This window comes from Mustelus asterias, chromosome 23 (assembly GCF_964213995.1).
Source record: "Mustelus asterias chromosome 23, sMusAst1.hap1.1, whole genome shotgun sequence".
Lineage (NCBI taxonomy): Eukaryota > Metazoa > Chordata > Chondrichthyes > Carcharhiniformes > Triakidae > Mustelus > Mustelus asterias.
The window spans coordinates 34,684,912-34,788,545 of NC_135823.1; the positions used below are offsets into that span (position 1 = coordinate 34,684,912).

A 103,634-nucleotide genomic window follows, 5' to 3' on the forward strand; every position below is an offset into this window, starting at 1 on the left:
AGCGCGCTCGTGCCATTCAAATCGTTCAACGGACCGCCCCCCCCCTCAGAAACCGGTATGGAAGGATGATGGGCAGCTCAGTGACCAATCAGAGAAGCGTCCGGACCCCCAGCGCCGTGATTCACCAATCAGAATAGGGTTGGTGGGCGGTACATCCGGCAGTGCGGCGAGTTTGATGCCCTCCCCCCGCGAGCCGTGCAATACCGGTACAGACGGCTAATTGACAGCCGGCCCGGCGAATCGGAGGGCCCACTTGGACCAAGTGAGCCAGCGTCTGGCCAATCAGGGCATTGTGAGTGGGCGGGACTTCCGGCAGTGCGGCGAGTTTGCTTTCCTCCCCCCGCAGCGCTATCGCCTGACGACCATCATCCTTTGCCGACACTATGGGCTTTTTCTTCATATAAATAATCGCAGCCGCGACGGCGGCGGGCGGCGGGCGGCGGGCGGCGCTTTGGGGGCGGAAAGCGGAGGAGGAGGCGGCGCGGGGACAGCTTGCGGCCCGAGATTGCGCGGTGGCGGCAGTGCTTGTGGTGCGGCTCCTGTCATGAGTCCGGCCGGGTGCTCCCATGTGAACAGTTTTAAGGCGGACAATTGGAAGCAGAGCCTGCGAGTGATTTACCAGTGCTTTGTGTGGAGCGGGACTGCGGAGAGCAGGAAAAGGAAGGTGAGGGCCGGGTTGGGCTGGGCAGGAGCTGGGCTCGGCACGGGCAGGGACTCTCCAGGGCAGCCCCAGAGGAGGGGGCGCCTCTCGGTTGCGACGGTGAAGAGCCTCTGACACTGGCACATTTATTAGACAGAGGTATAGGGGGAGGCTCTCATTGGGACTGTGAGGGGCAGAGTTATAAGGGGAGGAACAGAGGTGGAGTCCGTCACTTGAACGGTGATGGGCAGAGATGCAGGTGGGGTCTCACTGACACTGGAAGGGGGCTGAATCGTATAAAAGGGCTCTTATGAGGGATGGTTAAAAATATGAAAGGTGATGAATGAGAGGTGATAGCAGTAAATTATATTAAAATGTAGAGGGTTAATCCGCAGCACTATTTGAAATTGATTCATGACAAGGTTAGAAACTGATAAAAGGTCAGGTTGGGACACTTGCCAGGAAGTTTTTTTGTGCAGTAATTGATCCCTGGAATGGTTAGGAATGTTGTGATTCAAGAAATCATTCAAGATTGGGCATCTTCAAGAGAGTGATCTAGGTGGGGTACATGGCCTCCCTTATCTGAATTTTGTGAGTGGCACTGATCTCTACATCTAGCCAGACAAGGGACTTAATTGTGGCTAAAAGCACTATTGTGGTCAGACAACTACTATTGTGCTGGCTTATGCCCAACACAGCAAGGTAAATGTGTAGTCTGGCCTTGTGGGTTGATGTGCATCAGCCCAACACAGCCAGGGAAACTGGCATTAAGCTTAATAGGAATGTCTTTTCCGAATAACATGGGTTGGTGCCGTTGGTAGGTTGGAATGTGTGTATATTTGACAAGACAAAGGACAGAGTTCCTATGTTACTAGGAAGCTCTTTCTGTGACCTTTTTGTGTACTTGCGCCTTGTGCAATAGAGATAATGCCCTTCAATGGGGCAAACTTGCAGCAGTAATGCAGTAAAGGGTGCACTTATCCATTATATGATGCTACAGCATAACATGTACTTTAGCGATCTGCTCATAGCAGCACAGTTAAGATGAAGAGAGCTTATGATCTAACTGGATTGTGCTGGAATGTGGGATGCTTCAGGAGGGGTTGCAAGTAAAATCAGAATTTGTACACCACGTTGTAAGGTAAGGAATGTCTGCACTATTGGATTTTATGATCTTGTAAAAAGACGCTGCCTTATTCTGGCAATGAATGTGCAGGAGAGGTCATTATTAATGTGGATGCAGGATGACATAATTCCAAGAAAGTATCTTGCAGTCTCATCTTAGGGGTCCATTAGGAAGAAATTCTTGCCCACATAGCTTGGGGATGGGTACACATATAGTAGGACTTATTGATATTCAGTAGTGAACATTATCAGGAAGTTTAAAGATAACCTATACTGATCATTCAGGAATGCATAAAAAGGGAAAAAGGTTTGAGAGTTTTTAGAACTTTGACGTAACTGTAAACTTCAGTAATATTAGATTTTGTTTATGTATAAATTAATTGCAGTGATTGCTTTTATCTTTACTCCACCTTTTGGAGTACCTAGCTCAAAACCGGAAACCTTACTGATTTTTGTATCAATATCCATCACATCCTGGTGTAATGGAGTACTCCACCTTTTTTGTTTTGCTCTTTCTCACTTACCTCACATCTCTCCACCCACCACGTATAACAAGCTCTTTTTTTTCTGTGCCTACCCAATGCCTCTTTCCCGCTTCACTCATGGATGTGAATGTGGATCTGCTTAAGGGAACGCTTTATAAATTTCCCTGCCCACTCTATGAATAAAGAGTCTTTGTAACCTGTATACTATACTTGTGTAGTTTCTTCCTACATCTCTTTACAAGTCAGTCTTAATGATGCATCCTGGACTGCATTGTTTATCATGTCATGTTTTTGTATCTATTAAGAAAGAGGTGCTTTTCCTTTTATATTGTAATGTATGAGAGCGTCAGACTAGCATTTATATAACCCCTCCCAGTAGGCTCTTCTATAGCAGCCAGTTGACTGGTGCTTTGTGACAGTGAAAGGTGGGTGGCCTATCTATGTGCTATGGGAACATTTCTTTCTCTAGTGTTTTTGAACCTGATTGTATTGAAGCTGGCATTTTCTATTGGGTATTAGCAATTCCATCTTGACATTTATTGACCACTTTAAAATGAGACTTCTCTATGGAAAACAATTGCTGCTATTTCATCACTGATAAAATTTTACACTCTGCTTTCCCTTCTGGGAAAGCCATCTTTGGGTCAGTACCTCTGTCACATTTAAGACAATGTTTGCTAAATCAGGAACTTGGGACCTGTGAAATGTATGGCATTTCAAGAATTTCTCGGAAGTCATGTCCAAAGCTCTGTTTGCATGCCATTAGTTTAATCATGTAGTCTTTGTGCCCTCTTAAATGATCAAGTGTACCCAAATAAAATGATGCAAGTGTAATTTGTTAGCATGCCATTTCACCACAGGAGCTTGGTGTTGAACCAAAAGCCACCTCATTCTTCTAGATGCCAAAGGCTTACTTAAATTGAACTTGGGTGGTCTCAACTGAGTTTCCAGTGGATGTTGGTCTTCAGTATGGAAGTGTTGATTTGACACATTCATTCGTGTTGGTAGATTGGTTGCTGTGATAAATGGAAAAATTCTCATTCATGCAGTGGTGGTTGTTTTCTCTTGGGTATCCCATTCTTAGTGTCACTGGCCATTTCACACATTGTTAAGCTGGAACAAAATAAACAAACTGAGTGTGAGGGGAAACAAATTAAGTGAATTGCCAATGCACGTTCAACTTGGAGCATGTGGCATGGTAGATATTACTGAGACATGGCTAATAAGCCTGTTAGGACTGAGATATAAATATACTAAGTTATACAGGTAAGTTAGGGGGAATAGTAGTAGTGAGGAGAGAAGTGAAATTAAGTGGGCAGTGGATACTTTTAGGTAGATTTAAGAAGTTGGAAAGGATTTAAGACTTTAGTGGGAGTTGTGCATTGGCTGCCTTGTAGCTGGTGTGAACTGTTAGATCCTATTAATGCAGCGATTTGGCAAGCATGCATGGAACAAAGTAGAGTGGTTTTAATGGGGGAATTTTAACTTTAATGTAGACTGGGACGAGCAGACCAGCGCATGCTGTGCAATTTTTTGTGTACCTGGGGTAGTTATATAATGTCTCCTAGAACCACCATGGGGACGAGCCGGATTTATTTATCATCCGAGAGATGCGTGAACATTTATCTAATAGTGATCATAATATTGTGGGGTTCAATGAATTGTTTGATAGGGAGAAACACAAAATGGCAGAAGATTCTAAGTTTAGATAGGGCTGACTTCTATGCAGACAGGAACTGTCCACGGTAAACTGGCCAAGTCTATAGAGTAAAATGACAAATTGGCGGGAGGTGTTTTAGAATGAATTGTGATTCTAGAACCAGTTTATTCCTTGAGCTGTGTTGGCAAGGACAACCAAAAAGAGACCAAAGCTGATCAGAGAGCTGGCACGGATTTGTAAGGGGCCGGTCATGCTTGATGAAGCTGAATGAATTTTTTTGAAGACTAAAGTAGTGGACAGAGATGATATTTATATGGACCTCCAGAAGGCATTTGATAAAATCCCTCATAATAGACATAACTGAAGGCAAATTATTGATCTGGCTCGGAAACTGGTTTGAGTGGTAGGACACAGTAAGAAGTCTCACAACACCAGGTTAAAGTCCAACAGGTTTATTTGGTAGCAAAAGCCACTAGCTTTCAGAGCGCTACGAAAGCTAGTTGCTTTTGCTACCAAATAAACCTATTGGACTTTAACCTGGTGTTGTGAGACTTCTTACTGTGTTTACCCCAGTCCAACACCGGCATCTCCACATCTTGAGTAGTAGGAGACAGCAGGGATATGGTGCAGGTATTTGAATTGACAGTATGTGAATAGTGGTCTCCCACAAGGATCTGTTTTGGGTCCTCAATTATTCATTAACAGTTCCAAATTTGCTGATGACATAAAGATAGATGGCATTGTAAACAGTTTAGATGGAAGCATAAGGTTACAGAAATATTGATAAACTAAATGAATGGATAAAGTTATGACAAATGAATTTCAATATGGGCAAATGTGAGATCAGCCACTTTGGATCTTAAAAAGGTTCGAACAGGATACTTCCTACATGCTGGAAAACTAGAAACATTGAAGGTTCAAAGAGACTTGGGCTCCAAGTACATGGTTAGGTGCATTGGCCATGCTAAATTCTCCCTCAGTGTGCCCGAACAGGTGATGGAGTGTGGCGACTAGGGGATTTTCGCAGTAACTTCATTGCAGTGTTAATGTAAGCCTACTTGTGACAATAATACAAAAAATAAATAATTAAAATAAACCTTTATTTTCCATATCTGTTCATAACATTTAATCAAAAACGATTAATGGAATAATGTCCTTTTATAGCTAGATTAATAAAATACAAAAGGGTAGAAGTCATGCTACAGCTGTACAAAGCCCTGGTTAGATTCAAAATACTGCAAGCAGTTCCGGGCAGTGCACTGTAAGAAGGATGCATTGACCTAAGACTGAGCTTGGCCTATGTTTACCAGAATGATGCATAAACTCTTAGGGTTAAACTACAAGGGAAAAATTACATACATTATGGTTGTGTTCACTGGAATTTAGATAGTGATTTAATCACAATTTAAGACAATTAGGAGAACAGATATCGTGGAGAGACTATTGTTGCTGGTTGGAGAGTCTTAAAACTTAGAGCCAGACCTTTTAGGAGTGAAGTTGGGAAACAGTTCTACAGGTAGAAGTTTGGAACCTTCAACGAGCAACAGTTGATGCTTGATCAGTTGCTAAGATTGATGCACTTTTTTAGTCCAGGGATATGGGCAAAGTATTGGCTCACAGATCAGCCATTTTATCTTTGTGTTGCATGAAATGTTGGCCTTGACTGTTGTGCTCAAGATCTGGAGTGGGACTTAAACCCGGAATCATACGTCTTGAGAGTGCTGCTAATTGAAGCATGGCCAATGCCACAATATAGTGCTTCAATATGTACTGTCCAAAGGATAGATCGAACTACACCAAGGCATCTTTGGCAGCAACTCTCAAACTTGTGACCACCACACTTGGAAGGGCAGTTGATGCATGGGAGTACCACCACCTCCAAATCACCCACCATCCCAACTTGGACATTAATCATCATTCATTTATTGTTACTTGGCAGATCCTGAAGCTCTCTGACAGCATTGAGTGATTGTCTGTATCACATGGGCTGCAGCAGTTCGAGGGTGGCCAGTTGCCACCTTCACAGAGCAACTAGATTGGGCAGTAAATGCTGACTTTTCCAGTGATGCCCGTAATGAAAAATGGAAGGCAACGGCTGTTGCTAGATCCATTTTGTGAATCATGGGTCCACTTTTTTCAAATGGGTATCTTGTATATAGATATTCTTGTTGCTAAATCTCCAAAGCAAATACTTATTGGTGACCGCTGCTGCACATCTGAAGTGTTCTTGTGCTGCTGTGCATTCCTTTTTGTGCTTTTCAAAAGTAAGTGTACAGTTTAGATGCTATTCTAGTGAAATAGCAAAATATATCTAATAACTGGGGAGTAACTCTAATATATAGTTCATGTGGATAATGATTTGGAATATTGTGCTTGAAAAATAGAGAATATGTTTGCACCATGTACATACTTGCCTGCTAACTTTGTGATCTTTATGTTTGCAGAGTGTTCTTTTAATTGCAGGTGATCTAATAATGTATCCGGCTTTTGGATTTGAAATCAAAACCTGAAGATTTTTACTGCAGTTGTGTAACTTTTCAACTTTTTTCCATTTTTTAGCTTCTTAAGATCTTCCTGTGGACACAGTTGTAGGCAGGTTAAATGTTGTTCATGAGCCAGGTACATGAAGGTGTGCAAATGCGACCCAAAATGACTCGTGTTTTCTTAACATCTAAGCGCCATGCCTCTGTTCTGTACTTCCTTGATTGAGGCCCAACGCTACAGTTCCATGTAGAATAGGTAATTCACATTGGTGCTCAGTAGCTTCCACTTTGTGTTTTTTCTCTCTCCATATAGTGACAACTATGAAATCACACTGATTTAAATAATAACATTTTCTAAGGTTGTATTCTTGTCAGAGATTGTGTTTTATTGGAAACGTGTTGATTTGCAACAAAGCTTTTAATACTTGTTTGTTTAAAAAAAAAACTGATTTGATGCTTTACAGCTGAAAAGTAAAACCTCAGAACAAGGAGGATGTTGCTGTGGGAATGTATTCATGGTGACAAGAATCTCCTCATGTCTCTGCCTCCTATTCCTCCAATGGTCTGCAGGGGTACTGCTGGATTTCAACCAGTTAGAGCTATGTTGTTTGCTGATTTAGAGCACTAGTAAGCTTCCTGTTGCTTTCAGAGTTACCTGGATCAGAGCAGGGAGAATCCTTCGATAACCAGGTTGCAGTTAGTGAGACCAGTTGTCAATGGTACTTGGAGAAATATAGACCAACCTATCACAGGCTGTGTTTATGTCTCTGGTTGTAATACTTTGTAGCTGTTGTGACCTAACAGGACCTTGCTAACATCTCTTCTCTTGTCACCCCAAAGATTCTGTACAGGATGATAGCATTGTTGGGCATTTGAGTCATGAAGTAGACTGTTCATCTGCTTTTTGTCTTCTGCTGTTTATTGCTGACGTATCGATTACCACAAGATCAAATAGTGTGGCACCCACCAACCCCAGAACAAGATTTGTAAGCAGCTGTATCTATTGCAATTGGAGGGTGAATAGAAATAATTCTGTTCCTGGTTCAAGTTTATTGCTGTTCTGTGTACTGGAAAATCTGGATATTTCATTTAGACCCATTTTGTACTCGTCATGTTCCTGGTAACCAGAAAGAGAATTGCAATAATTTACAATTCGGTTTGGAAAAAGTTTAGATTTCTAGTTTCTGTGTAGAGGTCTGATGGGTGTCTTTAAGGCGGTCTCCATGTTCAGAAATTATTTTATTTCGTTTAGTACTGAACCTGAACAGCATATCCACATTCACTACTTGGCTTCAAGTGTAAGTGTCTGCTTTATTTCTCTGGCCTTGCATATTAGATTTTGAAGCGGCAATTGTTTCCCCTCAATATGAACATACAAATTAAGAGCAGGAGTAGGCCTCTTGCTTCCTTGAGCCTGATTTGCCATTTAATAAGATCATGGCTGATCTTAATATAACTTCAACTCCAAATTCCCACCTATATTCTTACATATGTTTGCTTCCTAGTATGCTGTACCTGCATACTAACCTTTTGCGATTCATGAGCTAAGACAACTAGATCTATCTGCAGTCTCTCACCATTTAGGTAATATGCTTTTTCCTGTCAAAATGGACACATGCACCTTTTCCTACATTATACTTCATTTGCGAGATCTTTTTCCATTCATTTAACCTATGTACCTTTGTAGCCTACTTGTGTCCTCTTTACATCTTCCTTTATTACCTATCTTTGTGTCTTGTTTAAATTTAACAACCAAACCTTTGGTCACCTTCATCTGTGTCATTTATATAAATTATAAAAAGTTTGGATTTCAACACTGATCCTTCTGGCAAACCACTTGTTACACATTGCCAACCAATAAAAGACCCATTTATGTCTGTTTCCTGTTAGCTAGCCAATCTTCTATCCATGCCAATATGTTACTCCCTATACCATGAGCTTTTATTTTTCACAACCTTTATGGTGCCTTAACAAATGCCTTCTGGAAACCTAAGTACAGTACATCTATTAGTGCCCCTTTATCCACAGCACATCTTACTTCAAAGGACTCCAATAAATTGGTTAAGCATAGTTTCCCTTTCACTAAACTATGACTCTGCCTGCTTACCTTGAATTTTGCTTAATGCCCGGCTATAACGTCTTTAATCGTCACATCTAATATTTCCCCTTTGACAGATATTAAGCTAACTGGCCTGTAGTAACCTGCTTTATGTCTCCCTCCCTTTTTGAATAAAGGAGTTACATTTGCTATTTTCCAATTTAATTGAATCTTCCCTGAATCTAGGGAAATTTGAAAAATTAAAATCATTGCATCAACTATCTCCCTAACCACTTCTTTAAGACCCTAGGATGACTTTCATCAGGACCTGGGGATTTGTCAGCCTGCAGCTCCAACAATTTGCTCAGTACCACTTTGTTGGTGGTTATAATTTTCGATTTCCTCCTTTCCTTCCAATTCCTGGGATGTTGCTTGTATCCTCTATGTGAAGACCAATGCAAAATACCTGTTCAATTCATCTGCCATCTCCTTATTTTCCATTATCAATTCCCCGGATTCAATTTATATAGGACCAACACTCGCTGTGTAACCCTGTTAATTCATTTTTAAATATATAACTCGCACTATCTGCCTTTATATTTCTAGCTATCTTTCTCTGGCACTCTTGTGTTTCCTTCCTCATCGATCTTTCAGTTGTTCTTTGCTTTTTTTTTTGATCCTGTCAGTCTTCTGACCTGCCACCCATCTTTGCACAGTTATGTGCCTTTTCTTTAAGTTTGATACTACCTTTAACTTTTTTTTAGTTAACCAGGGATGCTGGGTTCTTCCCCACCCCTAGGAATTTTTATTTCTTGAAGGAATGTGTATTCTGAAATATCTCTTTAAATGTCCGCCACTGCATCTCTTTGGATCTATTCCTTAACCTAATTTGCCAATTTTCTTTAGCTAGCTTAGCTTTCATGCTTTCATTTGCCCTCATTTAAGTTTCTTGGACCCACTCTTCTCCCTCTAAATTAATGTAAAATTCAGTCATGCTATGATTGCTGCTAGCTAGGGGTGCTTTCACTATGAGGTCATACCTCCTATCCCATTGCACAATACCAGGTCTAGTCTAGCCTGCTCCCTTGTTGGTGCTGGAATGTGCTGTTCTAAGAAAATATCCTGAAAACATTCTATGAGCTCCTCATTTAGGCTACCTTTGCCCATCTGATTTTTCAAGTCTATATATAGATTAAAATCTCCCACGGTAATCGTCGTACCTTTCTGATGAACTATTATTTCCTCCTTTTCATGCCTGTCCTACCATATAGTTACTATTAATGGGCCTATACAACACTCCCACAAGTGGCTTGTTGCCTTTATTATTATTCTCCTCTACCCTAACTGCTTCTACATCCTGATTTCCTGAACTTTGGCGTTCCCCCTCTATTGTGTGAATATGATTCTTAATTATAGGAGCCACCCCTCCACCTTTACCTAGTTTCCTGTCCTCCCTAAATGTATGTACAATATCCAGGTAACAATCTGTCATCCTATAGCTCTGTCTCCACAATAGCTATCAAATCGTACTTATTATTTCTATTGGCACTATCAGTCCATATATTTTATTTCAAATGCTACATGAATTCAGACACAGTCTTCAGTTTCGTCCTTTTTGGGTTTTTTTGTAACCTCACTCTTAGATGTGTACTCTCTGTCTCTTCCTACAATGGAAGTTAATTGAAGTAAAATTTGTGGAAAAGGGAAGGAGTTGAGAAAGATTGTCGTGAGAGAGTGGTAGACTGGATTTGAGGAAAGAATTGTCCAATAGATGAGCTTTCTGTTCTGTGTTCAGAAGTGAGATGCCACAGCAATGTTCTTGTCTTGGGAGAAGAAGCAAGTTGCTTGTTGAGAAAATTTGCATGAAAGAGGAAGCAAAGATTTTGAGGGAGGATCCATTTCATCTGTAGATCAAAGGCAAAAGTTGAGAATCCTGAAAGGGACAAGGAGGGAGCTGTTAGTTAAACTAATGAGAAATTAATGACCTGTGTTTCTAAAGAATTTGAAAGATGAGACCACAACTAGATCAGTCGTCATCTTTTTGAACGGTGGAGCAGGCTCAAAGGGCTGAATGGCCTACTTCAGCTCCTATGTTCTTGTGTCATATTTTGATTGTTCAGACATGCCATATCCGTAGAAGACTTGAGGTTGGCTAAACATGACATTTCACCAAGCTCCATCAGATCTCATTGTTAAAGTGGCATACTCATGAGTGAGAGGCATATGAAAGCTGAAAGTTCTAGGCACTTGAGAGGAAATTAAATTGCCATTGGTATGTATCTGATAAGCCCTATGATAGTAACTTGTTTAGAAGTATACACTTAATAGCATCCCATCAATTGTTCTCATTACAGATGTTGGGAAACATTTCTATCTTAGTGCATTTAAAAGCTAGATCTTGAAATCAATTGGAATGCTTTTAAATCTGATGAAACAAAAAGCAACCGACTGCTACACTTTTAAAAAAAATCTGTCGTGGGACATGGGCGTCGCTGTCTGGCCAGCATTTACTGCCCATCCCTCGTTGCACTTGGAGGGCAGTTGAGAGTCAACCACATTGCTGTGGCTCTGGAGTCACATGTAGGCCAGACTGGGTAAGGACGGCAATTTCCTTCCCTAAAGGACATTAGTGAACCAGATGGGTTTTTCCGACAGTCGACAATGGTTTCATGGTCATCAGTAGATTCTTAATTCCAGATTATTTTAGTGAATTCAAATTCTACAATCTGCCATGGTGGGATTTGAACCCCAGAAATCAGAACATTAGCTGTGTTTCTGGATTGATAGTCTAGTGATAATACCAGTAGACCGTAGCCTCCCCACAGGTTTGAAGACCTTTTCTTAATGGTCAAACTTGGTGACTTACAAAGATCAATTGTCAAGTTACATTTTTGTTGTCAGATTGTGGATTTTTATAATAGCCTATCATTTTGGGATTGCAATTAACTCATGCTCTTAAGTGTGATTTTATTCAAAAATTGCTGCAAAATACATTGCTACCAGATTTTGTTGCAAAACTTGTGCCAGTTAAGTTGCTTGATGACTTGCCCTAAAGATGAATCACAGCTGTGAATGTTCCAAAATAATATACAGTGATGTGTAAACAAGTGTTTTCTGGATTTCAGTGATCGAATAATAGAACTGGATTTTGCATCAGATCTGAGGCCATTGAAGCCCCTGGGTGGTCGGGGGGCAGGCCGAGCTGTGCCCAGTTGGCACCCTGGCAGTGCTGGTTGGGCACCATAAGTATGGCGGGGCAGTGCCAAGAAAGTGGGGCCATGACAGGGTGGGCAGGGGAGGTATGTAGAATGATGAGCTTATACGGGGCGGGGGGGGGGGTCTGCAAGGTGGGTGGTCGGCTGGGGGAGTTCTGCAAGGGGAAAGGTGTTAGTGTGGGAGTAGCAGTGCCATTTGATGATGGATGTGCGGGGTGCAGGAGGAGGTTCTTGATTTACTGGCAGGCTGGGACGCCCAAGCACTCCTGAAGCCGGCATCCTCAGCGTAGAGAGACAGGGACCTGTGTTCAATTCCGGCCTTGGGCAAATGTCTGTGTGGAGTTTGCATATTCTCCCTGTGTCTTTTTGTGGGTTTCCTTCCACATGCCAAAGATGTGCGGGTTAGGTTGATTGGCAATGCTAAGTTGCCCTTTAGTGTCAGGGGGACTAGCAGGGTAAATACATAGGGTTATAGGGATAGGGCTTGGGTGGGATTGTTGGTGGTGCAGGCTCGATGGGCCAAATGCCCTCCTGCTGCATTGTAGGGATTCTATGAACTATGATCCTGTGTTACATAGAAACATAGACGATAGGAGCAGGAGGACGCCATTTGGCCCTTCAAGCCTGCTCCACCATTTATTACGATCATGGTTGATCATGCAACTCAATAGTCTAATCCTGCTTTCTCCCCATAACTTTTGATCCCATTCACCCCATGATATGGGAAATCATGATTTCCTGTGTCATAGAGTCATAGGGGTTTCTACCACAGAGAGAGGCTCTTTGGACCATCGTTTCTGTGCCAGCCATTGGAGTTCCAGATTCCCACCACCCTCAGTGAAAATATTTTCCTCCGATCCCCTCAATCTCCAGCCCCTTACTGTAAATCTTTGACCCCTTAACCAGCTCAGTGATGCCCAGTTGGGTTTCGCCAAGCTCACTCAGCTCCTGACATTATAGCCTTGGTTCAAACATGGACAAAAGAGCTGAAGTGAGAGAGTAACAGCCCTTTACATCAAGGCTGCATTCAATTTAGTGTGGCATCAAGGAAACCTCGCAAAACTGGAATCAATGGGTACTGGGAGCAAACCCTCTGCTAGTTGGAGTCATACTTGGTACATAGGAAGGTGGTTATGGAGGGTCAGTCATCTCAGTTCCAGGACATCTCTGCAGGAGTCCCTTAGGGTAGTGTCTCAGGCCCAACCATCTTCAGCTGCTTCATCAATACCTTCCCTCAGTCATAAGGTAGAATTGGGGATGTTCACCGAATGTTCAGCACCATTCGTGACTCCTCAGATACTGAAGCAGTCCATGTTCAAATGCCCATCTGATTTTAGCAAATGGAAGCTACCTATGCAACAAGCTCTGGACAGTATCCAGGCTTGGGCTGACAAGTGGCAAGTAACATTTGCACCACACAAATGCAAGGCAATGACCATCGCCAATAAGAAACACACTAACCACCACTCTTTAATATTCAATGGTGTTACCATCACTGAATTCCCTACTGTCAACATCCTTAGAGTTACCATTGACCAGAAACTCAACTGGACTCGCCACATAAACACAGTGGCATTAAGAACAGGTCAGAGGCTAGGAATACTACGGCGAGTAACTCACCTCCTGACTCCTATCCACCTGGTCCTTCTGGTTCTTTATGCTTCCTAGCATTCTACCGTTCATTGTGTATTCCCTTGCCTTGTTAGCCTTCCCAAAATGCATCACCTCTCACTTTTCAGTGTTAAATTCCATTTGTCACTGTTCTGCCCATCTATATCATCCTGTAATCTGAGATTTTCCATCTTGCTATTTACCACGCCACTAATTTTCATGTAATCTGTGAACTTGCATTCACATTAATATAGATCATTAATATATACTACAAACGGCAAGGGACCCAGCATCAATCCCTGTGTTATACCACTGGAAGAAGTCTAACAACACCAGGTTAAAGTCCAACAGGTTTATTTGGTAGCAAAAGCCACTAGCTTTCGGAACAGGCTGTCCCTTCGTCAGGTGGGTGGGAGTTCCACCACTGGACACAGGCTTCTGGTCACAAAAACAACCTTTGACCATCACCCTCTGCCTCCTACCACTGAGCCAATTTAGGATCCAAATTGCCCTGAATGCCATGTTCTTTTACACCTTGGCCAGTCTCCCATGTGGGACTTTGCAAAAAGCCTTACTGAAGTCCATATGTCCTACATCAACTGCACTTCCCTCATCTACACACCTAGTCACTGCCTCAATCTTGATTAATCCTTGCCTCTTCAGGCAGAGATTAATTCTGTCCCTCGGAATCTTTTCCAATAATTTCCCTACCACTGATAAACTCGGGTGTTTTTTTTTCCCCAGTTTTAAATATTTGCATAGGTAGCTTCCATTTTAAATGTAGGTATAAATGTTGACATAAAAAGCATTATGGGAATTAATGCTTGTGGCTAGGAAGTGTGCACCACTTGCAAATCATTTAATAATTTATAAATCAATCTATAGAATGTAGACTTGCTAAAGCATATGATAGATGATGAGTGTTGTATGGTCCTTGTGTGTTTGTTAAAATATATAAATCCAGAAAAGTGGATTTGGAGAAGGACCAGGAAGATGGGGATAAATTACGGTGAAAGTATACTGAAATATATCAATTAAAGAATACTCCTTGAGCACTACTTCCCTTCAGTTATGTGTTTGCAAGTGGGAAAATGGAATTGTTAGTGCTTTCACTTCTCTAAAAATTAGTTTACTGATATTTTAAGTTCCTTTTGAATTGAACCAGAGGTTGAGTTGGGGATTTCCAATGTTGCAGAATTTAGTAGGAAATTTGTTTGGGATATAAATAACTTGGATATTGAAATAAGATTATTTACATGCAACATGGAGCAATTTCCTGCTGCACTTAAATTCCAGTAATCTTGCAGCGATTGTTAAATTTCATTATTTAGTGAGGGCATTGCACATTAACAGAACAGCAAGACCTGATTGTTTATCCGTCAAGATACCTGCAGTGGCCTAAAATAGCTCCAGAATTTTCAGTATCTTGTACAATTAAATATACCAGCAAATAATTGCTAACCAAAATTTCTGAAGTTCACTACAGCTAAAGCTCAATTTTTATTGCTTACCCTTCCAGTTGCTCCAAGAAGCTGGTGGCAGGCCTTCTTGAACTGCTTCAATCTTTGAAATGGTGGTAGGTAGGTAATATTAGAACTTTGTCCCAGTGACAATGGAGGAATACAATTCATACAGTTTGGGGCAGCGTATGACTTGGAATTTGACGGTGTTACTTTACTCTTGCTCCTCTCTGGCAGAGGTTGTAGGGTTGGGAGGTGCTGTTGAAGCAAGTTTGAACGATACAAATATATATCCTGTAGATCATGGATAATTCAGCTCACTGCAACCATTGTTGCAATGGAAAAATATGTTTAAGGTTCCTTCACAGCTGTTTCGTAAACTTGAGATTCTGGTTACTTTAACATCAAGTGCTTAATTATAGAGACACATGGTAAAGCAAAACATCAAATGTAGAAACCACCCATGTTGATGCACAACAGACGAGCCAGCACCTGATGGGCTTCATAAGTCAGATTGTTCCTTTTGAAAACTTGACTTCAGCTTGTCTCAGTGGCAGCACTCTGGCCTGAGTCAGAAAATTGTATGTTCAAGATTCATGCCAGGACATGAGCACATTATCTAGGCTTGTGAGTCTGACAAAGTTAAAGGTGTGCTGCATTGTTAAGAGGCACTGTTCTTTCAGTGAGATGCTAAATCAAGGCCATATCGGCATGTTGAAGGGGATGTAAACAATGCCACAACTGAAGGTGTTGTGTATTTCTGATGCCTCTATATAAAAAATCATTATTATACCATCTCCTTTAGTTCTTTGGACGATTCTGTCCACTTAATAAAAGCATAACTTTTAAGATATTCAATACTTTTTTATCTTGAAGACCCCTCCAGCGTTCAGCCCCAGTGAAAGAGCCCCAACTTGACCATTCTTGTTTAATCACCATCAGTAATTAATTGCACTTGTCATATTGGTTGAGATTTACTCGATATTTCAAATTTGTACGTATCCTTCTGGAGGAAGAATAAACTAGCTTTGCTGCATTGTAAAAAAGACTTGATATGGGATCTAAGTAGTAATAGCTTTACTGACCTGGTCATTTAATATTAAAGGAAGAAGTATATTATTGGAAATGTTGTAATTCACATGGGATGTTAAACTACAACCCTGTCTGTCTGGTGGTCACAGTAAGAAGTTTCTCAACACCAGGTTAAAGTCCAACAGGTTTATTTGGTAGCACAAGCCACTAGCTTTCGGAGCGCTGCCCCTTCGCATCTGGTGTTAGCACTGCTGTCTCACAGCGGCAGGGCCTGGGTTTGATTCCTGCCTTTATCTGCATGTATTTCCTCTGAGTTCTCCAGTTTCCTCCTACATCCAAAGATATATAGGCTAGGTGGATTAGCCATGGTAAATGAACAGGGCAGAGGAGAAGGCCTGGGTGGGATGCTGTTGAGATTTGGTGTAGACTTAATGGGCTAGATGGCCTCTTTCTGCAGTGTAGGGATTTTATGGTTAGTTAAATGTAAAATGTTCTATGGAACTACTTGAGAGCTGAATGTTCTTCTGGTGATCTGCCCAATATTTGTTACTCAACCAACATCTCCAAAGACAGATCAACTGGCTGTTTATCTTGTGATGTGAGAGATATGATGAGTCATACATAACATGCTACACAGGAGCATAATGAGACAAAGATTGACTGAACCAAGGAAAGACATTCAGGCCATGGCAAACCAGTATTCCCTCTAATTTTCCTCAGTGTGGCCAGTTTGTGACCATATTGCAATCCCTTAAGATTGCCTTGCGGCTGTATGTTTACGCATCTTAAAGGGAACGCTGTTTATCCTGTGTGGCAAAGTCTTGGCCGGGTTAGCTTTAAGGATCATAAATGAAGAAGAGAACTTTAGAGAGAAAATTCCAGAATTTGGATTCTCAACTGTTGGAAGCGTGGTGAGGTGAAGAAAGTGAGGGTTGCACAAAAGACTTGGAAAGAAACTTTTAAATGTTCCTGTGAAGTGTTTTGTAGTTTTACTTTTGTTAAAAGACGCACTGCAAATGGAAATTATTCAGAACATAGGGGCAGGAGTAGGCTGTGCAGCCTGCTCTGCCTTTCAGTTAGATTATGGCTGATCGTCTACATCAATGCCATTTTCCTGTGCTATGAGTACCCAGAAATCTATTGATTTCTGTCTTGAACATGCTCAATGACTGAGTGCACAGCCCTCTGGGGTACTGCTAAGGTGCAAACTCAGGATCTCCAGTTTACTAAATGTGTTGTATGCTAGCTTCATTCATTGAAGCACAGGAGCATATGAATTAGGAGCACGAGTAGGCAATTCAGCCATTTGAGCCTGCTCCGCCATTCTATATGATCATGGCTGATCTCCATCTCACCCTAACTCCACTTCCCTGCCTTTTCCCCATAGCACTTTATCCCGCTTTTAATCAAATATTTATTTATCTCTTTCTTTAATCCATTGAAAGAGATAGCATCTTGACTGGTGCTGTCAACCATCGCAATTGCCAGGGAGGTGTGGACGTGGAAGCTTTTCACACAACTTCTAATCGCACTTCAGTTATTTTAAGTGAGTCAGAGTGATCTTCAATGAATATATAATCTGTGGTGTTAAACAAAAAAGTCATCTAAACTTTTGTGTTTGCAGCTTGTCATGTGGAGTCCTCCTTAAAAAGACTTCCCATCATTCCCACACAAATCTTCAACCATATTCTGGAGTGATACTGCAATTTCCATTTTTTAAATGTTGTCACTTTTCAGTTGTTACCTTTTGTGGTCATGGATGTTGCTTGTTTTTTTCTTTGTGAGATGAGCAGGCTTTAGTCTGTATCATATCACTACAGCAATCTATTTCTGCATTTGAGGTTGCCCTTCTGAAATTGGCGCATGTTGACTTTAATCTAGACTTCTTTGTAGACTTTATTACTATCCTAGAGAGGGGCAAGAGTTTCTAGAATGTGTTCAAGATAATTTTCCACATCAGTATGTTTCCAGCCCAACGAGGAAGGAGGCATTCTTGGTCTAGTTCTGGGAAATGAGCTGGATCCAGTGACAACAGGGGAATATTTGGGCACAGTGACAAATAGCATCATACGTAAGGTTTAGGTTGGCTACGGAAAAGGATAAAAAGTAAAAATAATGGTGGAGTGGCAACTTCAACAGTGAGAATGGATCTGATCCAGGTAAACTGGAATCAAAGGTTTGTAACTGAACGATGGGCTGCTTTTAAATAGGAATAAGTTTAAGGTACAGTCAAGATGCACTCCCAGGAAGGGAAAAGGCAGGGCAATCAAATCTAGAGCTGCTTGGAGAGTCAGAGAGACAGAATTGACAGTTGTCAGGCAGATAATACAGATGTGCACAGGCTGAATATAGGAGTTCCCATTGGCGAAAAGGTTGAGAACCGGTGTAAGGCGAATGGTAGAAGGAAGGAAAACCTTTGTAGGCAGTGACTGGTTAAGATTTAGGATGCACCACCTGAATGTGTGGTGGAGACAGATTCAGTCAAGGCTTTCAAAATGGAACCAAAAGAGAGAATGCTGGAAAATCTCAGCAGGTCTGGCAGCATCTGTAAAGAGAGAAAAGAGCTGACGTTTCGAGTCCCGATGACCCTTTGTCAAAGCTTTCAAAATGGAACTGGATTGCTGGGCTACTAGGAAAATGGGGAATGGGGCGGGGGGGTAGGTGAGTTCTTGCAGAGATTGGGCATGGACATAGGGCTGAATGTCCTCCTTCCGCGTAACCATCATAGAAGAATCATAGAAACCCTCCAGCACTGAAAGAGGCCATTCGGCCCATCGAGTCTGCACCGACCACAATCCCACCCAGGCCCTACCCCCATATATTTTACCCACTAATCCCTTTAACCTACGCATCTCAGGACACTAAGGGCAATTTTAGCATGGCCAATCAACCTAACCCGCACATCTTTAGACTGTGGGAGGAAACCGGAGCACCCGGAGGAAACCCATGCAGACACGAGGAGAATGTGCAAACTCCTTTCTATGATTTTGTTTTTTGCTCCAATGAATAATTTACGAAGCAATAATATAACTGAGCTGGGTTTTGTATTTTATTCTTGCTTCCAGTATTTTGTAAGTATTAAATCTGGAAATTAATTCTGCAAATGCATCTGCATGTATTTATATTTGCCACAGGTTCATGACTTCCATCACAGTTTGGGGTGGGGTGTTGAAAGATGAAATTAAGTAGAAATATTTTTGTTTTCCAGCATCTTTTGATACAAGCTTAATGATTAACCATCTTGTGTTCCCCTGATTTACATCTTTTGGTGTGTTCTTAGCTTCTCCGAACTACACAAAGTAAAAGGCTGGTCCTTCTGTGACGTGATGTTTTGGCATTACTACTTCTGAAGGTGGGCGGTGGTAATGTTTTCCTCTCTGTTTGTAAACAATATATCAGTGATGGGTTTCAACCAAAGTTGGCGCACGAGCTGATTAGTTTTTGGGGAAGATGTGGATGTCGATCCTGGAATTTGTTAATGGATGCTAACATTGGGAGATATGAAAACTTATTCATATTTTAGAATGCTGTAAGTATTGTGTAGAATTGCCTCAGCTGTCAAAATGTGAGCAGAGTTTTTTGGATGTGGATTGGCTTAAAGCCTCCTCAGTGAGATGAAAGCTCTTAATAAAAAGATTTATTTTCAGCTTTGTAGTTACAGAGCATCAACCAGGCAGGGAAACTGTTGAATTAACAGTATGGTGGAGGTATCTGCTCTGCTGAGTGCCCTCTTCACTTTGGTTGCAACTAGCAGGAAGATATCTATGCATCTATATTTTGCTTTGAGCACACATTTCCTGGTGGTCTTATTGTTGCAATTCATGATTTTGGCCACATTTTCATCAATATTTCCAATTTGATTTTGCTTCATTGCTGTCAGTGTGGTTGCATCTACTGACCTCTAGGAAGTCTCACCCCCAGTTCAGTCACCATCTTGCATATTTAAAAAAAAAGCAGTTTACCAGTTTTATTTGCCTCTTTCCAATCATCAAAGCTAACGTTTTTTTTCAAGTAAACCAAGGGATCGAAAGCATGTCTTCAGAGAGCGGAAATTATGAACTGTAAGATGGGCATATTGGTCCAAGTTTGAATGTTAAGACCCAGGCCAGCAACTCCAAGGTGTTTTGTGAAGTTAGCCTAGAACCTAAGTTTTACATTTGATTTTGGCATTGATGAGCATAAGGTGTTTCACTCCAGGTAAGTTTACCTGACCCACTAGGAAGCTTTTATCAAACACAGTTCGAATATAACAAAATTAGCATAACTTTTACCAATTACAAGGTATAAGCATGACAGTATAACTCTTAACAGCTACTTATCTCTTGTTCCAATGTAAAGTAATATTCCACAGACATGCACCCTTCTCCAGCATTAGTTAGCATAAAAACAAGTAAACTTGTGATGCTGGATTTCCAGCTTTTTAATACTTCTGGACAGTGAATCTGACAGCTGTTTTCAGAGAAGGATACATCCTCCAAACAGCAAAATCTCAGAGGTAAACCCAGTCTCTGGCAGCTTCCCAAAAACAGCCACCCAGACAACACAACTTTCAACTCCAGAGAGGGGGAGCTGTGGGGTCTCTCTGCTTCAATCAGCTCCTGAAAGCAAAACTAAAACTAGTATGCTCTGTGGAAAAATAGCTCAGTCACATCACATGATCTATCAATCACTCCCAATCAAGCTCCACTCAGCAAACCCAGGGGAACATTTAAAGCACAGAATACTGCATTAGTTCAGATTAAAACTAACATGATGTAAACTATACTGCTTCAATAACAGTAAAGGACATTGGCTACAGACAACACGGTGCTGGCAAAACATCCTACAGAGAAAAATGATTGAAATACTTTTCTCAAAGGCACAGTATCATCACATGAAGTAATCATTTTTTGTTAGGTTTTTAAGAATCCAGGTTTAGCATGTCTGCCTTATTAGAACTGGAGCGCTAACCAGCAGTGAGGACCTCAGTACTGATTGTAGCTTGCAGTGGTGGATAAAGAATTGTTGGAGCTTATTGGCCACCTGTTAGACACCTTGCCTGATTTTTCTCTTCCCATTTGACAATTGGCATCACGTATTTTCTTCCATGACTGAAAATGCCATGTGCCATGTATCAATGAATTGCAAATCCAGTTGAAACAATTATTTTATGGCATAAACAATGGGGTGAAGAGAAAAACAGATGCCAAGGAACAAGTTTGTTAGAAATCGGATCCCTGTTTGCATTTTTCACATTTGTGTGCATCTGAATTGGTACCAATGTTCAGTGTTTGTCATTGGAGTTAATTTATTCATTACTAATGGCTGAAAACTGAAAAGTATACATGTGGGTAGAATTCTGCTTGGGTGGTATTGGATTGATTGCTTGTTATATGCTGCCTGATTTTCAGTGCCATTGCAGTTAGTGGAATTAAATATTAAATGCTGCATATAATGGACAGTCAATCTGATATTGCCAGTTTTGTATCTCCCTATACGTGTTTCTATCCGTGGTATCAAGTGCAAATCCAACTATACCTGATTCTTCCACTAGAGGCTCTCAATGAACTACATCATTTTCAATTGTCTCTCATGAAGACATAAATCTATGGTATATCTATGGTACCAATGGTACCAATGGTATCAATGGTACCGCTCGACAATCACCAGGCAAGACTGTTCTCTTCCTGTTGGGGAGCACTTCAGCGGTCACGGGCATTCGGCCTCTGATATTCGGGTAAGCGTTCTCCAAGGCGGCCTTCGCGACACACGACAGCGCAGAGTCGCGGAGCAGAAACTGATAGCCAGGTTCCGCACACACAAGGACGGCCTCAACCGGGATATTGGGTTTATGTCACACTATTTCACATAAATATTTCTGCTTTTTTCCTCCTGAGTCTTTATCATGCGATCCTAGAATCAGAATTTATGTCACACTATTTGTAACTCCCACAGTTGCGTGGACCTGCAGAGTTTCACTGGCTGTCTTGTCTGGAGACAATACACATCTTTTTAGCCTGTCTTGATGCTCTCTCCACTCCCATTGTTTTGTTTCTTAAAGACTGGATTAGTTGTAAGTATTCGCATTCCAACCATTATTCATGTAAATTGAGTCTGTGTCTTATAAGTTCTGTTTGTGAACAGAATTCCCACTCACCTGAAGAAGGGGCTCAGAGCCTCGAAAGCTTGTGTGGCTTTTGCTACCAAATAAACCTGTTGGACTTTAACCTGGTGTTGTTAAACTTCTTACTGTGTTTACCCCAGTCCAACGCCGGCATCTCCACATCATATCTATGGATGCCCAGCTGTTTTATTCAATTCAAAATAACAAAGAAGAAAATGGTGGAGGCAACAGCAGCAGAAACTTAATGATACCTTGATTCTTTTTATCATTGTGAAAATAGTGATTCTTCCAGATTCGATAGTGGTCATTTGAATGAGACCATACTTTATAGGAGTCTTGCTAGTGCAATCTGTTGGTATACTAGGACAATGGTGCCATATTTCCCTAATGTCTGGAATTCTGACTTGAAGGCTGCGACTGCTTTCTCCCGTCTTTCTAATCTTGGAAAAATTGGCAAGTCTGGCAGCATCTGTGGAAAAAGAAACCAAATTAATATTTTAGGTCAATGATCTTTCATCAGGACCAATGAAAGATCATTGACCTAAAACATCTCCGTTTTCTCACTCTAGCATTTTCTGTTTTTGTTAAATTTCAAACATCTGCAGAATACTTGCTGTTGTTTCTCTTTAGAGTCTTTCTCTTTGATCAATGTCTTTCGTTTAAAAAAACATATATTATATAAACTCAAGTTGTGTTCTGGATGTTGCAGATCCAAGATTCAACACAAACTTGTTTGCGAATTTGGAAAAACTCCACGCCCTGAGCCATTGAATCAAATTACTTTTCCCAGTAAGTTTTGCTGCTTTTATTAGCAGTGAAGACTGCATCTGTACAGATGCCATTTAGGTTAGTCAAACAGCTTGATTTGATTTACTATTGTTACATGTATTAGTATACAGTGAAAAGTATTGTTTCTTGCATGCTATACAGACAAAGCACATCGTTCATAGGAAAGGAGAGAGTGCAGAATGTAGTGTTACAGTCATAGCTTGGGTGTAGAGAAAGATCAACTTAGTGCGAGGTAGGTCCATTCAAGAGTCTGATGGCAGCATGGAAGAAGCTGCTCTTGAGTCGGTTGGTACGTGATCTCAGACTTCAGTATCTTCCCGATGGAAGAGAGTATGTTCAGGGTGCTTGGGGTCCTTAATTATGCTGGCTGCATTACTGAGTCAGCAGGAAGTGTAGACCGGGTCAATGGATGGGAGGCTGGTTTGCATGATGGACTGGGCTTCATTCACGATCTTTTGTAGTTTTTTTGCAGCCTTGGGCAGGGCAGGAACCGTACCAAGCTACAACCATTTGATTTAATTTGATTCAATGGCTCAGATACAACCAGAAAGAATGCTTTCTATGGTGCATCTGTAAAAGTTGGTGAGAGTTGTAGCTGACAGGCCAAACTTCCTTTAGTCTTCTGAGAAAGTAGAGGCGTTGATGAGCTTTCCTTACTATAGTTTCTTCATGGGGGGGGGGCTCTCGACCATTTCTACTTTGTCCCCAGTGATGTGGACAGGGGCATGTTCTCCTTTTACGCTTCCTAAGTCGATGACAATCTCCTTCATTTTGTTGACATTGAGGGAGAGATTATTGTTATTGCACTCGTTCACTAGATTCTCTCTCATTCCTGTACTCTGTCTCGTCATTGTTTGAGATCTGACCCACTATGCTGGCATTATCAGCAAACCTGAAAATTGAGTTGGAGGGAAATTTGGCCACACAGTCATAGGTGTATAAGGAGCATAGTAGGGAGCTGAGGGCACAGCCTTGTGGGGCACCAGTGTTGAGGATGACCATGGAGGAGGTGTTGTTGCCTATTCTAACTGATTGCAGCCTGTGGGTTAGGAAGTTCAGGATCCAGTCGCAGTGGGAGGAGCTGAGGCCCATTCCACGGAGTTTGGAGATGAGTTTCGTAGGAATACTGGTGTTGAAGGCTGAGCTGCAGTCAATAAATAGGAGTCTAAGCAAAGAAGTGCTGAAAAGCATTGGCAGTTATGGCACTTTTTTTTTTAGAAGATGGATTACTTAGAGCATACTTCTTTACCTTAGTTTGCAATTCTGCAAGAACCTCTTCCATTGGATTTGAAAATACATGTCTGCACTAAGCTTATTGGAAAGGAGGAAGGAGGTAATTGCAACTCATAAACAACAATTCTCTGCATTATACAAGAGAGCACTGCTTCCAAAGGAAAGGAAACCATATTGGTTAGGCCACACTTGGAGGACTGTGTATGGTTCAGGTCACCCTACTTTAAGATATCAATCATAGATCCGTTACAATAAAATTTGTCAGATTTAATATTCATCTTGTAATTTGCTTGCTGTAAGACACTGTAGTCCCTCTGGTCATACCTTCACACTGTATATTTTCTTTCAGAAAATGGCTGGCAGGGATGCCTTATTAGGGTTGTGCACTCTATTCCAGTCTCTATCTTCCACCCTCCGTAAACATGATCATCCAAAACTGCTGCCTTTATACTAACTAGCACAGATTCTCCCATCTTTTTAAAAATACTCATCTTTGCTTTTAAATCCATTCATGGCCTTGTCCCCACCCAACCCTTGTGACTTCCTCCAACCATATAAACGATCCTGTGCTCTTCCAATTCTGGTCTCTTGTGCATCCCCGATTTTAATTGCACCACTATTGTTTCAGCCTTCAATTCTGGAATTACTTCCCTAAATTGCTCTACCTTTTGATCTCTCTCCCTTGAGGTGCCCTAAAACCTACTACTTAGCTAAACATTTAGTCATAGAGGTTTACAGTATGCAAACAGGCCCTTCGGCCCAACTTGTCCATGGCGCCCTTTTTTTTAAACCTTTATGTTAGTGCCAATTGCCTGCATTTGGCCCATATCCCTCTGCCCATCTTACCCATGTAACGCTCTTTAAAAAGACAAAATGGTACCTGCCTCTACTACTACCTCTGGCAGCTTGTTCCAGACACTTGCCACCCTCTGAGTGAAAAAATTCCCCTCCGGACCCTTTTGTATCTCTCCCCTCTCACCTTAAACCTATGCCCTCTAGTTTTAGACTCCCCTATCTTTGGGAAAAGATGTTGACTATTTAGCTGATCTATGCCCCTCATTAATTTATAGACTTCTATAAGATCACCCCTTGGCCTTCTACGCTCCAGAGAAAAGTCTCAGTCTATCCAGCCTCTCCTTATAACTCAAACCATCAAGTCCCGGTAGCATCCTAGTAAATCTCTTCTGCACTCTTTCTAGTTTAATAATATCCTTTCTATAATAGGGTGACCAGAACTGTACACGGTATTCCAAGTGTGGCCGTACCAATGTCTTGTACAACTTCAACAAGTCCCAACTCCTGTATTCAATGTTCTGACCAATGAAACCAAGCATGCTGAATGTCTTCTGCACTACCCTGTCCACCTGTGACTCCACTTTCAAGGAGCTATAAGCCTGTACCCCTGGATCTCTTTGCTCTGTAACTCTCCTGTACGCCCTACCATCAACTGAGTAAATCCTGCCCTGGTTCAATCTACCAAAAATGCATCACCTTGCATTTATCTAAATTAAACTCCATCTGCCATTCGTCAGCCCACTGCCCGGTTGATCAAGATCCCATTGCAATCTGAGATAACCTTCACTGTCCACTATGCCACCAATCTTGGTGTCATCTGCAAATTTACTAACCATGCCTCCTATATTCTCATCCAAATCATTAATATAAATGACAAATAACAGTGGGCCCAGCACTGATCCCTGAGGCACACCGCTGGTCACAGGCCTCCAGTTTGAAAAACAACCCTCCACAACCACCCTCTGGTTTCTGTCATCATGCCAATTTTGTATCCATTTAGCTATCTCATCCTAGACCCCATGAGATTTAACCTTGTGCAACAATCTACCATACGGTAACTTATCAAAGGCCTTGCTAAAGTCCATGTAGACAACATCAACTGCACTGTCCTCATCTACCACCTTGGTTACCCCTTCAAAAAACTCAATCAAATTTGTGAGACATGATTTTCCACTCAAAAAGCCATGTTGACTGTCATTAATCAGTCCTTGCGTCTCTAAATGTCTGTAGATCCTGTCTCTCAAAATACCTTCCAACAACTTCCCACCACAGATGTGAGGCTCACTGGCCTGTAGTTCCCAGGCTTTTCCCTGCAGCCCTTTTTAAACAAAGGCACGACATTTGCCACCCTCCAATCTTCAGGCACCTCACCTGTGACTATCGTTGATTCAACTATCTCTGCTAGGGGACCCGCAGTTTCCTCCCTAGCCTCCCACAATGTCCTGGGATACACTTCATCAGGTCCTGGGGATTTATCTACCAGCAACTCCTTCTCTGTAATATGTACACTCCTCAAGACATCACTATTTATTTCCCCAAGTTCCCTAACATCCATGCTTTTCTCAACAGTAAATACTGATGAGAAATATTCATTTAGGATCTCGCCCATCTCTTGTGGATCCACACATAGATGACCTTGTTGATCCTTAAGAGGCCCTACTCTCCCTTGTTACTCTTTTGCCCTTTATGTATTTGTAGAAGCTCTTTGGATTCTCCTTTGCCTTATCTGCCAAAACAATCTCCTTTGCCTTATCTGCCCTCCTGATTTCTCTCTTCACTCTACTCCTACATCCCCTATACTCTTCAAGAGATCCACTTAATCCCAGCTGCCTATGAATGTCATGTGCCTCCTTCTTCTTGACCAGGGCCTCAATCCCGAGTCATCCAGGGTTCCCTACTTCTACCAGCCTTGCCCTTCACTCTAAGAAGAATGTGCTTACCCTGAACCCTGGTTAACACACTTTTGAAAGCCTCCCACTTACCAGATGTCCCTTTGCCTTCCCACAGACTCCCCCAATTAACTTTTGAAAGTTCCTGTCTGGTACTATCAAAATTGGCCTTGCCCCAATTTAGAATTTTAACTTTTGGGACAGACCTATCATTCTCCATAGCTATCTTAAAACTAATAGAATTATGGTCACTGTCCCAAAGTGATCCCCCACCAACACTTCTGTCACCTGCCCTTCCTTATTTCCCAAGAAGAAGTCAATTTTTGCCACCTCTCTAGTCAGGCCAGCCACATACTGAATGAGAAAATCCTCCTGAATACACTCAACAAATTTCTCTCCATCCAACCCTCTAATACTATGGTTGTCCCAATCAATGTTGGGAAAGTTAAATTCCCTGCTATTACCACCCTATTTTTCTTGGAGCTATCTGTAATCTCCTTACATATTTGCTTCTCAATTTCCAGCTATTTGGGGGCCTATAGTACAACCCTATCATCAACCTGCAAATCCTTAAGAATGGCAGAGTTTTCTATTCAGCCAGAAAAATGTGGCTATCAAAGTGATTTCCCCCTTATTTCTCAGTTTAGCCCATATAGACTCGGTGGCCAAACTCTCGGATAGATCCCCCCTCAGTACTGCCATGATGTTTTCCCTAATCAAAAGTGCAACTCCCCCTCCTCTCTCACCTCCTGTTCTATCTTTCCTATAGCATCTGTACCCTGGAACATTGAGCTGCCAATCCTGTCCCTGTTCCAGTAATTGCTATAATATCCCAGTCCCAGGTACCCATCCATGCCCTGAGTTCATCTTCCTTGCCTGTCAGGCCTCTTGCATTGAAATAAAGCAGTTTAATCTGGACTTCCCTTGCTCTCTGCTCTGCTTTTTCCTGATCGTCTGGTACTCCGATTACTGACACTGCCTTTACTAAATGTGCTGTCCTCAACCTTCTCTTCTGTCTCCCTACTGCTTTGGGTCCCACCCCGATGCCAAACTGGTTTAAACCGTCCTGAATGGCTCGAGCAAATCTCCCCGCCAGGATATTGGTCCCCCTCCAGTTCAGGTGTAACCGTCCCTCTTGAACAGGTCACCCCTTCCCCAGAAGAGATCCCAATGATCCAGAAATCTAAATCCCAGCACCAGCTCTCAAGCCACGCATTCATCTGCCTAATCTTCCTATTCCTACTCACTAGCACATGGCACTGGTAGTAGTCCAGAAATTACTACCTTTTGAGGTCCTGCACTTTAGCCTTCTGCCTAACTCTCTATATTCACACTTCCGGACTTCATCCTTTTTCCTACCTATGTCGTTTGTCATAATATCTCCTTGTTTATTTCTGTGTTAAATTTTGTTTGTCAATTTTCTTTTGAGGTGTTTCGGGGCATTTTACTATGTTACAGGTGAAAGTTGTTGTCATTGTTATCATTAATTGGTAGAGCATGTCCCCTCATCCATTTCCTGTCTCTTTTATTTTCCCCTCTATTCCTAATGCTACCCCTCTGCCATTCCCCCTTTCCCTCTTCCCTACCCATCACTGGATGCATCTTGCATGTTTACATCCTTCAAATTATTTTTACCATGTGTTTTGTGTACCCGTGAACACCATGACCAGATTCTGAGGCAGTTTTTTTTTAAAAGCAGCCACTGCAATATGAACATAATTCTCTTTCTAGCAGTTTGCCTGAGTTAGGAGTTCGCTTCCTGCGGAGCCCGTGGTAAGAGCTTGTGCATAGATTCTTTTAACATATGAAGTTGTTGTGCTGCAGCTACCACATTTTTCTGGCTGAATAGAAAACTCTGCCATTCTTAAGGATTTGCAGGTTGATGATTACTCTAGTTAGCCATATCACAAAGGCATCTTCTGTGGCCATTGCGTCCTGATGTGGAATTCTAAACAGGTGCTTCTGGTTTGGGAGGTGGGGGTGCTACCCACTGTGCCACAAGACCACCATGAACACAATTACATAATATTTAAATGGAGAGCAGCTCTGTATTTTGTGCTGTTGCAGTTTGCCCTTGTTTGTAAGACAAGAACAGCTTTGCAGTAAAATAACTCATTTGTATTTTATCGGATTTATATGTTCAATCTTGTGGAAGGAAAAAGGTGTAAATTTTAATTCTCCACATATCCTGTACCATCATTTAACCCCAATCTATTTGAAGAGCTTATATCTTTTGGGCTTTCTGTTTCTATGTATCTTGGGAATTTGACTTTCAAAAGGATTTGGTCAGAAAATCAGTAGGGGTATGGGTGATGGTAGGCAGAGTGTTGCCAGTGGTGAAAATCTTTGCGCCATTAAAGGAACAAACTTGAGTTCACAGATTGCAATTTTTACTGGCTGCAAGTGTATCAGTTCAAAGTTATCTTCTCCAACTGATTGTAAAAATGATCTTCCAATGTGTAGTCGAGGTAAAAATTGCTACAGACAGCACAACTCGTGTGTGTAAGAATCCACTCCGTTTATGAAAATTTAAGCCCGATTAACATTATAATTCTTGGATTTTAAAATTTGGTGAAAATTGGGAACATTAGATGGCATAAATAGTTTCCACTAACAGTAATGTAATTTCCAAATTTTATTTGGAAATTAGGCAGTCTTTACATGGAATTTTAAAACACAAACGGATCATTTGACCCATCAGGTCAATGCTGGTGTTTGCATTTCACACTGAGTTTCTTTTATCCTTCTGCCATCAATATGTTGTAGGGTTATTACGACCCACACAGAAGGAGTTTGACGTGTTGAGCCCATGCTGGCACTCTAGGTCAGTTTAATCTATCGCCCGTTCTATCTCCATAACCTTGCAAGTTTATTTAGTTTAATTGCCCATAAAATTTCTTTATTTTCCAAATCTTCCATCTCTGCCACCCTTGTCAACAGTAAGTGCCAGGTCATTACCACTCGCACTGCACCTAGTACTACTGTTGTGCTTGATAATTGGGGGTTGGAGAATATAGATCTTTTTAAGCATACAAGATCATTTTGAGAATCTTTCTTTAAACACAAGGAACATTACTTTGGAGAATATAGGATCAATTGCTTTGTATTGCACCACCGGCATTCACTGCAAATTTGTGTTTTTGCTGTTCTAGTCTTGATTTATGTCATCTTCTGCTGAGTTTTGACTACAGTACGTTTAATACAAGTAGTCATTTAGTAGTACAGACTGTGTACTACTGAAAATGGAGACATGCTGTTGAAGCTTTTCATCTTGCACTCATCAGGAATAGATATGCAAGAATACCAAATCTTGAAGGCATCAACAATTTGTACTGTATGAGAAGAGGGTGCTGACTAATTGAGAAGTGGAAAAATACATCAGGGAACAGTTAACTGTCAAACTTTTATTTAAATTCAAACTGGGCAGATCAACCTTGTCAAGGCATTGTCATGGGGAATGAACCAAGGGTAGCTGTTCCCCCCCAAACTTTTGTTTAGTCGAAGAAGGTGCAATACTTGGGACGTTTTCTTTCTGCTTGTAAAAGACAGGGCTCAGTGTGTGAATATATGTAGCTTCTAGCACGTCTTCATGAGCCACACTGAGCGGACTGATGGTCCATAATTGATTGACAGCATAATCAGGATTGTTTAGCAAGTGTTGTCCAACTGCAGCATCACATCTAATGTTGGGTACTTTGTGTTCTGCGTTTTGCAAGCATGGGGCTGGTTGAATGAGGTCAGTACTTTGCCTTTGTGAGCAGCCAAAGGGCTGTGCTGTTTGATAGTTGTTGGGACGTATGGCCTATATAGCTGATATCACACCACTGAAATTCATATATGAATTATCATTTGTGTGATGGGCAGAACATCTTTTTGGCTTGATGACAGCATCCTGTTAGTGGAGAATACCACTTGTGTTGCTGAGTTTTGTGGCTATACCTCTACTAGAGTACATTTGCCACTAATCAGCTCCCTTTATGCAGTATAAATAGTGAGATTTGGTATTCTTGTGAATTGTCTTGGTGAGTGCAAGATGAAAAGCTTCAAAGCATGTCTTTTTTTCCTCTGAAATACTGCATTTAATGGCTTCTGAAGTACTTCACATCAGCATTGTGGCAAAACTACCCTCTTTGCTCTTGTTTGTTTCCCACCCTCACCCTATTTCAAACATGATTGCAATTTTGATCCCAGCAGATACTTATTCGCTGTTGCCAATCAGTATAAGTAATCTTTTTTGTATTTGCCCTCTTGGAATCCTTCATGATTGAACATACCTCAATGATTCCTCATCCCTTAATCTTCTGTGTGCTCTTGTGAGGAAAGCCCTAACTGTTTGAAATTATTTTATAAGTTCAAGCTCCTTGTACAAACCAGAAGATGGTAAAAGACTGGAAAAGATTTTGCAATCGATCTGGCTCTTCCCAAAAACTAATAGGTCTCATTACCTGACATTTTTTGGATGCTTGCTAATACTTGTATGCTACCAATCTTGGCTCATTGACCAATAATTCCCTGAATTGCTTCCTATGCCTGTATCAATCAGTTACCTTCTTCCAATTCTTGGATACTATTGTTTCTAATGATTCTGTGAAGAATGTGGCAGGGACACAACTATTTTGCTCGCCACTTCAACTATAAAAGTACCTCTGAGTTTGCCTGATGTCTTGTCTTCCCCAGCCTAATAGTGACTGCTTTATCTGAAATTAGTTTATTTTAAGTGTATAGACTGGGTGATTGCTTTGTGCGACACCTTAGTTCTGCAGACTGAGCTTCCAGCTGCCTGTCACTTTAATTCTCCACCTTGCTTCCACTGCAATATGTCTGTTCTTTGCCTGATAGTGTTCCAATGAACTCGAGGAACAGCACCTCGTATTTCAATTGGATACTTGACAGCCTTCTGGACTCAACATTTGAGTTCAACAATTTTGGATTGTGACATCCTCCCCATTCTGTTGCATTTTTCTTTACTGGTTTTTTTTTTATTGTTTCTCTCCTTTTCTTTGCTTTTTGGATTACAGCTATTCAGGACTCTGCCATTCGTGCTTCCTCTTGACACATCTTTTGTTTTTTGTCCCATTACCACTGTCTTTGGCCTGTAACATGAAACCTTTTGTCTTTTTTTCTCCGATCTTCCATCCTAATGTACATATTCCCATTTGTGCTTTTTCCCACCCTCCCCTTCACTTGCTCAAAATCTATTGCATTAGTCTTTTCCAGTTCTCTTGAAAGTCAAACAGACCTGAGACATGCTCTCGACAGATGTTGCCACACATATCCCAGATTATTTGAAGCATTTTCTGTTTTTATTTCACATTTCCAGCATTTGCAGCATTTTGTATGAGTTTTCTTTACCTCTTGTAAATCCCTCATGGATATCAAACTTTGTGGTGGGGTGGATGGGTAGGAATAACCTCCTGAGCAAGGCATCAAATAATTTTAGTATATTTGAATTGTGATCATCTCCTATCACGGCAACTTTGTAACCACATTTCCCTCTTTTACCCAGGTTACTAAAACAACTTAATCTTATAGTGCCCTAATGCAACCTGAGGCACTTCACAGGAGTGTTTGTAAAGCAAAATTAGATACTGAGCGCAAAAGTCATTATTGGGCAGCTGGCCAGATGCTTGTTTAAACAGGTAGGTTTTAAGGGGTGTAGTACAGTAATTCTGTGTCATAGATGACTACTGAAGCCCTTCAATTGCCTTTGGATGGGTTTTCAATATTCTTTGCCTGAATTTGGCTACATTTATGCTGCACAAATCTGTTGCCACATGAAAATGGTGACACAAATTGGACAAACATGCCCTAAAGAATAAATGACTTTAAAACAAACAGCACTGAAGCGGGGTAACTTAAGAGTGAGGACTTGCTGTATATGGCTGGTTGAGTTTCTGGTCATTGGTAATCCCCAAGATTGCTTCTCAGCCTTTTGGTTAAGATCAAGCTTCAGGTGAAGCCCAAGATGGGGTGCAATGCCTCATCTTGTCAGCTTGGATCTTGTTTGTCTCCCTTGTTGGGGACCTTGAATTGGATTCAATTGGTGTCTGAATTTGGTTTTTGGAGCAAGTACGAAATGGATTTGGGCTTGCCAGGTCCATTCTGAGCATTGGCTTTGTAACTTTAAGGATGGAGTAAAAGAATTTGGGAGGAAAAATGATGTTGATGGGGTCTTTGGTGATGGTAATTGCAAGGGGAGATGATTAGATTTTCTCTGGTTGGAGATGGGTGTGACAGTTAATTGCCAGTAAATTTAATGTGTAGCATTTTTTCCAAATCTCTGATTATTGTACATTTTCAGTTGCTACCTTGCTGCATATTGCAAATTATATATCACCTTTCACTTCATAACATTTGATAATCTTAAACTTCTATCAAAATACCTTTTTTTGCTTAGCCAATGCTTTTACCTAATTATGCTGTAACCCTCTTTAAAAGCGATCTGTTTATTTGCGCACCTAAATCTTACTGAATTTGCTTGCTGGTGTATCTATCCTCCTATGGTCTTTCATGATTAGCTTTACTCCTAATTTGGTGACATTAGCAAATTTCTAGTTAACTCCTGTCATTCCATTTAAGCGGGGCCAGGTTAAACCTCATGTTTCACTTTGACCGAATCCGAGTCGAAGCCAGTCCCATCCTTGCCTGATGCTCATGTATAGACTCTTCCAACAGGAGTCAGTGGATAGTAATCAGGAATGTAAAGTCTGGGCTACAGAAATCTAGGAGTGCTAGGGACAGTTGTGTTCTGCTTTAGAGTAGCTAGTTCAGTGATTGCTTGCGTCTTCTTAATCTGTAGCACCCACTTGCTCAGGAAATAAACCTGAGCTCAAACAGGTAGACTAAATTTGTTAACTAGAAAGTATGTTAACATTGGATGGAAAGTGTGGTCAGGAAACAAGAGATAAAGAATTGGAATGGCCAAAGATACCTTTCAAATGAAACACTAGTTGTGAAAGCAAAGCAAACAATCCTGGAATGTAACATTACACCAATTTTGGCATACGGAAGCGATTATGGGCCAATCAGTGAAGCAATGCAGAGAAGAATTGAGACTGCAATGTTGTGGTTTTTAAGATGAATAATGAAGATATCTTGGATGAGTCATGCTACCAGTGAAGAGGTGCTAGTAAAATCTGTGACCAAAACAACTCTGCTGACCAAGATCAGGAAGAGACTGGGCATGTAATAAATCATGATTTAGAAAGTCTAATGCTGATGGGGAAGATCAGTAGTAAAAAAAGGGTGAGATAGACAAAGAGCAATCTTTTTCAAGTACCCCGTGAATTGATCCACGCCTGCAGAGCAAGATTAACATGAGATGTTCGTGGTTGCTAATACCCTCTTAGGACATGGTACCTAAAAAGAGTGTGAATCTAAGAATGTTGTACCTGCCATATACTGCAATAATTAAATTGGTGGTTAAATAACAGCAAGATGTAGAGGACAGTAAGCCACACGCTTATTCTTGTTTCTAGCAGAACAGCACAAAAGCAAATGAAACGCTCTATTTACTTTAAGTTGACTTGTACAGTCAGCAGAAGGCAACATTCACAGACTTCCTCCCATACCTTGTAAATAGTCCATTATGTTTGCAATCAATACTCATCAAATGGAGCTGTACATAACACTGCACTGCAGATGGGCAAATAGGTATTTGGGATGGCAGTCGATTCAATGACTGTGTACTGCTGCAGCAGTATTGGTTGTGTTATTTTCCAAGCTACTGCAGTGCCTGGTGCATTGCAGGGAATAGAACAACACTGGGATAGCTCGGTGCATATTAGAACCTGTATGTAACCTGTTGTCTTGTCTTTTTTGTGTTTTGGCTGGGCTGCTGGTGCTTCCACATAGGGTAATTGTAGTTTTAGTTTCTGCATTGAAACTAAAAGCAGCAAATCCAAAATGTTTTATTAACTTTAAAAGGAAAGCTGACCTGAATCAATGAAATTTCCAGAAAATAGGATTGAAAAACAATTGGTTTGAGTATGTAGAGGAAAATGAAAGTGCAGGCTACTGGAAGCAGTAATTACACTGTGTTCTTTTGGGGAAAAAATCTTGTGCTTATGTTCAAACTATGAAAGTTTGAACAGTTGACTTGATGCAGGTGAGCAGGGAAAAATGCAGGCTCCAGTCCTCATTTTGTTTCAGATCTGAACCAGGGGTCAACATTTTTCGAGGAGAACTTATTTTTGATTTTCAGGGGCTCCTTTTTCACTTGAACTTTATTAAATGATGCTGTCATGTGGTAGCATTGCCACCTGTATTTGTGTTTAATTTTGTGGGGCGGGGGGGGGGGTTTCTTTAAGATGGCAAAAATAATGAAAATTGCAAACATACATATACTACTAAATCTTTTAACTTGGAGTCTACATAAATGAGATGTTTTTGCTAATTAATTATAAATCCCCTGCACTAGTTTCCCAAATTAAAATTCTAACTACCTGGCACAAGGCAACTTTTTGGGAATATGTCTCACATCTGCAACCCTTTTTTAAAGAACACTTGTGACGTGGATTGGATGAACTCAAGGAACTTTATTTGTGTTTTTTTTTTGCACCCATAGAAATAAAGGACACGTGTTTAATTCTGAAATGGAACTGGTTGGGGGAGTATCAATATTTAATGAAATTGAAAACAAAAGGAACTTAAGTGGAGCACTGTTCCAAGAGATCATTTAAAAACTACAATTTGCATGCAAATATGAAACCTATGATTTTTAAAGTACTTTGTAAAAGTTTTATTTGGATACCTGTATGTTTTTCAGCCTAGTTCTCCATGTTTCCTGTTGACAGGACATTCAGTGAAGACCCTTCTCCTTCCTGTAACACATTGTACTCAGCCCTTCTACCCAACCCAGTGGAAGACACTTTACTTTACTTTCTCACCCACAGCAGCAATCACGCAGACCCCTGCCCTGCTCCGAACCATCCCTCGTGGGAGGCACACCTCCCTCATTCCCCACTTCCCTTAATCCCAGTGGGAGACGTGCAGTTTCCCCTTCGTCCCCGTGGAAGACAGGCTTCTGTGACACCCCACCATCGGTTCTTTCCTCTTCCCCTCCTCAGTTTCCTGATCCTAAGCAAGCAACACAGTGCCTCCAGCTCCTCGTCCCCTTGGAGTGATTTGATACAACAGAGTTCCTTGCTAGGCCATTTCAGAGGGAAGTTGAGAGTCAATTAATTTAGTGTGAGATTGGAGTCACGTGTAAGGAAGGCTGTTTTCCTTCTCTAAAAGAAACATTCTTTGCGTTTTTAACCACAATCAAAAGTTAGTCACTTTTTAACCAAATTTCGGATTCTTAAATTGCCACTGAGGATTTGAACTACGTTCTCTGGATTATTAGTTCAGGCCTCTGGATGACTCAGTAATATTACATGACACTGTCGATCCACTGTGGAGTTAAGTATAATAATCACAGGAGCAGTTCTTGCCATATTTGCACTTTTGATGGCCAGCTTTCTGAGCAATGCACCTGGATCAAGCAGAATGAGTGAAGGGACAGCATGGAGAGGTCGTTCACTTTAGACAGAATGTTGAGCATAAGTGCCTTTTATATTCAGCATGTACACCATGCTCATGCGAAAACCAAAGCGAAGTGTAAGCAACACCGGTGAAGCTTAACTCCACTGCAGCTGAATATCTGATGCATGTTATGTATTTACTCCTACGTTTTGATACTTTTTGTTTTTAACCATAGCTTATCACACAGCCCAACAGCATCTGCACTCCCCCTGCCAGCATGTCTTCTGCAAGATTCAGGCCTGGCCCTGATGAACACTCGTCTCACTCAACACCCTTGCAAAGACTATGATGGCTTGTCTTGGCCTGTTTCACCTTCATAACCGGTGGAGACTCTTTTTCTTCATTTTATGACGCTTCACCTTGACCTCCTGGAGGACATCCATGCACTATCTGGTTGAAGATAGGAGAATTCTTTTACAGGCTTCCTACCAATTAAGGCATTGGTGATGGCGCAGGACTTCTTCAGAGTCATATTTGCCTCCAACTGTTAACTCTGTTTCTCTCTCCACAGATGTTGCAGTCCTGCTGAGTATTTCCAGCACTTTGCAGATGCTGGAATGTGAAATAAGTGGTATTTGCTTTTCTGTTCAATTTACATGCTGTTTTTGAGTTTTAGGCCTCTCTTCCATCAAGAAGGGGCATAGGCCTTGTACAATAGAGAATGCGTAAATACATGTTACCCACAGGGCAGAGTTTGATTTCTCACCATGCCAGATTTTGTCAGCACCTTGTTTTTTTATTGATTAGCAGATTAAGCTATAAGTGAGAGTTTGGGAAGACCTCCTTCTGATGCTTTTTTTAAAAAGCTCCGTTCTAAGCTGTTATCCAGAAGGTATAATCTGTGCATCCTTTCAAAGTGCTCTTTGCTATATTGAGAGTCTAACCTATTGCTGAATTATATCTGCAATAAGGATTTAGTGCATCAAGTTTGCAAAATATTAATTTGAGAGAAGTTGGCTGGGACCTAGATTTAATGTCTTCTTCAAAGGACCATGCAGCACTTCCTCAGTATTGTACTGTAATGTACTGAAGTCCTGAATCCATAACCTTCTGACTTGGATGGAAAACCCTACCAATTAAAGCAAAACTTGCCTCTGAGCTTGCTCGAGATTTGTGAATTTGGTGCACTCTGCATTGTGGGTGCATACTGTCTGATTTTTGACTCCTGTTGGCTGAGATAATCTGCTTGCTTGGTCCCTGAAACCATACCAAGTTTATAGCAATCTAGTTGTTGACTGTACCTTAGTCTTACAATCTTGGCCCTTTGTTAGTGTGCTGGACCAGAACCCCAAGTTACATTAGGATGCAGACTAGACCCCAACAATTTTCTATTTTGGCATAACTGAAAGGAAAGCCTCCTTACAGGAATGATTTCACTGACAAATTAGGAATTTTCTTTTACAGTGAAACAAACTTTATTTAATAACAGTTTAAATATAACTAACCATTAACAGTTGAGCAATATTTAAAAGTGAAAGGAAACAATTTTACTTTCTAACTTATCATCGTTTCGGTTCCAAATAAGCAACATTCCACTTGCAGAATTAAAGGCCACTTTAAATATAGTCAGCAACCAAATGTACTTGCTATAATAAGTGTAGACAACCTTGGAGTTTTTGGAGAGACATAGAACTTTCAGAAGCCTGTAAAAGATTTCTCCTATCTTCAACCAGAACAGCCAAACTCCTACTCCTTTCTGCAAAGCATGTTTTTTCTGCTCATAAACCACATCATCACATGACCATGTCAGTTATTGTGATCCAAAACCCCAGGGGAACTTAAGTAAACAAAAGTCCACTTGCAGGACTAAAATGAGTAATTATCCTGCTCTCTCAGCATCTGAGTTTCATTCCTCACAGACATACTGACTATCTGTAGCGTAAAACTGAATTTTTAAAACATTCCCCTTAAACATAAAAATAAAATCCATATCAATTGCACTGCTATCATCACAGTCCTTTAACACCTGAGCTGTTTTAGGAAATCAGCTCTTAACATCCTTCTTGTCATGTGCACTCAAACTCTCTGACCTAGGTATGACAGAGATTTCTGAAATGTAAAAGTTATCTGCATACTTTAGGTTGGTGTTCAGTCATAATTTTTAAAAGTATGTTTACCAATTGTACAGCCTATATCAGGAAACTTTACTAAGTGATCGCATCAGCTTTTTGACTTTTCACCTGCCTTTTGACCCCCCCACCTTTGTTTCACTTATGTTGGCTTGCTAATAGCTTGAATCATTGATGTAACTGTAGTTCACTACATCAAATTTTATATTAGCTTGAAATCAATTATTCATTATATTTGTGGGCTAAGGTGAACTCACAGACTTACTGTTGATGTACTCTTTTTAATTTTCCTCCATCATAAATATGATGCATGATTTCTTCCTTTTCCTTTGCACTCTCTGATTTCAGCACATCCATTTGATGTAGAGGTAGCTAATGAGGCCTTGCAATATAGACAGAAGGGCTGAATTAGAGCCATAGTTTGTTAGCTATTCAGTTTTATTCTTGCTTTTGTGGTATGGAATGCAGTGCCTGAAAGTATGGTGGAAGGCAAATTCCAAAATATTTTTCAAAAGCAAATTGGATAAATATTTTATGGTGGGGGAGGGTGAGAATCACAAAGCTATGGGTGAGTGAATGAATTGGATAGTTCTTTGAGGTGTGATCGGCTAAAATTGCCACCTTCTGGGAAGTATCATTCTATATGGTTGAAGAATTAATGGGAGCAAGTTTCTGGTACAGACTCATTGGGTCGAATGGCCTACTTCTACATCTTATGGATGAAGTTATACTTGTATTCTCTTGAGTTTAGAATGATGAGCAGTGGCCCAAGTGAGATCTTGAATATGATAAGGATTTGATGGGGCCAATATAGATAAACTGCTTCCTCTGGTGGAAGAATCTAGAACAAGGAGTACAATATTAAAATTAAAGCCTGACCATTCAGGAGTGAAATCGGGAAGCACTTTGTCATACAAAGAGTGGTGGAAATATGGAATTCTCTCAAGTTGGTAGATTGTGGAAGGAATGTTAGCTGCAGCATGAGATGTTTTGGGGATACCACATATAACAAGATCTTGCCTGGAGAAACTTGGTTGATCCAGAAAGGATAAAATGTTCTGAGATTGTTTTTCCAAAGATTATGAACCTTGACAACATGTTAACGCTGCCTAATGCCATATAAATGAGTCATTGCTGCATGTTCACATAAACATGAAAATAAATTTGGTAATTCTATTTATAATCTGTTTCTCTTGGTATTGTTACAGATGGGGGGGGGGGGGGGGAGAATTAATTTAAACAGTCCTGATTTCTTCACTCACTACCTATCTGTAAACAAAAGTGTTTTTTGATTTCCCTCTTTAGAAGTGGTGGCATATTTTCCCAAACCCTTCAGTCCTGGAGTGATCCAATTCTCTCTCAACCCCACAGCAAGAGCGAAGTTTGTTTTATACACACAGTATGGGAAGGTGTTTTGTAATATCCACCCCTTTTCATGCATATAATGAAAGAGGGATAAAGAAAAGAAAGGGATCCAGAACAAAGGCCACAAAAATAAGAATTATGTTTTTGCGTGAGCTGAGAGTCCAGTAAGTCAATATCCAATGAAGATTCTTTCTTCAGGTGGCTTTTCTGGCAGAATCCCTGGTCTTGGTACTAGGAACTTGATTGTACGGTGAGTCAGTTGAAGATGCGGCAAAGTATTCTTGTATCCAGGACATTAGTTCACTCTGTCAGCGAAATGCAAGTTCCTTTCTGGAGGTCAGATTTTGGAGGGAGATGGAGGTCAAAGGTTGGCTGCTAGCTGGAGTCTGGTTCTCTTTGAAGATTAAACCAACGGACTATGGAATTCAAAAGGTGTATTATTGAAGGACTTCAAGTCTTGGTCATGTGACTGAGCTTTTAGGTTGAACCATTCAGCTAACAAGGCTCTTTGTTAAAATCTTGTTACAATGTCAGAGATGAGTCACAAATAACTCAAATAATAAGCTGGCTGGTGCTGACATCTCATCTACAATCCTGTGTTGGCTTGGCAGTGCAAGGAGTGTTGCAACCCAGGGGTTTGATGTTTTAGCCTTTGTCCAGTTTAAAACGTCTTAGAAACTTCCTGAACTACTGTCCTGTGGTTAGTGGTGGCTGCTTTATCAGTCCATTTATAAAACCAAGCAACAAGTGATGTCAGATTTCTTCATACCTTCTGGATGGGACAGTAATATGTTTGATCTAACAGGACCAGAATGAATGCATGGAAGAGAGGGTTCCTTGCACATAAATGTGGTAATGTGAGGTTATGGTAATGGAGCTTTGCTAGGATATAATATCTGATGGATTTTTACCCTTGTCATGTACTTGAATGCTGACATTAGCCAAGCTCGGAAATGAAAATGTAAAGACCAACTGATTTTGGTCTCTAATGGAAACTCTCAAAAGGAATTGACAGCAGTTGTGACAGCTTAATGTGCAAGTTAGGGTGGAAGGGCATGGATGAGGTTATAGTTAATATTTTGAGGAAGTACACCAGGTAGTTTCACCAGACCACCAATAACCATAACCTTTATATTCTCAAGTATGCAAGGGAATTGCAGGCATGTCGTCTGTGATGGGTGAAATGTTCAAAGGTATTTTGTAGGATATTAATATTCACTGTTCATCAGAGCTTCGCTGTGGTTTTTGCACTTTAATCCAGCTTGGGAGAGGGAATGTGCTAAACCATAAAATCCCTACAGTGCAGAAGAAGCCACTTGGCCCATCGAGCCTGCACAGACAACAATCCCACCCAGGCCCTATCTGCATAACCCCACATATTTCCCCTGCTAGTCCTCCTGACACTAAGAGGCAATTTAGCATGACTAATCAACCGAAACTGCATGTCTTTGAAACCGGAGCAGACAAAGGGAGAACATGCAAACTCCACACAGTGACCCAAGGCCAGAGTTGAGCTCAGGACCCTGGAGCTGTGAGGCAACATTGCTAACCACTGCCACCATGGAGACTTATCGAAGATGGAGAGAGTGATTGAGTTTGATTATTGATCCTTTTTTAGCAAAAATCCCTGTGTAAGATGATGGAAAGAATCTTGAGAAAGGTAGATGAGTTGAGTTCAGATTAAGTGATGCCATGCTGTTTTTTAGTATTAAAGGCTATATTTGTTGGAGGAAAAGAATGGGGAACTTGGATCCATGGTGTGGTGGTTTTCAGATAAGTTGCAGGCCTCAAAGGTTCAAAGAATTAACACAAGCTGCTAAGGTAGACTTCCTGTTTGCCCATGCAACCAGCCAATGATACCATCAGTGACATCAAGTGATTGGTCTCTTAAAGTGCTGCTGTTCCACTGCAAAGCTGCTCGTGAGGAATATTTAAAATAACATGATTACACAAAATATGGAAAGGACACACTGACTCTCCAGTGATGCTGGAGATGAAAGGCTTGAAAAATGGGGCTTCTTGTTGAAACAGAGAAGGTATGAAGACAGACTGGATAGAAATATTCAAAATGTTTTTTGTGATGAAATGGAGAAAGACTATTTGCCCTCGGTTGGTAGATTCTTTGTTTCCCTGCCCAGAGTTGTTGGAATTTGGAGTAGTTTCAGTAACCATTGAAAAGACTGGTCTGACACCGCCTGCATACAATCCTGATCACAAGCCTTGGTGATCATCTTTGGTAAGAGGAGGGTAGAATGAAGAATCACTTATCAAATTTGCATTTTTATTGCACATGCTGTGCAAAGACATCTTGGAATGCTTTTCATGGTTTTGGATAGCCGTTGGACCCACAGCTAGCAGAATGGAAGAGAGTCAAAAAGAAGCAAAATTTGAGAAGTGGATGGTAAGGGGTAGATTGAGAGTGGGGCAAGTGGGCTGAAACAGTAGCCACTGAATGAAATGGGGAACATGGACTGACATTGGAGGCTGATAATATATGTAGGGCCATAATGCTGGAGGCGATCAGATGTATGGATGGAATTTGAAGGTTTTATTGAGAGTCTTAGTTGACTCTTTGGAGCTTGGGAAGCTTGTTGATTTTTGGCAAAATGGATGAAGGTTTTGTTGGGCTATCGGGAGGGCAAAGACACATGTTATGACTTTAGTCTGTAGTAAGAGAAGATGGAGGTTATTGAATATTTTGAAACTAAGATGAATAATGGATTATAGCTTCAGAGATGGAGGAAGGCCACATTGCAGACTTGAAAGGTAGCAGTTTTTGGAAACTGATTCAGGTGTCAAAGTAGAAACAGTCTAATCAAGTAACATGTCAAGATTCATCACTCCTGAGATTAGCCTGTGAGGGAATTAAAGCGAAAGCCAGTAATTTTGTTTTGTAGGAACAAAAATAGCTTTTTTGTAGGTACAGTGGCCGATAGTAATTTGAGATACAAGGATGGCAAGGAATTTTTATACTGCAGAAAAGATGGCTTAGAAGAAGGCATTGAGTTCAAGATGATGATGATTGTGGAATGGCGATGGGTGACTGTTGTTGACCTCTAAATTACTTGAGGGTTCAAACCGGCCACCCAAAGAAGTATAAGCAGAGTGATCTTTAAAATGGAATTTCACATTAATCAAAAATGTTTGCAAATATGAATTCCCAATATATGGATATAAATGAATTTGATTCATAAAGTGGTAGCATATATGCTAATATTGGAATCAAAATCTGTATTGGGAATGCAAAGATACAAAAATTGACATTTTTGGTGTCGACCCTTTTTTGTTTTGATGGTTTGACATGTTGCAAATATGCCAAATATTTATCTAGTTCTTTTGGAATTTGTTAACAACATTCAGCCCTACTGTATCCTGTGCAAATCCGTTCCATGTACTCATCATCCTCTGAATTGTTCATCCAATTCTGAACTGGAATTTGTTGTCCTGTAAAGTCAGTTGTTCAACACTTCTGCTTTTTCCTTAATTCTCTGTAATCTTTTGTAAATATCTCACCATCTCTAATCTAGTCTTGTACCTCCTGGTTTTGTATTTCACCATTTTAAGTATCTCCTATTGCATTTAGCTTCATTGATTGTTACACACTTGAATCCATTTTTCCTGTAGTACTCATGTGCTTATTAAAATAAATCTTTCGTTATTTCTTTCTATACCATTTTCACTTTTTTTTTGCAACATATAAAATGATCAAAAAAGGATTGACACCAAAAATATCAATTTTTTAAATCTTTGCGTTTCCAGTACTGATTTTGATTCTAATATTAGCATATATGCTGCTTTGTGAATCAAATTCATTTATATCCATATATTGGGAATACATATTTGCAAACACTTGATTAATGTGGAATTTCATTTCATATGGGTATCGCAGGCTAAGCCAGTATTTGTTGCCCACTCCTAATTGCCCTCGGGAAGGTGGTGATGGGCTGCTGCCTTGAACCGCTGCATTCCATGCAATGTAGGTATGTCCATAGTGCTTTTGAGAAGGGAGTTCCTGGCTTTTGACCCAGCAACAGTGAAGGAGTAGCGGTATAGTTACAATGGCTTGGAGGGAAACTTGCAGGTGGTGGTGATCCAATTAATCTGCTGCCCTTGTCCTCCTCTGGAAGGTGCTATCCAAGGAATTTTGAGTTAATAGCTTGCATCTTGTACAGTACGTCTTGTAGATGCTACCACTGTGTATCAGCGGTGATAGGAGCAAGGCTGCCAATCAAGTGGGCTGCTTTGTCCTGAATGGTATTGAATTTCATTATTGTTAGAGCTACACTCACCTAGACAAGTGGGGAGCATGCCATCTCGCTCCTGACCTGTACCTGTGGACACGTTTTGAGGAGTCTGGAGGTGAGTTATTGCAGAACTCTTAGGACGCAAGAACATAAGAACTAGGAGCAAGAGTAGGCTATCTGGCCCCTCGAGCCTCCTCTGCCAATCAATAAGATCAAGGCTGATCTTTTCGTGGACTCAGCTCCACTTACCTGCCTGTTCACCCTAACTCTTAATTCCTTTACTGTTCAAAAATCTATCCATCTTTGCTTGAAAACATTCAATGAGGTAGTTTCAACTGCTTCACTGAGCAGGGAATTCCACAGATTCACAACACTTTGGGTGAAGAAGTTCCTCCTCAACTCAGTCCTAAATCTGCTCCCCCTATTTTGAGGCTATGCCCCCGGTCCTAGTTTCACCTGCCAGTGGAAACAAACTCCCTGCTTCTATCTTATCTATTCCCTTCATAATTTTATGTTTCTATAGAATCCCTCCTCATTCTCCTGAATTCCAATGAGTATAGTCCCAATCTACTCAGTCTCTCCTCATAAGCCAACCCTCTCAACTCCGGAATCAACCGAGTGAATCTCCTCTGCACCCCTTCCAGTGCCAGTACATCCTTACTCAAGTAAGGAGACCAAAACTGTACACAGTACTCCAGGTGTGGCCTCACCAGCACCTTATACAGCTGCAACATAACCTCGCTGTTTTTAAACTCCATTCCTCTAGCAATGAAGAAGAAAATTCTGTTTGCCTTAATTACCTGCTGTGCCTGCAAACCAACTTTTTGCGATTCACGCACAAGGACATCCAGGTTTCTCTGCACAGTGGCATGCTGCAATTTTTTACCATTTAAATAATAGATCATTTTGCTGTTATTCCTACCAAAATGGATGACCTCACATTTATCAACATTGTACTCCATCTGCCTTACACTTGCCCACTCACTGAAACCATCTATAACCCTTTGCAGATTTTGTGTTCTCTACACACTTTGCTCTACCACTCATCTTAGTGTCATCTGCGAACTTGACACACTACACTTGGTCCCCAACTCCAAATCATCTATGTAAATTGTAAACAATTGCAGTCCCAACACTGATCCCTGAGGCACACCACTAGTCACTGATTGCCATCCAGAAAAACACCCTTTACCTCCATTCTTTGCTTTCTTTTGGTTACTCAATCCTCTATCCATGCTAATACATTACCCATAATGCTGTGCACCTTTATCTTATGCAGCAGCTTTTTGTGTGACACCTTGTCAAATGCCTTCTGGAAATCCAGATACACCACAACCACTGGTTCCCTGTTGTCCACTGCACTCATAATGTCCTCAAAGAATTCCTGTAAATTAGTTAAACATGACTGCTTTTCATGAACCCATGCTGCATCTTCCCAATAGAACAATTTTTATCCAGATGTCTAGCTATTTCTTCCTTGATAGATTCAAGCAATTTCCCCACTACAGAAGTTAAGCTAACCGGCCTATGGTAACCTGCCTTTTGTCTACCTCTTTTAAACAGTGGTGTCACATTTGCTGTTTTCCAATCTGCCGGAACTGTCCCAGAGTCCAGTGAATTTTGGCAAATTACGCAAGGGCATTTGCTATTTTCCCCCACCTTCTCTTTTAGTACCCAGGGATGCATTCCATCAGGGCCAGGAGACTTGTCTACCTTTAGCCCCATTAGCTTGCACAACATTACTACTTCAGTGATAATCATTTCTCGGTCCTCATCTGCCATAGTCCTGTAATCAATTTTTGGCATGTTATTTGTGTCTTCCACTGTGAGGACCGACACAAAATATCTGTTCAATCCCTCGGCCATTTCCTGTTATTAAATCGCCCTTCTCATCCTTTAAAGGACCCGTGTTTACCTAAGTCACTCTTTTTTTCGTTTTATATATTTGTAGAAAAATTTGCAATCTGTTTTTATATTCTGAGCTACTTTACTCTCATCTATCTTTCTTTTCTTTTTAGCTTTTTTCGTGGCTTTCTGTTGGCCTTTCCCAATCCTCTAGGTTCCCACTAATCTTTGCCGCTTTGTATGCATTTTGTTTCAATTTGATACCCTCCTTTATTTCCTTAGATATCCATGGCTGATTTTCCCTTTTTCTAAAGTCCTTCCTTATCTTCAGCTTCAAGTTTTTAAGTGTCCAGATCACCACCAACCAACCTGTCCTGGTCCCCCCCATGCCGACACTATAGTTAAAGCCCACCAATGCCTCTACTTTCTCAGAAGACTGAGGAGGTTTGGCGTGTCAGTTACAACTCTCATGAACTTTTACAGATGCACAATAGAAAGCATTCTTTCTGGTTGTATCACAGCTTGGTATGGCTCCTGCTCTGTCCAAGACCGCAAGAAACTATAAAGGGTCATGAACGAAGCCCAGTCCATCACCAAACCAGCCTCCCATCCACTAACTCTGTCTGCACTTCCCGTTCCTTCGGCAAGGCAGCCAGCATAATTTAAAGACCCCATGTACCCGGACATTCTCTCTTCCACCTTCTTCCGTCAGGAAAAAGATACAAAAGTCCAAGGTCGCGTACCAACCAACTCGAGAACAGCTTCTTTCCTGCTGCTGTCAGACTTTTAAATGGACCTATCTCACATTAAGTTGATCTTTCTCTACACCCTAGCTATGACTAACACTACATTCTGCACTCTCTCGTTTCCTTCTCTATGAACGGTATGCTTTGTCTTTATAGCACGCAGGAAACAATGTTTTCACTGTATACTAATACATGTGACAAATCAAATGACTGGCGTATACTTTTGCTGAGCACTGAAAAATCGCTTTGAAAGTCCTCCACTGTTCCTCAATTGTCCCACAATAAAGTCATTGCTCCCAGTCTACCTTAGCCAACCCCTCCTCATCCCATTGTAGTCTCCTTTGTTTAAGCACAAGGCACTGGTATTGGATTTTACCTTCTCACGCTCTATCTGTATTTTAAATTCAACCATACTGTGAGGATGCCTAACTGTGAGATCATTAATTATTCCTGTCTCATTACACAGAATCAGATCTAGGAAGCTTGCTCCCTCATAGGTTCCATTACATACTGTTCGAGGAACCTATCGCGGATACATTCTGTGAACTCCTCCTCAAGGCTACCTTGACCGACAATCGACATGTAGATTAAAATCCCCCATAATAATTGCCATACCATTTTTTACATGCATCAGTTACTACTTTGTTTATTGCTCACCCCACCGTGATATTATTTGGTGACCCATAGACTACACCTATCTGTTACTTTTTCTCTCTCTTTCTAATTTCCACCCAAATGGATTCAATCTTTTTCTCCATAGAACCAATATCATTTCTCTCAACCACCTGGTGTCATCCTTAAATATCAGAGCTACACCACCTCCCTTACCTTCCTGTCTGTCCTTCTGAATAGTCTGATACCGCTGGATATTTAACTCCCAGTCGTGACCACCCTGCAACCATGTCTCTGTAATGGCCACTAAATCATACTCGATTGCGATGATTTGTGCCGTCAACTCATTGGTCTTGTTTTGAATGCTATTAACATTTAGTTAAAGTGCCCTTCTGCTTTTATACATTTTTGATTCCTAACACTTCCATTAATAACATCTCCTGAGTTCTCCTTCCTTTTAACTTTTTTCATAATTTTACATGTAGTTGAAACCTCCTCCCTGTTCACTTTAGACCTAATTTGTATGTTAATTGTTTAATAGTACTCGCTGGGATATATAAAAAGGTTACAGGTGGCACTGGGTGTTGGGGTGTGTATGTGGAGTGTAAAAGAGAATAAAGTGCGTTTGTGAAGAAGCTGGACATGCACAATCTTTTATTACTGGACTGCAACAGGGAAGCCCAAGGACACCCTATTTGTCCTTTCTGCTAGAACACTGGTCCAAGATCAGTTCAGGTGAAGACCATCCCAACGTACAGATCCCTCCTGTTCCAATACTGATGCCATTGCCCCATGAAATGGAGCCCCTCTTTCCCGCACCACTCCTTTAGCTACATGTTTACTTCCCTAATTTTTTCATCCCTGTGTCAATTCGCACGTAGCTTGGGTAGTAATCCAGAGATTATAACTCCTAGTGCCTGATGATAATCCCCAAACAGGCCCTCTTTCCCAGTCTTGGCCTCTGACCTGCTGTGGCACTTATAATATTTATATGGCTGTTCCAGTTCAGTTTCCGGAGCGTGGTAACTCTCAAGATGTTGATAGTGGGTGATTAGATGATGCTAATGCCGTTGAATGTCAAGGAAGTAGTTGAGTTCTCTCTCTGATGGTAGTTATTAACTGGCACTTATGTGGTGTGAATGTTACTTGCCAACTATCAGCCCAAGTCTGGCTGCATGTGGACATGGAATACTTCTGTAACTGAGCAGCACGCACATTGTGCAATCATCAGCAAGCATGCCCACTTCTGACCTCATGATGGAGGGCGGGTCTTTGAAGCAGTTGAAGATGGTTGGGCCTTGGGTATTGTCCTGAGGAACCTTGGACACTGTCCTTAGGAGCAATGTCCTGGGGCTGAGATGATTGGCCTCCAACAACACCAGTTGATTTTCTTTGTGAAAGGTATGACCGCGTCCAGTGGAAAGTTTTTCCATTGATTGACTTCAATTTTGTCAGGGTTCTTGATGCCACAATAGGTCACGGCTGCCATGACATCCAGCGCAGCCGTTAACACCTTGTCTCCTTGAGTTAGGCTGTTTTGTTCCTGTTTGGACCAGGTCTGCAATGAGGTCAGGAGCTGAGTGGCTTTGGCAGAACCCAAACTGTGCATCAGTGACAGGTTATTGCTGAAATCCTTACCAGTTATTGTATCCTCAAAAGGCTCAAAGTAAGGGCTGATTTTTAATTTTTAGGTCTGTGATTCATGTGATTATTTGTAAATTGATTTATTGCTGATAGTTTGAAGCAAGCAAGTGCAATTCTTAATGTGTATGCAGCTTTATGGAATTTTACAACCTATTCATTGAAGACTTTTAGGAAAAAGAAACACTCATTGCTATGGATTGCAATTTTACTTGTGCTTTGCAATGTTACCTGTCCCTAAATGCAAAGGGATACAGGTCATATGAAGTGTTGATTTGTATATTGCTTGTGTGAAATAATGCCATGTCCTGGCTGTGGTGGTTGTTCCAACAATGCTTACCCTCCTATATGTGTTTTTTTTTCAGGCAAAATCCTGCATTTGCCACATGTGTGGCGCTCACCTCAACCGACTCCATTCCTGCCTGTATTGTGTCTTCTTTGGCTGTTTTACTAAGAAACACATACACGAGCACGCAAAGTCCAAGCGCCACAACTTAGGTAAGCGTTACCTTGTCTTTCATTAGAGGCAGCTTCAATAGAAGTGGTCATTTCGTTGTAGTATCTGTTAGGACATTGTTGCCTCCAATTAGATCACTTCCTACTTAAAACTAACAACCTTCCAACTTTTATACAGCGATTTATAATGTTGATATATAATTTGACTCTTTAATGGGATGTCTTGAGTTCTATAAAAGTAAAAGTCTGCCGATACTGTAAATCTGAAATAAAAACAGAAAATGCTAGAAAATCTCAGCAGGTCTTGCAGCATCTGTGGAGGGAGAAGCAGAGTTATAATTTTGAATGCAATATGACTTCTTCAGATCTCTCGGGGTTCCAAAGAAGTCATGGTGGCCTCAAAATGTTATCTGTTTCATGTTGGACTCAAAATGTTAACTCTTTCTCTCTCCTCAGATGCTGCAAGACCTGTTGAGTATGTCCAGCATTTTCTGTTTCAATATCTTAAATTCTACTTCAGGCCAATGCTAACGATGAAATAGTTTTTTCACTTTTTATATGAATCTGTCCCGGTAGAGGAAGTTAATTTATACAGCAAAGAAGATTAAAGCTCACCAAACATAATAGAATGGGCCATTGTTAGATAAAGGTTTGCGCTTGCAGCTTGACCATATATCCTTCCTGCCTCTTACTGAATTAAAAAGATGCATTTTCCCAGTGATGGGTATTGGGGAACCCAGAGGCAGTGAAAATGCAGGACAAGGGAATTACAGTAACGGAAAAAGATTGAAAGGAAATAAAAGAGGGGAAAAGGATGAATTTGAAGAAAATGTGTTGTATTTCATTTAATAAACTAACAATATAAATAGCTTCACAATGCCGCCCAACTTTTATCAGATCTACCTCCTACTCTTCAGTGTTGAATTGGGGCAAGCCAGTATGGTTGCCAAATATATCCAAATATATTTTTTATAGCCAGCTCTGCCTGTGAGTTAGACTGCAAGTTAGCAAGGATACTGGTGGACGGCATTTGTTCAGGTAATTCTGGAAATGTTGAGGACTGTAAAACTGGGCTGAATGTCAGAAACTAGTCACTGGCCAGAATTTTCCAGCTGTTCATGCTCTGCCGCCGCTATAAATGAGGACAGAGAATTTGGTGCTCAGTGGGACCAGAAAATCCCACCAGCATGAATGGCCGGAAAATTCCACCCGGTGCTTTGGTATCCTGTACACTCCAATATTGGTAGTGTTATAGCTGTCTCTATTGTACACTATTTTAAGGGTTAAGTGTTTTGGTTTCCGTTTCAGCTTATTTTAGTATCTGTGTGTTTGCAAACATGCTTGATCTTTTGACACAAATGAGCAGCTTTTAGCAGTAAGTAGGCCCTCAGGTTGCTATGGAGAAAATTTCTGAGGGTGGCGCTATACTCCAAAAGGAAAATTGGTGGTTTGTTTTTCTTGGGGAAAATGTAAGGGGCTGCAGATATCCAGCCTGCTGTATTTAACCAGATAATTAAATTCTGTACAGTTAGAGAGGAAAACAGGGAGTTTTATAGAATTGGGTAGGACCATATAGTTCTGTAAAGAGAGAAGTCCAGCTATGGAATAGATGTCAAGAGTGTGTCTGGGAGTCATGCCGTGTGACCATCATTGCGACTTGGACCAGAGATCGTAGGAACACACCATAGACCTGAGCTGTGACCTCGGTGGTCAGATCTGAAGAAAAAGAAACTGCCTCCTGAGTGCGAGTATATTTAAAAGCCGATTGGAGTGAAAGCCACAGTAAAACAGTTAAGCTGGGCTAAGTCTGTTTGAATGAGTTTTAGCTAGAATTTCTTTTTTTTTAGAATCATTACCTTATTTACCCAATGTACCCAGTTATTATTCCTTTGTTTTATTTTAGTTTGTATGATAAATGGTCTTTTGGTGTTTCAATTTAAACATGGCAGTCCTGCCACTTATTTCCTTTCCCAGGGTTTTTCCATGTGTTGTATTCTTTGATTATGGTCTATCCAGTCAGATCCTAAGTGTAGCCATACCATGGGTAGTGAATTGAAAAGCATTAACTCTTTAAAACAGCCATTACATTGCGATTATTATCTGTTCTATTATTAGTAGGTTTCTGCCCCGCTTGTCGTCCTCCTTTTTTTTCCTTATTGCCACCTTCAAATCTTTGTCTTTATTCTTTAAAATATTTGTTCAATTTCATTTTAGCTAGTATTGATTGTGTCTCAGTAGCCACTTGTGGTGTAGCATTCTGTATTCCAATGATTCTTCTGCAAAAAAATTCAAATATCTTGGGGTGATTCTGACTCAGTCCTTTCATCGGTTGTGAAATATTCCAAATTTTTAGTCTTGCTTTATAATAATGTTTTGTTCCCTGTATCATTCCAATTAACTTTTACTGTGCCTTTTCATATAACTTCATATCCTTTATGATTTCAAAAACAATTCCATTACAGTCGTCATAAACTATTGTCATATTTTGTACATTTTAGATGTAGTAAATGTTTTAGTCCAATGTTCATTAATTTCAAACCGTCCTTTGGACTCGCCCAAAGTAAGACTAACTGGCTTGTAATTTTCTGATATTCATTTCTCTCCTCCATTTTCAAAGATTTTTGGAAAAGTAAGCTTGGTGAATGAACTGTCTCCTTCACTCTTTGGATGTGATTTAAAAACATTTTTTTTTTCCAATATCTTTTCAAATAGCTTCTTTTGCGTATTCATCCCCATCAGTGGCTCTTCGTAAGTGAGTTCATTGGTGTATTTTGGACAGTTTCTTAGAACCAACCAGGAAACAGACTGCTATAGACTTGTACCAAGCAATGAGACAGGACAATTTCATGACCTCCAAGTAAAGGGAAAAGTAAAAATAACATAGAATTTCATATTTGGTTTGAGGGTGAGAAACCTGGATTTGAAACTTACTCTTAAATAAAGGCAATTGCAGAGGTATATAGGCAAGAGGTGAGGTTTATAGACAAATGTTGTGTAAAGTGGACTGATGTTAGATAAGTAGTGGCAGAGGTTTAAGCTGCTATTTCATAAATCATCAAAGGTATATTTTATTGGAGAGAGAGAGAGACTCTGCAAGAGGGATGAAACGGCTGTGACTAATTAAGGACATTAGGGATAGTATCAAATTGAAAGGAATGGTGTACAATATTAATGTTAAGACAGAGATTGGGAAGCTTTAGAAAGCAGCAAAGGATTAATAAAGGATAAATTAAAATGTGAGTGATCTAGCAATATAAAATCAGACAGTAAGAGTTTTTAATATGTATATAAAAAGGCAGTAGCTAAAATAAGCATTGATCCCTTGGAGGATGAAACTGAGTAATTAATGATGGGAAAAGAGGAAATGACAGACACTTGAACAAGTATTCTGTATCAGTCTTCATGATGGAAACACTAAAAGCACCCAAGTAATGGTAGAAAACGGAGGGAGAAATTTATCACTCTTGCTAGAGACGAAGTACTAAGAAAACGGAGTAAATACTGACATGTTCACTCAACCTTCATCCTCGGGACTTAAAAGAAGTGGCTGCAGAGGAAAAAGTGGATACGTTGGTTGCAATCTTCCAAAATCCTCTTGATTCAGGGAAGGCCCCAGTGAGTGGAAAATGGCAAACATAACAGTCCAATCAAGAAAGGAGAGAGACAAAAAGTAGGAAACTATAGGCCAGTTGATTTGACATCTATCATTGCCAAAATGCTGGAATCCATTATTGAGAAAGCAGTTGGAGGACATTTGGAAAAGCATATTTAACTGAGCAGAGTCAACATGGAAATTGTGTTTGACAGATTTATTAGAGTCCTTAGAGAATGGTAACAAGCGGTGGGTAAAGGGGAGCCAGGTAGATGTAGTCAATTTGGATTCCCAAAAGACATTTGACAAGGTGATGCACAAACTTTACTGCACAAGATAAGAGCTTGTTGTGTTGGAGATATATTAGCATGGTAGAGGATTAATTAAGTAACAGGAAACCGAGTCAGGATAAATGGCTCATTTTAAAGTTGGCAAACTAACTTGTAGAGTGATGCTGGGGCCTCACCTATTTAAATCTATATTAATGACTTGGATGAAGGGATCAACTGTATAACCAATCTTCTTGATGACGAAGTGGTGCAAGAAAGAAAAGTTGTGAGATGGATATAAAGATTGTGCAAAGGGATATAGGTGGGTTAAGTGAGGGGGCAAAAAATTGGCAGATGGAGTGTAATGTGGGAAAATGTAAGATTGTCTGCTTTGGCAGGAAGAATAAATTTTTTTTTATTTAAATGGAGAGAAACTGCAGAATGCTGCAGTAAATGGGGACCTGAATGGCCTTGTACGGGGATCAGTTAGCATGCAGACAGAAGCAATTCGGAAAACAAATGGAATGTTGGTTTATTGCAAGGATGGAGGAGTACTATATAAAGGGAGGAAAATCTTACTGCAAATGCACAGGGCATTGTTGAGACCACACCTAGAGTACTGTAAAGTTTTGGCCCTCTTGTTTAAGGATAAAGTTGCATTGCCAGCAATTCAGAGTAGGTTCATTAGGTTGATGGAATGAAGGGGTTACTTTATGAGGAAAGATTGAGTAGATTGGGCCTATATTCAAGCATGGAGAAGAGAGCCGATCTCGTGAGGTGTGAGTGACTGCCCTTGACATGAAGGCAACATTTCATCAAATGTGGCATCAAGAAGGCATAGCAAAATTGAAGTCAGTGAGAATTGGAGAAAGTTCTCCGGTGGTTGGAGTCATACCCGACACAAAGGAAGATGGTTGTGGTTGTTGGAGGTCAATCATTTCAATTTCAGAGCATCACTGCAGGAGTTCCTCATGGTAGTGTTATAACCATCTTCAACCGCTTCGCCAATGGCGTTCCCACCATTAAAAGGTCAGAAGTGGGAATGTTCGCTGATGATTGTGTAATATTCATCACCGTTCGTAACTCAGAAAATGAAGCAGTCCATGTCCAGATGCAGAAAGATTTGGACAACATTCAGGCTTAAGCTGATAATTAGCAAGTAACATTTATACCAAAGTGCAAGCCAATGACTATCTCCAACAAGAGCAAATGGAACAAGATGTATGGTATATTCCTGTGTGTACAAATAAAGCACAACAACATTATGGGCGGCACGGTAGCACAGTGGTTAGCACTGCTGCTTCACAGCTCCAGGGACCTGGGTTCGATTCCCGGCTTGGGTCACTGTCTGTGTGGAGTTTGCACATTCTCCTCGTGTCTGCATGGGTTTCCTCCGGGGGCTCCGATTTCCTCCCACAGTCCAAAGATGTGCGGGTTAGGTTGATTGGCCATGCTAAAATTGCCCCTTAGTGCCCTGAGATGCGCAGGTTAGAGGGATTAGCGAGTACTATATGTAGGGATATGGGGGTAGGGCCTGGGTGGGATTGTGGTCGGTGCAGACTCGATGGGCTGAATGGCCTCTTTCTGTACTGTAGGGTTTCTATGATTTCTATGATTTCTACATATTCCTATTTCTTCATGAGTGAGAGTCGTTAGTTTTGTTTTGGAAATTTTTATCTCTAAACTTCACTCGTGGTCACAAATCTTGATCCACTTCTCGTGCTCTACTATTGTACAATATTTGTATAATACTGCAGTACTTCCTGCAATGCACTGACAGCACAACTGCAGTGTATCATTATACTACAGTATTATGCAAACATTATTGTTCAGTAATCCACAATCTCTGTAGTTTTTTTAATGGGATATTGTAACCCAAGGTAAGATTCCCTGATGCTTGGGAGTGCTTCTTTAGAAACTGGGGACCCATATCTAGGGATTTCCCAATTTGTCAAGATGAATGGATATAAAATTACAGGCTACAAGCCAATAATTATCTGAGACTTGCTTGGAGCATAGAATCATCCCTGTAGTGTACTGCACATACTAAACGCAGCCTATGTGTGGATTGGTGCATTGTTGTGTTGAAAATTGAAGTGTGACTACCAGGAGGGAAGCACACAGCGTGCTTGTATTCAGAAGATTTCTGTGCCACTCTTTTTGTTTTCAAGCTTGGGGGTTAGAAAATGTTTTCTGAATTCTTTTTCGATAACGCTGGACACACTTTTCTTTATGCGCTCTTCTGTTACAGCTGCAAATCAAACAGCTACAATTTGGAATATGTTGTGGGGAGGTGGGAAATGGTTTGAAGGAAGTTCAGCTGGTATCTTGTTCACCATTCTCCTGAGTGCCTGTCTAATTTTCTTTCCATCTGGAATAAAGAAGGCACTTGCATTTATCTAGTGCCTTTCAAGATACTGGAATGGTCCAAAGTGCCAATTAAGTAATTATGAAGAATAATTATAGTCTGCCACATTTCCTATATTACAACAATATTGTGTTCATCAAGGTCCCACAAAGAACAATGTTATAATGATCAGACAATCTGTTTTAGTGATGTTGGTTCAGGGATAAATAGTGAATGGGATACCTCCAGCCCAAACTTGACTTTGATAGTGCCATGGGCTATTTTGTCTACCTGGAAGTGTAGCTGGAGCTTCAGTTTAAATTTTCACCTGAAAGGCTATACTTGTCCCATGTGGCAACTCCGCAGTAGTGTGCGTGTGTGTGCGCGTGTGTTGGTGGGGAGAATGTGAATAAAAAAATTTCGGTTCTGTTTATTCATTATTGGAGATTAGATGGTCATTCATTTCAATGTCATCTGTGCTAGCTTGCTCTGTGCAAAAGCAGATGTTATATTTGCTTTTGCAGGCAGCAGCAGTGACCATACTTAAAGTGATTCATTGTTTTGTGAATATTGATCACCTTGGAGAAGTTGAAAGACAAGGTGTTAAAATATGCAAGTCCTTTGATGTTGCTGGGTCTTGTGGAATGGAAGGATTTTGTTCAATGACTCAGCAAGACACTAATCATTCAGCTATGTGCCAAATATTGATGCCAACTGAAGCTGATGACCAGATTTGCAAGGAACTCAAATGGCACTTTAATAAAATAATCATTGGGTATTAAAATACATTTTAATACAACTTAAAGATTTCTGCTTTCAATTTTTTTAGTGGCAGGTTTCTTATCCTTTCTAGAAAGTGATCTTGACGCTTACCCTGAAATTCCAGCCATTTCTTTGGCATCACAGCTAACAACTTGGACTGCAATCCTACGTAGTGCAATGTGCAGGAGCAACTTGTTTTATTGCCATTGTCATATCTTTGGCATTATGTGGAGTAGTCGGATGCTCTATGATATACTACGTATATGTTCCGTCTGGCACAAATGTAAGTCAGGAAATGTGGCCAAACCATGGTTTACAAGGGAAATTAGATATTGTATTAGATCCAAGGAAGAGGCGTACAAATTGGCCAGAATTGGGAGCAGTTTAGAATCTAGCAAAGGAGGACCAAGGGATTGTTTAAGAAGAGAAAAACAGAATACAAGAGTAAGCTGCAGGGAACATAAAAACTGACGGTAAAGGTATGTGAAGAGAAAAAGATTGAAGACAAAATGCCAGTCCCTTACAGTCAAAAACAGGGGAATTTATAATGGGGAACAAAGAAATGGCTGACTAACTAAATACATACTTTGGCTCTGCCTTCACAAAGGAGGACATAAATAACATATCAAAGATGTTGGGAACACAGCGTTTAGTGAGAGGGAGGAACTGAAGGAAATCAGTATTAGCAGTGAAATGGTGTTGGGGAAATTGATGGGATTGAAGGCTGATAAATCCCCAGGGTCTGATAATCTACATCCCAGAGTACTTAAGTGGCCCAGGAAATAGTGGATGCATGGTAGTCATCTTCCAAGATTCTATAGACTCTGGAACAGTTCCTACAGATTGGAGAGTAGCTAATGTAACCCCACTATTTAAAAAGGGAGGCAGAGAGAAAACGGAATTACAGACCAGTCAGCCTGATGTCAGCAGTAGGGAAATTCTAGAGTCAATTTTAAAAGATTTTATAGCAGGGCACTTGGTAAACTGATCAAATCTGACAGAGTCAGCATGGATTTATGAAATGGAAATCATGCTTAATAAATCTACTGGTATTCTTGAAGGGTGCAGCCAATAGACTTGATGAGGGGGAGCCAGTGGATGTGGTTTAATTGAATCTTCAGAAGACTTTCGACAATGTCCCACAAAAACAGATTAACGTGTGAAACTGGAGGTAATGTTAAGGACCAGATCAGAAACTCCAAGGTATGTTATGAAGTTAGCCTAACGTTTTACATTTGATTTTGGCATTAGGGTGAGCATAAAGTGTTTCACTCCACGTATAATTCAAGTGACTCACTAGGAAGCTTTTATCAAAACGAGCTTTTTTAAGATGACAGAATATAACAAAAAGAATTAGCATAACTTTCCAATTAAAATACTTAAAACATGTCAAAGTATTCTTAACAGCCAGCTATCTATTGTTCCAATTTCAGTGTCCTCACATAGACATAAATCCCTTCTTTAGAATTAGTTAGCACAGGGAACAAAATGCTTAGGTGGCTACTCAAATTCTGGCCTTTTAACACCTTTGGTGAGTGATCCAGACAGACGCTTGTCTTCTAATTCTCATGTAGAAAATTCAAGAGAGCTCTGCCTCTAAACAGTATAATCTCAGAGAAAGAGATTTATTTCCTAGTAGATTGAAGTCTCAAGACCACAGAGAGAGCAAGAGATAGAGAACGATCTCTCTCTCTCAAAATCCCAAAAATCAGACTGCCTGGAGTTCTCTGTGAAAGCCTAGCCCAGTCATATAATCTTACCTGTCAATCAACTTCATGGAGACTTATTCTGCAATATCCCAGGGGAAAACACAAAACAACAGAACCCTAGTTCAGATTAAAGCAAACATTGTAGCAATTATGTTGCCACAATAACAAGAGCGCTACAATCATACAAGGCATTGGTGAGGCCACACCAGGAATATTCTGTGCAGTTTTGATCTGAGGAAGGATGTTCTTGCTATTGAGTGCAGAGAAGGTTTACCAGACTGATTCCTAGGGTGGCAGGACTGACGTATGAGGAGAGGTTGAGTCGGTTAAGCTTGTGCACTCTGGAGTTTAGAAAAATGAGCGGGGGGGTGGGGGGGGGAGAATCTCCTGGAAACCTATAAAATTCTAACGGGACTAGACAGTGTAGATGCAGGAAGGATGTTTCCGATGGTGGGGGTGTCCAGAACCGAAGTCATAGTCTAAAGATAAGGGTAAACGTATTAGGATTGAGATGAGGAGGAGTTTCGTCACTCAGAGTGGTAAGCCTGTGAAACTCACTACCACAGAAAGCAGTTGAGGCCAAAACATGAATGTTTCCAAGAAGGATTTAGATATAGCTCATGGGGCGAAGGGATCAAAGAATATGGGTGGAAGGCGGGATCAGGCTATTGGATTTGGATGACCAGCCATGATCATTGTGAATGGTGGAGTAGGCTTGAAGGACTGAATGGTCTACTTCTGCTTCTATTTTTCTATGTTACTACAGTTGTGAATGATGTGTGGGGCCTGTTGTAGCGTTGTTAAATTCTACCACTAGTGTGATTTTCTTAAATGGTTCCTATATCAATGTGTGGATTTAATCTAGAACTGGCCAGTTTGTTCTCCAGCTGTTGAGTGAACTGCATAAGGTTGTGCTTTTCTTAAATGTGGAATTCTGTGGAGTTAAACATAATATAGGCTTGAATGTTGACGTGTAGAAGCACTGTTGCTGTGGTAATGTGTGGAAGTCCTGTTTCCTTGGAAACACTTGAAACATTTGTAAAGGAAATAGGAATCAAGATGGCCTGAAGTGAAATAGTCAGGGCACCCTTGAACTCCAGGTACCAAATAGAAATAAATAATATATTTACAAAGGAGAGTGTAAACTTGAATGATAGCAAAATTCTATTACAAAATCAGAATGCTGCAGATTCCAGAAATCTGAAGTAAAAAGAGGGAATGCTGAAAATATTTGGCAGCTCTATGGACTTGAAAAGAATTAACATTTCAGGTCTGTGGTCTTTCATCAGTATTGAGCAACATTAGAAATGTAATAGATTTTGAGGATGTGAAAGAGTGCAAGAACAACAAAAGAGATGGTTAGTGTTAGGGTGGCGGCAGGACCGATTAAATGATCATAGAATCATAGAAACTCTACAGTACAGAAAGAGGCCGTTCGGCCCATCGAGTCTGCACTGACCACAATCCCACCCAGGCTCTACCCCCATAATCCCTACATATTTACCCACTAAGCCCTCTAACCTACGCATCTCAGGGCACTAAGGGCAATATTTAGCATGGCCAATCAACCTAACCCGCACATCTTTGGACTGTGGGAGGAAACCGGAGCACCTGGAGGAAACCCACGCAGACACGAGGAGAATGTGCAAACTCCACACAGACAGTGACCCAAGCCGGGAATCGAACCCAGGTCCCTGGAGCTGTGAAGCAGCAGTGCTAACCACTGTGCTACCGTGCTGTGCATGGTAAAAGGTTTCATTGTACAAAAGTCAAAGGGAGCGGTAATGAGCCAAGTGAAGAAACAAAAGATGTCTCAAACAAAACAGAAAATGCAGGAAAATCTCAGCAGGTCTGATAGCATCTGTGGGGAGAGAATAGAGCCAACGTTTCAGTTCTGGGTGACCCTTCGTCAGAGCTCTGCTATATTTTGCTTTTATAAAAGATGTCTCTCGATGTGGTGACAAGCTAAATTGCAGGTATACCCCCCCCCCCCCCCCCCCCCCCATGATTGATGGTGGGTTTGATTATCTGCCCTCATCCCTTCCAGAACCATGACAGAGTCCTTCTTGTCCTATCTTTCCACCCCACCAGCCTCTATTCAAAGGATCATCCTCCAACTCTTGCATGATGCCACCACGAAGCACATATCTACACCTCACCACCCACAGTCAGCATACCACAGGGACCACTCCTTATGTGATGCTTTGGTTCACTTCTCCATCTCCAGCTCCCCATCTCCTTTCCAGAGCATCTTCCCCTGCAACTGCAGAAGGTAGAACACCTGCCCCTTTACCACCTTCCTCCCTCACCGTTGAAGGCCACAAACACTCCTTTCCGGTTTAGCAGCATTTCACTTGCACCCTCTTCGATTTGGTCTACTATATTCACTGCTCCAATGTGGTCTCCTCTACACTGAGGATACTAAATGTAGACAGGGTGACTGCTTTGTGGAACACCTTCGCTCAACCCGCGAGCATGATCCCAACCTTCCTGTAGCTTGACACATCAACTCAGCATCTTGGACTCATGCCCACATGTCTGTCCTTGGCTTGCTGCAATGCTCCAGTGAAGCCCAATGCAAGCTGGAGGAGCAGCATCTCCTCTTCTGATTAGGCACATTACAGTCCTCAGGACTCAACATTGAGTTTAACAACTTTAGACTGTGATTTTCTTTCCTCCATCTTACTCCCTTTATAAAAGAGAATTCCTTTTTTTGTCTCTCTGCAAACAAACCGTCCCCAAACTGGGCCATCTGTCACTTGCTCTTCAGTTTGCTGATGATTTTAAATACCTGTATCAAATCTCCTCTTAGCTGCTTTCTCTCCAAGAAGAATAGTCCCAACTTCTCCAGTGTATCCTCATAACTGAAGTTTCTCATATCCTGGACCAATTTTGTAAATCTCTTCTGCAATCTGTCCAATGTGTTCACATCCTTCCTATAGTGTGGCACCCAGAACTGTACAAAATCCAGCTGAAGTCTAACTATCTTATACAACTTCCTCCTCGATCTTGTAGCAAATGCTCCGATTAATAAAACCCAGGATAGTGTATACTTTAACTGCTACCTTCAATGATCTATGCACATGTACATCCAGGTCCCTCTGCTCCTGCACCCTTTTAAGAATTGTACCTCTTATTTTATAATCGTCAGTACATGTTCTTCCTGCCAGAATGAATCACTTCATGTTTCTCCATGTTGAACTTCAGCTGCCACCTATCTGCCCACTCCATCAGCTTGTCTATGTCCTTTTGAAGTTCAATACCATCCTCTTCACCATTTACAATTCTTCCAAGTTTTGCATCATCTACAAACTTTGAAATTGTTCCCTGCGCGCCAAGATCTTGATCACTAATATAAATCAGGAAAAGCAAGGGTCCAAATACCGACCCCGAGGAACACCAGTACAAGCCTTCCTCCAGCCTGAAAAATATCTGTTGACCATTATTCCTTGCTCCCCATTACTTAGTCAATTTTGTATCCACTGCAATGATCCTTTTATTCCATGAGCAGTAAGTTTTGTCACAAGTCTGTCATGTGGCACTGTGCCTTTTGAAAGTCCATGTACGCTACAGCAACATCATTACCATCATTGACCCTTTCTGTTACCTCCTCAAAAATGTCCAGCATGTTAGTTAAATCATGATTTCCTCTTTAGAAATCCATGCTAGCTGTTCCGAATCAATCTGCATTTTTCCATGTGATTACTAATTCTATCCCAAATAATTGTTTCTAAAAGCTTTCCTGCCCGCAAAATTAAACTGTTCTGTAATTGCTAGAGCTATCCTTGCAACCATTTTTGAACAAAGGCGTAGTGCTTGCAGTTCTCCAGTCCTCTGGTACTTCCCTTGAGTCTAGGAAAGATTATGGCCAGCGCCCCTGCAATTTCCACACTCTTCCTTCAGTATCCTTGGATGCACCTCATCTGGTCCTGGTGCCTTGTCAACTTTTTAAGTACTGACAGTTTATCTAACACTTCATCTTTATCAATTTTGAACCCTTCCAGTGACAGAGTTTCCTCCTCTGTCACCATGGCCTGGATAGCATCTACCTCCTTGGTAATGACAGATGCAAAGTATTCATTTAATACCTCAGCCATGCCCCCTGCCTCCTTAACTCCATTAAGCAGTTAATACAATATACACTTTCCTGGGTTTTAGATTCCTTTTTAGGTCCCTAATTTGCCCTTCTCTTCCTCTTGTACCTATAGGAGGCTTTGGAATTCTCATTTATGTTAGCTACCATTGTTTCCTGATGATCCCTCGTCGCTTCTCTAATATGCTTTTCACCTTCCTTCTGAATCGTCTCTCTTTCTCTTGATTTCTCAATTGTATTTTCTACCTGACACTTGCCATAAGTGCCCTTTTTCTTCTTTATCTTAGTATCTATCTTCTTTTTCATCCAGGGGACTCTGGATTTGTTAATGCTACTTTTCTCTTTTGAGGGAATATACCTTGTGTGCCCGAAACATTCCTTTTTTTTGAAGGTAACCCATTCTTCAGCCACAGGTTTTTCCTGCCAATCTTTGGTTCTAGTCTATCTGACCTAACTCCGTTCTTGCCCCATTGAAATTTGTTCTCCCCCAGTTACTTATTATTTTCTTTTGTCATCTTAGGTCTTAGAATCATAGAATCCCTACAGTACAGAAGGAGGCCATTCAGCCCATCGAGTCTGGATCGACCACAATCTCACCTGGGCCCTATTCCCATAACCGCACGTCTTGTGATACGACGATCACTTTCTCCTAAATGTTTCCCTATTGGCACTTGACCTGCTTAGCCCACCTCATTTCCATGGACTAAGTCCAACAGTGCATCCTTTCTTGTTGGACTGTTCACATACAGTTATAGAAATTTGCCTGAACACAATATAACCGCACTTGCCCCTCTCTGCCCTTTATTCCACCACTGTTCTAGTCTACATTTTGGTAATTAAAGTCCCCCATTAGAACTACTCTATAATGTTTGCATCCCTCTATAATTTCCCTGCAGATTTGTTCCCCTACATACTTCTCACTATTGTACTTTTTTTGTTCCTTAGCTTTAGCCAAATTGATTCTGTCCTTGAACTTTCTGGGACATCCTCTTTCTTTTAATTTTTGCAAAGCCAATGCTGAGTGGATCAGTGGACCCTAATCCATTCCCTGCTTTCTCCAAAAACCAAATTTAAATTCCAATTGAATTCAATTCAAGTGAGGCAAGCAAGATCCAAGTTGACCAAATGAGGCATTGAACCCCTTTTTGTGCTTGATCTCAGCCAAAAGGCCAAGAAGTGACATCCTCTTTCTCCAGCACTGTAATGCTTTGCTTAAACAATACCACCACCCCTCCTTTTTTTTTTACTTTCCTATCTTTTCTTTTGGACCATTGTACTAGCTCATCTGTTCACACTGTTCCATTTTAAATGAAACAACTACTTCCTGAGTCTGCCTATCTTGCCATTGTAACATTGACTTGGTAGATCCCATTGAGCTTTTCATCTGTAACTTTTGGGATTAAATTTCTCATAAAATAAATGAAGGGTTTCAGACCAGTTCTTCCAGTGAACATTGACCACCTAGATGCACGTACTTTGTAGCCAATGGCCCCTAAACTTTCCATAGCTGTGGTCTCCATGACAAGAACTCTAGCCCAGTGCTCTCTAGTTACCCGCACTTGGAGAGCTTTGTATCCCAAAGCAACACGCCATGGAGGATCCCACAAAGCATGGAGTCATCTTTCCCAGGATACATAAGCTGGAGAGTCAGTGCTACAAGACTAATGAGACTCTGGCCAAGGAGACCCAGCTTCATCAGGCGTCTGCAGGGTCTATGCTGCTGCCCCAGAACAAGCTCTATATTTGGACTGGGATAAGGTACAGGGAAGTGGGAGAGTTTTTAAGAACAATTTTTGTTGGCTTTTGTTTTCTATTAAAAATGTTGCTAAAAGGTATTCTGAATCATAGAATCCCTACAGTGCAGAAAGGGGCCATTCGGCCCATCGAGCCTGTACCGACAATCTCCAATCCAGGCCTTATCCCTGTAACCCCACACATTTACCCTGCTGATCTCCCTGTCACTAAGGGGCAATTTAACGTTGCCAATCCACCTAACCCGCACACCTTTGGACTGTGGGAGGAAACCAGAGCACCCAGAGGAAACCCACGCAGACACTGGGAGAAATGTGCAAACTCCACACAGACCGTCACCCAAGGCTGGAATTGAACCCGGGCACCCGGTGCTGTGAGGCAGCAGTGCTAACGACTGTGCCACCGTGCCGCCCCGAACACCTGGCCATTTTGGCTTTCAAAGAACAGTACAGAACAGGAACAGGCCCTTTGACCTTTCAAGCCTGTGCCGATCACGTTTACCTATCTAACCAACCGTTTGTATCCCTCTATTCACTGGGAATATGTTCCATCACCAGGCTTACTATCGGTAGCTTGTTTCAAAGTAAAATGTCAGTGGGAATTCTTTTAGCCACAAATAATGCTCTAGATAATGCCTGTAGGTAGAAATTTGTCAACATCATGGTATCATTTCCATTAAATATTGTATTTCAGTGTTTGTTCCATGTATATGGAGACTGTTCTATGTTTGTGGTTGTACCTGTAATAAGTTTTGCATTGAAACTTTTTCCAAATGCACTGTGCAGTATTTGCCTTTTTAATAGGAAAAATTCAAGAATTTAGAAGCTGAAAACAATAGAGACATTTCTATCCAAGAATCAGTTGCACTTGTTTTTCCCCATGTGCTTGCAAAGTATCTTAACTTTGACGGCATCTTTACGAAACTGTTTTTAATTTTAACGGTAAAATTTGTTTATTAGTCACAGGTAAGGGTTACATTAACACTAATGAAGTTACTGTGAAATTTCCCGAGTCGCCACAGTCTGCACCTGTTCGGGTCAATGCACCTAACCAGCATGTCTTTCAGAATGTGGGAGGAAACCGGAGCACCCGGGGGAATCCCTCGCAGACACAGGGAGAACAGACAGACAGTGACCCAAGCCGGGAATTGAACCTGGGTCCCTGGTGCTGTGAAGCAGCAGTGCTAAACACCGTGCCACAAATTGTGTATTGTGCAAATGTGCGATGTTTCAGTGAATAAAATGGTCGTTCGTGCTTAAGTTTGAAGTTTCTTTTGCTTGGGATGCTTTTGTTCACTAAGGAAAACATTTGAACTGGTAATAGTGTGTTTTACACCATATATTCAATTGTATTAGTTTTAAAAAGCTGATTTTTAATCAAAAACTTGCATGTTTTAAAGTCAAATTATTCATTTTTTGTAGTGCATGTATTAAACTATTTTTATATTGGAGATGAGAATACAGTTTTGACTCCACTTGGTGTTTTCAACAGTATGACCGTGAAGTATGGGTGAATCCATAGGATGTGTACTTTCAAACATATTCAAACAACAAAATGACTTGAGGCTTGCAGCTCTGACACAGCTGGCTGGCTTTTTTTCCTAGATGCAAGCAATAAAAATAGCGCGATATTGTTTCTTGCACACTACCTTAATAATAATTTGTTAGTTTATTGCGATTGATGCATTAGTTTACCTTCCAACCTTTTTTAGTGTATAATCCGTTAACAACTAGATGGCAATATCTTCCAGGTCTCCCTGCTTCATCCTTTTTTATGATGTGGAGATGCTTGTATTGGACTGGGATAAACACACTGAGAAGTCTCACAACACCAGGTTTAAAGTCCAACAGGTTTATTTGGTAGCACAAGCCACTAGCTTTTGGAGCACTGCCCTTTCATCAGGTGAGTGGGAGTTCTGTTCACAAACAGGGCACATAAAGACACAAACTCAATTTGGAGTACTGGAGTCTTTACAGGTAATCCAGTCTTAAAGGTACAGACAATGTGAGTGGAGAGAGGGTTAAGCACAGGTTAAAGAGATGTGTATTGTCTCCAGCCAGGACAGTTAGTGAGATTTTGCAAGCCCAGGCAAGTCGTGGGGGGTTACAGATAATGTGACATGAACCCAAGATCCCGGTTGAGGCCGTCCTCGTGTGTGGAACTTGGCTATCAGTCTCTGCATTGTCGTGTCGTGAAGGCCGCCTTGGAGAATGCTTACACGAAAATCAGAGGCCGAATGCCCGTGACCGCTGAAGTGTTCCCCAACAGGAAGAGAACACTCTTGCCTGGTGATTGTCGAGCGGCATTCATTCATCCGTTGTCGTAGCGTCTGCATGGTCTTCCCAGTGTACCATGCCTCGGGACATCCTTTCCTGCAGCATATCAGGTAGATAACGTTGGCTGAGTTGCAAGTGTATGTACCGTGTACTTGGTGGATGGTGTTCTCACGTGAGATGATGGCATCCGTGTCGATGATCTGGCACATCTTGCAGAGGTTGTTGTGGCAGGGTCGTGTGGTGTCGTGGTCACTGTTCTCCTGAAGACTGTGGACAATGGTCTGTTTGAGGTTGTGCGGTTGTTTGAAGGCAAGAAGTGGGGGTGTGGGGATGGCCTTGGTGAGATGTTCATCTTCACCGATGACATTTGAAGGCTCCGGAGAAGATGTCGTAGCTTCTCCACTCCGGGGACATACTGGACGACAAAGGGTACTCTGTCCACTGTGTCCCGTGTTTGTCTTCTGAGGAGGTTGGTGCGGTTTTTCGCTGTGGCGCGTTGAAACTGTCGATCGATCGACAGTGCCTACGCGCCACAGCGAAAAACTGCACCGATCTCCTCAGAAGACAAACACGGGACACGGCGGCGGACAGAGTATCCTTTGTCGTCCAGTACGTCCTCAGAGCGGAGAAGCTACAACATCTTCTCCGGAGCCTTCAACATGTCATTGATGAAGACGCAAATCTCGCCAAGGCCGTCCCCACTTCTTGCCTTCAAACAAACGCAAACAGACCATTGATCGTAGCAACCTACCAGCCTTCAGGAGAACAGTGACCACGACACCACGCAACCCTGTCGCAGCAACCTCTGCAAGACGTGCCGGATCATCGACACGGATGCCATCATCTCACGTGAGAACACCATCCACCAGGTACACGGTACATATACTTGCAACTCGGCCAACGTTGTTTACCTGATACGCTGCAGGAAAGGATGTCCTGAGGCATGGTACATTGGGGAGACCATGCAGATGCTACAACAACGGATGAATGAACACCGCTCGACAATCAGCAGGCAAGGGTGTTCTCTTCCTGTTGGGGAACACTTCAGCGGTCACGGGCATTCGGCCTCTGATCTTCGGGTAAGCATTCTCCAAGGCGGCCTTCACGACATGCAACGCAGAGACTGATAGCCAAGTTCCGCACACATGAGGACGGCCTCAACCGGGATCTTGGGTTCATGTCACATTATCTGTAACCCCCATAACGACTTGCCTGGGCTTGCAAAACCTCACTAACTGTCCTGGCTGGAGACAATACACATCTCTTTAACTTGTGCTTGGCCCTCTCTCCACTCACATTGTCTGTACCTTTAAGACTTGATTACCTGTAAAGGCTCTCATTCCAACCATTATTCTGTAAATTGAGTTTGTGTCTTTATATGCCCTGTTTGTGAACAGAACTCCCACTCACCTGATGAAGGGGCAGCGCTCTGAAAGCTCGTGGCTTGTGCTACCAAATAAACCTGTTGGACTTTAACCTGGTGTTGTGAGACTTCTCACTGTGTTCATCCTTTTTTATCCAGGGAGAATCTTTTAGGTATAGAATTTGAGCTCAAGTTGAAAATAGCCCCACCAGACCTTTGTCCTCACTGCTAACTTGAGGCAGCAACAGCCTAGTTTAAATTTAATCTCTAGGTCAAGTGGCTGCACTGTTGCTATTTATGATTGTCTGTGATCTGGCTGAGTTTAATAAAGTGACTCCACAGATGGTTCCTCAGTAGAGCCCTCATTGCTCACTAGCTGCTAAAGATACCGAATACCCTACTAATCCATGACTTCCAAATTCAGATCAGTGGAATGATTGTTTGTCCAAAGAGCATGTGGTGGGCAGATTGGCAGCAATCGTTATAATTGACAGTTCTAGAAAAGATGAGAAGTGAATACCCACTAGATGAGGTCCATTCATGTCATATTTAGTCCATGAATGGTTCTGTCTATGAAAAAATCAGTCTGAAAGTATGAGACTTGGAAAATGTTAATTCTTTAGTCAAAAAGTCCATTTTGGCATTTCAATAGCATAGGTTTAAGATGAGGTTCATCCTTTCTGGATTAGGTTCGAGTTAGTTCTGACGTGAGGTGAAGAGAATATTCTTTGAAAATGTGACAATTATTTTAATGAAAGTGTTTTAGAATTTACCCTTGGTTTTCTTTCTCTTTCCCAGCCATAGACCTCTTGTATGGAGGTATATATTGTTTTATGTGTCAAGATTATATATATGATAAAGACATGGAACAAATTGCCAAAGAAGAACAAAGAAAAGCATGGAAGTTGCAAGGTACGTGATAGAATGGCCTTTTATGTTTCAGTTCATTTTGGGGTGGGCTATAATGGATACTTTCTGCTGGGGGAAACCTTAAGGAAAACGGTCAGGAAGAATCAACCTGGTGGGAAAAAAAAATGAGAATTATTGCAGTGCTCCTCTTCTGATTCGTATAACTAAGCATAAGAAAACTAATGAGAAAGATAATTTGGCCCATTGGAGCTCATTCCTCTTATTAAACGTTCAAGTTATAGTATCTAGGAAATGTCAGCAAGATCAGAGGGATTTGGTGTGGAACAGGATACAAACAGTGGAAGTTTAGACGAGCCATATTTATGGAAGTTGGCAAACAGGAGGCTGGTGAGAAGATCACTGGTGTAATTAAATCTGGAGGTGACAAAAGGCATGGGTGGTGATTTTCGTGGCAGAAAATTTGAGATAAAATGATGCTGGATATTTTTTTTTACAGTGGAGGCAGATAATCTTTATGATAAAGAGGAGAGAGGCCTGTAATGACTCAGGAAGTCTGACTGGAAAGGGACGTGGTTTTACTTTGCATTCTGTAATAAACTACTACCGTGGTGTACACGCACACTAGTTCCTGTCTGGGACTGCAGTTCAGCAAGCCTAGTCCTTGGCATACCTTGTAAAGGACTGGCCACCAAACCTAGCTCCTTACAGCTGGGCAGACCACTGCCTGTTATCAGGGGAACCCATACTCAACAAGCCTCAAGTGGAGATCAATCAGTGATTTCCCCACAGACCTCATGGGGGTTATCTTATACCTCCACCCCCCCACCCCCGGTTCACCCTTGCTCCCATGACAGTGGGGCCTCCTTCGCCTCTTTGTGACGGATATATGAACACCTATTCTGCAAAGGGCCATTACAGGGAGCTCATTCTTGGTTGCAACCTTTGACTGGGTGTCCACCGCCTCTGTCTTCATGTCTAAGCCCGAATTTGCATCGCCCAGATGACTGGTTCTTGAATTTTTAGAGGGCGGAGTTTCTTGTCAACAGACAGTAACCCAAGGCTGGAATTGAACCCGGGTCCCTGGAGCTGTGAGGCAACAGTGCTAACCACTGTGTCACCCATGGTTCTGCAGTCTCATCAATAATTCAGTGACTGGTTCACCAGGGAATCTAGTTGCCCTGTTAAACTTGTAGCTTTGCAATGTAACAGACGGTTTAGGTTGTAGTGGTCTGGTGCCATATCTAACAATTCGTCAAAAGACTTTGAATCTGGGGCTTCTGGTTAGGTTAAACTTTTTATGATGCTGATCCTCATGTATCCCTGGAAGAAATGTCACATTTGTTTGGCGTACTGTAGCCAATCCTCCACCCCATATTCCAAGTTTCCAGTTTCTCAAACAGCGGCATTTTCAATATCTCCGTCACTGTCTTGCTGGGTTCATTGGAAGGCAAGACTGTATAAAACTTTTCTTGTTCCTCATCGCCAATGTAATGACTCGGAAAGCTCGACTGGAAACAAACATTATTTTATTACTGAATGCAAACTAATGAGTTCCAGCTGGACAGGCCACTGCATTTTACCAGGGGAACTTGTACTCAACAAGCCCCACAGGGAGATCAATCAGTGATTTCCCCATGGACCTTGTGGGGGTTATCACAGGATCAGAAATGTTCAGCTTGGGTTGAACAAATTGTGACTGTTGCAAACAGTCAGGTTCAACCTAAGATGGTAGCTGGAGAGGAGGATGCATTCAGTTTTTATACCAAGTTCGAAGATTGAGTTTGGTTTTCTCATTGTTCAACCGAAGAAGCCGCCTTTTTATGTCATGTTTTCTTTCACTGTTTTTTCTAGCAAGAAAAAAGCTTTCTTCATAATTTTAAAGCTTTGAATCATACCAGTTACATATTTGTAACTTTCTAATGTGCATGTGTTCTTTTCAAGGTTAGCATGGCTAAAAGCTAACTACATGCTTTACTCCACAATCAGCCCCACCACTGATTTTTGTAGTATCACTTATCTATTAACATACAGTCCACTGCCTCTCCAGCTGTACCAATGCTTCACATGGATCAGGTGCCATCCACGAATAAGATCCTTTCATATTTATTGTTATATTCATTTATGTATTATTTGGGTTTTTGCATTAAAACCTGCATGCCTTGTCTGAATCTTTGTACATTTTCTCTTCTACTCATTACCTGCCATAACTTTGTACTATCCACTAATTTAATATTATTAGGAACATCATGATCCATATCAGTAGCAAATATTGTAAGCAGATCACTGTAGAACACAGTTTGGTCACTTTTTTCCTAGGCAAACTATAATTATTGTACACTTAATTTTTCTTTTTTTGCTTCACTAATTTTCAATCTGTCAACCACAAGCTGAGTCTTAACTTCCTTACTAGTCTTGTGTGCTGAGTTTCATTCAAGTAAGCTACATCTATTGGATTGGCCCTTTCAGCTACTTTAGCTGCCATAGATTTGTAGTATATGACTTGAATGGCTGCTCCCTGTGATACATTTGCTCTTTTCACCTGTAAACTAAGACTTGCATTTTTAAAATTTATTCTTTCGCAGGATATGGGTGCCGCTGGCTGAGCCAGCATTTGTTACCCATCCCTACTTGCTCCTTGAAGGTGGTTGTGAGCCGCTACCACCGTGAAGTGCTGCAGTCCAAGTAGTATAGGTACACCCAAAGTGATGTATGGGAGGGAGTTCTGGGATTTTCATCCAGAGACAATGAAGGAACGACAAAGTTTCAATTCGGAATGGGGTGTGGGTTGGAGGGGATGGTGTCAAGCTTCGAGTGTTGATAGAGCTGTACTCTTCCAGGCAAGTGGAGAGTATTCCATCACATTCTGAGCAGCTCTTTTTTATTTGTGTGCCTCAAAATTCGTAGCTAGTTGAATACACAGAACAAATATATATCTAAAACCTCTGGGGAAAAATCTGTCTCATTGGAGTAGTGGGCAAAGCAGAAGTGCTACTATCCTGCTTGTAATGTCTGTATCAGACCATGTTTATGAGCTGCTGCAGGACATAAGGCTTCCAAGCGATATTGGGTCCAGGTAGTAGGAAAGGATGGAAAAGGAATAAGGCTGCAAAAACTGCATGAAGTATATTCGGGGGAAAAGTAAGACGAGAGGGAATTGGACCTGCAGTGAAAGACCTCACTGGAATGGTGCAGGTTCTAGCCCATGGTAAGTTATTTTGATTTAAATCTAATAATAGATTGAAAAACGGGGTGAAAAAGAAAAGTGTATATTTATATCTTGGGATGACCTAACTTTATTTTTCAAATGTAGTTGTGCAAAGATTTCAGTCGAAGCATAATGCCAGCTACAAGATGCGTACAGTAGGCAGTGCCTTGTATTGGGACTGGCAGAGTGTCTGTCTGCCTATCCTTCAAAATATCACAGTGAATGGAATGGGCTTGGGTACTCTTGAACTAGCTTGTCTGCTGTGCACACACATTGCCAGAGTAATTTGTAGGTTGCCTATTGTGTGATTTGTGTAGGGTATACAGAACAAACATAATTTGACTCTCACAGTCCATGCTTGTTTATGCTCCACTCAAGCCTCCTCCATCTTCTCCGCTAAATCTACCATTATTGCCATGTATTCCCTTTTCTCTCATACGCTTGTCTAGCTTCCCTTTAAATGCATCTATTTGCTTAGCCCCTATCCAGTGGTCTGAAGGAGGGAATGATGTTGTGTTACGTGAAATTGCTGATGCAACTTCCATGATTTAACATTTGAATACTGCAGTTTTACCACAGTGTTCCATATGTTTGATATCAGCTCCCCAAAAAGAGAACTTTAATCTATATGGAACATCCCCTGTGGTGTACTAGTGAAGATTTATGTCCACCCACCTTGAATTTTTTTTTGCGCTTATGAAGAACTTGTGCATCATTAAACCGAATCTGATCATGTGTCATTAAAATTGAAATCTCTCTTGTTAGGGGTTGGTGAAAAGTATTCAACATGGGAACCAACAAAAAGAGAATTGGAATTACTACGGCACAATCCCAAACGTAGGAAAATAACTACAAATTGTACCATCGGTAAGTGAATTAAAGTTCTGGAAAAGCAAGGACCAGAAACTTTGGGTGACAACGACAATGGCTTGGTCAGTACATGAGTTATATTTATAATTATGGCAGGTTCAAAAATTTTTGTATGATAATATATGGTAGAAGCAAATCACTGTGTATTTCAATCTTTGTCATTTTTTTTTTGTTGCTTTTCCTGTGCATGGAATAACCCTTTATGATGGAAGAATCACCTAAGGACATGACAGGAACCCAGTGACCATCCTGTATTTGGAATTGTATGAAAGCTTAGCTTTTTGTATTTTAAGCAACAGTCTTGATTCTTGCTCAATGTCAGGAATTTGATATCCATTTGTCTTTTGTAACCATGGATTGTAATAGTATCAAAAAGCTTTATAAAATTTTGTTGAACTTGGCTTGTTTAGGTTTGGGATATCCATTGCTTGGTACCAAGCTGAATAATGTCCAATTTGAAAGATAACACTAAAATGGGTTTACCATCCTCCAGAATTGGAGACTTTGGCCAAAATCCTGGCCTTAATTTAATTTGCTATTGAACCTGATTTTAAAACATATGAACACGATCACCATTCTGGCTCTAATTGCAAATTCTGAGATTTTGAGGTACTTGTGGTTTTGGGACATAGGAGTTTAGGATTGTAAAGCCTAGTTTTTCCTCATAATCCATGTTGCAGAAGTAAACTGGAAGGGAAACAGACTTGAAATGCCAAAAAATCCTGACAATCCCATAAATCTTAAAATAAACATTTAGCATGTCAGTCAGTATCAATAGAGAGTGCAGGCAAGCTAGCGTTTTAGGTCAGAACAGTTCACATTGTTTCCAGGTTAGTACTGTTAGTTACTGTTGTTTAGCTCGCAATAAGCCAGGGATTCTGCTATTGGATTGAAAATGTTTACTGAATTTTTTGTGGACTGTTGCTGAATAGGAAACCAGGTTACAGATGTAACGCAGTTCTGGAGTCTGCACGTGACCTAATCCCTGAAGGAAGGGGTTTCTTTTCTGCTTTAATTTGACACCATGTGAAACATGACTGTAGAAATTGCACACCGGTCACAACGCAAAAAGGCTATTGAGACCATCCACAAACTTGATGGGCTGAATTGCCTGTTTCCATATTTTTATCCTGCACAACAAGCTAGTCCTAATCCCATGTGCTCATAGGTTCTGCTCCCGTTTCCTTCAACCACCTATCTAACTTGTTCTTCAGCGCTGATTGACATGGTCTCTACTTGAATCATTGTCTCCATTAGTCCTAAAATCTCTTGCCAGATATAAAAACCATGGAAATTGAGTAAATTTGCTTGATTAACCAAATGTTTACAATTTGCAAACTCTGCCACTATAATTGTTCATTGAATCATGGAATTTGCAACACAGGAGGTCCACCTTGACTGCATGCTCTAGCTCTTCTACTGGAGCAATACCCTGTGAATTCAATTTTTAAATTAATTTGGGGGATGGGGGCATCGCTGGCTAGGCCAGCATTTATTGCCCATCCCTAATTGTCCTTGAGAAGGTGGTTGTGAGCTGCCTTATTGAACCACTGCAGTTCCTGTGGTGTAGGTACACCCATGGTGCTGTTAAGGAGGGCATTCCAAGATTTTGACCCAGCTACACTGAATAAATGTTGATATATTTCCAAGTCAGGATATTGAATGACTTGGAGGGGAACTTCCAGTTAGTGGTGTTCCCATGTATCTATTGCCTGTGTCCTTCTAGCTGGTAGTGGGTTTGGAAGGTGCTGCTTTAGGAGCCTTGATGAGTTCCTGAAGTGCATCTTGCAGATGGTACTTACTGCTGCCACCATTTCGTTATCACTTTTTGCAACCTTTACAGCTTTCTGCTTTGAATACTTAAGACTTTGTATATTTAAAAAAGCAATTTGTAGTCTTTGCCTTGCCACCAATGACCACATGAGGTATTCTTTGAACAGTAAACAAAACGAAAAGTTTATTTATTTATTGTCACAAGTAGGCTTGCATTAACACTGCAATGAAATCAACTTCATCACTCCTAACTGGGATTGTATTTTGCTGTGTCGTTTTCCCAGAATTGTGCTTGGTTTGACTTCCATGGTGAGTGGCCTGCATATCATGGAGTGATGTTGCACCTGAAGGTCAAGAATTTATCACCTTGTGTATCAATTTAACTTAATTAGGAGTAAATCAACTAGCCCGGTAGCCCTGCAAATGGTGCATTGCTGTTAGAAAAATATCCCCAGTGTGGCTCTTGCAATGAGTCATCAGTTTCTACAATAAAATCAATGAACTTGGGTGGTGAGTGGTGTTTCTTGTTGGACCACTTGTAACCTTCAATTAACTGAAAATAAATAGTTTGAAGTTTGTTCTAATGCAAAGGGATATCGAAGAATCTATTTTGATTTAGTGTAGTTTGTGGCACGCAAATGATATTCTCTGTTAACTACTTAATTGTGCCATCACTGCCACAGGATGTTTGTTTTTGGTGAAAATGTTAAACACCAAAAGACGACTGATTTTCAGTTCATTTTGGATTGCAGTCTCTGCTTCCTTTATCTGCCCCTGCCACACCAAGAGTCAGAAGGGGAGAATCAGTTGTGAGAGAGAGAGGGTATCGAAGTTAAGCTTGTTCCAACCACTATGCTCACTCACTGTCATCTGTGATTCTTCCATTGTTTTCTTCTCCTCCTCAAAAATCAAACAATGACATTAATACCGCTAATTTGCAATCCATTTTCTGAAGATATTGATTCATGTCCTTTTAAAGTATCAATTTTCCCCAGATCAATGACTGGAACAGACCAAAACACACACCCACTGTGCCATCAGGGATGGAATATTCAAATTTCTCCCATGCAAATAATTATAGTTACTTGAAGCTTTTTTCACAATGCAGCCTTCTGAGCTTTGTACGTTGTTGTACAAATAATTTTCCATATCCTCATTTTTAGGTAGGAGTCCAAAACTTGTGTACCATACTCTGAACCTGATTTCAACATTGATCAATAGTATTGGGATAATATGTTCTGTTTGGTAACCTGATACTCTCCCAGATGCATGCTAGTAGCCTATTTGCTGTACAAGTAACTGGTTCATGCCAGCCATATACACTGAGAATGTGATCAATTATCACTCCCAAATTCTTTTTGACTTTGTCCCTGTGTTCTGGTTTGCATGTTGACCTTCAGAAAAAAGCCAGTGGTTGAATTAAAAGATATGGTCCACCTTTGGATGATTCGTGCATACCAGTTTGTGACATTTGTCATTACACAATGATTCCCACTGTCTAATTCTTGCTTGGTTTTTTAAAAAAATAATATATTTTTGAAAATTTTCCATTTTTAACAAATCCCCAAAATCTGGTACATATACAGAAAAAAGTTTAAAAATCAATCCAATTAGTTCGGATTATTCATTGTAATCAGCGCTTCACTTTGGACAGATAATGGAAGAATATTTCAGAAAGGGGGATGTTGGGATAACAGGATAAAGCCATGGGCACATGGCACAACGGTACATACCATCACTTGTAGGATAACAGAGAAGGCGCTACAAAGTATATGGAAAACCCTGTAGAGTTAAATGCAGCAAAGCAGAGCTTAAATCGGCATTCCCAAATATCCAGATAATGAAAGGATATCTGAAAGAGTGAGGAGCACCAGGCTAATGGCCACAATCACCTGACATGCTGTGACAATGCCAACTCTTGCATACAGGATAACAAAAACAGAGCTACATAACCTTATAGGAGTGGCTTGGATAATGCAGAGCCTAAGTAATTCTCACACAGTTTCCGCAGATTCTTTCCCACCAGGGAAACCTTACCCATCCTTTTCATAGAATTTCTACAGTGCAGAAGGAGGCCATTCGGCCCATCAAGCCTGCACCAACAACAATCCCACCCAGACCCTATCCCCATAACCCCAGCACTTGCTCTGCTAGTCTCCCTGACACTAAGATTGGCCAATCCACTTTTTAAAACATCTTTGGGCTGTGGGAGGAAACCAGAGGAAACTCATGCAGACATGGGGAGAATGTGCAAACTCCACACAGTCACGAGGCCAGAACTGAACCCGGGTCCCTGGCGCTTACCACTGTGCAACCGGGAAAAGTTGGATAAACTGAGGACTACAACAAATAAAAAATTAAAAGTTTGCGACCCTAATCTAAATGAGACGCGGCTCAGCAACATCAAAGTTTTTTTTTTTAAAAGTGAAAAAGATGGAGGTAGCTAGGAAATCTATTGGGAAGAAACAGTACAATATTTGCCTGGAACTGGAATAAGAGCATGAAATTGTAGGGGGGGAGGGGGAGAAAAGGGTTGAGAGAAAAAGCACAAATGGAACTCCGCAACTAATGTCAAAGAAATCTCATGTAATGGATGCTGTCAGTTTTGTGATGGGTGAGAGAACTGCTAGTCTGAGAGAAGTACCTCAAGGATTTGATCCATGGCACTCATGGGACATTCTACAGCATCTACTGCACTGTGCTGATGAAACAGGTATCATTATCAGCCATTATTGGAAATCCTCTAGCGATCCAATTGAATGGTCAAACTGCCAATCCTGTGAAAAACACATATGAGCTGGAGAAATTAGCATCCTGCAAAGAGGCAGAAACTGTCCGAGTGTGCTGTGGAGGACTTGGCAATGGATAAAACCCAAAGAGAGAACACAACTGTTGAAACAAGTTGACAATTCAGCAGAATTGTCTAATACATATAACAAGAAGAAGGAGGAAATGTTGAAAGTAGAAGTAGAGTTCGTTGCAACTGCAACAAAACAAACATGTCCATTCTCTGAAAAATGATGGATTCACCTTGGTAGAAACTAAAAGGATTGCAAAAACAGAGTAATGGTTTAAATAATAATTGTGATTCTTTGCGAGAGAAAGCTGTTCTGACAGATAACAAAAAACTGCAGTGGTTTCAGGGAGAACTCCGATGCGTTCAATAACAATGTTAAACTGACGAAAAATATCAGTCAACTGGAAATTTCTTGCAGAGCTGGAAATCAAGATTGGAATGCTGATGGAACAATGTTTACATAAGACAAATGGACTAAGAGTAAAACTTGCGCATTCTCTGAATGAGAATCAGAAACCAAGAAGGCCAGCTTAATTATTGGATACAAACAAAATCAGCTCCCAATTGAGTGAGATTGGAAAGGCAATAAATCTGAATTGGAACAAATTCGGAACCAGTTGAAAACTGCAATCATCATAGAAAACTCTTAACAAAAATAGGGCTGCAACTGGTGAAGATGAATGCGAAATACAGGTGGAGGAGAAAGCAGTTGCATTAAATAAAGAACTCTGGTCTAAGCAGGTTGGTTGATGCAGAAGACGCAAGGAAGAGATTGGGAAATGAAACCACTCGGTTAAAGATGTGCTAGAGAGGACTAGACAGAGCAACAATTCAGGCAGAGCAGGAATCTGAGATTACATGCCAGAACCAGGTTTCTGAATTGGTCACAATAATATAAAAGCACAAGAACCAAGATGATAACATGGTCGATGGGAAACATGCTAGGAAGAGAGAATTTTATCAGACCACCCGAGTACCAGAAATAGAATACCATGGCCACTTCCTTCACGAGTGACAAACAGAGTTTGTGAATGAGCTGTCAAGATATAAAACTGTTATATTACAATGGTCGCACCTGCATGCATTGTAGAATAAGGTGATCGACAGAGAAAAGAAGCAACAGTGGATTGGAAAGTGACACTGTCTGCAGAGTATATAGTCCTTGGTCAGCGCACAGTCTAGAACAGAACTTGGAAAGCAGCAAGCCTGTATAGAAAAATCCCATGCAAAACTATATTTGGAAATGTGCATAATTGAAGCTTTCTAGAAGAAGGGCTACATTAAATGCAAGACTCGAGATCCCTCCATTGAACAATTGCTGCATCGATTTACAATTGTCCAACTTGTGTATAATGTTTATTTAGAATGTGGGTTGAATAAATTGATTTTGAAGATTGTATAAGAAAGCTAAAGGGGGAGGGATGTTGTGTATGTGGTGTCTCAGTACAACAAAAGTGAGTTACCTGACTTGAGGGACCAATGGAAACAGAGTGATCTTACCAGAGGGTAAAGTCCTCTCTCAGACAGAATCATGTAGGCACCATAAGGCATGGAGCCTAGAGCTGCAACCCTCCTGTGTCAAGTTTCTCATCAATAAATACCCTTTCTTCCGAACAAAGTCTGAAACCTCTTGATGACATCGTAACAGGTGTGCACCAAAATGTCCCCCCAGCACCAGTTGTTCTAAGGGGATTTTCCTCACCTACTGTGAGAACTTCCAGGGCCATACACTAGCTCGACACTGAACCGCCTGTCCAGCTCCCTGCTGTGGCACTACTCATATTATCCATAATTGAAGTAAAGGATACCATATAATTTATAAATGTAAGGATTATAAGACAAAAGAAGGATAGGTATCACATAACCCTGGTGCCATACAACCTACCCAGCATACACCCCAATAAAGTGGAGACCTCCTGCCAGTCTACAAGGCAGCGAGATATTTTGTGCTGCAAGCAATCTTCAGAATACGAGAGTACTAGATTTGAATTTGAAACCAGGCCAGAAGCAAGGTTGGCAGACCCTTTCATCCACCCCGCTCCACCAGCATATAATAAAATGGAACGCAGGCAGTGTAATATTTTAGGCTAGAATCTCCTCCGTTCCACCACAGGAGCACACCAGCGGAGATATTCCATCACAAATAAATGAAAGACCCTGGTTTCCAAAAGATAATAGAATATCAGGCGCAATTCACCTCGGTGCTCATACATGATCGCCCCTGTCAAGATAATAATCACAAGATCAAAGAAAAAACAACAAGGGTAACAGTTCGGGATTAACAATGAGCTGCAGGTTATTACAACCATCCATGGAGCTTGACAGGATTGTTGAGCGACATCAAGGATCCATTCAAAGTAACCCATGGCATTGACACACTATCCAGCTCGGGTTTTCCAAACTAACCAGTATATCTGACATGCAGCTAATCCTCCCAAATACTGCAGGCGGGTCCCAGCTGAGAAATTTGATAGGGCCAGCATTTGTGGCCCATTCTTAATTATCCTTTAATTGAGTGACATGCTGGATCATTTAACTATTGCCCCTTTCTTCATGGACTATGTAAATCCAATTCTAGAAATTGTGACATCAGGGTAATTAAACATCATGTATCATATCTCAAGAAATCAAGTTGCCTATTCGAGTGAAGTACTTCTTGTCCTTTCGTTCTTGGCATCTCAGAAGCATGGCGGTGTACATCCACCATGTTTCATTTGTAGCTCGAGTGATCCATTTGCGATGTTTCTTGTATTTATATAAAATATTTGTTTTCAACCTTTTCTGCTACTTGTTTAATATTTTTCTCTGTTTCTTTATCCTTCTCCTGTGTTATGCTAGCTTCAATCCACTGCCCTATTTATCTTTATGTTAACAAACTTTGAGTGAAACCATTCCACCTAAACACTCCTTGTACTTGCATGTTTCCTAATATATGCTAGAAATCTGAAACACACCCCTCTACTTTAAGGGCTATTCCAGCAGAGAGCCACAACCACAGGAACATACCTTGAAGTGCGGAGCCTGCAATTTCATTTAATGTTAATTCTTTCACCTGATGTGGACAGTGTTGATACGGCCAGCATTTGTGGCCCATTCCTAATTGCCCTTAAACTGAGTGGCATGCTGGGTCATTTCAGAGGGCAGTTATAAGTCAAAGCACATTGCTGTAGATCTGGAGTTGCATGTTGGTCAGAGCAGGTAAGGATAACTAATTTCCTTCCCTGAGAGACAGTGAGCCAGCTGGGTTTTTATGACACTCCAATGATCGTTTTATGGTCACCGTTACCGAGACTAGCTTTATATTTCAAATTTTATTAACTAAATTCAAATTCCACCAGCTGCTGTGGTGGGATTTAAACTCATGTCCCTGAAGCAATAGCAAGGGCCACTAGTTCAGTGACCCCCCCCCCCCCCCCCCCCCCAAAACACTCCTGAGGGGTGCATGATTGTGAAATCGCCCTATGTGGGCATAAACACATGTTGGCCTATCTGATCTGTTTATTGTGCTGTCAAGGCTTTGCCGTAGAAGGAGATGCTGATGGGGTTAGGTGAAATAGGATGGGAAGCTCCTGTGGGCCATAATAATCAAAAATGGCCTATCTTTGTGCTGTATATTCTATATAGCACATAACGTATGCAGCTCACTCAGAATCCCTTCCTACTTTGTTTACTGATTCCTATGTGAACCATGATTTCTGAAAGTTTTCCCCATCCAGTATATTATGTCCCTTATCCACCAAGGGGCTTTACCGCCATTTGGTGCTTCCGGTTTCAGTGCAAACAGTGTAATTTGTCCTAGTTATGGAATCCTCTGTACTAACTTCTGCCTGTTTTGGGGATAGTGTTACTGTTCTCCATGGGTGTCTCCTAACTCCATGCTGTTGCTCTCGCCATCCCTGTATCTCTATCTTATCCTCTGTCTTGACTATCAGGAAATGTCAGTCTGTGATCTGGAGGAGATGTAGGTCAGTTATTTCCAATGGTGGGATTGTTAGATTGGATTGCTCAAGTAGAGAAGTTCCTCCTGCATTTTCTGTTTCCTCCCCACCCTGTCTACTGTTCCCCTGCCATCCTTTCCACCTTTCCCCACCACCGCCCCCCACCCCGTGATGGGGGAAATAATTATCTGTCACACCTACTCACTATATTGCTGATTGCAGATCACTGAAATCACCTCTGCAAAAGTCAGTTACTGTTAAATTTGAAATAAAAGTAGAAAATGCTACAAATACTCAGCAGGCCAGGCAACATTTACGTGGAGCGAGAAACTGTTGATGTTTTGTCAGAACTGGATTACACTAAAGCCTGCTGGCTGCGTGCAGTCAACATCTTTAACTCTGTGATTGAGATTCTGGTATGATATGTCTATTTATGCTTGTGGAGAGGTAAACATGTTGAGCATGCAGGCTGCTCACTTCCTATTCATTCTCCTGTTGAAACTTATGAAATTTTAAATTGTCACAGAAGCCTTTGATGTCTTGTGGAATTGCTGCTCCCTGTCAACTGCTGCAACCCCCCAAACTGCCAGTGTGGGGCAGCACCTTCTTTATGGCTGCTAGAATCTGCCAGGAAATAGCAATAATAACTTGAAGCCAGTTAAGCTAGATTTTAAGAGGTATACAGATCAGTGACAGGATGTAAATACTGAAATTTTACTTCTTGTTAAAATATGTTTTAAATAAAAACAAAGTGTAGTAGCCTTCATTGCTATCTAATGTGGCCTGTGATAGATAATAGAACTACTACTATGAAAAAACTGCAAGTGCAGAATAAAGTTGAAGGAGACTGGCATTTTTACAGACCGGGTAGACACCCTGTTGGAAACATCAAGGTACAAACCCATGAGGAGTGTAAGGAGTATCATCACTTATCCATACAACTCCTTTAAGTTGGTCTTGTGCTTTTTGTTTTTGTTTTTCTTTTGTTCTTCCTTCTTTTTGTTCCAAAAAGACTAAAAATTATTTGATGCTCCTCCAGCATCAGTATATTGAGTTGGCTGTTAGCAAAAAAGGGGAAAGAATTGACTTGGCATATATCAAAAATAATGAGCTTGGGGGAAAAGCAAAAAATAATGTTTTTAAAGAAAACTGAATTCTCTGCTACAAACTATTGTACAAGCAGAGCACACAAATTCTCAAATAACTTGGTCAGTTCTTTTGAAAGAGAGTAATTGTAGGAAGCGTGCAAGAGAGTGGAACAGCCCATGTGGCTTTTGATACGCATTTGACAGATGAATGGCTGGTATGCTGTAACCCTCTTGAGATTTGAGTATGCAAAATATAGTTTTACATTCAATACTCATTTTGAAAAGCTTGTGCCTCGTTGCTCAAAACTCTTGAGACCTGCACATGAGCAGTTGTGAAAAAGCAAAGGGAATTTCTGCAGATTTGACTTGAGTATCCTGAATGATTTCTGAGAAGCTCAATGCTCTGCAGGGTTGTGCTATTTTCACAATGTAATTAGACACTTCCTTTTGATTTTTAGCTTTGAGATGCAGCTCCTTGTCAAGGTCACTGCAGAGCTGTGATCGTTTCAGTTTTTTCATTCATGGGATTTGGGTATTGTTGGCAAGATTAGCATTTGCTGCCCATTCCTAATTGCCCACTTGATCACATTTTGAAGCCCTTGTCCCCACTGGAACTACTTTTCTCACTCTAATCATTCTCTCGGTACACTCCTCATTTCTTCTCCTTTAAACCCAAGATATGCAGACTTAAATGTCTTTACACTAGTTTAATTACTCATCATCAGATCAGGCTAAATTATTGAGTGTTATTGGGCAATGCTCTTCGTCGCTGTTCAAAGATCATCTAGGAAGACAAAAATAATACCCAACTTTTCTTCACAAACCATTTTAAACCACCTTCCCCTGCCTCTCCACCCTCGCCTTGAATAAGGAGGAACTCGTGAAGAATTTGTAGACCATTTTAGTTACAAAGATTGTGCCTATCTGATCAGCTGCTTCCCTCCTTTCCCAATCCCACTGGGCCTAAACTCCTCCTGAGGTTACCCATCCCTTCGCTCTGAATTTGCATTATTCTCTAGTTTCTCATCCTCCTCATGCCCTCTGAGTTTATCTTGTCAATAATGCCCACGTCTTGTTCTCTATACATTTCCTACCAAACTGTTGACAAATCAACTTCCCTTCCTGGCTCCATGTTAGCTATATTTGTGGTTCTTCTCAGGTACTGATCTCTCTCTCTCTCTCTCTTTCTCCCCCTTTCAAATTTGCCAACTACATGTCGTCACAAAGAAATCTTAGCCCATTTGTCATTATAAACTACTGCCCCATCTCGAACCTTACTTTCTACTCAAGCCCTTGAATGAGCTGTTGCCTCCCAAACCTATGCCTGTCTTTCTCTGAATTTATGTCTGAATCCCTTCAGACAGGCTTCTGCTCTGTGATACTGAAGTGTCTTTTACCAAAACCACAAATGACATTTGCATGGCAGTTTTGAAGAAGAGTCATATTGGACTCAATGTTAACTCTGCTTATCTCTCTGCAGATGCTGCCAGACCTGCTGAGTTTTTCCAGCATTTTGTTCTTATTTATCATAATAACAGTGTATCTGTGCCAAAGGTAGATGATCCCTCTTTGAATTGTCTGTAGTCTTTGAGATGGTTTGCTGAAAAATTCTGCTCTAATGCCTCCAATGCCATCCAGCTGGGTGGAGTTGCTCTTGTCGGATTACATTTTTATCTCTCTGGCTGTAGTCAGAGAATCACCAGCTGTAGCTTCCACTTCACTCCTGCATTATCATCTCTCGTGTCCGACAGGATCAATGTATCCTTGGCCTCTTGTCGCCATGCTGCTCTTGGCGACATCCTCTAAATGCAGCGTCAATTCCCACGTGTGCTGGCGATACCATCATCTTCCCCCTCTTCTGTCTCTGAATTGTCAAACATCTCATTTAACATCCAGTACTAAAGGAACAGAAATTTCCTCCTAGTAAATATTGGGAAGACTCGAGACATTGTCTTCAGATTCCACCACAAACTCTGTTCCCAAACCTGGCTGAAGGGATTCGAACACAAATTCAGAGAAAGGCAGGCATAGGGAATTCTATTCCTCCCCTAGCAATTGTCAGGCTGAAAGACTATTCACAACCTCAGCGCCAAGTTTGATCCTGGAGGTGAGCTTCCTACCTCAAAGCCGCACCATCATGAAGACCAGCTTAAGAGGCTAAACATTGGAGAATTGCAGGGTTGGAGGAGTTGACAGAGCTTGGAAGGGGCAAAGCCATGGAGAGATTTGAAAACAGCCGTAAGAATTTTAAAATGGAGATGTTGGGGTACCAGGAACAAATGTAGGTCGGCGAGCGTGGAGCAGAATTTGGTGCAAATTAGGACATCAGGAGCAGTGTTTCAGATGATTCAAATTTGTGGAGATTAGAATGTGGGAATCCAACCAAGTGGAATAGTTAAATCTTGTGGTATTGGTGAGAATTTCAGTAGCTGAGCTGAGGCAAGGAAGCGCAGAATGTTCCAGAGATTGAAATAGTCGTCTTGATGGCGTGAAGGATGGGTGAGTATAAGTTACTCAGGACAGTGAGTAGTGGGCTTTAGGGATCCATGGTGGCACTGTTGCAGTTTACTGTCTGTACGTAAATGATCTGGATTTGGGAACTGAGTGAATGGTCTTAACACCAGAATTTTATTGACTCAGTACTCAAAATAATCACGAGGTTGCAGCAAGACCAGTAAATGCACTGCTTGGCTAGTGCAGTCTTATTCTTGCTGAGCTGCAAAATTGCAGTCTTAAATAGAACATTTTGGTCTTTTATACAAAGTGTATTAGGTTTAACATTTACAGCAGATTGTACCGAACATTAAAGAAATGCTACGTGCTTTCACTTTATGACTTCACTATTCTCTGTTTCAGGTCTCCGAGGCCTAATAAACCTAGGGAACACCTGCTTCATGAACTGCATTGTCCAGGCACTTACCCACACTCCACTACTCCGGGATTTTTTCCTTTCTGACCGACACAAATGTGAAATGCAAAGTCCCAATTGCTGTCTAGTCTGTGAAATGTCTAGGCTATTTCAGGAGGTGAGTGGTAATCAGCAGAGTAATGCAATGCAAGTTGCTGTCTGCAATTCAATCTCCCAAATTCCTGAACCCCAGGTGTGAAGCTGCTTCTGAAGGATGCAAAGTACACTCATGAAGTGTGAGGAATGGCATTAAGTCCAAAACTCACTGCACAAAATCCATTTGGATGTTTGAATTTGAAGTGCCTTTTTGTTCTTGTGCAAATTTCTTAGACTTAAGAAAAATTAGCTGAGAACATATTTCTTTGTTCTGGCAAAGGATCTTTACTTGAAATATGTAACTGTTCCATCTTCCCTCTTTCAGATGCTGATTGGTTTCCAGCATTTTCTGTTTTGAATTCCGTTCCCAGTGTTTTTACCTTTTTAAACTCATAACCCAAATTGCACTGGATTTAATTTAATTTAAAACTAAGAATACATCTTGCATTACATGTGCTTTTCCTATACTCATTTAGATATCCTGTGCAAAATGTCAACCACTTTTTTACATATTTGTCAACAAAATAACTCAATCATAGACGTATTTCTTGAATTGCATTGAAAGAGCTTAATGTATCCAATCACAACAGGAGAGGGAAATGTCCCCCTTATAAGGCACTGACCGAGAGTGGAGTATAAGGAAAGGTTTCGTCTGTCACCTTCCTTTCAATCACTTGAAACATTAATACCTACAAAATAAGCAGGATACAAAAAATGTTGGTCTGTTTTTTACCAAACTAATGTTGTACTCTATCAACTGGGAGATTTTCCTTTTGCAGCCTCAGAACTTTTTTTCCTGAGAGACTGTTCACAATTTCATCTTTTTCACAAGAGTGCTTGTTCATGGTTTGCCAGATCTTGTGAAAATGAAGCATTATTTCCCCTCAATGTAGCCCACCATCTAGTTACTGAGGTTTGGACTCCCTAAACCAAATGTGCTTGCAATAGCTAGTTACGGATGGCTTCTTTGTCAGCTTGTTCTCTATACTAGCTAAAAAATCAATGTCTTTACTGTATATTGCAGCTAAAATGTAAGCATGTTTAAGTCTGTTTAATCCCAATATTCTGATTTGTGTATATTCAAAGATTGATTAAACTACAGTGAGAATGGTGAAGTGGATTTCCATTTTCTCAGAACAAAAATGTTTATTTTCCTTTCATACAGTTTTATTCGGGGTATCGATCTCCACATATTCCATATAGGTTATTGCATCTGGTGTGGACGCATGCACGGCATTTAGCAGGGTACGAGCAGCAGGATGCACATGAGTTTCTGATTGCTGCACTAGATGTTCTACATAGGCACTGCAAAGGTATGGACCAATGAGAGAGAGCTGTTATCAAAGCCTAGGTCTTTGTTGTCTGTGAACTTACTCTCCTCCTCCTCCTTCACCCCCCCCCCCCCCCCCCCACCCCTGCAAGACAGTCAGATAGCTTGGTGAATTTTACCAGGAGTTTAAGAAAATTCAAGTGTCCTGGCCCCTGATCAAAGTGTGGTTTTCTTTGTTTTTGTTTTGTAATAAAGTTACATTCTGCATTCAGTGTTTTAGTTTGGTGGATTGTTTAATGCTACTTTCAATGTGAAGGATTACATAATTGGAGAAAGAACTAAAGCTGGAGGCACAATTGTCCATGTTTGAGTGAAGGAATTAGAGGATGCATAAGAGACTAGAGTTGGAGCAATACAGAGTTCTTGAAGGGTTTTAGGCTCTGGGAGGGGTGGGTTACTGAGGTGAAGCCACAAAGGGATTTGAACACCAGGATTGCTTTCATCAGAACATAAGCAAACAACAACAACTTTTCACACATGCAACTTTTGTATTAAATAATGGCACCATTACATCTGTTTGCAATTCCTGTACTCATGTATGTGGAAGTCTTGTGCAGTGGTGGTATACCTACCTCTGGGCCAGAAGCTCGGAGTTCAAGTTCTGCTCTAGGGCATGATGGCCACAGAAGGGGTTTCATAACCAGTTTCCGGGTCAACTGTTTTACAAAATGCAGCAGCAAACCACTGCAATACTTTGCAGTGCATAATTATGAACCAATTCAATTCCCATGGTTGCCAATGCTTTCTTAGAGCATGGTACGTGAAGGAGGAAGTACTTGTGTACAAGTCATTGGATGGAAGAATAGTAATGTCAAATTCCATCACCAAGCTGTGGAATGTAAAAATAATATAGTAGGCTCAGTCATGTAGGTATTTCTTTCCCTGAATTGTTTCAGCATAGGTCTAGTCAAGACTGCACAGACTCTCATAACTGAAGTCTTGGGGGTGCAAACTTCTCTTTCTGCAGCCAAGCCATCAGATTGCCTCATAAATTTTGCTTGTGTGCAACACACTAGCAGATTTCACCTCCAAAAAAGGTTTCCATATCCATTCCTACTGCCTGAAGCTTCAATCATTTCCCAGAGTGAGATTATGTTACTTTATCAAAATAAAGGCCCAGTGAAAAATTAAATTTCTTACCAATGTTCCCTCTAGAAAGCGCAGCAATCCAGAATAGCACAGAACAAACAAATCACATGCAACCATTGTTCCCTTGAGATGCACATTTGGTGCATCATACTTACAGGAACTGTGCATTGCAACCAGCAGACTGCAAACCGGCGAATCTACGGGAAACATTTGTTTCTGATCGCATACAAAACTGAAATCTTTTATTTTGGCTCTTTAGGGCAGGCATTTAGCAATTACCCCTCAATCCTTTACCAGGCAGAAGTCTTGGCGAATATTATCCATGCTATTGCAAGTCATATTTGAAATGACTAGATTGTAGTAATTGTTTGTATATTTTTTCTGTGTTTTAAGTTCTGTCTTGACTTTTAACATCAATTCAAGATTTCGCAGTAGGTTTTTATCACACTTTATTTTTGTATAGGTGACGATAATGGGAAGAAAGCCAGTAATCCAAACCACTGTAACTGCATTATTGACCAAATCTTCACTGGGGGACTGCAGTCTGACGTCACTTGCCAAGTCTGCCAGTAAGTGAATTACTTTTGTTGCAGGTTTGTAATTGAAGCCTTGTTAAACCACCTGGTGGTGTGGAAAAAAACAGCTTTGTATTACTAATATTCACCTCTACAGTTATAACTAGAGAGGGTTAGAAGAATTCTGTCTTCATTAGTAAAAGCAAAAGTGCTAGTTTTAGTATCTTTCACAAAGTGTTTTTGTTAAAAAACACAATCCCAGGGTAAAAATACCATTCAAATCATCGACCCTGCCCCACCCAGAATCCATGATTGTCATTGATTTTCTGTCCCTCACCCAATCCCTTTTTTGTTGTATTAAAAAAAGTTACAAAATGTAATTCCAATCCTCCTAAATGCTCAAAAGATATTTATCTTCTACCTCTATGATCCTTGCAGTCTAAAGATCCAGGGCACTTATTTCAAAACCGCCAATAAATCAAATGCTTCGTAATACTGTACCACTTTGCATTATTTATGCTGTCTAATTGAAATGACTGGATAAATCAATTTTTTTGTCACAAAATAAACAACCTTGAAATTATAAGAAGTCTTAATTGAAACAATTTAATTGTTGACAGCGCAGAGACCATCCCTTGTCAGTATGTTTTATATTGCAGCTATGGGCTAAGTCTTTCAATCTGCATTATCTTTCTCCCATCTACTGTTTGAAGCACTGCTGTGTTTAGCTTGAACCCACTTGCAAATTTTTCTGTAGCCAAGCATAGTACTGCAGAATAACTAAATAGTGATTAAACTTTATATGAAGGTACAAACCTGACTAAAACCAAACAAAGCAGCAATTTTGCACAAATGCTTGAGCCAGAGAGATGTGCACCTGGTGCTAAGCTATTCATGGCTTCTTCTTTGTTGAAGAAATAAGCTAAGTCACAATTTGGCCAGATATATGCACCATTAAATCTGCAGTAGATCCAAAGAGTTTTTGGGCTTCTAGCTGTTATTATGATTCAGTCATGGACATGAGATTAGGATTATTACTTGCGTGGTTAAATATACCACCATGAACTGGGTTGAATTTTACTTTTACTTTGTTGTAACTCGTATGTAGCAGAAGATTATTGTTCCTTCCATGACATCCTAAGTTGAATTGAGCTGCTTCTTGCTGATGGGACTGCATCTGATCGCTGTGCGTTGCTATGACCATGTGATAATTTTTTGTTTCTTCAGTGGTGTCTCCACTACGATAGATCCTTTCTGGGACATCAGCCTGGACTTACCTGGGTCTTCCACACCATTCTGGCCCTTAAGTCCAGGCTCTGATGGAAATGTTGTGAATGGAGAAAGCCATATGTCCTCTGGAACCACCACACTTACAGACTGTCTACGAAGGTACTTTCTGATACAGGTTTTCAGTGTTAGAGAATTTGAACTGTGTAGATATACACAGCAATATCAATGTGGCATATATATCATGTCTGTTTATATAGTGCAGTGTTTCAGCATAGTTGCAGAATTTTAATCCTAAATGATTTGTTGAATGGAATAATCTTTAGCATGTCATTTTAAAGTGTTTTTATAAATGTGTGGAGTGGAGGTACAATTCTGCCTTGTCTTTAAACGATTTTGTTACTGATCACTACCTCGTTCCTTTTCTATCTCTGTAACCACTTTCAGCCGTACTGTGCCCACTCACTTGAGCTCTCTGACTCACTTTTTTGCGTTCCCTATGATTGGTGGTCATGCCTCCAGCTGCCTAAGACTCCAAGTTCTGAAACTCCCCCTCTTCCTTAAACTTGACCGAACTTGGTTGTCTCTCCTAACTGTAGTACCTACTTTGGCTTATATCCATTTTTAAATTTGCCTTCATAGAGGCACATTGGGCCATTCTTCTACTTTAAAGGTTCTACATAAACTTCAGCTGACAGTGATACAAATAAAGGGGTGAGAAAGAAAGCATTCAACCAGTGCCCATGCTGACCATCAAATTTTCCACAATTTATTTTTTTAAAATCAAAGTCATGACCATCTGCTGCCAATAAGCATATTTTGTTAATACATTGCAATTTTATATTTAAAGATTCATATCCTGTAATCTTCCTTTCCTGTTTCTACTTTAAACACTTCAAGTGAATTTTGAAGCTCTGGATTGATTTCAAAGTGATCTATTCTTCAGATAGTTGGTGCTGCCCCCACACCCCGACTTGAGACCCATAATAGCCTTCAGCAACTAACATTTAATCACATAAATGTTATTGAATGGGAAAAGGATAATTTGGGTTACACAGAAACTAGAAGCAGGAGTAGGCCATTCGGTCCTTGGAGCCCTGGTCCACCATTCATCTTGATCATGGCTGATCATCGAATTCGATATCCTGATTTCCCCCCCTTCTACTCATATCCCTCGATCCCTTTAGCCTCGAGCTATATTTAATTTCTTCTTGAAATCGGACACTGTTTTGGTCTCAACTACATTCTGTGGTAGTGAATTCCACATATTCACCATCCTCTGGGTGAAGACATTTCTCCTCGCCTCAGTTCTAAAAGGTTTACCCTTTTATCCTCAAACTATAATCCCTAGTTCTGGATTCCCCCACCATTGGGAACGTTCTTTCTGAATCTACCCTATCTAACCCTGTTAGAATTTTATAAGTTTCTATTGCTTTTCCTTTTTAAAGATTCCATTACCTGGTCAATTCTGTTTACTATATTATCTGTGTTTTTTCACTAATTCTGTCCCCAGGTTTACAAGGCCTGAGCATCTTGGAAGCAGTGCCAAAATAAAATGTAGTGGTTGCCATAGCTATCAAGAATCGACAAAACAGCTTACAATGAAGAAACTTCCCATAGTGGCCTGTTTTCATCTCAAAGTAAGTTGAGGCTTCAGAAACTTACATTGACTTCTATGGATGCAGTCAGCGTTCCACAATCTGCAGCTGAATTGTTGGAGTAAAATAAATTTGTGTCTCAAATTGAATAGCTTGTTGACATCGCAAACATTCGCACTTGAAGAATAAGGTTGTTAAATATAATTTACCAACATTCCTTCTGCACTGTAATAAAGTTCAAACAAAGTAGTAACATCCTTCACTAACCATTTGAGCTATCTGTGTCCTAGGAGTGAGTGGCTCAAAGTGAATGTATGATTAAATGTTCAGGACTTTCGGTCTGTGTTTGCCAGAAGCAATTTTTGCTTTTGTTAATGCAATGTGCTGTACTTTTTTAAAAAATCTATTTTTAAATGGAAACTCTTGTACTCCTAAAGGTGTTGCACATTAGAAGGAGACAATACATTGATCTGCTGAGTTACCAAGGAAGTGTCAGTGGTTTTCTGGCAGTGCTTTAGCCAGTGTTGGCCCAGTGTGACTGTGCTGTAGCTGGTGTGGACCTGAGTTTGGTGTGCAAGTGCCGGCTTTATGCCTCAATATCAGCACAATCCCGAGAGGAAAAATAGTGTCCAGATCTGTTGCCTATGGAGTAAGAGTTGAGGATGTTTGAAATTGGGGTAGTTGCTGGTAAGAGAACCAAACTGACTCTGATTCTACTTGTGTAGCGTTTTGAACACTCGGCCAAGTTACGGCGAAAGATCACTACATACGTCTCTTTTCCACTGGAGCTGGACATGACGCCATTCATGGCTTCCAGGTACTTGTATTTTTGTATAATTATGTATGAGATCATCAGGGAAAGAGGTAAAAGAATGACTATTCAGTTTATGTAGCATCTTTTTGTGTTCCGTGTTCCCAGCCAAAAGAATACTTTGTGTACATCAAAACCCTGCAACAAAATAATAAGATAAATAGTTTTGGTGATATTGGTTAATGGGTGAATACTGACCAGAACACCAGATGAAGTCCTTGCTGTTGATTGGGGAAAAAGTGCCGCCAGATCTTTAATGACTACTTGAAAGGGCACTTGGTACCTTGGTTTAATGTTTCATCCAAATACCGCTCTTGATAGTGCATCACACCTCCATACAACATTGAATTGAGAGCCTGGGGGAGTCTACCTTTTTGATTTTGCAAATACTATCACTGAGGCAAATTAGTATTTTAAAAAGTGGGTGATATAAGTTTGACTTGTAAAAACCCGTAGACTTGTAGAAGGAGAACAGATTAAATTGAGGTATTCCTTAAAAAGAATGAGATAGTAGGGGAATTTGATGTAATGACTCTGATTTCAACGCCTTGGATTTGGGGAAAAGGAAGAATGTATTAAATCTAGGAAGAATGAAAATGATAAAATAAAGGTAAGAAAAGTTGTAACCATGGTTAAATTTGAAGTTCTAAGATGAATTACAGATGGTGAACCTTTTATTGTAGCAATCTGCAAAAGCTTGCTACTTGTTGATTGTGTTCACAGGAACTATCGGTACTGCTACCCAGTGTCTGCATTTCTGTTAAATGTAGAGTAAGACTTCTACAACCGTGATCTCCAACCATTTTAAACACTATCACTTTTAGCTTCAAAGTGCAGCATGAGATCTACTCTTAAAACTTTGACTTTACTAAAACCCCTAGAATGTACTTAGTGTGACACACTATCTGCGAGTGCTGTGAAGTTTGGGTTGTAGTTTGAGATGGCCAGTCTCGTACAGTCCATCAGATGGGCATCTGTGAGATGATTGTGATACTTGAACTTGATGACTTTCATCTGGGAAAAAGCCATCTCAGAGGTATGTGGGACCAAAGTTGGCCTTCATCTTGAGTGCACGCGATGCCAGAATCATAGAACCCTACAGTGCAGAAGGAGGCCATTCGGCCCATTGAGTCTGCACCGACCACTATCCCACCCAGGCCCGATCCCCATTTACCCTAGCTTGTCCCCCTGATTCTAAGGCGCAACTTAGCATGGCCAATCAACCTAACCTGCATATCTTTGGACTGTGGGAGGAAACTGGAGCACCCAGTAGAAACCCACGCAGACAAGGGGAGAATGTGCAAACTCCTCACAGACAGTGACCCAAGTCGGAATTGAACCTAAGTCCCTGGCGCTGTGATGCAGCAGTGCTAACCATTGTGCCATCCTGCCGCCCCAAAAGAGGGTACTTCTCTCTCTTTACAAGTCCCCAAAAGCCTTTGTCCTTTGACCTAGCTTTCAGCTGTCATTTTGCATGGTGATTATTTCCATGTCAAGTCCACTGCTTTGTTCAAATAACTGCCGAAATGTTGTTGTCTGTTCTCCCGATGTCCACTTGAAGAAAACGATTTGAGACAAACATCATGATTTGTTCCATTTTATCTAACTCCTGTCTGTTAAATTCCTTTTCTAATTTGCTCAGGTGATCACAGAATTTGTTTGGATGGAATCCTTTGTGTTTGACCTGTTATTGAATATACTCCAGATTTGAGAAATGCTCAGGAATTTTGTTCTTTAACTGGGAGGACCACAGGCCCAGTTTCAACTTGAACACATTCACTGTACTGATCATGTGTGATGAGTCTCTATCTCTCCCATGCAGTTCACGATTCAGCTTATCAATTTTGCACTTGTGCCTCTAAGAAACGCCAAGTCTAACAAACACGCATAATCTGACAGCCCGCTGTACACCTCAATTCTTGATTTAAGAAAGGTGACAATTTCAGGGAGCAGATCTAAAAACCTCTGGAGGACTTTTCCTCGACTTAACCACCTCATATCTGCATGAAAGATTAGCTCACTATAAATGGCATCAAGCTTACCGAACAGGCGATGTTGCAGAGCTCTGTCTGGAATTGAGTTGATGATCTTGACGCCAAACTGTTTCATGATTGGAATTTTTTTGTCAGTCACATACCTTTTTAAATTCATTGTGGACAAGCTCATCTTTTGTCCTCTCTCTGACAAAAGTGAGCGAATCCTCCTTTGTTGCATCTTTGTTTTTGTCCACATGGCATTCAATCCTTAAGGAGTGTGCCTTTAGTTCATGGTGATAAAAGGGACTTGGTTTCATTGGGATTATGCTCTCCACTTGGCGTGCTGACTCTACTTATCACTGGACCTCTGCTGGAGCTAAGACCTGGGAGGCAAAGGCTGCAGAGTAAAATGGTAAGTGAGCAGTAGCAGACAGTGGTTTATGGGCCTGCTGTGCCAGTGATGGGAAGATCTGGACCCATGCCCATCAAAATGTTTCACTGCCTAGTATACCAAAGTGAGCTGTTGGCAAGTGTTCTGTGGACATTGTCCTCTTGGAGGCGGAATGAAAATACCCAAATTATTTTCACTTTGGTCTGTTCCAGATGACAGAGTCTGTCTGATGGATTTAAAGCCTGCGTTCTAATCCGTCACAGCATTTTTCCCAGAAGACTGTTGGTACATGATGGATAGTGAAAAATTCAGTTGGTTTGAAATGGCTACTGGGTTTCTTGCTGCAATAAAAACAAAAAAATGCTGAAAATACTTAGCAAGCAAGTTTGGTATTATATGTGGAGAGCGAAACAGAGTTAATGTTTCAAGTCTGTGAGCTCTCAAACTTCTCTATGTCAAGGCATCTCGGAGGATTTTACAGCCAATGAAACAGTTTTTGAAGTAAGTCACTGTTATAATGTAAGAAACATGGCAACCAAATTTGTGCACAAGGTCTCACAACCATCAATGGAATAATGACCTGATAATTTGTTCAATTTATGGGGATAAATATTGATTATGGCCGTGACCTTGGGAGAACTCTTTCTTTCAGTGCTTCAAAACAGCGCTGTCTACCTGAAAGTGCAGGCAAAGCCTCAGTTTAATGTTTCATCCAAAAGGCAGAAGCATCTCTAGCACTCACCAGAACAGGAGTGGATCCTGAAACCATGTTATCTCATTGTTTGTTTATTAAATCTTTATTCTGCTAGCTTCCACTATTTGTAGCATTTAAATCCCTTGGTGAGGGATAAAAAGTGTGGCTAGTGGGTCATGTCTTGTGCTTCTCATCCTGGGATGGTGCCAATATGGTCTTTTAAATATAGTGTTATGAGATGTGGCAAATCCATCAGGCCCGTGAAGGTTACTCCATTTTTTAAACTCAGTACTCATCCCTGTGTATTTCCTTCGCTTCTGGAGAAGGCGAGAGATCTGTAGATAATTTAGGAGTTCCCTGCCCAAATATTCTCCTCTTCACAAGTGATCAAATAAACCTTCATGATAGCCCTAAACTATTTGGGCTCTTTTCCTGAATTGCTAGCCTTGTGGGCCAGATGAGTCTTAATCCTAATAGCTTCCTAATCATGTATGATTGTTAGTAGTAATAGTGTTGGAAAGAAAACCAACTGACTTTTTAAACTCATTCCGTGATAACTGCAGAACAGGAAACCTTCTGATGGTGGGTTCATGTACCTTTTTGTTATGGCTCTGCAGTTGCCATTCCTCTATTTATATATGATGGAATTGCCACTGACCTGTGGTCACCTGCAGTCGTCTAATGTAAAAGCACCTTGGATTTGTGATTATGTTCTAAGATGCCCACCACCTGTTGAACCTGGATATAATTTGCAAGCAATGATTTTCCATAGTGTCGCTGTCTCCATCAAGTTCACATATAGGGCACACAAGGTTTGCCTTCAAAACACCAGCCTTAATCTTTTTTTATGTTGCTACCTATATACAAATTATTACTAAGATACATTAGTGATTATTTGTTGAAGGCTTGCTCCATCCTTTCTAGCTAGACACACAATTTACGAGTGACACCATAAGCTGTGTTTTTGTACTCGTATAATGGTTGCGCGAATGAACAGTATTAAATATGCTCTGAATTGTACTTTTTTCTTTTTGTAGTAAAGAGAGCAGGATGAATGGACAGTACCAGCAGCCTGTGGATAGTCTAAACAATGACAATAAGTAAGTTTTAAGCGGCTTTAAGTTTGTATTTGCCAAAATGCACAGAAATGCTCCTCTAACACTGCTGTTGGTCAGTTGCCTGGAGAATACACAGTATGTGGCAGAGGTTAATCACAAGGCAAAGATTTTATAGCTAACTGCGTTTCTGAATACTTACCAATGGCTTTTAGATCCTTGGGGACTTCCATTGTGTTGGTAGCACAATGATGGAAACCACCTGTAAAGCTGGCTTCTTCCTAGTTTAATAACTCTGACAAGTAGGATTGACAGCATGTTGGCTGGTTGCATCACACCCAAGTGGGTAATGCTGCAAAATATGTAACTTGCTGTTTGACAATATTGAGAGCTTATTTTCTATTTTGAGGAGAGCTTTTAACTATCAATGGCCACGTTGCTTTAAGGACTGCACTTTTAGTAAGCAAATAGTCTCCTTTGATTTAAGCTGACCATAAAATGAACTCTACTTGAGAGTGAAAGTAATTTTTTGTTTTTCAGTCTCAGTCACTGAAGTTGTTTGGTGTTCACTGTTTCCTCCAGTTTTTTGATGTTTGGTTTAATTTATAAATTGTAGTTGAATTCACTGCCCATCATAAATGCTTTACACGTCAAAACACATCGCCCTTGAATACGAACATCTGCAACAAGTAACCGTATATAGTTGTGGAGCTGAGGCTTGTTCTCGGAACTTGATTTGGAGATCCCATTGATATATGAGCCTTGCTGAGTATTTTGAGATAATCTGTGTAGTTATGGGAAGGAGAGGCCTGTTCTTAGTGAGTGCACTTGTTCATTCCAGAGTCCTATGTGAACAGCACAGGCTGAGAGAGATGCATCTTGTGTGTATGTGTGGGCATGACTTCATAACTGGCAAGCAACCCAATCACAAGTGAGTCTTTTCGTTATCCGAACGTATTCAATAAGACTAGTGTCTCACTGGTTAGCTGGTCTCAAATGGGAACATCTCACTCCTGACCATCATTAAAATTGTAATACATTTCTGAATAACTGCAGGCGAGTATGTGTTTCATGAGTACCTAAGATAGAATTCCATTGTGTGGGGAGAGAACATGTAGAACAAGAGGACCATTGGTTCTAACAAACCTGTTTTTGTCTCTGCCAAAATGATTTATTTGTGGAAGTGAATAATCTTGGTCAAGCTTCATGGCAAAGATAACTAGACAAAATATTTTTGATGTCAACATAAGGTTCCCTTTGCACTCCATGGAAGGACATTTTTGTTGTTCCAGCAGTGTATGAATCACAGATCTTGAGGGGGTGAAACATTGATCTTTTATCCTTATAAATAACGTTCTTAGCCAGGTATTAATTTAGTTCCTGTATTGATGCACACAAACCACTGTATTGAGAGTCTGTCCTCTATTACTTATCTACAACCATTTATTTTGTGCCTATGTTTAAAATCCAACTTGCTTTCATCTACTTCATTCGTGCATTTTGAGCACTTGAATTCCATTCCTTCAGGTTTTCAAGTTGCAAAGACTGTTTAAATTGAAGGTTTTGTATCCATAAAGTCTAGAGGGAGCAAAAACCATACTGATCTCCAGTCATGCTCCATCCAGAGTGTATCATGGGTCTTCCAACCACACCAGCTGTTGATCCCCCTCAGTACAATAAATACCTTTTCTCTTTTTCGAAAAAAGATTGAGCAGTGTCATGAATATCTCAATTTCAACATTCAATGCTGGCTCAACCCTTTATGTTAAGGTTTTCAGTTGAACCCAAGTCAACTCTGAGTCTCTTTCCCTCAAGATGGTGAATAAGGAGCAGTTTACAATCTGTAACCTTACTTGAAGCTGCTGAATATTGTACAAGTGCCCTCCAACCTTGTACTTGTTGTACAGATTCAATAGTTTGTTTACTACTTCTATCTCCATATATGTCTTATTTTAAATGTATGGATTGTGTCTCCCCTCTAAAGGAGTCTTACTTTTTCTTGAATCCTACCAGAGATTGCTTTGCAGGTCAGACTGCCGCAATTGCATACAACATTCCAGGTGTGACTTCACCAATGACTTGATGTAGGCTAAAATAATTTGTAGACAATGCTTCCAGTAATTGCTGATAACCACTTTGCCCTCTGTCAAAATCCTTTGATTTTCCACCTCGTTCTAATGGCTGCCTATTCAGTGTATACATGTTTGTGTGTAAATGTACAATGTATTGCGCTTCAAATGTTCTTGATTCCCTCACTTTGGTGTCTCCACGACTGAGTTGATGAATTTTGCATAACTACCAAGGGAATCCTTCAGCATATAGTTTATGAAGAATAAGTACAGGCTTTTAGTCAATGTCTTGATGGAGCTTGCCCTAGTTATCATCAGTTTTCAACCCAGGGAGAAAATATGACGTAAATTCTTCCTAAAAGCCTCAAATTAATAACCTTCACAAATTCTTTCCGAAAGTCTGGGCAGACTGATGGGGTGGGATTCTCTGGCCGCACTTGCCTGAAAACCGGAGATTCCTGCCTGACTTCAATGGAATTTTACATGGTCCATCCCCCTGCCTGCTAGAGTTCCAGTGGTGGGCGGGATAGGAGAATTCTGGCCATGGTCTTTGGCCTTTGCTTTAATTGCCTCCTAAAGATTTTCCCAGAATACTTCCAAAGTGCTGTTTACATGTTCAGTAACTTATTGTAACATGCTATAAATCGTCTGATGCAGCAGAGGCAAACCAATCTTGTTAATACCCAGTTCTTTGTTGTGAATCTGGTGAAGCTCTTAACAGTATTGGCTGGTAGAAAACTACTTATGGAGAATTGTTCAGACAGGAATGTTGTGAAGGATCCATTTATGACTGAGGAAAATTAGTGGAATTGAAGTGGAACGCTCATCCCATCTGCAAGCTGCTGAACCTTATGCACTTCTGCTGGCCTCAGTAATATTGTCCTGTTGTGTCTCTACAGGTATTCACTGTTTGCAGTCGTCAATCATCAGGGAACACTGGAGAGTGGGCACTATACCAGCTTCATTCGACAACACAAGGACCAGTGGTTTAAGTGTGATGATGCAATTATCACCAAGGCTAGCATAAAAGATGTGCTAGACAGTGAAGGGTGGGTACCAATGGCCAATGTCTGTAATAGATTTGATTTGAAAATTACAGATAGAAAAGATTGACTAGTTGTGAATTTCCTCAGTTGTGTAGTCTCAATATCTTTCCATTTCTCTTACCTTCTACACTGTCTACCTTTAACTCCGTTCCACAACACATTGTACACTTCCCTCTTTTTTTTATGTGAAAGAGTTAAATCTAAAATGTGTAAGTATCTTCCTTTTTAGAAGCTTGAGCCTGTCTTATTTCCAGGGTATGTAGCAATCCTAAAATAACTGGGGTTCAATTCATCTACTTCCTTTTAACAATATTAAGCATTTGATCAATCTCTTTCCTGAGCCTTCACTTCAAAGTAAACAATTCCAGGATCTTTAGCTCTTCTCTAGATTCAATTTTTGGTTTACTTTTTCTGCACTGTGTCCAACGCCCAAATATCCTTGTTTTAGTGCAGCGACCAAAATTGTAAAATGTGTTTTATGTGTGGTCTTACTAGTAAGGTTAAATTCATTGCCACCTTGATTGGTAGTCTCTGCATTCCAAAATCCTGATTCAATGAGCTAATTAATATTCTGATCAATGTCCTGTCGTCTCGTCATTTAATTGATATTCCCATTAGAATGGGCGAATATAAGCTCTGGGTGGGATTTTCTGGCTGCGCTCGCCCCAAAACTGGAAAATCCCGCCTGAGATCAACGAACCTTTGCATGGTTTCTTCCCCCCCCCCCCAGCTCAACCTGCTACGAATCCCATGATGGGCGGGAAAGTCCCCCCTATATTTCATTTGTCACTTGTTAGTTCACCTTCCCATCTCTCCTCCCACTTGTTTTTTCTGTTCCTTATGTGGGGTTGGATACCTCAGTTAGCTGGGCAGTTGGTTTGTGATAGAGTGACGCCAGCAGCACAGGTTCAATTCCTGTACCTGCTGAGGTTCGCCATGAAGACCCCACCTTTTTAAACTTGCCCCTCACCTGAGGTGTGGTGTCCCTCAGGTTAAATCACCACCAGTCAATTCTCTCCTCAAAAAGGGAGAGAGCAGTCTATGGTCCTCTGGGACTTTGACTTTCATTGCTTGAGACTCTGCCAGCTTTCACAATTGGACACCAAAATATGTGGATGAAGTACTGGAAAAAGCACTTATTTTTAATTCACAATTGGGCAGCTTAATTTCTTTGCCAGTTCTCGTTCCTTTTATGGATTGTATACAAAATCTAAAAAGCATATTGGATTTGATATGCCAATAATCACTGTATTTGCACACTTGCTGTAGTGTCTGCATGGCACCAGTGGGTGTCCAAGTCCTCATGAAATACTGAAAAGGTTTTATTGTTGGTCTTGGTGTGCTGTTATGTCAATTATGATCACTGATTTCAGTATGGATTGATATGTATTTTTAACTTGCCTTTTTTGTCTACAGGTATCTCTTGTTTTATCACAAACAGTTCCTTGAATACGAGTAGCCTTATCAGACTGGGGGAAGCCTTCAGAACGATACACAACCTACCTGAAACTCTAAGTACTGTCAGCACTGAGTGAACCTACTTGACACTGATTTTGGTCCGAAGCAGTGAGACTGAACACCTGATGGAATGAGATGGGAGGAGGCATGGGTCGTCCTCGCAGCCACAGCCCGCATGTCCGCAGGGAGGGGGGGGGAGGGTGCACATCTCAGCTTCTGTTTCCATGGTGCTTGAGCTCCAGCCGACCAAGTGTATAACAACAATAACAAACCAACCCATTACTATGCGATGGGTCTGAGAGCATATGGATGGTATTATTGACTTGCAGATACATTTCTGTGGATTTAGATATTGAGTACTGTATGAATCTAGTGGGCATCTATTTTCAGAAAATGGCCATTAAAACTGAATGCAGTACTGAGACAGGTTTTCAGTATGTACGCATTGCCGGAGGACTGCAATTGATGCAACCCAACAGATCTCTATATCGGGCCCAGGTTTGTTTGCGTTCTAGCTGTGTTCTAATTTTTTTCCCGGTCAGAGCAAGATTCAGAGCAGCTGTGCCGTAATGAAACTGTACTGAACTTGGTATTTGTTTATTGTACAAACTCTCGTGTTTCGAGATGGCCTTACATCACTGAGTGGTGGAGAAATCTGTGTTCATGTCTTAAAGAAAAACACGTGCACGCACGCCCGCACTCTCACATTTGCAGTTTGAATAGCGGCCACAATGACTGCTCTTGATTCTTCCCCTTGGTTTATTTTTAAATTATGCAGTCTGGGGTATATCAGTAGATCAATGTTTGGGAGCTTTTGCTGTTTTGTCAGAAAGCAGGATCCATGTGGCAGTCCTAGTGGCCTTCATTGAATGAAACAATGTGATCAGACCAGAGGGGCTTAAAATGAGGGAATGCCAATGAAACACAGCCTGTTCTGTTCACTTTTGCAATTTTCTATTCTATATCAGTTGCTTTTGGAATTATGATTTGTAAGTAATTGAATATTCTGTGCAGTTTTGTTAAGCAAGACAATGTTTGGGAGCAGTTCGTGCTGGATAGTTTTCCAGTTAGCTGATGCTGCTCATTTCAGAATGCCACATAATCTCAGTTGAAGACACAAATTAGTAAATGATTTGAGGTTTTACAAAAAAAATCATAAAACAAGAGCAGAGTTGTAATTAACTGTTCAGTATGATCAAGCTTCCTGGATGCCATCTTAATTCTTCGTGAGCAATCCTCAAATCTGGCCTGTTAATATACCTTATGGTGTTGTCATCTTTATTGTACCAAACATCCGAATATCCTGTTGATTTAAAAACATAAGGCTTATCCCTCACTGAGATGCTTTATTCACTGCCTACATGAGTTGATACTGCCTTTCCCTACTCTGAGCAAGAAAGCTGCTTGTAATTATCACAGTTATTTTGGAGCTACCGTCTTCATAACACATCACACCTGGACGATTGACCAGTCACTCAAATTTTCAGGAGATACACAGCATCCATATTGTCGTAACTGTAGCTCAGTGCATTGTAATGCGGTTCTCTATAGTTAGCCATTGGGAAATTGCAGTGTAGAGAAATGCAAGGCTCTGTGGAACTCAAATTCCAATCTCTAGCTGTTCTATCCAGTCACGTTAGATAAGGGAACTGTTTTTTAAGAATAAATAGTTGCAAGTCCCCTGGGAACTTACAAATAGAAAAGCAGCATTCAAACAATACAACAGCTTCTTGAGAGGAGGGTAAAATCAAGACTGCTGCACTGTCTGTACCTTTTTTCTTCATTACTTTGCTTTTCTTGATGGGGTGGGGAGGACAGTTAACTGTAATTTCTCTTCAGTTTTTTTATATGTAGCTATGATCATCTTTTTAAGATTAGCATATTGGATTTTTAAATTTTTGCACTGATTTAATTTGGTTCTTGCATACATGTTTCCAACTTTGTCAAACCCACTGTCCCTGTTGAAATGTTGAATTTTCCGCTTTATCTATTGCATTTTATTTTAATATCCCTGAGTCTGAACAATGGTCATGGGGTGTTCCAGGTTATTTTTGCACAAATCGTTGGTATTTTATTTTTAAAATCCAATATACTTAAACTGAATTTAGCTTGGAATGCACAGCACAATCTTGTATCCAGTTTGATCCCTTAGGTACTTGTGTTCATGCAGCCTTTGTATCACCTTTAGGGTGTTGTAGAAAATTTTAAATGATATGGAAATTAGGCCATCTCCAAGATCTTTTGAAGGTTATTCCCAGATCAGAGATATGGCAGATGGTATTTGGATCTCCAATGCCTGACCTGTAAACTTGTGTACCGGATAATTGGATATCCCCAAATTGAGCTGCATTCAGACGATAGAAATATTTTAAAATTATCCTATTTTAATGTCGCACTCCTTGCCCCACCAGTGATGCCATTGCTGTAATTGGGCATTGTCTCGGTCTTTTTCTTTTGTGCCGTGAAAAAAGATTTCACAGTACCTTGCATTGCTCTGGATTGAAGCTCTGAATGTCAGTGGACAGAAAAAGCCTTTGAAAACTGTGTTTCATTTGTGTTCCTTCTTCTGGAATGGGCCTTCTACTAAGTATTGGGTTTTCTTGTAACTGCAGTGAAGTGTAGAACTTGTGCTGTTTACATGTAGGTGAATGCGGTGTAAGTACCATGTGGGCATTTCATATGCCATCCCCTGTGTATAGTGCAGTGTGGCAGAAACTTAAGTATTTGGGTATGGCATGTGGAATGTCCACACGGCAGTGTAAGCTACATTTTGAGAATCGTTTTCTCTGTGCATTTAAGGTCAAGTGACAAGTTCCCCACTATTGTGGTAAGATATGTTCCCTACATACATTCCCATCTGTACTTTTTAAATGTTACTGTGAAGTTGTACAATCAATGATTTATACAACAAAGATTAATAAAGGTTACAGATTTCATGCACTCATTGCCTGAAATGATGATGTCATAGCTAATGACTGTCACCAGATTTATTAGACCTAAAAGCAAAGACAGGATTACAATGTTCATCATAATTCTGATAATCCTGCTATTACTAAAAGACAGCTGCTAACCATTAGCTACAACATCATCCATTTTGGTAGTAAAGTTAGAGAACCTCCAAGGGTAGCATTGCCAGTGATCTTTCCAAAAAGGAGCGTTCCTATTCATTAGTCTTCTGTCCTGCAATTATGCAAAAATCTCAAGCATGTCACTTGGCCTTCAGAATGTCTGTCAGTCCTGCACTGACTGGCTTTTGCTCAACTTCAACTGATGCGTAGTTCACCGTAGCAGAATGGATTTAATAACAAGAGGAAAGTGAAAACATCCAACTGTAATATGGACTGCTTTCACACACCTTGCCCTCAAGAGGCTTACAAAACAAAAACAAGCCTCAGTTTATAGGAGATATGCTCTGTTCATGAGCTTGGATAATCACAGTGCATTTTGGGAGTTGTTGTCCTTTTTTATTTGTGGGTCTTAGTGTTTGGTATACAAAAGCTGCTTAAATGAAACTACATTTCCCGGAATGCCAGGTGGTTCAAGCGTATCCCATGTTAAGGGTCATTTGTTGATGCACTGTCCTCAATATGAATTGTAAGGACTCCC

The 103,634-nt window shown here is 40.9% G+C and overlaps 1 protein-coding gene across 3 annotated transcripts; it reads left to right on the forward strand.

Moving 5' to 3' along the window:
• Positions 1-351: 351 nt before the first annotated feature.
• Positions 352-100,163, forward strand: usp22 (ubiquitin specific peptidase 22). 3 transcript variants are annotated; one of them, XM_078240245.1, is made up of 14 exons: positions 352-664; positions 48,971-49,103; positions 68,023-68,136; positions 72,065-72,166; positions 84,622-84,791; positions 85,935-86,082; positions 87,652-87,757; positions 88,931-89,092; positions 90,444-90,570; positions 91,254-91,345; positions 95,438-95,500; positions 96,297-96,386; positions 98,424-98,573; positions 99,987-100,163. In XM_078240245.1, exons 1-14 carry the CDS (start codon positions 545-547, stop codon positions 100,027-100,029), a joined length of 1,620 nt encoding a protein of 539 aa, XP_078096371.1. In that variant the 5' UTR covers positions 352-544; the 3' UTR covers positions 100,030-100,163. The 3 variants fall into 3 exon arrangements, with proteins under 3 accessions (XP_078096371.1, XP_078096372.1, XP_078096373.1); XM_078240247.1 differs by lacking the exon at positions 352-664 and adding an exon at positions 48,321-48,365; XM_078240246.1 differs by lacking the exon at positions 96,297-96,386.
• The last annotated feature ends 3,471 nt before the right edge of the window (positions 100,164-103,634 follow it).

Excerpts from the sequence above, each read along its gene's own strand:
- usp22 (XM_078240245.1), top strand. The coding sequence starts at position 545 with ATGAGTCCGGCCGGGTGCTCCCATGTGAACAGTTTTAAGGCGGACAAT. Across the intron at positions 86,083-87,651 it reads TCTACATAGGCACTGCAAAG|GTGACGATAATGGGAAGAAA; the intron begins GTATGGACCAAT and ends ATTTTTGTATAG. Across the intron at positions 89,093-90,443 it reads CTTACAGACTGTCTACGAAG|GTTTACAAGGCCTGAGCATC; the intron begins GTACTTTCTGAT and ends TTCTGTCCCCAG.